This window comes from Corvus kubaryi, unplaced genomic scaffold, assembly GCF_017639235.1.
Source record: "Corvus kubaryi isolate FWS band 111438036 unplaced genomic scaffold, C.kubaryi_AGA036_p1.0 37385, whole genome shotgun sequence".
Lineage (NCBI taxonomy): Eukaryota > Metazoa > Chordata > Aves > Passeriformes > Corvidae > Corvus > Corvus kubaryi.
Window position 1 is genome coordinate 18,955,003 of NW_024581127.1, and position 144,179 is coordinate 19,099,181.

A 144,179-nucleotide genomic window follows, 5' to 3' on the forward strand; every position below is an offset into this window, starting at 1 on the left:
CCAGACCATATGATAATGGGGTGTTTTTAACGATCCCTATTTCCATCGCCGTCCTCCAAATCAGATCCAGACTGTGCCCACTGGCATGAATTCTGCTGGAAACCAATTGGGATAGTGTCAGGCTACAGTGAATGTTGTAAGTTTAGATACAGATACCCATAAAATGTAGTGATTCCAATGCCTTATGGAGATTATAACTACAGGTAGACACTCAGGTGAATATTAACTGTAGCTTTGCAGGCTACAGACTTTTCCAGTCATGTTTTAACCTCTGGAAAAGGGGGATATGTTGAAATGACTGTGGAATCTTGTTCATAAGGAAATATGAGTGTAGAGCAAGAAAGTGGGTATTAGAATTGCAGCAGCAGGTCAGCTGGTGATACACTGGGAGTGCTCACGCTGGCACCAAACGAGGTTTGGCAGCTCACTTAAACATAATTCTTTGGGTCTGTGAAACTGGTATACAACAGTCAAGTAAATACAGTTGTCTTCGAATGTTTCCTGCTGCTGTTAAGAGGAGACATAGCAGAAGAAAAGTAGTTTGGTCCACCCTTTTATGTAGATTTTTAAACTGATATTCATTAGTAGCATCTGAACATACACATTTTCTTATTACTTCAGAATATTCCCTGAATTAATTAAAAAACACATACAAATGCCCAAACGATGTATTAGCTCTACATAGTCAGCACAATCTTTCAAAAACAGAAGAAAGGGCAAACGTAGCCTGCAACTACATTGGTAGTTTTAGGTGACCTATAATAAAAAGGTTGCTGTTTTGTTAGGAAGACCTATTCATAATTCCTTGACCAACATGAGTACTGCTCAATAAAAATTGAAATATTGAAAGAGTGAAATATTATTGAAGTGGTGGCAAGAAATAGTAGTTAATTGGGACGTGTAAGATCCTCATTTGGATCAAGTAGATGGGTGTTATTCGGCAGGAATAAAATGACAGGCTACATTAACAAGGAACAAATAATATAACGAGTGGTAGTGTTTAAATTTACTGTTAGCACACCTAAAATACTGCAATAATCAAATTATCTCATTGCTCAGAGATAACCTGGCAGGGCATTACCCATCAGGAGTTAATTGGAGTTTTATTTCATAGAATCATAGAATTGGAGGATGATTTGGGTTGGAAGGGATATTAAAGATCATCCAGTTCCATCTCCTTTCCATAGGCAGAGACAACTTTGACCTGGTTGCTCAGAGCCCCATCCAGCCTGACCTTGAATGATGCCAGGGATGAGACAACCACAACTTCTCTGGGCAACCTGTTCCAGTGCCTTGCCACCCTCACAGTAAAGAATTTCTTCCTACTTCATAATCTAAACCTACTCTCTCTGCTTAAAGCCATCCCCCCTTGTCTTTTCACTACATGTCCTTGTAAAAAGTCCCTCTCCAGCTCTCTTGTACACTCCCATCAGTTACTGGAAGGTGCTATAAGGCTATAAAGGACAAGGGAAAAGTTTTTAAGATAACATGCATTTTCCATAATGAGGGGGGTAGAGAAAAATCTATACAGTATTCATTTGAAATATAAACATGAGGACTTTGATTTTCTGATACTTTATTTTAAACATTCTATTTAATTTTGCAAAGAGTGTATGAGAAGGTTAAATACTTAGACCACTGCCATAGTAGACAACCAGTGCCACCAATGTACTTAAATATATAAGAAGATCTGAAATAAAAACCTTGATTGCTTTGAGATAAACACAGAAGGGGAGGGGGGCGGGGAATGTTAAATCTTGAAGACTTAGAACTACTAGACCATCTTTGGGTCTATATTTTATTTAAAAATTTTCCTAGATCTATAAACGTTCTTGTCACAATGGACTATTACATCATCTTGCCTGACTTGATCTTATAAAAAAGTAATGTCTAGAGAGACCTCTGAGAGGGCTTTTCTTCATTTAATACTCTATAACTAATAACATACAGTGCCTTTACACAAAAAGAAATGCTTTGTCATATAGATATTCAATTAAATAATTCTCACCATTTATTTCTTGCATACCCATTTTTATGTTGATGTTTATTTCAAAATCCAATGCAGAAGTATTTACCTGAACTGCAGTTGAACAGGTTTGCTTCTGGTGACACAGCATTCAACAAATAAAACTGCTTGATCAAGATCATCTAAATTTTCCTTATTCTTTGGCCTCTTTCAGTGTCAGGCCATGAGTATGTATTTCAGGGTATTACTTTCTCAGTAATTTATAACGGCACAGATGAGCTGTTGTATAAAGTTGAAAAACTATCTTTGAACCTGCCAACAGCAGAGTCTTGTTTCTTAAGCCTAACCTTCTGGTTTGGAAGATGTTTACAGTGGTTGTATGTCTGACTAATGAACGTTGTCAGCTTGATCTGCCTTGTCAAATACACTACTAACTAAAGGTCTACTTATACTGAGGAGGAGTGCTAGTAATTGATGAAATCATTCCAAATTCTATATAAAGGCAATTTCAGAGGGTTTTTCTACACCACAATTTGGAGGTTGCAAGTTACACACTATACTTCATCACTCCTGAACAGAAGAGCTTTATATGCACAATAAATAACAGATAAATTAAATGGAAGGGGTATTTTGTCCAGATAAATTTTAGGACACCTTTCTTAAAAATACTTTAAGCAGGTAGAGTTACTCCTCTTCTCTCAACAAATGCAGCTATATCTTGACCTCGTGATTTTTAGAACAGTCTTGTATTAAACTCACTCCAGCAGAGAAATTTTGAATTTTGCAAAGCCAGTGAGCATGACCACTACCATTTTGTAACTTGCGTTTTTCTTCTCGTATCATGTACCATTATTTAATTCTATTTTGCCATTTGTATGTCGTGTGGGATCCTGACTGTATGGCATGACAGCTGAAAGTCTGGCACACGCTCTTGACAGCTGTTTTGAAGTGAAGGCTGTGATGCGTGCTACATCTGGAGGTGCTGAGGTTTGACTGCAGACAGTGAAAAGGTCCAGTTTCTCTTTAGGGATGACTGGGATAGATTTACAATATCTAAGCTCCATTGAGGAAGGGGACTTCATAAGGATCTACTCAGGCAGTTGCCATTGCAAAATCAAAGCCAAAGACTCTATGGCATATTTTGTGAATCTACAAAATAAGTTAAATAAAAACAAATTAAATATGGAGTCAGAGAACTCATGACATTGCCTATACTATCCTGAAATGGCAGCCAAAAGGTATAGGTTATCTGTCTTGTTTTCTTCTAATTTTTAAGATATGCTTTTGTTTACTTTTACTTGTAAAGTTGAATCTAGACTTCATAGGAAGCTTTATGGATGACTGGAGAACTGCTAAAATGGTAATACTATCAACCTCAAGAAATTCAAGTCTAATTAATTAAAATACAGTGTGTCTTAAAGAAGTGGAGTGGGAGGTAAGGGTCTTGGAAGTTGTTTTTCTAAACTTGATCTGTTGCCATTTTTGTTCTGGGAAAAGGATGATCCTTTATGAAAGATTTCATGTCCTGTCCAGTGAAAACCTCTTAATTCACACATTTGTGTCACATAAAAACAGTATATTCTTATGGTTACAGGAAATCTTCATTTTTTAATGCCATTACAAAACCATAATCAATATTGCTTAATTCCAGAGCAAAGTAGAAATTCACTTTATACACTTGCATATTTAAAAACTAAAGGGGTCCATGTTTCTCTACACATGTAGCATTCAAGGAGTGGTGCATTTTTTTAAACGTGGACCTTCCACCTGCAACACTTAATCCTGGGAGTAGTACTTTCCAAATATTTCTGGCTTCTGTTTATTAATCCAGAATGTTCCTCCTAAAATAAAAGTATCCTGAGTATTTTAGAATGCATAAGGAGGTGACAGGATTGGCTGGGAAGGTGACTGCTCTGGTTATTGGCATTTCCTTGGTTTTTTCCAAAATGTTTTCATCCTTCTGGCTTTTGGAGGCACAGTGCTTCCAATTAACTGAGTGCCAGCCTTGAATACTGGATATGTCTCTGGAGCAGAAGTGGGGTCAGCGTGGAGCTGAGGATCATTCATGTCCACACTATGTCCTTCTTCAAGGCTGCATTGTGCCACACAACAACAGTTTGACCTCACTGTACCACATTATTTAAGGCCCAGAGTGTTCCCCAACTCTGCCCAGTTCCACAAATCCCCTTTTCAGCAGAGGATCTGGCAAGGCATCACGATGGCCCTTTCTTCTCCAGCATTGGTACATCAGTGCCCGGGAGAGTGAAGCTTCACAGGGTCTGGAAGGAAGAACAGAACAATTGATAAAGGCAGTTAGGGATGCACTAGGGATGAGCTGAGAAGCTTTGGTGATGGTTATTGCAGAAAATCCAGACTCAGTTTCATGATTGTAATTAAAATGGTGATTCCTACTGAATGCTTCATTCTGTGGCTGCAGCAGAGCATATTCTTGTTCAAGCATAGCATTGTGCTCATGCTTCACTTCCAGTTTCAAGGCTGTATTTTCATCTGAAGCCAGTGGGATTGTATCATAGAAATGCAGGAATCCTTGCCAGAATCAGCCAACTAAGAAAAAGTGGTCATAAAATAAGCTTCCACTCATGTCATATTTTTAAAAATTCAGTAGAAGCTAGGACAGCCTGAGAGCACTACAACTCATTTTGAAGGCCCTGTAGCATATAGCAGTACAAAATGTAGGAGTTGAGATTATGGGTGTGAAATCCTACCCAAATCAATGCAGTACGCAGAAATGTGCAACCTTGATAGAAAAACTTTCTCCCTCTGAAATAAAATATTAGTGTTGCTGTTGGTGTGTTCATTTCCCCCACGAAAGCTCCATCATGAGATGGTCTTAATTGAGCTCTACACTCAGTCTAATCAATCTGTATTAAGGAAATAACAAAAAAACTTGACTTTAGTTTTGGGAAAATTACATACTGAAAGGATTTGAATATCAGCCACAGAGTGATTTTGCAGAAAGTGAAAGCTACTGTTAGGAAAAGAAAATTGAGAAAATATCAAAGTAACTTAGTCAGCTCCACTTCTCTCGTAAGAGGACACTTGGTAGCATCTACAACCTTAGCCTGACACCAGCAAATCTCTTGATTATTCATTGCACGTGCCAGAGGCCAGCTGCTACTTCTGCCACTGAATCATAGGTATGAGGCTTCATTACACTTGAGTACACATGATGCCTTGCTTGGCACAGTCATAGCCATGTCATGAAAATTAACAAAAAAATATTTTTAGATAATTTATTGATTCACTGATATAACTTACTCATTTAAGCATCCCTCATCTTTCATGTTCTGTGTCAATTTTCCTAGTTAGAAAGAATGAACCAGCTTTGCAGAAATACTCAAATCAATCTTTGGTTCTGATTATAAAAGACTGTGTCTGTGGGCAGGTCATTAAAGAGTCACTTTACTGAATAAGGGGCTTAGATATTGTAAACCCTTCCCAGCAGCTCCAAAAGAGGAATTGTGCTTTTCCACTGTATTTTTCCACTCCAACCTCACCAGATGTAGCATACATCATATTTGTAGTTTCAAAACAGCTGTCAACAGTGTGTGCCAAAATCTAAGCTGCCCTGGCATTCAAATGGTATTTCACAAGACATACAAGTGGCAATACCAAATTAAAGGAACAAACAGTGCTGCAGAAATATCTAATGGATTGATGGAAGAGTAAACCAGATCAGCAGCACTCTTTCCTCTTTACCAACTCAACTAAAGTACTCATGTCAAGGACTGTCTCTCTCAAAAATATCTTCTTTCCTTTTTATAATTTTGGCATTGTTGCATACTCCTTTTCTCTTGGTTCTGGTACCAGATTATGTTTATTTCTTCAATTTTATTGCAAAAATTGTACCCTAGGTAGGATTATTTCTTCAGTCATCTACTAAAATCAGCTTCTTCCTGCCTTCCCAGAAATTTACCACATTGGTCAAAACATGAACATTGTGATAGCCTAGCTTGTTTGTTATGTATCTGGAGAAAGACATTTATCATTAACCATGTGAAGTTCTGAAACAGCCTCTCAGCAGAAGTGGAAGCAAACAAGGGAATCGGTCTAATGTAGCTTTTGCTACTGAACAGGAGTAACTTCCAACACAAAGAGACAGGAGGCTTCTTTTTAGGGTGTTTGATATATTTCTGTGTTATTCCTACATGTATAGGAGCAAAATCAATCTCCATAGAAGAGTTTATTTCTATTTGGCATCTGGGTATGGCCTAGCTCCTCCAATGCAGAGCTGATTATCCAACCTCACCAGCAGGAGACTGTTGAAGAGCTGCACTTATGTCATCTTTATACAGATACTGGAGGATGAATCCCAGGACACCTTGCTGAATATTCTGCAAATCTTGCATTATGTAAATTAAAAACTGCTTGTTAGGTTGAGGTCATGGAAACACGAACCAAAAATCTGATGGTGATCATACCAGTATTTAAAGTCCTCCAGAGAGCAAGCACTCACGCAGCTCTCTCTCATCCTCCTGCTTCATCTTTCTTATGTGTTGTGTGTAGTCTGCTTTCAGTCAGTTGTTCCTCTCCCCCTCATTGCTCTTCTGGTGTCAACCAGAAGCCAGCTGGCTGGTTGACCCTTCTTTAACCCAAAGTTACTCTGGTGAGTACCAGAATAACACAGAACTCGCTCTGCGAGGCCCAGTGGCTGCCTTTCTCAGTCAGGCTTATAGGACCTGTCAAAGAATTCAAATAATATCTTGTTTTACAACCACAGAATGAAATAAAAATGCCAGGTTGATCTGTTGATACTTTTTGTCTACAAAGTCTGTAAGACATGACACAGCCATGCCCCCTTTGCCTTCCCCTGTTGTCTCTTTGCTGTGTGCGTACCACACAGCAGGAGGACTGTGCAATACATCTTAATGTACTTGAGCTCATCCAAATGCTCCATAAGGCAGAAACTGAGGCCAGGAATGGAGATTTGGCAAAGCAAGCTCTGGAATCACCATTTGTGGAGCCAGACTCTAAGCTGGAGGTGCAGGAGCTGCCCATGGACCTGAGCAGCTCACCGTGGCTCTAGTGGGAGGCAGTGGGTCGAGTGAAGGTTTCCTAGTGAAGCTCATAGGTACAAGGAAAATGCTACTCTCAACACAAAGACCAACCATCAACTTATCAGGCAGTTCATATTAAGTCTAAGAGCAGATGAAAAAGCATATTCACAGAGGAGGAATAAAGATGTCTTACATCATGGGTCCCAGCTCTGCTAGATGTTATTTTCTCCAGCAATATTCTTGTGACTGCCACAGCAGTAGGTTAAGAATAACTCACTGACCAGTTTCCAATGTTGCTTAATATGAACTTCGGAGGGGGCAGGCTGGTTTATGGCTCAGTACAGCCTAATGTGGCTGCAGTGCCCAGGAAGGTCTGGTCCTTTCCCACCAAATACTTGGTTCCAGGATCCAATGTTCAATTACAGCTGCAAATGGGGATTGTTACTTTATGATTGCTGGTTGTATTTACTCTGAAAAAAAGTGTTTTAAGAAGACAAGTGTCTAAGATATTTGTGCTGCAGTGGTTTGTGAGAAGAGAGAGAGAAGGCTGTTCTCAGCCAAGATCCATGGCCAGAAAACTCCTTATCCCAAAAATTCAGGACAGGGATGAACAACAGCAGCAGATGAAATCAGCATACACTCAGAAAAGTGCTTTAAAACATCTTCTTACAATGAATTGTTTTCTCAGTTAGGCCTACTGTGAAAAATTTAGATTCTTTCTCCTTCTTCTCCCCTGACAAAAGCTTTACATGGGTTTTAAGCAGTGATAAATAGTAGGGCTGCCATAATCCCTTAGTCTTGACTGATTGCTATGTGTATTGTATGGGGTACATTATAGGCTGGCTTTCTGACACTGGTTTCCTGTCATTAGTCAAATGTCATTTTATGTGGAGAAATGGCTGGATTTCCAGATGAAAGGTAAGGGCTCTAACAAAAAGGACAGGCCAATAATGTTCTCACACTGGTGAAAACCAGGGGGAAATTCAATTCAATATAGTTGCTCTGCATTTACATAAGTGCCACTTAAAGCCAAATGTAAACTAGATGCAAATGCACTGTTTCACAGTGGTAATTTTGCACACTAATAAGCAAAAGTGAAGTAATAAAAAAGTCCTGTGTTACACAGGGATGCTCCTTAACCAGTATTTCTGGTTTTGTATTAGCTATTTTTTCAAATTCTTAGAAAATAAATTCTCTTTCATCTTCTATGTGGTTTAGCAAAGAAAATGACAAAAGATGACACCTGGGACCTCTCCTATTTTCTTGATGTTAAGAATTTGAAAAAACCTTTGGACAGGAGGTCATGAAAGATGCTGTCAGAAATGTTTAGAATTATGGAAAAAACAACAGGGTAGAATATATGTTTGAACACATTTATAAATCTAATACCTTTATCCCTTTAATGTAATGGTAAGAGTCAAGGGTCTAGTTAGAAATATTTGTTTAAATACATTGCTTCTTTCCAGATACAGTGATTGTCAAATACACAGCAATGTGAGTGCTTTCTGGGAGGACACTAGGGTGATCTGAAAGACTCATTTTACTTTCCCATCTGGCACAGGGCTCAAGGGGGTTAAATGCATATCCCTGCTGAGCCCAGATCTACCCTGTCCGTGACAGTAACAGCTTCAGTCTGATCAGATTGTCAGTGGTTGTGGTGTCACAGTCACATTCCAACACTGTCATCCTGCACTGAAAACTGTTGACAGAAGTCATAGGAGAAAAGGAGTATGAGAGGATTACATCTGATTTGACTGCAGGGACTTTTTATTTCATTGATTTTTATACCACTTTAAAACTTTGTGTGTTATAGAAAAGATGTTGAAAGGTAAAAGAGTAAATCAGATTCTGTGCATGAACTGTTTACTGGAGAGACTGAAATCACTCCTGCTGAGGTTCCCTGTTACAACAGATACTGACACTGATACTGCAATAAGCCTTTCCAAAGATTTCCCTAGCGTAGGCATTCTAGGGAGCATGGCAGTATCTGTTCTTAACACGGTTAATATAGTCTGGCACAGCTAGGAGGGTAACTGAAAAAGAAGACATTGCAGGCTACAGCTCCTGGTGAGCAACTCCTTTCCTGGAGTGTGCTGGAAGTCATGAGGCCAAAGGCCAAGTGACTTCATTCTTCTCAGAAGAGGCCATGACACACATCCTGGACTGGTGCATGGAAATTTCAAAAACATCTTACATGGGCAGAGGCCTCCTACAAACACCAGGGTGAGCCCCAGAACATTTTTCACTTATGATTGTCAATTTAATAACCTGACACATCTCTCTGAACAATGAGGGGATAGATATTCAGCTAATACTTGTAGATTGCCCCAATACAACCACATAGTTTCATGCCTCTTTCTACAATGTTTTTAGATCATCCAAATAAGCTTTTTTACCCATTTAGTGAATTCTAAGTGTCCACCTGTAGAATCTCAAGTCTGCTTCTTGATAACCTTGATAAACATGCACATCTCTTGCACAAGGGAGGATCCCTTCTTACAACTGATGTTTTAAGGATTAAGTTACGGAGGAACTGCACTCCATATGGACAACACAAAATAAAACCAAGCACAACCCAAAGTGTAATAATGTCAGAAGAGAAATAATTTGAATGAGGTGGCTTGTTACAAACTGCAGTCTATTTGGAACAGAAGTCCAGTCCAACTTCTTTCTCCCAAGTCCTGGAAAGTTTAAGGGCTCAATTAGTTATGCTCTGCACAATGCTGTGAGACCCTCATGCAGTGCTCTGTAAAAGAGCAACTCTTTCATTTGTACAATGCTATGAGATCCTCATGTAGTGCTCTGTAAAACACCAACTCTTCCATCTTCTACCACAAAATGATGTATTTATGCTGTCTGGAGCACAGAAATGAGGAGCCGCTGGAAAAGGTGAGAGGGACTTCTAGGATCTTGGGTATTGGTTAAGGTCAACAAGCAATGAGTATATTATACAGTTATTTCTTTCATAACATACCGCTATTTTAATGAAAACAGGGTAGTGTAGCACATCACTTCCTTCACTGGAGTTGTGCCACTTTGTACTCATAGAGGATGATGGATGTTCTACCTCCTTAACAAAAAGGTGTACTTGTGAATTCATAATCTGATGATTTCTAGAAACAATAAATGCATTTGTTTTTTCAAAGTCTGTCAGTATGACAACTGCAAGACACCAAAACAATTATCTAAACATTATGCTGTTAGAACGTAATTCATACACATGTACATAAGCATTTAAAAAAATAAAGAAAATACGAGAATACAAGACTCCATCATGTCCATGAAGAACTTCAGTATAAGAATGGATTAGCTTTGGAAAGCATAGCAGTCCATGCAAAGAAAAAAGTCTCTGTTGGTTAAATTCCTGGGATTTTTTTAGAAAACATTACAACAAAGATATGAGCTAAATTTTTCTCTGTTTAATAGTCATCTAATGACTAGTCCATATAAATCCATTTTCTGTTCTGTCAGTGCTGAGTGTGCTCATTTGCTGGTGAGCACCCTGAAGCTGTAGTCCACAGTGTCTCAGGAGGCCCTCTTTTTGGAAGACAGCCAGCTTTGGACAGACAGGTGGGAGGCAGCTCTGCAAGGTTCACTACAAATCCCAGTGCCCCTCTGAGTCTTTTATCTGGGAACAGTTTCATCTGTGTGGAAATTTGGTATCAGGGTGTACCACAGCAGAGAGCCTGGCACCAGCCAAGTGGGACTGGTGACTTGTTTCTCTGGCTCAAAGGCACAGGGAAATCAAACTCCCGCTGAGAAACTATTAGCTCTCAAAAGCCTGGTGTTTTTTGTTGGTTGGTTGGTGGGTTTTTATTTATCTCTATATTATGTTACATTTTTCAGAAGTGCAATCATGACTAAGCAGAATGAGCACAGTGTCTTCTCGTGTTATACAGATTTTGAAGCCACATGAGATTTGTAATAAGGTCCAAAATAGCGCGACAAAATTACCTGCAAGTACTTGCTCGCCTAGAAGAAAAGTACCATCAAGTCTGGCATAAAGCAATGTTGCAATGTTTCCAGAAATACAAAAAACATTTGTTTTGCCTTGCTAGTGGAGCAGGAGCCCAGGAGTGAAAATCTAAGGGGAACCATCAACTACTGGCAGCTGTTACACTTTGATGACTTTAGTAAAAATTTAAGGCAGCTGAGGGTTTCCCACATGGGTCCTTGCTCCCTGCTCTGCTACTGGCTTGCTGTATTGACAGTCTCAATTTACTAATTTGTGAAGAAATGGCTGCAGTAGTGTTTTTTCATGATTAATCAGCAGTTTCCAAAATATTTGAATATCATAGTGGAATAAAGCACTAATAGTTTAGATCAGTTTTTGATGTGATATGAAAATCAGGATGTTAATACTTCTGTTTCAGATCAGTCTTTCAGTTAAAATCAAAAGAATGTGCACTACCATCCTTCCCCTTAAGACAGTCAAATGTATTCACCTCCACTTAGAGAAAAAACCCCATGAAATAACCATAAATTGCTTCAGCAAATTACAGTCTAGACTTGCTGATTTGTTTTAACAACACAACATATCAAACCCATATGCCAGCATTATTGTAAACTGCTGTTCCTAAACGCCTGTAAATGCATTGTCCTGTAGACTAAGTATCACTGCAGCCAAATAATTACTTAGATTTAATGTGGAATTTGTAACAGGAAAGGAGTATTCACTGTGTCACTTGTAGTAGTCTGGTTTTTCTCTTCCCCTGACATCTTTAGACAGTGTGGCTGGGTCATCACTATCGTTTGACAGCAATGCAGCTTGCAGAAGATGAGAAGGCAATTTGTGGTTACATAACACTGACACAGACAGTGAGCTGTGTACCTTCAAAAGGAAAACAAAACAGGAGTCAGGCTGCCTTTCATTATTAATGCTTTCTTGTGGTTGTCCAAGTTTATAATTCGTAGTACCCACAAGATGTACTCATTTCCTGCAGAACAACAGCTGTGGAACGCATGGAGAGTTTACCTTTGTGGTTTCCCAGCGATTGAGCTTTGCCTTCTTCTAGAAGATGGTGAATGTTGCTATGACTACAGTGGTTTTTTTTCCTTTGATAGGCTGCTGTGTTCAGCTAAGCATACGTACACTAAGCACAGGGCAGTCACAAGTTCATAGTAATTTCCAATGAAAATAACATAAAATAACAGTGAAAAAAACATATGAAACCTTTGCTTTACATGGACCAAAGGTTTTTACAAACTCTTCTTTATAAAATAGATTGACACAGCTCTTCAAGATTTTCAAGGGTCTGGGTAAAGTCTTCTGATTGTATTGTACCTGTGACAGTGTCTTCTTTGGCTGGGACCTACTGGTTGCGTCACTGGCTAGTTAATTTTGGGAACTGGAACTATTAGCTGCACAGAGTAATTGTGATACTGAATTTCTGTGGTAAATTAGCAGCCTGTAGAGTTCAAAATGAAATGAAAAGATGTCACACACACGCACAAAAAAAAATCAAGTAAATCTGTTCCCTACAAGTGAAATACTTCAAAAGTGCATTGCACATATGGAACAACCTCACCTGCAAACAAGGCGTGCCCATTCCCCGCCCTCTGCAGTGCAGATTTTGTGGGATGTGTTTGTTTCCCTGTGTCCTGTGTACACTGCTTTCCCAGAGTGCACAGGCAGAAGGAGGCCAAGGCAATACTCTAACCAGACTGCTTCTTCTGCATACTGACCTTTTAAATGCACACTGAGCAGTCTAACATCTGACAAATTGCACTTAGCTCATACAGGAGTTTCCCCTCGCCTCCCTCGGGATAAGGCAGCAGTTTTGGGGAGAACTTTCTTCTGAACATAGCAACAAGGCACTTGCAGTCTTCTTTATACAATCACTTTTTCAAACTCACTTGGCTTTATCAAACTCAGCAGATAAATAATGTATGTCCTTCCCATTTCCTATGTGAGATCATGAGTGAGGAGCTGCTTCTTGACAGATGTCCAGTGAGTATTTTCAGAAGTGTTTTTTCAGTCAAATGTAACCATTATAGCCGTCTAGTCAATTTAGCAGTGGCATCTCAGTTTTCAAACTTCAGCCAAATTTTCTCATAGCTGTGACTAAAGAGGTTCAGTTAGAACTTCCTAACAGAACAAAAGAGCTCTTTTTCTCTGCTTCAAATTACTTCAACACAATATTTTTTCACCTTCAGAAAAGTAAAACGTGATGCCTCTCAAGCAGGGAAGGAAAAAAATGAGGACATTTTGATAGCCTGAAGAGAGGAAAGTAAAATGAAAGTATGTATGGTGCAAATGCTAAGAACTTTGCTTAGAGTTATTACAGAGGTGTAGATACAACTTCTTTTGGCATCCATGGGATATCAGGATTTGGGGCAGATCCTTTCCTGCAGAAACAAAAGGCATTTGTGTTATTGAATAAAGATGGAAAATGAGAACAGTAAGAAGGCACTGGTAGAATATCCATGCATATTAGGTTTGACCTAGATTATAAATTTCAGTTATGTTTGCTAAGAACTCATATCATTACCTAGATGTAACACTACAAGTAGTAAATCCACAAAAATTACAAACCAAGAGTTACAAATCACCTCTAGTACACTAAGCTGTAATTTCTAAGGAACTCAGACATTCCTTCATTTTTACAATTATGAAAATGTTAATTGTCTTGCTTAGTAGCAGGAAGAATAAAAGATATTAAAACACACATTCTATCTAAACACTGCCCACTTTAATATAGGTTGGACCATTTCATTTGAACTTTCTGTAAATGCCTAAATATTACATTCCATCATTTTATTAGTACATAAACTGTGCTCTATGCATAAGAATCACAGCAGAACATGGTGTGACCCATAGGATCACCTAGAAAATTATTTGTGTTAGTAATAGATCCTGTTCCCTCCTCATAACAAAATTATGGAATGCAAATTGTCTGAGACATAAAACATGCACACTGTATAGACCCAGATGACTTAATATAACACTTGGGCAGTATTAGCATATTGACTCTTGCTTCTGATTTGGAGGAAAAATATACTGCAGTGTTGCAAGCTCTTGCAATTTATAGAAATACAAATTAAATATATTGAGTAGGATCAAGTCCAGTAAATGCAGGACCAAATAAATCTCATACATTACCTTTGGATCTCTTCAATACACTGGTGAACATCAATTACTTTTGAGATCTTACATACTAGTTTGTCATGAGATTGCAAAACATTTTACCTAAACTGTCAGTAAATGTAAACCTAGGTAAACACTGAAAAGAAAGAAAAATGATACTGAATCTAATGATAAATTCTTTTTTATTAAGACTTTCTATCTCACTCTGATTTTTCAGAAGTAAAATATGTTTTGAGCAATAACCTGAACTTCTTGTCTCAGAAGTGATCCACTGACAGCATTTAATATATGGTCAGATTCACAGTAGCTATTTTTTGTCAAAATTTGCTCATTTTTAGTTCAGAAATAGCTTGTAGTTCATGTAGGGGAATAAGTTCTGACTCCTTTCCACTTAATGTCCCTGGGGTTTCAAGCAGTGATACTTTTGAGAAGAATGTTGTGGCCAGAAATTTTGATTGCTCTACTAATGCATCTCTGGTACTCACTGTAGAACTACTGTGTAGCTGAGGGGAAGACAGTAACAAATACTATTTTTTAGCAGCCGTCTATTTGCCAAGAAAAGTGCTGATGAATAAACAATTTGTTACACATGCACTGGTCCAGATTCTGCTTGGCTTTTGCAATCAAAGCTCTCTTTGATGTGTCTAGGAGAACTAAGAGTGCAAGCATAGCCAATTCACTGCCTTAAACATTGAAGGACACATTTTTCTGCTTTTCTTCCCACTGAGCATGAGCATACCCTGGACATAATACTTGTAGGATCAATCACATAGTGAAAAAACATTTAATGAAAGTGAAAAATTTTCCTTTGGATTTATAATAGGCTTGCGCAGGCAGAAAAAAATAATAAAAATGAATACTCAAAAAAACAATGCAGTGAGAATCCACATTATAATCTAAAAGCAAGGATGCCATTCACAGGCCAGTATCTTTGATCTCTGCCAAATCCCTCAATTCACATTTGCTGGTAGTCTCATTCACTCTTCTAAAGGATATTCAGTGACTATATCTAGGTTAGTAAATCAAACATTTCCCAGGAATTTAACTGCCTCCACTGTTAAATTGTCAGGAGAGTCCCTGTGATGGCTGTGCCAAAGCTAGCTAGCAATCTCCAAGTAATTCCTGGATGTAATTCAGGAAGAGGCATAGGCCAGAGACCATTGCTCTTTGGATGTGGCCACCATGTCTGACCCCATCAGACCACAGCTTCTGAGACCTGACCTAGGGTAAATGCAGTTCTTTCACTCACTACGAGTTTCAGGATACAGCATATGACAGTCTGAATAGCATCACCCACAGCCATGGGCTTTTTTGCATTACTAGAGAAGTACATGAAGTTTCAATAACCCTCTTAATTCTCACTACCAGGGGTTTTCACCAGAAAGCTCTCACACTCTGGCATCTGGGTTTGAGTTCAGGTCCTGAGATTCATTCACTAGAGGCAGCTCCACTATAGGAGTATCATGGAGATTTATCTCATAACACCCAGATGGTTGTTATTACAGTTAGAGGTGATCTAGCCACCAGCTCTCCCTTCCATTTCTATGATGCTAGTTCTTCAAGAGATGTTATGAGTGTAAATGACACAGGATGATTTCTTACACTAGAGAGGGGCTGTTAAAATGTATATATTCACCATTTTTTCCCTCTTGCCTGCAGAACTAGCCTAAAGACATATGCACAGGTTCTTTGAGTTTCCACAGAAAGCAATTTCAGCACATAAACTGTCTTCCTTCCCAGTCAAAGCTTCCATCTGTGACTTGCTTTCAGAAGCTGTAAGACAAACAGTTCCTGCAAGAAAGGCCTGCTGACGTCACGCTGCGTTTGAGGGAGGTCTGGAGTGCATCTTGAGATTATAACTTCCCTTATTCTTTGGTCCTTTTTAGAAAAGTTGCTGTTAGACAAAAGGCAGTTGATTATTTTAGAGAAGTTTTTGGGTTCCCTGGTAATTCTGTATGCATAACCACTCACAATCATCTGAAGAGATTAAAATTTATGACCTAGAGATGAATGAAGCAGAAATTTAAAAAATGACCATATACATTTCTTTTTGTGGCCTTCAAAGATGTTAACTTTTACAGATCCTACACCAGTGTTCTATTTACTGACCTTTAAAGACACATTATGCATTTTTACATTTACTGCTGCCTTTTCCAAAAATAGAGGTTCCACAGAATTGCAAATGACTAATAAAAACAGAAGTGCAGAGGAAATACTCAGTGAAAAATAGATAATAGAATTAATCCTTGGCTTTAAAGGAAAAATGATGCATTTTTAACTCATACTCCCAGCACAATCGCATAAAAACCTAGTTAGGTCTTGGTCATGTACTTGCTCGATTGTCTCACAAAGATATTATGTAATTAACTTTTTTATTACTTAGGACGCAAAACAAAAGTAGTGGGTGTGTGAAAATATCTGGTTAGACTATGCCCTTGTATTTCTAAGGAAGTTGAATGTATGCTTACACAGTTTTGGAAAGGCATAATATTCACTTTAACAGTGTGCTACTGGCCTTTACCAAAAGCTAGTGAGATGTGAAAAAAGACCAAAGAAATGCTTGCAGATATATTTCATCATAGAAAGTAGCTTGTTACAGAATTTAGGAAAAACTTTCTCATTCTTGCCAGTTTCTACAGAAAATGAAATAATATACATCCTCTTAAAAGTAGCTTCCAAAGAAGTATATAGGAAAATTCATTATATCAGCACCTCGTAACTTGGCTGTTATAAAGTGGGGTTACTTAAAGCGTAGTGAGAAGCATAAAGAATGCAGATTTGATTTCTGGCTGGGCACACATGGTAAGCAATGAAGAAGCTAATCAGGCCATATTTGGGATGCTTATAAGATCACCTCCATAGGGGCATAGGGGATTCATTAACTGGCCTCAGGATCTAATGCAGGAAAACTCTCTGTTGGACACTAGGCATTGGACCTAGATAGACGGAAGTCTTTTCCTTTTAATAACAGGGTCTCATCATAGAACAGGCATGAAATTCAGGTCACCAGTAGTCCAATTTCATTCTCAACCAGTATGGTTATCACTGTTAATGTTTCTGCGGAAACAAAGCTCTGTAACTTTAGATTTGCATTGTCAGATATTTTATTTACGTAGTGAAACATTTATTTTGAAGCAAGGAAACTTCAAAATTTTCAATACCTGAGTCCTTTAATTAAGGACAACAGCAGGCAGACAACAGAAAGAGGGAAAGGTTGCAGTAGGTCTGGTTTTTGTGGTTGCTGTGGTGGGTTTTTTACTGGTAAGACACGGAAGAGAAGAAATAGCTGCTCGAGAAATGGAAGACATCTGAAAAATTGCAGAGAAAAAAGGATTATCTGCACAAAGCAGCTGTGGGCTGAATGTAACCACTGAGCATTCAACAGAAGTTTGTGCCATATCCAGTCATCTGATAGGCCCCAAGGAAGAGAATATCCAGCAATATGTCCAGAGCCCATAATGAAGTTGAGAGAGGCATGCAGTGGAAGAGGAGAGGAAAAATAAGGTTTGCAGACATGAGCTGATGAGAAGACCCAAAAGACTGATCTGTGACTGGTAACAGTAAGCCATCACATGACCAAATGAAACAAAAGGTAGAAGAAAAAGGAGATTCTGTATCAAGAAGTAGAGAAGAAATATGGTGAGGATAGTCAATGGTCACATCTTGAGTAGAAATCATCAGGATATTTAGGAGCTCATCAGAAAGAACAAAAGGCACAGTGATACTCAGAAAGTTGGGAGAAGAGGAAAAAGTGGAACTTCAGATCCTGGCTAAGAGAAGGCAGGTGTGCCCTACAGAGGAGTCCTTGCCAAAGATTAATAGATGTGCAACGGTGTCGCTGTTATCCCCAGAGAGACGGCGAAAATCACGACATGAGTCAGGTCAGATGATATGGCCGAAGCAGAGCTAAGACCACATTTAATGGAAAGCTCATCTTTTACAATGTGGTTCACAATAAATAAATTACATGATTGGCCTATTCACCCACCACCTCTCAAGGTGATAGGTTGAGCCGTATAACACCCATCCGTAAATATTATTTTTCCATGTATCCAAAACAACATGCAGTTCTCATAACAATTATGCAGCTGCCAAGAGTTTACTTTTCTCTAACTGCTTTCTCATGAGAGACTGCGTGAGAACGAAAGCTTCTCACAGGAAAACTGTGAGAAGCTTGTGAAAAGCTGCAAGAAGCTCTCTACCAGCTTTTTAGCATCCACACAACGGCAAATGGCAGAAGGATAGAACTGAAAGATGAGTACAGTGTGAGTTTCAAGTCACAGATAAGTCGGCCAGCAGGCAAAAGGATCCTTGGGGTACCACAAAAAGTTCCCAACCCATTCATCACTTTGGCAGTTCCATGACAATATTCCTGTTACAATAGATGTGAAATGATTGTATAAACTTAAAGAAACTATTCATAGAAGTGCTGTAAATAAAAGGACAAAAAGTAGTCGTGTGGTATGAAGCAACCACCACAGATCCATCAGAATAACTTCTTAGAATGTGGACCAAATGTTTGTTAGGCAGACAGATGATCAGAGAGCTGGATGACTTTGGTGAATTTTCCAAGATGTTCAGGCCGGAAGATCTGCAACACAATGACAAAATGGGAGACATTTGGAAAATCCATTGTCCAAGATGATCTCCTATCCCTCAGTCAACCTGAAAAGTCTACCCATCACTCTTATTGAAGCACACAAATTAGAGCGCTTATGCCAACAAAAGATCATGATCTGAAAGCCAATCAAGGCTATCGTGTTCTTGAAATCCCCTTGCATGTTTTAGTACAGATTTGTGATTCTTGTTTAAGTTTTCAACCTCTGAGTGATAAGTACTGGAGTCTGGCTTTTAGAGAATGGGGCTTACAAACTGAAGTAAGGCAATAGATAGGTACTCATTATTTGTCCTTTCACCAAAGAAGTCAGTGTGTAAGTGAGCCATAAGAGGTTCCATAAGAGCCCTGAGGACCATGGAGAAAGCTTATGAGCATCAGCCTGGGAGGCATCGGCAAGATATGCAACATCTGTGTTTGGAGCAGATAAGACACACAGACCCTTGGACAAGCTGAGATCTTTATTCTCTCCCACTAATAACATTCTCAATAGGGTGCAGGTGCCTCCTGTTATTTTGAGGAATTCCATCTAGCTTCTACCGCCAGACTTAAGAAGCCAAATATGCACAAAGCGCATCTACCCAGCGCACACTATTACAGCTTGTAACAGTTGCAGAATGGGGGTGGATAATTCACTAGGAAAGCTGGAGGAAAGAAGGCATGGTTTCCAGAGTCACTTAAATGCCAATATTATAAATACTATACATATGATGACGATCTGCTTTACCTATTTACAACATATGGGAAACTGGAGGTAATTTTGTTTATTATTAGAATAATATATGAATACTGATGAACTCATTAGCTGATCTGAAAATCTGGAAAGGGCTCCCAAAGGCAGTGGAGGTCCCAGTTCAAGAGACTAGGGAAATTAGGAAAGTCACACTGGAACTTTAGTGTAAAATAATTAAATTTTTTTTTGAGCACCTTATGTTCAATAGCATTTTTATAGCACCTTTTGTTATTGAAATTCTTCACATTTTTTTCCTGCTTACTTTTTCTGCCTTCACAGAAAAGCATGAGAAGGACAAAAAGTGTTTTACAAAAAGCAACACCACCTGTTTTATTACATGAAATGCAACACATATACTTCATTCTCCTCTGCATATATACACCAAATAAATATAGCCCATATGGCACTCTGAGTATGTATGTGCTCACATTCATGCCACACATAGTTATCCTTTCAAGAAGTCACCTGCTAACTTGTGCTATTCTGCAAACTGGAAGTGCTCCTACTGCTGCAATACTGCACCGAAGAAGATGCTGATCTGTAGGACAGATGTTATCCCTGAAAAAATCTGGTAGTGTATAAAACATTGATTTTTCTGCTGAATTAAGTATTGATTTAATTGGAGCTTTTTCTGCCTCCAATTTTGAGATCATGGAACACTATTTCTAAGACTTGTACATATTGCTTGGTGGTTTGCAATATTTCAGTAATGCCTTGAGGCTTTCTGTTTCATTGCAATTGCATTTACAGCAATAAACTGTTCAACAAACACTGAATTTTATTAAACTGGCAAAATATGTGATAAAGAAAGCTAAACAAGCCCACAGTCAGCTGTGCCAAAAAAAAACAAATGCTTTCTTTTAAATGCTAAAATAATGTACAAACGAGGCTCAACAAAACTAAAATGCAGAATAATTCCAAAACTGAAGTGTGTATAAAATTAAAGTTCAAGAGAATAATAGTTACACTATCCAGCTGCAGTTCCACTACAGCAGGGATTCATCATTCCATGTGTAAGGAAATCCTTAGCCATTTTCTCCTATCCATGGCAACAGTGTATTGCTCCTTCAACCTAACTGAGAGACTGAAGCACCATCCCTGAGCTGGAGCAAATGATCCTCCTTTTTAAAAGCTTTTTTAGGTTAATTTTCACCTGTCTGTATTGACAGAGAACAGTTGCACCAGCACAACTGAGGATATGCTGTGTTCTCAGGATGACAGCTGGACAACATAGGCAACTCTTTACACCAGCCTTGCTGCCAAATCTTACCTGTGGCCTAAGTATGTCCCCCTAGAAATCATGCCCTCTACAATCTCTTCCCTTTGCTTTCTACGTTCCCTTCCCATTTTTTCTCCCATGAACCAGTGTGTAAGAGGAGGAGACAGCCATGGCCTTGCAGCTGCTGAGCTTCTTCAGCACCCATGGAATGACCCTCAGGGTTCATCCTCCAGCCATCTGCAGCAGCACTGCCATATTCATACTGAGCAGCAGGCAACTCACCCCACAAGCCCTATGTGCTTTTCAGTGTGAAATAACAATAGTTCATTCAGTGTTTTGTTTTCAATGGACTACATATAGTTTCTTGTCATTTCCTCTTGTTATCTTGTCTTGAGTACTATAAAGCTACAGTTTGCGTTTTATGGTTTTACCATGACTACAGATATCCAAGATGGGTAATGCAGAGGTGAACAGGGAAAGCAACTGTTGTCATATTAGAAGGTAAGTAATACTGTCCCTGCTCGGCTCTGTGGAGTCCTGCGTTCCCCCACAGAAGCATGGGTGGGTTCAGTAATATAGTCGGTAGCAAAGAGTCAAGAAGGGCATTTGAGTGTGCTCCGGCAGAAGCATTTATTGCTTCTACAGCGTCAAAGGTTGCAGAGGCAAACACAAACATGATCCTGAGACTCACAGTTTTATCTGGGGGCGGGGAAAAGGCAGGATTAGGGAACGGGGACCAATGGGGAAGCTCTGGGGGAGTGACGAGGGGATAGAGGTTAACAGCCAACCAGGGAACCCAAACTGGGATAGATTAATGTAACAGAACAAGCATCCTGGGAGAAGCCTTTCTGGTCACCGTAACCTAAAGAGGTACTTTGTGATATTAGGGACTTGTCTTACTGAGAACTCTCTGTCCCTTGTAATGTATGTTCTCCGGCCACCACAACTCCTCCTTTCTGTATTAAACAAAAAGGCCTCCCCCAGGGATCCCGAAACACAACGTCTCAAACAACCAAACATACACAAAACGACAAAAATGATCAGAAGTACCCACAACCCAATGTTCCAACAAGTCCTCAAATCTTTTAGAGAATTTTCTCTCTGGATGCTGGAATGAATGCTCTCACGGGCGGAGTTGAGGTTGAAGAAACACAGTTCTCTTTGGGCTGTGGCACAGTCCACGCATCTGTTGCCAGTGGTACCAGGAGCATCCAGAGGGTGGCAGGGTGATAGGTGTTGGGTGCTGGGCATCATGGTGGTGAAGGTGGGCACAGGCTCTGACAGTTGCTTCTGTTGGGGTTTTAAAGTTAAAATTTTGCAATTTGTAATTTCAAAGGGAGGGGCCTTTCCCTTCCCCCCTTCTCTTACTTCAGGGTCTGGGGAGGAACTCAGGGTAGCCAGGCTATTGCCACCCTGGCCAGGGAACAAAAGAAATCAGGAGGAGGCAGGCAGACGGTAGCAGACCTGTGCACTCTGGCAGAATCCACCTCTCAGTTTCTCTTGAAGCAGGGCAGAGGGAACAGGGATGCAAGGAGAGGGAAGCCGGAAAGCGTTTTTTAAACTGGGGTTAACATTTCCCAGCCTTCTCACAAGACTATCAACAGCTTTTGCTAGCTTGTAAAGCAGATAACTTTTTCCCAACATAAACAACCATCGCAAAAAGCACTTTAAATACTCAACTAACCACTGCTTAAATAACCACTGAACAAAATGTTTTAAACCTTCCCTGGTATAACGATAATTTTCGCGAACAAGGATTCTTAGAACTGGGAGAAAAACTCCTCGCAGGAGATGAGAGAACTCTGCTCCCATCTCCCTCTCTTCCCAACCCTCTAGATAAAAGGAAATTAACAAAAAAGGATACAAAAGTGACCCATATTACCTTAGAGGGTCAAATAAAAGTCTCGAGGTGTGGGAAACACAAAAGGTGTCCATGCCACATTGGACAACTTACTCTTACTGCGCTAGCACCCGTGCTAAAACCATCATCAGGAAAAAACATAGAGGGAAAAGATCTGCTCATCCATATGATGAGAATTGTAACAGTGAGTTCAGACCCTAGAAAACTGCGGGAAGAGTTTCAGCAGGTTTGTTAGTACCCCAACTTGCCTCAGCTATGGCATTGAAGCAATTAGATCAAGTAGGATGTTGGCTGAGTAAACAAACCAATGCCACATCCATTGCAATCAGTGATATGCTGACTGACATCAACAGTGTTAGACATGCTACCCTCCAAAATAGAGCAGCAATTGATTTCCTTTTACTGGCACATGGACATGGTTGTGAATAATTTGAAGGATTGTGTTGTATGAATTTGTCTGATCACTCTGAATCAATCCACAAAAGTATACAAAAGCTGAAAGATCTAATGTCTCAAATTCAAAAAGACAGTTGATCATGGCTAGATGGTTTGTTTGAGAAATGGAGCTCTGCACCTTGGTTGAAAGAGCTTTGCAAAGCAGGTTTACATGTGTTATGATTGTAGTGGTGATATTGGTAGTTGTGCCTTGTATACTTCAGTGTGTGTGATGAATGATAGACAAAACCGTTAAAGAAGTTTTTGTCATACAAGGGAATGATGTAGGAAAAGGGATCATAGAAAGTTCTCAGAATCTTACTCAGGCAGTTATGGATGAAGGCTTTGAATTAAGGCCTTGGAATGGACGAGACCTATTCGAACAATACAAAACAACTAACGCTGGATTTGACCTAAGTTCCTGAAATAGACCCAACCTTTCACAGCATTAAAATTGCTGCGGTGTAAAATAGCACCGCTTAGAGCAAGCAGAAGAAGTGCCTTTACATAGAGGAGCTATGAAACGCAAGGTAGTCGATAAGCGACTAAGTTAAAGGGATTCTTTATGGTTGTACCGGGAGGGGGAATTGTGGGAAACACAAAAGGTGGAAAGGCTCTTAGGTGTGAGAAACAAAAGCAAGTTTCAGAAATAAAGCAAAAGAATTTAGGAATCAGCTCTGGCTGCAAAAACTTGAAGATAGAAGAAGATACAATTATATAGCAAGCAAGGACATTAAAACAATGGTTAGAGTTTTTAGGTTTGGCTGAGATAGGTCTTGAAGTTGTAGAAAATATGCTTAGCAAGATAGGTAAGTTCAAGCTTAATAATGGAATACTGTGCATTATTTTATAAGGCATAACAAGCAAGTATTGTGTGCAATAGATGTACGTGCGCTATTGAAGATTGGTTGAAACAGTTGTCTGTAAACTTTAGAAGCATGCTATTGGCTAAAAAGCCTTTAAGAATGCTCTGTAACAGGGAAATCTTTGGCTGCCCATGACGATGTCAGCCTTGTATCATCTCTTGAGTCTCAACTCTGTATATGAGATTGATGCCAGGATAAAATAATAAAAAGGCTCCTGGAACGTCTGCCTGGGCTCCCCATCCCGTTTGCTCTCCAAAAACGCCGACCTTGAGGTTGGCCCATGAACTTTAGACCAGTCTTCTCTTTCCCCAGAAGGTTGTTGGTCTCCCCTGCTGAGCCCCTGATAGAACTCAGAGGTTTCTTTGGGGCTGTGGTTGCTCAAATGTGACTTAAATCCAGGAACTACTGGAGATGCTGTCAGGGATGGTCCGAGGCCGTCCATGTTCAGGCGCCATTTAATATTGTCCCTTCCCGGCTCTGTGGGGTCCCATGTGCACCCACAGAAGCACGGGTGGGTTCAGTGTTACAGTCGGTAGCAAAGAGTTGAGAAGGGCATTTGTGTGCGTTCCAGCAGGAGCATTTATTGCTGCTACACTGTCAAAGGTTGCAGAGGCAAATATGAACATGATCCTGAAACTCACAGTTTTATCTGGGGGTGGGGAAAAGGGGGGACTAGGGAACAGGGACCAATGGGGAAGCTCTGGGGGAGTGACGAGGGGATAGAGGTTAACAGCCAACCAGGGAACCCAAACTGGGATAGATTAATGTAACAGAACAAGCATCCTGGGAGAAGCCTTTCTGGTCACCGTAACCTAAAGAAGTACTTTGTGGTACTAGGGACTTGTCTTACTGAGAACTCTCTGTCCCTTGTAATGTATGTTCACCGGCCACCACAGGTAAGTTATTCTCTTTCAATCAAGTAATATAGGCAGTCATAGAAACATGAAATCCATCCTCTGGTGCAATCAGTCCTCTTTTGTCTGTTCTTAATACCCTTCACTCACAAAGACTCCATAATTTGCCCAAGCAGTCTCTTATAACACTTAATTACCTTCACTGTCTTTTTTTAACTAGGTGGGTTGCAATTTTTCTGCAAATGGAACATGGTTATGACTGATACAAAAGATCTCTTTCACTATTCAGGGCTCCACAGCTTTCTTTTAAGCTGATCATCTTGTTCAGGACATGTCTATTTCAGACGTTCCTGACAGGAAAAGCATGGTGGCTCTTCATGCCAGTGAAGAACTTTCTTCTAAGACACCTTTTTACAAGTCTGGTGACTGCAGAATATACACATAAACTAAGGGGTATGATCATTTCTTTAACTCACCATTTAATAAATGTACAAAAACTTGCAAATGTCACTTCTTTATAATAGTGAGAGAAAATAAGAACATCACCAGGGTGAACCAAGAAGATGCTCAGGAGCTTTGTATTGAGAACTTTAATAGCCTATTCCCTAACAGAAAGAGATTTCCTAAAGGCAGTTTCTTCTATCTCATTTTCAGTGGCTGTAGCAAGGCTTAAGGAAGGACAGGATATACCCCTCTATGGATAGCTCATCTAAGTAAACACAGAGATTGTTAATGAAGACATCTGCAGCTGAGTTACTCTTCTCAATTCCCTTTACAGTTAGTGGAAAGAAAGAGTTGCATTTGGTTGTGATTCCACTTATGCCTTGGATACCTTCTACAGGATGGGACATACCCCACAAATGCATAATTTGCTCCACTGAGTAGAAACTGAACCTGAGATAAATAGCTTGTATATAGACATGTAGACCATATGCACTTAAAGCGAAGTGAGAGAAACCCATCCGCTGCTGACTTTTAACAGGAACAATTTCCATGGATGAAGTAATATTCTTTGCAGGCAAAATCACAGCCTTGTTTTGATTAACTTTTTTCTGGAGCTGCAGTCCATTAACACTCACTCATGCAGATTGTAATGATGTATTGTATATTCTTTTTAAATCTTATATAACAGCTCTAGTGTGTAACAATGTCATGGTAATTAGAATCACAGTTTTGAGTATTATGAGGCATTTTCTGCTTGTCTTGTGCTTCTAAAATGTAATTTCTGTCATTTGGCAGCTACACTGCCAAGAATGTGGCAATGTGGGGGAGATGTGTAAACTATTTACTAAAGTTTCTATCCCAAATCAAAGCTAGTGACACCCCATGAAAGTCAGAATCCTCCATTTTCATTATCAATGCATGAGAAAACTTCCTCCCCTCGGAAATTTTTCTTCCTAGACCAAGCAAAGAGGGCAAATTTGAGACTTCCTGGTAGCTCAGGGTGCAACTGAGGCTGTGCTACCAAAAGCATCTGTGGAGAAACTCCCCAGGCCATCTCATGGAGCAGGCTCAGAGCACAGAGGTTTGCACTTGCTGAGGGATACTACCTGCTATTGCAGTGTCCATGTTCTACTACTGCTCTTCTAGTCTGTTTCTGCCTCCACAAAGAAGCCTCAAGCTGAAGAACTGAATGAAGCAAAGAGTAGATTAGCATTGAGAGAACCAGCAAGTGTCTAAGTTCAGGATTTTGTAGCAGGGGTACATAGTCAAGACATTCTTGGCCCTTTACTGAACTTCATTTGATTCCCGGCTGAGCTGTTTCATATGTTTGTTGTGCTCATGGCTCTGGTAAAATAAAAACACAACTTAGCTGGCTGTTATTAATACTGATGTGCTTTAGTACTGCAATGGTTGAGTTCACTGTAGCTCCTCCAGACATGCCCCATTCTTTGTACACAAACTCTACTTTTCTAACCTGTGACTTGAGTGTGATCAATTGATTGGATTGGTAAAACAGCAGCTAGCTGGCAGTGTGGAAGCTCATAAAAGTTGGCCAAGCAGCCTCAAACAATTTGTAGGAAAATGAGGGATTAAATGATGAATAAGGAGGTATATATTGCCACTAAGTTTCTACAAAGTCAAGGCAGGAAAAGGGCTGGAATACCTAGAAAAATCAATGTTGAAATTTGACACCTCACAAACCTACGCAAACTGCAGCAGGACCTGGCAGTGCATGTTGAGAGCAGCATGTAAAAGAAATGTGTATGAATACTAAATAGCAATATGGTTGAAATCAGGAATAAGGACTTTCAATTTGGACAGTTAGATTATGCATAAATGGGGAGTAAGTCCTTTGTTTTGCTTTAGGAGTTTAGATAAGTTACATGAGCTCCCTGTATTTTGATTTCCTCATCTCTAATTCTGAGATGAGAAACACGTATACAAAATCTGGTTATTTTCCTCAGTATGAGGTGATGCCTTGCTCAAGGAACAGCATGGAAGTAATTTCTGCCTCTGCTGAAGCAAGAATGTATTATGTACCAGTGACAAACTGTCACCATCATTTTGCCTTGGCAGGTAGAATAACTGGTTCCTCTATCTTTCTTTTTAAGGATAAAAACACAAATCACTTTAGCCATGAATAAAACATGCTGCCCTACAAAGAGATAACTTCCTCTCCAAATCCGGTGGTTGTCCAGACAAAATCATCTCAGAAACACCACAAAAATAATGAGATGTAGCTGAACACAAGGAGAGAAATTGAGAAAGGGAACAAAGTTAATAAATAAGGATGGGGGAAAGCACAGGAGAATTCTTTGTGAGACAGACATGCGGTTCAGAAATGAGAAGATTTTTAAACGGTCAGGATGCCAGGAGGGCGTTAAAGAAACATTCCGAGAGCAGACTTCAGCCCAGGGAGAGTACTCTAACTCCCTTAACTTCAGTACAATTTATTTCAAGTCAGTCAAAAAAGACCCCAAATGTATATGACACACTACTGCAGCTATGAGGAGATGAGTAACTGGGATGGAAGATGGGAGGTGAATGCAGGACGGAACATCTGACCCTCTTTGACAGCTGCCTGCACTGTCCCCACCATCCTTGAAGGAAATCCATGGGACGTGCACAGCTGCAGACCCCCAGTCCCGAGCCCCCCCTCTGTCTCTCCCCAGCTGGCGGGTCGGGAGCTGGCACGCCTGCTGGCCCGGGAGAGGGGATTTCTCAGGTCCCGCCGCTGCTCGTCCTCTTTTCTTGTGCAGGAGAGAAGCACCCGTCCCCGCCGCGACACAGGCAAGGCATTTCTTTCTTCTGCTCTGCCCTCGGAGGGGCATTGCCGCTTGCAAGCACGGCTTGCCGAGCCCTGCTGAGGAGAGCGGGGCACGGCCGGGGCAGTGGGACAGAACTCGGCCGAGGGCTGCGGCAGCCGGGCCGTGTGCTGAGCCCAGACCGCTCCCTCCCGCACCGGGCAGCGCTGCGCGGGCACGGCCACGCTCCGGCCGCCTCCCGGCGGGGCTGGCCCGGTTCCTGGCATCCACCGGGAGGGAAAGGAGCTGCCCCGGCCTGATGTCCCTCCTCACCTCCCGCCTGACCCCGTCAAAGGCTTCTTCTTACTGCAAATTGGCTCACTTTAGCTATAGGAAACAGCTTCTAGGAACAAATTTCAGCCTCGGCAACATATTACAATTAATGAATTCTTACACTTACTTAATGCCCACAGGCACAGTTAAGACTCTGCAAAAGTATTCATTAAATACGCAGACAGGTGTATGTAGGAGACCAGTTTCAAGCTTGTGTACACTCAGCTGTAAACACGAACTTTGAAACATACACTACTTTACTCTGTGGAATCAGAAACTTGGATCTGTAATGTTTGTTCACCTCACTGCCATTTTAGACTCAGTCTCAGAAGGCTCTCAGGGTACGGTTTAGAGTATCAAGCCATAGAGGAATTGTTGTTTGACTTCTTAAGGATTGTTAAATTTGTCAGTTCATCAAGATGATTTATATTTCTTTTCCCCAGCTTTCCAAAAGTGTCCCCTCTTTGCCTTTTTTCATGACATGCTGAGTGATGTGATTCTGGCATGTTTTACATTTGTGATTGTCAATAGCCAGGAAAATGTATAGCCTAAGGTTAAAAACATCCTCTGGCTGTGGTCTCCTCTTGTTCTTTAGCTTAGGAGTCAGAAATTTTAAATTGACTGTAAATACTAATGCTGCATTTAAAAATTAAGAATGATACTACTTTGCTATGTATGTTCCAATATATAATATTTTGTGCTGGTCAAAATGATATGAAAAAGCCTCAAATTTTTCAAGATTACTGAAAAAAAATTTATATGCCTTTTCTTACTGTGGTGATGCTGTGATAAAACCTAAAAGTATGTTAAAATATTCTCCTGTATATATTACCCATCATAGTAAAGCAAATGTATTAATTTATTTTCTTACCTGATTTTTTTCACTTTGGTAAGTTTTAAATTTGATGTAAGAAAATATCTGAAGCTCTAACATTAATAAATGAATGTCGAATAGGATCAGACTCAAAGACACCTACATTAAAGCACAAAGTCCGTAAATTGCATAATTCAAATTTTTTGAATTCCCTATATTTTTCATCCAATTATTTAACTTCTGGGACTGATCTTTAGCATCACTAAGCAAGAAAGGAATATCTTTAAATGCTCCTCACATAAAATGAAGTTTGTCCATACCTTGCACAGTGGAAAAGTGCATCTTAACAAGCAAATGAATCATTGATTCACACAGAGGACAAATTCTCACTTTATTCATTCACAACATACATGGATCCTGCATGTGTACATTCTTCTTTGTGTCATGGCTGTCCTGGAGTTATTTTCTCCTATGTCATACTTACTTGAAGGATGCCACCATTGTTACACTGCTAAACTAACCCCCCAACATTACTGAACTAAAATAGGTCCTAGATCCTATTTATTAGGTGATAAGACCAAATGTCTCTATATGTCCCATATCTCATGCAGAGGACACAGACTTCCATACTTTGCTATATTGGTAAACTGCAAATTAAATTACTATGTTTTTCTTCCTTACCAGGTATCGCTTGTCTGAGCAGCAATTCTGACTGGATTACTACTAAACTGACTGATTTGTTTCATAATAAAAGAGAGAGGATTTTTTAATAGCACACAGAGTAAAAACAAAAAAAAATCTTTTCATTTTCATTTTGTTAAATGTAGAATTAGCTGTGGTACCTACAAAAAGTAGGTAGTAAGTTTTCTGCACTTTTAAATAATGCCCTCAACCAACCTGTGCATTTACAGCTTATTATGTGAGATTGGGATCACTACCTTCCCACTTAGTTCCTGCAGAAGTGGCAGGAAATAACAGAAGAACAGAAAATGACAGATCCAGAAAAGAGATTTCACATGACTATTCCCTTTTTAGAGCATTTTAAGCTTTATTAACAAAACACTTTAAACTTTGAATTAAGTGATGAAGCTCCTTGGCATTAGAAAACAGCTTTCAAAACCACTGTTTTAGTTTCCAAGAAGCAAAAGCTTAATACCAAAAACATTTCTGTTTCCAACTATAACAGTATCTGGCATAATATGATATTGTAACAGTAATTCCTGTCTCTTGGTGAGTGTGGATGGCTTTCTGCTCCACAGTAAGAGCAGAGGTATGCAGTGGAAGGGTCAGCTTTGAGCTTGGCAGAACACAGCATATGTGATTTTAGGCAAGTCGTTCGAAACCACGTCCAAGAAAGGCAGCAGGCAACACTTACAGTGTGTAACTTCAGGACCTGGTCTCCTCTTACAGTTCAGGTGAAGGGCTGCACGTCCTGGAAGGAATCCAGCATAACTGGGGAACTGTCTAAATCTAGCTAGGAGAGGGATCAGAGCTATCACTGAGAACAGTAACTGGACTGAGTGCCTGTGGTGGACCATCTCCTGCCTCTTGCCAAGACAAAGTTGTGGGCAGGTGCACAAGCACAGAGCTAGATGTGCAGGGAACAGAAAGTCCAAACCCCTCCCAAATGCTTCAAATACACATTTCTGAATTTTCAGATCCTTCAGCATTAGATAACAGCTGGCGGGGCTTTTAAAAGGATCAAAATTTTGGATTTATACGCTTAAAAGTTCTGTCTGTCCCACATTAGGAGTTCCAGCAGCACTGAACTCTCCAAGTTAATTTTTCTTTTTACTTCAGCCATATCAGTGTTACCCATAATGTGCAGAGCAGGTGTGTACTAAATTCTTTATGCATCTGGATCATAATCATTCCGTATTCATTCCTTTACTCGTAGAACAAGAATATCAGTTCCCTACTCACATACTATGAGAATAGATATATAAATGTTTTTGGAAGTGTTCAGATAATACAGGCACTGGCAATTTAAAATTAGATGGAAGTACAGCTATGCTATACAAGGTCTAAACAATATAGTCACTTAGAAGACCAAAAACCACTTTAGAGGGAAGAAAAATCAGGCACCTCCTGTCTTTCTAGACCACCATTTGAATTCCAGTTGAGGCGTCTTAGCTGTCAAAATTGCGATATGTAATTACACTGCAGATAGTATTAAGAATTAGTAGTTTATTCTAGTCAGAGGAGAAACATAAATACAGAAAGCTTTCTTGATACTAAGGTTCATTTGTTGATGGAGCTAGGGGATTAATTTTGAGTATGAAGTCTGAGGGATTTCCCATAAAAGATCTTGTCAGAATTAAACATCAGACAATTAAGTTTCTGGTGATATTTTCCAAAACCCAGTTTCTTTAGCATACATTAAGTTAAAAATCCGTAACTTTTTTTTTTTTTTTAAGTATATTCAGCAGAGCTACATCTATTTCTTAACAACTATACAGTATTGAAATCGAGAGCCTTATTTACTAAGAAACACTTCATCTCCAGAGCAGAAGCTGTGATGCCAGAAGTGGAGAGGACAAAGAGGTGAGTACAGCTGGCTCACTACTCTCTGTCCAGCCCCTCAGGGCTTCTCCGACTCACGGTCAGAAATTTATCGCTGTGGTGGTTCACTGCCCATGGGGCGTCTGGGGCACAGGCAGATAACCCTTGACGGTTCATGCCCCCCTCCAGGTTCCCGGGGGCTTACACTGAACCCAAACCACACCAGGCACCTCTTCGCCCGGCGTGTGTTGAAGGTGTACAACCTCACGCCATGCGAACTGGTCCCGGACAGTTTATGCGGATGTAACACAGGAGATTAACCTGCAGCCCTTAGTGGCACCTGCACTCTGGGCTCTGAGGTTTGAACCCAGCTGCCCGCGGGCGGCACAGGCACGGAGCGCCGCGGACTGGCGATCACGCGTGTCCCCGTCGCTGCACTCCCGACGCGAGCAAGGACGAGCAGAGCCCAAAGGCCTGGCGGGACAGGCGCCGGCTGCCTGACGCTCCGGCCCTTCGGGGACTCCTCCAGCCGGGCGAGGCTCTTTCTGGCCGCAGCGACGATGACGGAGGGGTCGGAAGGGCCCCGCGGCGACCCCGGCAGAGCTGCGGGCGCTGGGGGCGTCAGGCGCCTCACGCCATCCCCGGGCGCTGCCCCGCGGGCCGGCCCCGCTCCGCCCTCCCGCCAATGACGGCCGGGGCCGTCACCGCGCTGCGTCACGGGGGCGGCCGCCAAGATGGCGAAGGTGTCGGAGATGTACGACGTGACTTGGGAAGGTAACGCCGCGCAGCCGGCGGTCCCCGCCCGGGGCAGGGGCCGTGCCCGGCCCGACCGGCCCCCGGCCGCGGGGAGGGGGCGGCGCTCCCGGAGCCCGTCAGCGCGGCGGGCCCGGGCCGGCGCCGGGCGACCGTACCCAGGCCCGGGGAACAGGGGCGAGGGGCGGCGGCTCTAGCGGCCGCCGGACTCCTCGGGCTGTGGGCGGCCGGGCCGCAGAAGCGGCGACCTGCGCTCGGCCCCTCGGTGCCCGCAGCTCTCCGGCCGGTGACGCTGCCCCGGTGCGCGGCGGGCCAGTCCCGCCTCGCCTCCCCTCGGCTCCCTGTGCCTCCGCTCCGCGGGGACGGACCCCGCGTCCCCAGGGCGCGGCGGCTGCGCTGCCGTTTCCCGGCCTTCCCCCCATGGTACAGCGCTTACCAGGAATAATGGTCTCTTGGCAGGGTCAGCAGTTTGTGCCATAGTTCATATTTTGGTGGACTGAAAATTACGTGATATTTTCGTAAAACTCGATCACAAGCGTTTGTGGGGAAACTCCAAGAACTTCTGAAGTGACAAAAGTTTTTGAAAATCCTGCCCCTCAGGTCTTAATGGCTTTCGCGTCTGTTCGATCATAATGGTGATTTATTTTTCATGCATCAATGCTGTCTGAGCTTTACTCGACATTCTCAGTGGTTCTTCTTTCATAACCAGTATTCACATGTGAGCTCAAGACAGCATTCAAGCCCCTTGCAGTCTCCTGTCAAGAATAAATGAATGGTTTATAATAATAATTTTGGCCATAAAGGGGGAACCTTTAGCTATATACCAGGCGTTACAAACATTATACTGTAGAGAAGATAATGCAGAGAGAAGTGGTGTGATCTTTGGTTTTCATTTTGTTACTGCTAATCTGTGAAGAAATAATTGAGTAGTAGAATAATTCCTCAGTCATGAATTGTTGCTTAGTTTGGTTTTGTAGCTAACAGGAGGAATATTGCATGGGATGTATTTTAGCAGAAGCCAGTAAATTGCCCATTGAAATAGCTCCCATGCTGTCTTTCCTGTACCTCTTTCTGTAGGATTGAAGCAAAACAAAATGGAATTTCAAACATTCAGTTTTTGGCTCAAATTGCATTAATCTCAGGAAAAATTTTAGCTCTTATTGAAGAAAATAGTGCTGTAAGTGAATTAATAAGGATGAAGAAGTGGGCTTGCTTGCCAGTGTGTCGGGAAGTCAGTTAATTTTACTTTGATGTTTGGTTGTATCACCATGATGTCATTAGACTGATTGGGAAAACCTTGATTGACCATTCTTTTATATCTTTTGAATGAAGCTGTAGTACTTGTGAAGCTCATCTTGGATGGAGCTCATATGGATCATTACTGGTGTTACTAGATTTTCACAGAAGTTGCCTTAAAACACCTTGTGTTGAAAAATTTTCCAGTTCTTATTTTTCTTGAGCAGATGTTACAAAACTGGGATTTAGGGGTTTTTTTTCCTGTTGTTCTTGAGTATCAGTGACTGGAAAGAGAAATGAGCTTTTTCACAGGGTGGGTAACATGCACTGTGAACATGTTTCTGTACATTTAGCCCTAGATTGTTTTGGCCCAGGGCATTGCAGAGTTTATGTTTATGCTCTAACATAGAGGCCAGGTGTAGGATACTCAAGCTTACTGCTTCTGGATGTGGCTAATTCATACTGAGGTGAGCTTCCTGCTCTTAGAAATAACCTCCATATTCTGTTTCCAAGAGTTCTGATTGACATTTGTGGCATTGTGCTAGGTGTAGAGTGGGTGGGGTTGAATGAGAAACTTTGGAGGACCAGCTGGTGAGTTTTATCATTTCAACTTCTCAGTTGTGTACATCCAAATGAAAGTCTGGTGTATGTTGGTACAAGAGATTGTCTCCACTTTAGAAGCACACATTCGAAAAATTCTGTATTTTTTTTCTCTATTTTAAGAGACAAAAAATAAGGTGAAAATGGAGTCCTGCAACAGACCATGCGAGGACTCTTCTTAAAGAAGACAACTTTTCTCTTTTTTTCTGTGTGAGCTTTAACAGGTCCTGGTGCAATAAAGCTTTTCATAGGTGAGGTGATCCCAGCAGTGTTGTCACCTAGTTCCTAGCAAAGAACTTGAACACAGTTCTAGGAATTTTATGTAGCTCATTTTGAATCTTTCTAAAATGCCTTATTTCTGTGAAACCGAGTATATGGTTGATATGTCCTTTATATACCCAGGCCTTTCTAAACAAGACATTTTATACTTACATATTGCTCAAAGATGAATCTGTGATTCAAAGTTAGAAAAGAAGAACTACATGAAACAAATGAAATAGTTTGTACCTTGCTTTGCTTTTAACTCGGGTTCTTTGAGACAGAGGTAGGAGTTTAACCATAGTTAAATGTTATTAGGTACATGCGTGGTACAGGTGGTTAGGAAAGATAACTGAAAATAACTGTGTTTTCCAGTGTGGGAGCTGTTGTTTTTATTTTTTCTTTCTTTACTTTGTTGCTGTGTCTCAGGCTTTAAAGTGTACTTGGAAATCTTTGTAGCAGGAAAACATCCCATTTAACTTCATGGTCTTGATCAATGGGCTCAGATGATCCAATACCACAGGGTGCTGTGGTATTGAAAGACAAGCTTATATGTTCTTATGTAACATATTTTGCAGTAAAGCTTATTTACTTGAGACAAAGATAATATGTTGCTCCTTTTTTTTTTTTGATACTGTTACTAATTATCCTATAGAAAATGGCATATTTCCTGATTCCTTCATATGTAAAAGAATTGGAAACTATGTGGAGTGACAGGAAGCCAAGAACTGCAGGTGTAACAAAGGATCATAATGTATTAGGTTTGGACATCACTTGGTACCAGGATATGTGCAGCCTCTTACTAGGTGGTTCTTAAGCTATGTAGAACTTCATAGAATAAATATTTATATTTTCAGTGATACATTAAAGATGATTTTGTGCCATGAGTGGAAATATTAAAAAAAGCAAACACCTCTGTAACTTCATTTTAGGAGCAAGTTTTGGAGTTAACCTCTATGTGCAAAATTAGCATGATCTGCAAACAGGCAGCAGTTCAAGACCTCTTAAAATAACAATTGACTTTCACAGAAAATGCATCTGACATTGTCAGAATTGGACAGAAAAGCCAGGTTTTCTTTTCTTACCCTTGCACAGCAGTTTAATGGCATTAACACATCACACGCTGCTAAAGTGAAGCAGTGACTTCAGGCTGTCATTCCCCAAGATTTTGGGGATCTTTGAGTGCTGTCACAGCAACTCTTGTTTCAGTCAATAATTCTCTTCAGTAGATATCATGAAAAAATGAAAAAGAGAAATATGGCATATTCTCTAAAATTAGCTTTCTTTTGATATAAATTGAAAAAGTGAAAAAAGTATTTTCTAAGATTTTTATAAGCTCTGAATGCCTCTTGCTTAAGTTCTTTGTAGCATTAAATTAGTAATGCTACTGTATTAAAAATTGTACTGTTCCAATAGTGGCATTTAAAAGTTTTTGTTACCATGTTCATGTGAGACTTTTCTCAAGGAACTCTGTGTCATTTTTGAAAATATCATAAAATGCTTTATAAGATGAAGTTTTAACTGTTTATATGTAAGGCCATTTTCTTGCAAATGTGTGTATCTGGGAACGTGTTGTATACAAAAAGAGAGAAAATTCCTATTGAATTTAAAAACCGAGCACTTCCATCTTTAATATCTCTAGTCATTAAAGTCCACTTTAGGTGACAAACTCCCTTTCTGTGACTAAGAAACTGAATTCATATTTAGTTTGCATGGAAAGACTCTAGGAAATAGAAAACAGTCTTAAGATTTTATCTCCATGATAATCTATGTGCAGTTAACTGATTTTTTGATGTGGTTTTGTTGTGTTCTGTTCTGTCTTTGCTTTCTTTTAGCTGTTCCTAATTTTCAGTTGTAATCAAAGGGTCAGATCAGTTTACTCTGGGTTTCATATATGGATTTATGGGATTACAGCAGGCAAAGGTGAGATGCTGGGGGTTTTTTTAAATTGAGGCCCTTTTGACAGCAGAGTTGCCAGGGTTAGAGGCAGCATCTGCAGCACTCAGCTATGACGCCTGTGCCTCTGCCTGCACCTGCCAGATGAGAGTGCACAGAGGTGGGCTGTGCATGAAGATTTCGTGTCTGTAACAGAGAATCAATATACAAATGAGCTCTGGAAATATAATGGCTGCAGGGTCCCTGACTGACTGCCGTGGTAGCAGCTATATGCCAAGGTCACATTTTGGAGTCTGAAATGTCTGTCTGCCCCAAAGTGGTAATTTCCTTCATTTCATCAGGGGCTTTTAGATACCAAGGACTTGAAAACTATGATCCAATTCATCAGTGCAAGTGTAGGTAATTATAGGAGGATTACTTCATATCTGGTTGCTCAGGCCAAATGAGCTGACACTTTACCGGACACAAAAATAAAACACAGATTGTGTCTCTTGGCTTGCAGTAGACTTCTTGCATGGTTTTAGGAAACAGCAGACATTGTCCCAGCTGCCTCTGTTCCTTTGAACTTGTAATGCTTTTGATCTACATGTGCCAAGCCTGCCAATTTAGAAGAACCCAAGTCTAAAACGAATGTATCAGTTGCTCAGCACCAGCCTATATGTGACAGGAGAAATTGTAATTAAACTTAGACATTTCTTTACCTTGTTTTTTTCTTCTAAAATTGCTAATTGCTCCTGCCCAGCCTTGTATTACATCTCCAAGACTTTTAAGTTATTATTATCTGACTCTTTTGATAGATTTCTTAGTAAAAAATTGATTTGACTAAGAAAATGTAATGTTTTGTTTATGTTTGACAGTTTTTAAAAACCTTATGTAATTTTACTGCACTTCTTAGTGTTTTCTTTCTTCTACCTTCTACATAAAATCAGTATTTCTAAAATTAATAAATCTTTCATTCATCAGCTGACATTCTATTCTTTGTCCTACAAGTTTTTTTCCATTGCTGTGAATGTTGAGCTTGTGTGATGAATGGTAGATGTACCTTCTGTTAATAAATAATTCAAACACTATTCCATTTGGAATCACACTGAAATGAAGGCATTGATAATTTCCAAGTAAATGAGTGGGTGGAAATCAGACAGCTTATTTATTTTCAGGCATTTAGCTTGTCAGCTTTTGTGAATGTTTGTGCACGCTCACATTCTTGCCGTCTAACGTTGAATTTCCAGGGACCATCATATGTCTAGAACCATTTAACTTTGCCCATGCATATGAAATGTAACCCTGTGGTGGTTTTGGTTGAATTTCAAAACACAAAATGTAGCACAATAACAGTCCTATGAGCAATCTGAGATCACTTCAGGTAGATGGAACAACTTTCAGTGCTTAATTTTTAACTGTCATTTATGTTAACTCTGTGTTTTGAAGTGCAAGAAAAACTGACAGTGTTTAGATCTTATCGCTGTATTTATTTTTCCAGCTGTTGTAAAGTTTTAAAAAAATATTAGCAACAGTTATCCTGGTACCTTCTTATTAGTAAAGTCACTATCTAGTAATGAAAACTATTTTCCTTCAGTTTTCTCCACATTTGTTCTTGTGTATAGAACATCTACACATATATAAATGTTTGTATATATAAAATTGCATTCTTAGCAATTTCCTGATCTAGAAGATAAATAAAGCTCAGGCAAGGTAGCTTCTAGTTGACTTGAAGAAAATGCCTGCTCTCCTCTTAAATATACTCTTGAAACAAAAATCCTAATGCTAAAATAACAGTCTTTTCTATCTTGCCTAGGTAAACAGTGATATTTTTTTGGACACTTCCCTGGTATAGAAAGCCTTCACATTCATGTCTACCTTTCTTGAAGCTCCTTTCTCTAGGAGTGTGTAATTTCCTTTCAGAGTGGAAGTTTTAATGTTTTTTCTAAAATTTCAAGCGAAAATTTATCCACCTGTAGCAGAAATGCAGTTTTAGTGTTGTTTGTGAATGTGTGAAACTACTTGGGAGAAATCTCTTGTAGCCTATTCTACCTAACAATGGATAAATTTTATTATTTATTGGATAACTAGGTATACATTTTTTTACTGCATGTGTTACTGTCCTGAGGGATTGCAAACTTAGAAGTTGAACTGATTATGTTAGAGTATGAGTGCAGTTTGGGTAATGAGGTTTCAGAGATCTGTTCTCTGTAGTTTTTTAGTATTAGAAGTAACTTTCTTAGCTCTGTTGCTCTTTAAAACCATTCTTCATATGTGTATCTTATCTATCATATGCACATTCAAATTCCATTACTATCTGGAAATTTCAATTTTTTTACTCCCCTTTGCCCACAGATATGCGTGACAAAATGAGGAAATGGAGGGAAGAAAACTACCGAAACAGTGAACAGATAGTGGATGTTGGAGAAGAGTTAATTAATGAATATGCATCTAAACTTGGAGATGACAGTAAGTAAACAACCATTATTTTAAAAGTTTCATTGTCTGCTTTGGTTTTCTTTTTTCAGTCTCTATTTTATTTAACAGCCTTTGTGTTGTCTTTCAGTATGTGCTGATGTTGATGAAATATATATTACTTTCTTAGTCTAATAGGCTTCCAGAATTCCAAGAGTTTATTTCTTTCCCAAAAGTGGGCTGCAGTGAAAACAGCTGTAAAAATTACCTGTTAGAACTGTTAACTTGCTGTACTAGTATTTAGATTGCAATGCAAAAACTTCATGTGCAGCTGTTACTTAGATGTTACTTGCCTGATTTTCTGTTCTTCAACACTGTGACAGAAATTGAAGCAAGTCTTCACGGGGATCTGGCTAGAATATGGCAGTTTTGTTGGGAAAAACAGAATTAGAGCTTTTTTGTCTTTCAAGGTGTCAGAAAATACTTCGGCACTAAAAGCACTAAATTGCTTAAATACGTTTTTAATTAATTCCAGCAGTTTCTTAATTTGTCCCTGTTTCAGATGTGATTCATGAGAGTAGATGGGGAAAAATGTACAGACAGAATTAATTAATCCTGTTTACATGATAGGTGCTTCCTATTGTCTTAAACAAACTCCAAACCAATTATCTGCATTTATTGTCTCTTTGTGTCCAGTTTGGATAATTTATGAACAGGTGATGATTGCTGCCCTGGACTGCAGTCGAGATGATTTGGCATTGGTAAGTTTTCAAGTTGGCTTTTTTTTCACACTGTATGTTTTCATCCTGGGTGTCTCTTCCAAATAGGTTTTTGGACAGTTACAGGATATTCTGAACTCCATAGCTTGGACTGGTAGAAAGAGTATCTGTCAAGAAATACACAGCTGTGAAGGAACTGCCGCCATCTACCTCCTCTAAGGCATAACTTCTGTTTATACAGATCACATCTCTTCCAATAGCCATGAAAATATTTACAGCTACTCTGGTATGGGCTAAAGGTCAAGAATAATATTAAAGTTGCCATATTGTACAGAGAATGTTTGTTTATTGAAAAACTCCCAAATTATATTGGTTTTCTGAATGTTTTGAGGTAAAACAAGCCATCTTACATATCATATTATGTGTCGTGTTGGCTACCATCAAAGAAAGTCATTGACATATTGGAGCAGATCTTCAACATGAATAAGAAGCTGGACTGCATAATGTATAAGGAAAGGCTGGGAGATCTGTGTTAAGTCTTGGAAAAGTCAAGAAGGGATTTTTGAATATGTACTGATGGGAAGGAAAGTAGAAAGAAGGTGGGCACATTTTCATAGATGTGCAGCAAAAGACAAGTGTGGGATGTAAGCTGCAACAAAGGAAATTCCATTTATGTATTAGGACAAACTTTGTGAATGCTTTATGACAACTGGCACATTGAAGCTGTGGAATCTCCTTTGGAAATGCTTAAAAATAGGTTGGGATATGTCCCTGCACTCCCTTGGAAACTGGCTCTGTTTTGAGTGGGGATTTGGAGCAGGTGAACTCCAAGGGTCCGTTGCAATCCAAGTTATTTGGTGATTGTTGATAAAAATATTGTTAATGGATATTTGAGTTTTATTAATTTGGATGTAAATTTATTTGAATGATACAAATAACAGTTGAGATAGAATTAGCTTATTTTGAACTGTAACCTGTTCGTTAGATTAAAAACAAAAAAAGCCACTGAAACAAAACAACCCAGTCAGCTTAGCTAATCCTTTAAAGGCAACAACAGGAAAAGGCAAAAGTATGTCTTGCAGGAAAATTTTAATAATCTTTTCACCCCTCCTTCAGAAAACAGAAGAAAACAGAGGCTTGTCTTGCACCCTGAAAGCCATCAAGCTTGAGCTTATTCTACATGAAAAGCCATTTTCAAGGCCCCAGGTCTTCCACAGCAATTACTTCTCCAGTGCCTTGTTCTCTGTCAGATGACAAAATACCTCATAAGATCTTTGAGCTTCATGTGATGTCATTTGGGTAAAACGTAATGCAACGGTACAGACTAGAGGATGTGGTTGGGAGAAGGGCAGTTTGAAACCAGGCAGAACTAGACAGGGTTATCTGGCATCCCATATATATGATATATATGATAAAGTGGAATATGCTGGAAAATACAGGACAAGACTTTGAACTTGTGACCCCACTGAACTTCCTTCTCTTTTGTCCCTCAGAAGAAAATACTCTTGTAGTATAGCTGTTTGTTTAAACAAAACCAAATAGACTTACTGTTTAAATAAATACATGGTTAAATAAATACTGATTTATATGTAAAACAGATTTAGTCTTTATTTTCAGGGTCTTTTAAAGAAGACTTTCACAAAATTGTTGACGGAGCCAGTGTTGAAAGATAAGTTGTGAAACACTATTTGTTTGTACTAACCCTGGCAGGGAGTTTAAATTTCAGTGTCTGTGCCCTTTAAGGAATAGTGTGGGGGAATGCAACATTTTATATGCAGCTCAGAAACAAGATTAAAATCATAGGAGGAAACTTAGAGTTATTTTTTATTTTTTAATTTGATTGATTTATCATAAAGAAGTCATTAATTCAAACAGGTCAACATCATTTGTGGCATTTTACCACAGCTGTAGCTCCAAAGTAGACAAACAGCTTTAGAGCTTCTGGTATTTTAGCAGTGAGCTTTTGACAGCTGTGATGCACTTTTCTTAGGGGGAGAGGTCTCATCTACTCCAAATGAGAAGCTGAGGTAGTTTTCAGAAGCATTTCTCTTTTGTTTTTTTCTTTTTCTTTCCTCTATTTATTACTTTGTCCTTTCCATCCTGCACAAAAAGCCCATGTGTAGTCCATGCCCCTGCTGCAACCAGCCAGTTGGTTCACACAGGTGGTTTAGTGCAGTCACCTGTTGTTGGCAGCATTTGAATTACCAGTGTTTTACCTGCTGAAGTCCAGGTTTATATTTCTCTGCCTTTGTCTGATATTTAAAAAGTCAGAAAGCAAATTAAGTGCAAGCTGAAGTTTCACACGCAAATTATGTTTGCCGTTGTAACTGAGAGAATTCTGAGAGAATGTCGCAAGTAGAGTATTGACGTGGTGCAAAACCAGTTCTCAATAAAATAAATGATTATGGGGATTACAAGTTCCATTTAAAGAGGACATTCAATGCTGCTGAGTCCAGAACATTTTGAAGATACAGCTGCTGTAATTTATTCTTGTGCTTTTGGTTTTATCAGTGTTACAGTGAGTTGTTTGTGACTTTCTTACAACTTTTCCTGTCACTTTGTTGTGTCCAATAGCTTAATCTACATGAGCTTATTTTGGCCCTCTGGCAGTGTTTGGTTGAGTAATGATTGTGTAGTGAGATCTAATGTGAACAGTTCTGGTCTTGTATTACTCCTGCACTTGAGCACTACTTTCATATTGTCAATGAGGATTTTTCAGATGTCAAAGTCCTCCTGCAGAATATGTAATTTATTATTATAAGTGTTACAATTTTTGTTGTTTGTGGAGAAGAATAGTACATGTATTTATAAAAATCACTATCCTTCGGGATCCACTGATCACTGGACCACAGGATGGATTTATTGTATTTTTTTTTTAAGTCTACAAGGTTGTCTGGGTTTTAAAAGCTGGAGTGAATCTACTTTTCTTGAGTTTTATGTAAATTTTCCTGCCTCTTAAGAATGGTCAGATTAATTCAGATGTCATGTAACATGCTGCTAAGTACATGTAGTTTTTTGTGACTAGAGGAACAGCAGTTCACCTAGACATCACTCAAGAGTGCCAGTAAACTATTTCTGTACTAAACCTGAGTCTTTCTATCTGAAATTGCAATGTAAGGATCTTGGTTCATTGCAAATTAAGTTGGTTGTGATGAAAATAGTCTGTTCTTGCTTGAGGCTAAGCATTACAACTTTGGTTGCTGTTGCTTTTCTCTCTTCCTTTTCTATTTTTTAGCATCTATGAGAGATGTAAATATTCCTCTTGAATGTGCTTTAGCAACCTGTTTATCTACAGAAACAAAGAGGGATCCTACTAATTGTTACTGATTTGTACTTTTTCCTTTGACCTGTGGATGTGATGAGATGGAATAGATTATGTAGCTAGGCCTCTACTAGAACCTTATGTCTGAAGAACAAGTTTCTAAGTTGAGTTGCATAAATAAGTGCCTAGAAGAGGAGGATTCAGTGTGAAGCTTTTAACGTGATGCACACCACTGGTCTGTTTGAGAGCCTGTGGACTATCCTGCCTCCCACTGTTATGAGTCAGCTACAAACTCTGAAATGCTGTTTAGGCACATTCAAGATATCGTTACGAGTTAGTTTGCTCTGGGGAAGTTGTGACTCAGTCCCTTTTCAAAACATCCTCTGCTAATCTGGAGAAATCTGCCTGTGATGAATTCTTTTTATCCAGCCCAGGTGCCTCATTGATTTCAGGAGTTAAAAACTATGCCTCTTCTGCCAGCAGGCTGTACCCAAGCCAGTGGCAAACATTTTCTTTGGATTTCAGAGTTTTATTTTAAAAATAAACGCAGAGCATTGTATTAGCATAGTTTGTTCCATTGTGAAATATCCATTTATTAAAAAAGTATCACTTAAGCTCTTACTGTCTTTTATTTTGGTTTTTTTACTGTCTTGTGTTACTATGTGGCAACTAAATAGAATTCAAGTTTTAATGGTATCAGAGCTGTTTTAGTACATGAGTGTAATTTTCAGGGCAAATAACTATTCCCAAGGGGACCTGACAGTCTAGTGCCCTGTATGTAAGATACTTAAAATTAGTCTTCTAACAGACAGAATTTCGGTTTCTGACCTTGTTTTTATCAATTCATTTTATTGCTTATTTCAGAAATTGGTATTTACTTTTATTCAGAACTGGCATGCCAGGTTGTTGAATTATCAGCCAAGGCCTTATTTTTTTTTTTTTTACTATTTTGTCTTCTTCTAGTTTCTGTGTAGATAATTATATTCACAATAGGTTTTGTGGTTCTTTGTGTAGTTTTGTCTTCAGGAGCTCAGGCGGCAGTTTCCTGGGAGCCACAGAGTTAAACGGTTAACTGGAATGCGATTTGAAGCTATGGAAAGGTAAAACCTGAATTTGAAAAAAACATACTTTCTGTCTGAAAAAATGTTTGCTCTTTCTTGAAAAAGATTTCAGCCATTACAGAATGGCGAAATAATGCTGGGCAGTTTCTTTATAGGAAGTAACAGTGTGCATGATCATATTAAGATTTGTAGACACTTGTGTTGCATTTTTGCAGGTACTATGCAGTGTTTCATTTTTGCAATCTTCCCATCAGAGATCAAAGATCAGAAGGATCTCTTACTTGACAGCAGAAGTCATTATACAGTAGAACACCGCACAGTTTTTTGGCAGATTCTGTGTGGTGTAAGTTTCATCTCACAGAGGCAGGGGAGCATACAAAAATCAGTGCCAGCATTTTTTTTGCCGTAATTGTTCTATACTCCCGATTACTGCAGGGTGCAGCTCTTTACTCTTGTTTTCTGAGCGTGGGGAAATGAACTTAAAAAGGATTAAATCTACAGAGTTTGTTATAGAAAAAAAAATCAAAAAACATATGGAATAGAATGGCAGAACATAAAAATCAGACTGACTTTCTTGAAATATCCTATAGAAGGGTTATAGGGTACTAAGTTTAACAGAAATTACTAAAATAATGAACAGATTAAAACTTTGCAGCTTTCCAAATGAATGACCTCAGGGCTTGAGAATGAACTTTATTGTACACATTTCTCCTTGGATACATCTTTATTGTCAACATTCTGTTTGATAGCACTTGGGTGTTGAGAATGACTTCCAGTGACTTTGAATGATAGAAAATCTGTTCCGTGCCACATTTTGCATACAAAGTTGGTGAGTTTGGAGCCTTTGGGCCATATTGATAAAAAGGAATTGGAAGTACACCCTAAATGGGTTTTGAAAAGCTACTTACTTAGCATATGTTCTTCATCCATTACATTCTTGCAAAGTTAGCTTTGAAAGTGGTATTTAATAGGAAACACTGATAAATGTCTGTTGCTTGGATCAAGAATGAATAAATGGACTCCATTCACAGGAGCTGTCTCAGGGCAACCAGATGCTCTGTGTTTCGCACTGACTTTATATAAAATACACATTCTTGAAGAATTTCCATTAAACCTAGCTCTCTTGTCTTCATTTTATATAGGGTAGGAAGACAGTGAGAGAATGGCAGCAGTTTTTCCCCCTTCCTGAAACCTATTCAGAAGTACAATAGATCATAATTCAGTTCAGGCTTATGTGACTGCATTAAAGATGTTATTGCATGGGAACTGATCTTTGTGGGAGATGACTGCTGCACAAACATTATGTGTGGTTTCAGCAATGAAGCACTATTGAGCCATAGTTTTCTGAAAGTGCTCATGAAAATTCTTGACAAAATGTCTCTGTCAGGTCAGATCCTTGAGATTAGAGTATCAGGGAGCAGAGAAATTAATAAAAGCTGGTTTCATGTCCATAGGTTTTCTCTAGAAGTCAGAGAAGAAAGAGGCTTCAGCTTGGGGTTGTTTTAAACAGGAGCCCCTGTGCAGGTGCTCTAAGCCATGCCATGGAGGAGCCTGTCTCTCCACTGACTATAAAGGAAGTCTAGGAAGATTTAGGCTGGAGGCATCACGTTTTCAATTGAAGTGAACTTCTTATTAAATTTTAGGACTTGTAGGATCTAGGGAGGATTCTGCTTTCCCCAACAGGAAGAGGAAACAGTGAAGAACATCCCCATAGAATGAGACAGCCCTGTACACACTTGCTAGTAAAAAGAATAATGTTCTGGAAGTTCACCCTGTGAAGCTGGGATTATGGCCATCAGTCAGTCTTTTAAAATGCATTTGACAAAGCAGCAAGTAACAGAACAAAAATACAGCATTTTACAGTACATCTGCTCAAGTCTGTAGCAGCCACCTTCTACTCGTTTCTGGTTTTGTGCTTCCTTTCGCACTAGTTCCTATACCTTGTGGTAGCTGGTCTGGACAGCTGAGCTATGATAATGTCAGCAGTGCTTAGGGAACAGTGAGAGGATGTAAATGTGTGTCTAAGGTGATGTCTAAGGAATGTGGAGCATCAAAAATCAATCAGCAGTATCTCTGAAAAGCTACATGTCAAACTCCACATGAAGACACAGTGTATGCCCTAGTTCTGTGGTGATAGCACAACGGCTGTGTAGTGAAATATGGTTTGAATTACTTCCTTTGTTGCGGCCATGTACACAGCTGACTGAATGCACAGATCTGTTTCCCAGAAGGTTTGAAGTGCTCACAGCACCTGAAGTAACCTGTTTCAAGCATAGTTCAGATCGCAGAGTTAATTGATAAACAAATAATAAAAAGTGGGAAATGGTGGAAAACATTTTCTTTCAAGATTTATGTTACAATCTGGGGTAGAATCCTATAGGAATCTTTCCAGTTTGCTGTATGCAGCTGTTCATATAAAGTCACAACAGAAGAAACTTTACATGAAGTTCTAAGTTAAAACAATGAAGTGAAATGTCATTATTTTGGATGGCTTTTCAAATTTTGGAGTTTCTGTTTCTTGCGAGATGTGAAAGGGGGAGTAAGAGATGTGATGGTTGGACCTATCAGGTATAGATAAAGAGAGAACAGACAGGAGAGTAAGATACTGGGTGTAAAATACCTAAGTTGTTGCTGAAACGGTATTCCATGAAGCAATTCCCATATGTTTTTCTTAATTGGTGACATACAATACTGCTGTTGATACTTAGCACTCACTCAAAAGAATTTTGTGTAAATAGAGTTTGCTTATTATATGTATATTATATTTCAGTTTAAAAAAATGCAGGAGGGTTATTAACTATTGCAAGAAGAGTCAAAAAGTCAGAAGTTCTGTCTTAACAGAAATAAATATGACTGATTTCTTTGAACAGGTATGAAGATGCTATCCAGTTATATGATAGAATTTTACAAGAAGATTCAACTAACACAGTAAGTTTAAAAGATAATTCTAAACTGCAGTGATGTGTTGTTTGAAACTGTGACTATATTTTCTGTGTTTCAGTGTGGAAAAATGTGTGGCTATATTATTGTGGTTTTTTGCTTTAGTTTTCTGTTAAAATAACCAATGTTACCTTCATTTCCTGGCGGGAAGATGTGATATAATACCTGCTTAAACACGGATTTTAGGAGACAGATTATAACTAGCAATCTTTCCAGAAGTCTTAGTAGTGTTTAGAGTTGGGCCTTTGCACTCTTTCATTTCCCAGAGTATTCAGTATTTAAAAGAGTAAAATAGTTTGCCATGTGTCTTCTATGTTCCTAATGCATAGTCTTGCTTAAGGATTAACTATTAATACACTCAGGTAGTGCTTCAATAGCAGTTATTTTGATGTATGTCTGGGACACTTTACTAGCTCTTGAATCAAAATGCGTAAAGCATGCCAGTTGTATAAAACAAAATCTGAGACAGACTGTACTGTTCTTCTAAGCATTTTTGGAATACTGTTTGTGAAAGCCACTGTGAGCTATTAGCTGCCAAAATAAAAGTCTAGAGAAACTTGTAGCAATATATTTTCATGGAATTTTTTTTTTCCCGCAAGGATAAAACTTGAAATATGAAGAAACTGTGGAGTTTCAGATTCTTGTATGACATACATATTTATTGGACAGTTAATAAATTATTATTAATCATTGTGGGTATAAGTGTTACTTGGTTTTGAGGAGCTGTCTATTGGGTAAACTGTGTAAATGTAATACTAATCGGCTATTGCAGATGTTTTGGCAATCTCAGGTAAATCTTCCTAGGTGTGTGTTGAACCTCTACCTTTCTTTGGTCAGCTTATTTGATGAGGTCTGCTATTCAGGGGGGGAAAACCCACAGAAACACAGATAACTGGGATTAACTAGGCTATGCCAGAGCTGGATATAGATCAAGTGCCATCCCTTAAACTAAGTAAACCATTAAAAAACCCCACAAAACAAATTAAAAAGCGAGCAGTAACAATAAAAAACACCCCAAACCACTAGAAAGTTATTTTCGAGGCAACACATCTGGAAACAATACCAAGTTAAGCACTCGGACACAGTGGTAGGTTAAAGTCTGTCTGTTAGCAGCGATAGAACTCACAGATTTTTTGCAAGGGTAAAAAGAACTATTGCAGTTCTTCACTCTTCTTTTTCACTCTCCCTGAAGAAGTAGAAGCTTGAGCTCAAGAAGTTTTGAGCACAAGCATAGGTGTCCCCAGTAAATGGTGGATTTTATCTGTGCATGGCCCAAAGAGTTTCAGAGACACTAAGTCTTCAGAGTCATGTAGAACCAATATGGAACCCATTTGCAGTGAAGTCACAGAACGGGTCACCTTGGTGCGTGTTTTATGACCTTTTTCTGAAAAGTGAAAAATGGAGCACCGTATTACAGTGACTTTTATGGACCACAGATCTTCGAAGCGTGCATTTTTGGCAGTTCTACTCTTCAGCTATCTCAGCATAGCTAACAGCATCTGAGTGGTTTGTTGGATGACTTTATAAAACGATATATTTAAATAAGTGAAATGCGTGATTATTTCTTTATTTGGATTTCTTCTGTAACCAAATCATAAAGATTATCCATAAAGTTGTAATAGTTAGAAGCATAAGCTGTAAATATTAGAGTTGTGTGGTTGGATTTTTTAAGATCTGATAATAGAATTGGAGAATGTTAAATGCAAAGGAAAAGCTCCTTGCTATATAGCTGTAGAATTGGTTGAGTAAGGCTTGCATGTCAAGAGTGAAAGTTAAGTAAAAAGTTTTGATAAATTGTCATGTGCAGATTTCTATGTGTCATTTACCTGTTAATTATTTCCATGCACACATGTGGCTGCTGTCGGAAAATATTTCAAGATTTTAGAAAAGCAACTGTTGCTGAGTTTGTCTTGGCACTCACCTTGCTTTATAGAAATTTCTTCTGTCTGCTGACACATGGAGTTGCTTATATACATTGAATGTTTTGGCAAGTGCTTTAAGTGAAACATAGACATTTGTTCACACAAATAATGTAAAAATCATACCTTGCACTGACTGATCAAAAAGTAGCATGGAAAAAGATTTTTTCAAAAAATTACTTCCTTTAGACACATAGCAGAATTTTCCATTCTAAAAAGTAAAATTTGAACTCACATTATGTAATGGACATTTCCACTTTCATCTGAGGTTTTGTTGCATGCAAAGCACTGAAATTAAGGTAACAGTAATTATTTTATTTGACTTCTTATGATAGAATTCAAAATAGTCTTTATTTTTAAAATATGATCATCTCTAAGTTTTATCTCACTCTGCTCTTACTTGCTGAAAAAGATAACTCATTTGACAATGGAACAATGTTAATGTCACCTCAGAAATTTTGTGTCATTTTTCAAAGCATGTAGATGTTGAGTAATAGTCACTTTCTAAAGACTTTAATGATTAAAATGTGGCTCGTGAAATGCATAACTTGCATACATTTCAATAGGGTAAGAATTGGAATCTTTTCCGTTCTGGTCTATTTTGATTGAAGTCATGGCATGTTAGAGGTCAAGCTGACAGATTACTTTTATTGAGGCTGCGTAGTATTTTCTATCACAGGGCTCTTTTTATTAATTAAAATTTCGTGTAGTGTCCAGTTAAAAATGTTGATAGTGATGCTGAACAGTGACTGATTTGTTTGTAGGTCTTCAGATAAAATGCTTGTTCTGTTTCTCTGAACAAAATAAAAGAGATCATTGGTTTTTTAGTGGTGTTGGTAGAAAGGACTTTTTTGTTTGTTTTTGCTCTTTATGTATTTTGTTGATAAATCCTTATCATGCTCTGCTTTGGAGGAAAGCCTTCTAGGTAGACAATTTTTCTTCAGTTGGGCACTTCTTGAGGTGGTCTGCCCAGCAGTGCAGAGAAGATTGTTGATGAGAAAGGAAACTGAGTTCATGTGATCAAGACTTAGGTTGGTGTCTAACCCACTCCACTGTCATCCTAGTGCACCAGCAGTTTCTCCTGATTATTCAGCTCAACCATCAAGAAGATTGCAGAGCACTTGGTCAACGCCAGGGAAAAGTGAGATAAGGCACAAAGTTCTGCCTTAATTCTAATCCACAGAAAATCTGGTGTCTTTATTAGGATAATTTGTCAGCCGTTTTTCTTGCCACTGTTTCAACCAAGCTTTTCATGCAAGACACTCTGTATGCTTCCTTAGCTTAGGACATGTGGATAGTCTCATTAACTTCTTGGGTTTTGTAATATAATTGTGTGAATGAATAATTAAAATTTTCGTCGTAAGACAGTGTTCTGATCAACTTTACTGTTATGGGAGTGGGCAGGGACAAGTGTATGTGTATGGTCACGTGAAGTTAGCATATGGTCACATGAAGTTGCCCTTTCTCTTACTGTTTTGAGATGCTTTTTGTAGATGAGCTGGACGTACTTCAGAAGAGACACAGGAGGTTCAAGACCTCTGGGAACCCAGAATACTAGAAAGATTCAGAGCAAAATCATAGTACTTAGTATCATGTAAATAGGCAGCAATTATATACCATGAATATCTGAGTTCATCTCTTTCTGTGATTGTGCATTACTACCATCTGGACAGTATAGGTAACCCTTCTTTCCCCACCTCCTTGTCTACACTAAATAAGATGACAATAACGAGTGCTGAATTGGAGCACTGCTTATCTGTTTATCATCTGAACTGTGATATTTCCTTAAAACTGCTGCAGCAGCTGTAAATTCATTTTTAACAGAGACCTGTGAAGATCTTGCAGCTTTGTACATTCATCTACAGGATGCTCTGAGTTGCAAAAAGGAAAACTGCTCACCAAATGAAACATCTAGTGGGGAGAATTTTCTGAGGTGACATGGATGCTTCATTAAATATATTGGCAGCACTGCCAGGAAAGACAGAGCTAGACCTAAACTTAGGTGTGTACAGTAGTAGTTTTTAAGGGAATCGAGAAAGATTGCTTGGCACTGTCTGACGCAGGATGGAGCTCGTGAGAGGTGTGAAAAACTGCAGCTGCTACTTTGGTTAGTTCCCAACGAAAACTGATGGGTAAGCTGGGAATGCACTATGTGGTCCTAAAAGTACGGGTTTTTTGCTTTTGACGGAGCGTCATTTACCATTGCAGGGGTTTTTTGCTTCTTGTTCAGTTGTGATCAGTGAAGAGAGCAGAGTGCATTCCATTTTTCCCATGTTTTGTGAGTGTAGCACTTCCAAATGTTGATGGAGATTTTGTATCTTGAAATTAAGTATTTGAGAACATAAGAACAGCTGTACTGCAGTTGTGGCAAAAGTCCGTTTTACTTGTCCTGTGTCTGACTTTGACTTATTGCAGATCCAGAGGTGTGTAAGACCAGGGCAATGACAGTTTGCTGTGGTCTGTTCTGCCACTTTCTTTTCATCTTCATGTTGCAGTTTTCCTGTGCCAGAAGTGATAACTCTGTTTTTAATGGCTCTTCATGAAATTTCTGCATAGATTTATTTTAAATTTGTTTAAGTTTGCCATGCCTACATCTACAACATAATTGAGAAATTAAATTTTGTAATTGATTAATGGATTGGGCAAATCTCCTGGGTTTTTTTCATTCCCACACCTTCAATCTAACAATTTTATTTAATGCCTCTGAATTTGTCTGTTACTGTCAGCAGTTGTTTTCACCTTATTAATACTCATGACTTTAGGGATCTTTTGCACTTTTTTCCCCTCTAAACTAACAAGTCCTAATGTGCAGCAATTCTTGTTGCCATTCTGTGCCTTTAACTCTGCTGCTGTTCTGAGTGTCAGTTCTGTGTTTTTTCCTTTATTTGGGTGAGAAATGAGAGGACAGAACAGCAGTCAGTAATGCAAGAGCATTATGAACTTAAAAACAACAAAATGATGCCACAGATGTGTCTTTTCTGTATTCTTTTCTGTATTCTTTTCTGATAACTCCAGTATCACCGTATTTTCAGTTTTGGGTTTTGGAGCAGGGTTTTTAGATTTTTTTAAGATGGCTTCTGAACACTGAACTGATGTTTTATAGAACTGTTTATTGCAAGTCCAGTATCTCCCTCTTAACTGGATAAACTCATCTTTTTTGTGTACATTAAATTAGTATTGTTTGACCCTATATGCAGCCAGTTATGTAGATTAAGTTTCAGGGTTTGTTTTATTGTGCTGATAAAAGTATTTATTATGATTCATTATTTTGAATGCTATTTTTTGCTGTTGTCTTTTGTTCTTTATACTTAAAAAACTCCTTATCGACATTTAACTTTACATCACTATTAATTCCCTTGTTAGATCACTTATCAGGAGTGCTGATTAGTAGTTTTTAGTACAGGTGATTCTGGGATTCTCAGTGCAGAGAGCCCTTTCCTTTTTTACTTATTTATCCATCCCCTATTAGACTGTGGTAACTCTAGTTTCCTTCAGAGCTTTCAGCTTCAGGGTGAGACATCTTGTTGAAATTATTTTTTAAGTCAAAGATGACTTTTACATGGATCTTTATTCATCTACACTTAGTGACTCCTTGAAGAACTCCAGTAGATGAGGGAAGCCTTACTTTCCTCTGTGTAAACTGTTCTTACTTTTTGTGGTATATAGCATTTTTCCTGTTTGCCAGTTCCAGGCTTTAGCTTTTCAGCCTTTACAGCTTCTACCAGTTTGCTCCGTGCTGGTGTTAGTCTTTATAGGTTGTTTATTGGGTTCCCCCAGAATTCTGTAACAAGTCATGTTTTGCTTTGACATTATCCCTAAAGGAGCAGCTTCAACCCAGTGGCTCTGTGCCTGCATAGGTTTGCATTACTTAACTGTCTTTCGTAACTGACTTTGAAAAAAAGTCTGAATTCTGGTAAGAATACGTTCTTTATTGTGGTTGTTTTTGATTACGTGCTATTTTTTGACATCTGTGTAATTTTTTCCGTGCATCTTTGTTGTAGTTGTTTACACTTGTTTTGATTTGCATATTGCAATTTCAAGAAAAATGTTTCAATGTATCAAACTCTTAGACCAAATGCACATTTTCTAAAATATTAAAAAGAGAGAAAAATTTCTTTTTAAAATAAAAAGTATCATTTGTTTAATGCTGTAGTAGTTATAAAGATAAGAAGTTGTTCCTTTCCTAGGGGTGTTAATCCCTGAAAATTCTCCTACTAATACTTTCTTTGCAACCATGAAATTTAGAACAATGTTAGACTCTCTTTTGGTATGTTCTACTAATGAAATGCAGAAGTTGATAAATGTTCAAGTCTTCGCTTCATTTTGAGTCTACTTAATGCTAATTAAAAAGAATCATGACAAATGGACGATTAGTTCTTATGCCAGATTAGGAATTTTTAGTCTTTCAAAGAAATACCTTAGAAAGGTTCACTCCTTAACAAATTTGTACATACTGAAGTACCTTTGTCCAGATGATACTGTTTCTGTAAAGTATTACTTTAAGATGCTTGTATGTTTCAATTAAGAGTTGTGGATTTATAGAATTAGCCAATAACCATTCTAGAGTTTTGCTTTAAACTCTGGAAAATTGATGGGGGAAATCCATGTCATAGTATCTGCGCGGTCAAACACTGCAGATCTTGTTACAGCACTGGAGGTTTTGCCTTTTCCTTTTTACTTAAGGTGGAAGGAGAAAGAAGATTGAGTTAGTTTTTGTATGAGGCTTGTTCTAGAAAGCCTTACTGTTGTGATGTGAAGAACTGAAATGTACTTTCTAAATGCTATTTTTTAAATCTTTATCAAGGTAATTGTTTGTGCCTATTTTAGTGGGCTTCTTAGACTTCAAAATAATTTTAAGTCCCTGTAGTTAAAAATAAATTTCTCAAGAATATTCTTCGTCGCCTTGAAATTAATAATTGAACAGATTTGTACTCTGCATTTTGCAGTTTTTTAGTATCTTGCAGTAGGTCCCTTAAAAGTGAGTTTGTATTTTGATATGTGAGGTTTTTGGTAAAAAGGACCTTTAACATAATAAAACATGAAATTGCCTGGTTTTCTTTTATCAGCTGGTTGTAAGGCAGGTAATAAATTGGAAGTATGATATAAATGCTAGGTAAAGCTTCTGTAGAATTGGTGTGAGTCTGGCTTTACTTAACAAGTAACTATTTTTGTATGCTAAAGTGGTTATTAGTGTTCGTTGTGGTTCTGTGCAGTAAGGCATTTTGTTTAATTTGTATGGAAATAAAGAAAAAATGATCCTATGAGTGTAAATTGTCATTAATTATATTGCTGTCCTCCGGATGCTCGGGAAACTGTGTGAGCCCCAGCTCACAGAGCAGCACTTAAGTTGACTCACACAGTGAGCTCATGGGCAGTATAAATGAGAACAAGAATTAGAAGTTTGCAGCACACAAACAGGCCCATGTTTTGGTTGTAATGCAGACCTTTTTGTATATATTTTTCTTAACGTACCGACTACTGGAATTACTGAATTTTACTTTTATTTAAAAAAACCTGATAGACTTTATGATTCAAAGAAAAACTAGGAAGTCAGGTGGGAAAGTAGTTTGTGAATAATACCATTAAAATTAAAAGCAGTAGTTGTATGTTTTCATGTCTATATTTTTTCACCTGTCATATCATGACTGTGAATCACAGATCTGAATACTTCAGATCTACTGAACACTCTGTGCATATCTCTTGGCTTTATGATTTTATTCAGGTGATGGAAAAAGTTAGAATTTGCTTTAAAAAAACTCTACATCCTCACTGAATTCTTTCCAGTGGTTTTAAAAAGACTTTCAGAAATTCTGTGCTACTAGACAATGTTTTGTTCTTCCTCAGGATGTCACCACTGCTTTGAGTGGCTGAGCCTCTCTTTTGTAAACTCAGGGTTTTCTGTAAATAAACTTAGCTCCCAGCATTTCTGAGGGTGAAGAGAGTGCAGATTCCAAACCCAGGTGCTGCTATATTTTTGGTGATAAAAAAGGGAAGTTTTAAATACCGTTTTTCCTATGTAAAAGTGTAATTTTGAAGAAATTTCATGGGATTTGGTGCAGAAGGGAGCTTCTGTCAAATGTATATGTAATTCATTTAATTCCTAAGTACTACCACCAGAATATGTTAATTATGTCTAATGCTTTTGTCCTTGTTATTAGATTGCATTAGATTACATGTTTGCTGTAGGTAAACATCAGCTTCTATTTGGGACTAGAAATAGTTGTAGCTTTTCATAAATGAATGTCTTGAGGCTTCTTTGATTTATGTTACTTGGAAGTGCTGTGGTTAAGAAATAAAGCAGCCATGGAAAATGTGTTTCCAGACTCTTTTGGAGGACTGACTTGGATGCAATTGAAGGAGTTGCATTAGAAACAAAGAGGAGAGTGACTTATGTAGACTGTTCCTGTTTGCCATTGCAAATTAAGTTGTCATATGCATTGATTGATTTTATACGTTTAATAGATTATTTTAGTTCTCAAGGGTTTACTTTAATCAGGCTCTTGATTTCTTTAAATTTTGAAAATAACTGAGCTGTTAATCCAACAGCTACGTTTAAAAAGCTACATTTATAAAGTCAATAGTCTGTTACCTGCAAAAACCCTTCTGTCTTGGTTGGCTGTACGAATGCTTGATGCATTCCTTTGGCTGTGCATGCTGTTATCCCCACTTTCCCTTTTTTCATGTTTCAGGCTCAGTGGGCAGGTCACTGGGCTGTGTATAATGACAGCTTTGGGTAGTGGGTTAACTCTGCCCTGGTGTTCCCACCATAGCAAGGGGGTGACCTGCTTTACAAACGCTTTGAGAGCTCCATAAAACGTCACAGCGAACAATCACCGGGGTTTTGGTTAGGGTTTTTTTGGTTGTTACTCTATGGTTTTGTTTGTAATAGCAGCATGATAAGCATGTGGGATTATTCTTTTTGAATTTAAAGAAAATAAGTTTAATTATGCTGTTACCTTTATTTTTTTAAAAAGCAAAAATAAAATAGAGTGTTGCTGTTACAGTGATAAATGTGTCAGCAGTTAAAATTTCCAGTTATGGCTTTTAGCCAGATGTCTCCCAGTAAAAGTAGAATGGTGTATGTAACTTCACAGGTTGCAGTTTGACAAAGAAGCAGTGGAAGCCACACTGCTTGTGTTCTAATTTGGCCCCTGATGAATGTTCTTTCTGCCTATGTCTTACGTTTAATCAGAAAAGTCAAATACTTTTTTCCTCACTTGAGTTATTTTCACTGAATTTTCATTGAATACGTGTTTGTGAGGGAGATAAAGGAGATTAATTAAAAGGAAAGAATGAACTTCATGTCAAAAGCATTTCTACCTTTTCTGTTTTGATGCTTGAACTAGTTTATCCCTCTCTTCTTTTGGAAGCAATTGATTAGTTCAATTGGTGATTAAAGTCTAAAAAATTATTTAGGAGAGTATTTATGTTTAAAATGATGTAAATCTACAAGAACTCTTGCAGGGCATATGTGACTGTGAACTTGGGTACATCATGAATAAATTAATTTCAGAGCTATCTGAAATTCAAAGATTAAAATTGTTTAAGATTTTGTTGAAAAGTTGTCTGTTCATGTGCTGTCAAGGCTTCTGAAAGGTGATACCCAACTGTATAAACTCTTTATAAGATATGAAATAGGATGAGAGCTATGAAGGGAGTAAGCAGTGGGACTTAATTACCAGAAAAGTGTGCTTTATACTTTTGGTCATTATTATCTCATGGAGAAATGGCATACAAGAGTGTGTGTACAGGCAGACATCATGTACACTAGACTATCTGTTGTGTCATTTCTGATCACAGTGGTTGTGATCACCCAAGAGCACAGGGATTAGAGGTGAGGAAGGAGGCTGATGGCATTCCTTCTTTAAGTTATGTTATGCTGGAATTGTATTTTTCTTTTGTTCTCTCAGATTTCTAATCTGATGACTTTCAGGGTGGCTGAGGTGTGCTGTTTGCTGCCAGCTGGGAAGATTCCTTTGTTCTGAATCACACCTCAAGTGTATGTTGATACTCAGTTGGTTTGAGCATGGTGCTGATAACATCAAGGTCACAGGTTCGACACCTGTGTAGACCATTCTAGTAAGAGTTGGACTCGATGAGATCCTTGTTGGTCCCTTCCAGCTCAGAATAATCTGTAGGATTGATGACACCTACAGGCCTGAAAACTGTAACCAGCATCATTCAGAAGCTGGAATATTGGATTGAAGTACAGAATAATCAACTATTACAATCCTGTATATCTTATCTGCTTCTGGTCTCTAACAACTTCTATGTACTTCAAAATTTAAATACATTATAATTCTTACAACTCATTTTTATATTGTTTAAATTGAAATACTTTTCTACCCACATATCAAAGTACTGCTCAGATTTTGCCATTGAATTGACTATTTTGTATTCCCTTTACGTTGCAGAGCCTACTTTGTGCTCCAAGAATGATGAGAGACTTGTTTAGGAAATTGTTGTGTATTTAGCATTAGTTAAAGATGGCATTCAGCACTCCAACAAGAATATTTTTTAATGGCTGAAAGCCATACTTAAACAGAGTACAACAACTAAGATGCATCTGTGAGATTTTCTAGGACTCAGTCACCATTTCTCCTCTATAGTCATGGATCTTGTGAATGACAAGGTGGGGTCATTGGAACGGCTGAAGATTAGCATCCCCTGCTGTTTTGTAATTATTAGAATCTGGACAGTCATTTATTTGAATGAAATAATGCATACAGTTTGTGCCTCCAAAGAAAAGCATACATAATGCGATTGTAAGAAGAGGTTTTCAATCTCTCAGTGGGATGTCATAGGGTATGTTTATAAACTTCAACCTAGCAGTGTCTCTGCAGTGGAATTCCACTGGTATTGAGATAATAATTTGCACAGTCAAATTGCTTTCCTTACAAAAACCCAGGGAATTATGAGGCCTAATCCTTTATTAATGTCAACCCATAGGCAGCAAGAAAGCGTAAGATTGCCATTCGAAAAGCCCAGGGGAAAAATCTCGAGGCCATCCGAGAGCTGAATGAGTATCTGGAACAGTGAGTGTCTTGCAAGAATACGGAATGTGTTTTGCCATTCTGATAAATCTTTTTAATTAAAATGGAATTTGCATTTAATTTATGCTTTTGCTTCAGTGCTAGTCATTTGCAGAATCCCTTGCACATTCTTTCTTTTTTTTCTTTTTTCCTCTCTTGTCGTCTCTGTACAGATTTGTTGGTGACCAAGAAGCTTGGCATGAACTTGCAGAACTTTACATCAATGAACATGAGTAAGTTGTTTGCTAAGTCCACATAAAAACTGTTAATTTGAAACCCACTCTGTGTAAGTCAAAAACCTCAGTGATTTTTTTTTTTTTTAAGGACTAGTGATACAAAGTATGCTGTCTCATTTCCAACATGACAGGCCTCAACTGGAAATAATTACCAAGCTTACGTGGCTACCAAATACTTTAAGAAGGCATTTGATTTTCAAACAGAAAGAGTTTACTTAATTACCTGTGTGTTTCAGTAAGTTTTAAAATGTGATGTTTAAAAAAGTGGTTTGAGTGCAGCAGGGAACAGCACTTACTTCCCATCTTTTTTTTTGTTCAAGTGATGTATTTTACTTGTTAGAGATGGTAAATTCTTTACTTCTAAAATCAATTGATCACAGCAACTGATATTCCAATTTTCTTTTAGCCTACCTCTCCCAGAACTTTTAGTAACCTTTAAAAAAAACTCCACAAAGCAAAACATGGATCCAGAGTTGGAGGCATCTGGTCGCCTGGGTACAAAACCCAGTGCGATCAAGAATGCTGAATGTTGTAGTAACTTGCTTATTGGAATTTAATGTTTTTGTTAGCTTTTTTTATTGCTGTAGTGACAGGAGGAAATCCCAGTGTGAGAGGATTAGCTCCAAGCCTTAGTGCAAGTTTTCTAATATCACAGCATTAATTCAAACCTCCACCCAAAGGCATATCTTTTTTTTCCCCTCTTTCTTTAGTTGTTCAGCCCAGACTGAATTATATCACATTGTTTCCTTCTTTCCTTTTCAGAGGGTAGTAGAAGAATCAAATTGTCAATGAAGAAATAGCTGTTCTCACTGTGAGGGAAAAGTTGTTCCCCAGTCACCTCTCTTTGCACCCATTCTCAAAGAAAATAGTTATTAAATTCCTTTAAATGATGACTTCAGAAATAATCTAGAATTTTGATACCTGGATTTCCATTTGTTTGGGGAAATCTACCAGCCACTTTTCCAAGAAAACAGCTACTAAAAAAAAATTAGCTAGAAAGATACTTAAGCTTGTCAGATCTGTCAGTACGAAAGTGAATGAGAGAGTGGTGCAGACATACGTATTCCATTATTGGGTTGGGGTTTTTTTGCTATAATCTTTATTATGAAATTGTGCAGTAAACTCCAAGAAAGGAATTACCTTTCCTTGTATTTGTCTTGGTCTATAATTCCAATAAAAAGCAGTATGTAGAAATTCAGTTCATGGAAAGAATTCAAAGTGCTCACTGTACTTCTATGAGCATCATTATTATTGATAACAGGGAAAAATTGGGCTTGTGAAATCACCGTGCTCTCATTGTTCATAAACACACTTAGATGTACAAGGTTTACGCAGTCCTCAGTTCTACCCTGTTCTGCAATGAGGATTCTGGCTTCTGCTTTTGGAGAATGAGGTGGCTGCCCTTTTATCTCCAAATTGATAATTGTTATAGATACACAACTGTCATAATATGCATTAGAGAAGACCACAGCGTATTATTTTAGGATACAAGATTTTACAGATAATATGGTTTAATATGGTCTCATAATTGCTAAATTGCTTTTACTGCGATATTAGGTATCTGCCCACACTGTCCTTATAAACCTTGTGTCTCTGAATTTTGGAATCCTATCACGTAAACTAGTGGTATCGTGTATCTCTAGACGATGCAAATTGTGCCGAAAATTCTATTATTTGAAAGATCATGAAGCCGAGATTCTTCTCAATAAACCTGCATTTTGAGCTTGACTTCTTAATTCTTTCTGAAAGCTTTCAGAAAAAAAGCCTCAAGGACTAGCCTTTTCTTTTCAAATGATAAGGATTTGCCCATTTGGACAGGTCTGATGCCATTTTCCTACATAGATTTGATCTGTTTGAGTTTTAGAACTGTTCTTAGTATGATTTTTTTGATCTCAGTTCTGTGGCTGACTGTTGTCAGGTAAAGTTAATTGACAGTGTAAATGCTATGGTCTGTAGTTGGGTTTATGAATCCTCAGGTAGCTGAATTTTCTTAGGAAAAAAATGAATTATTTTGTAGTCTCAGCTCAGTATCTTACGGTACCTAATACCTGTTTCTGCTCATCACGCTGATAAGAAATGGCACTTACTAATAAGAGAGAAGTATATTAAATACTCTTCGTGAGCTGTTCCTTATATACCTAGACTATTAGATTTTGTGTATTTTGTCTTGGTTCTAAACATCATTTTAAAATGAAACATTTTTATTAATTGTGAATCGTGATTTTATGGGGGGAAAAGTAAGACTTTTATTGTGCTGTAAAAAAACGGAAGCGAAGAGCTGTGTACTCTTGTTTCATTTTATCACTGTTTTTTGTATTCCTCAGCTATGCAAAGGCAGCCTTCTGCTTAGAGGAGCTTATGATGACTAATCCACACAACCACTTATATTGTCAGCAATATGCTGAAGTAGGTATTTCAGAAAAATCGATTATGTTTTATTACATTTTCTGTTTTTATGTTACAGAAGTGGTGAAAATGGTTTCTTTAATTTTTCCCTAAGAGATTTAAAAGAGTACACGGAGAATGTTAACATCTCATAGACCTGAATATGTTTTGAAAACTGTGTTTTCTTACTCAGTGTGACTAAGCTAAATATAAGAGTTAGGGCAGGAATTATTGAAGATAAAAGCTAATTTTAATTGAACTCTTCTTGTTGAAGTTTTTATGCGCTTTTCAAATTAAGTGCATGAGAAGTTAAATTTTTCTACAGCAGTGCTTCCTAGGTGGTTATGATATATTGCCTGTTACTGTGGACTCAGATCTTGAAATCCACATTCCAAATTCTGCCTGAAAGGAGCACTGGGGGAAGAGAGGTAAAAACTAGAGGTAAATTTAGAAGTTTTAGCTCAAGGCTTTAGCCATTTGAATTTATCTTTTTTTTCCAGATTATATTTTTTTTTCCTAAATTGTACTGTTAACTGCTTAGAATGGATTTAATTTGTTTAGTTTACGTGGATAAAATTGGGTTGACATTAAAACTTGAAAGCCTTAGTAGCTTTCTCATAGAAAGACTTCGAGGCATATCTTGTAGTATTTATCCCTCTTTTTGTTGATCTAATATCTGGAAAAATGAATGGAAAAACAGTGGAGTAATACTCTAAACTTTATGTGCTATTTTGAATACATAATGAAAGGCATTGTGTTGTTTTGTGTACTGGTTTCATGCGTGCTGTGGAAACATACTGTCAGTATGGATTTCTGGTAGTCAGAATTTAGATTTAAATTTGTGCTGCTTTTCATAAGAGACTATCCCAAGGTTTCAAGTATTTGTAGGTGAAAAGTAATCACTTTTTAATCTTGTAGCAATACATTAATTAACTTAATGCTGGGGTTTTTTCTCGTATAGTTAAATATTTTAAAATGTATATATTGCGAAGAACTTGAATTTCTCCCAGGGCAGTATTTGGCCTTTGATAGGACTCAACCTGATTTGAAATGTCATGTGAAACAAACTTGGAGTGAATTTTTGTAATATCATTGCTTCAGAGTGAATTCCTGAGGTACGAATGACATGCAAGTTTCAGGAGCTTATAATTTTTTACAGGTTAAATACACTCAGGGGGGGCTTGAAAATCTTGAGCTATCAAGAAAGTATTTTGCACAAGCACTGAAGCTTAACAACAGAAATATGAGAGCTCTATTTGGACTTTATATGGTAAGCATGATTATATATTTTCCATGTTATCATTTTGAATTATCCTTTGCCATTTGCTGTTTTGTTTTTCTCCCCCTGTTGTTTTAACTTAATAGGTCAGATTATTAACACTGTTTTAAAATACGAAGTATTTTATGTGCATTTGGAGTATGGACAATTTTGTGCCAGTAAGTACTCCTTACTTGAAGTGCTCTTAACCTTTAAGTCTTGCCTGTATTTTCAAAAGAATTATAATTATTGGCACAGGAAGGTAATTTCTTGAAAAAGGATTTAAAGACATGCTCCTGTCTAGAGGATGATGAACTGCTGAAGAATACCAGCAAGTAGCATTGATTCCTTGCACAGTGCATTTATTTATATAAGTAAAAAACTCTCTTTGGTTCTTAAAGTAATATTTTTTATTCTTTCAGGTAAAAGTGGACATACTTTATGTAGAGTCTTACCTGCTTTTAAAATGTGTTTTCTGATGCTACAGGGAAAAATGTCATGTTTTTAATGGCAATTTGGACATACAAGTGATGTATTTTATATTGTCTATGGTAACAAATTGAATGCGGAAAACTAATTCATAACTCTCAGTTTAGGAAAAGCAAATTAGATTAGATGATCATGTCCAGGTCTGGTTCTTAACTCAATACACAACTGAACTGAAGTTTAATGTAGCTTTAAATAGAACAAACAATAGCTTAAAAAGTTTAGCTAATTCTTACCTGGATACTGTTTGCCAGTAACTTTAAAAATTTTTTTTGTCTTTTTCCACTGTCACTGTGCATGGGACTTGGACTGTAAGGATGCTGAATGTTCTCTTATTTCATGCACATAAGTTTTATAGTTACACTGGGTTTTGTTTTTATTTTATTGTATTCCTAGTCTGCCAGTCATATTGCTTCCAATCCAAAAGCAAGTGCAAAAATGAAAAAAGATAATATGAAATATGCCAGCTGGGCAGCAAACCAAATAAACAGAGCATACCAGGTTAGTACTTCACCTCTTTATGATACTTTTGACATGCTCTATAGTTCTTTCCTGCACTTTTATCAACTGCTGATCAAGAGGTTAAATAGGACATGTAAATCAGCATAATCTGCTTGGATGTTTTATGTTCTGCTTCAGTTTGATTTCCAGGAAACCTTAATTAATATAAGGTTGATATTTTACATTTATTAATTACTATCATGTACTTAATAACTTTAAACAGATTTTTCCTACTAATATTAACTGAATGTACACTAGTGTAATACTGACCTCCAAGACTTGGTTCTACAGCTATTTTGGTAGAACTTGGTGTCTCTTTAGAGTGACTTTGTTACCCACTTCTGTTTTACTAGAAAACAAATGAAAATTCTAGAATTTTTATTTTCCTTGAGTTTACTCTGACCTTTCAAAATCGTATTTAATTGCCTTAGTATTTGTGACTGAAGTTGGTTTTGTGTAGTTTTGTAGAAAAATGCTTGTTGAGTTGTGAAAACATAGACTTTGTAGGCCATGATCAAAGCTTGCTGAAGTCATTAGGAGTCTTTTCAACTTTTTGAAAACTTAGGTGTAAACTTTTATATTTCCTATTGTATTATAAGCATCTGTTTCTTTCTCTAACTATGAATGAACACATGTTTTAGCTCAGAGGCTCTGCTGTCTGTGCATCCCAAATATAGTATGCTGATTTGACTCCCTTACAGCTATTTTTAATGATCTGCTAATCAAAGTTTATATATAAGTAATCCTGAACATCAAAATCATACTGTCCAGTTCTCCCCACAGTTTTTTCTTTGAGCAAAAGTATTGATACTAAATGCAAAGACTTTGTATACATGTAACACTTCTTTCTCTCTGCAATATTTCAGTATCGGAACCCAATACTTAATTTTTTTTCTTGTTGCTACTGTTTCACAGTTAGTACTACCAAATGGCCTTTTTACAAGTACCATCTATTATGAAATTAAATTAGATTTTCCTTTTACAACTAGTGCAGTTTTCCTAATACATACTGCATGTCAGTTCCTTGCCAAGAGTGCAGCTTCTTGTGGCTGATGTGTTTTTGATATATTCCAACTTAGAGGTATTTTCAATTTCTCCTAATTGGCCCTGTAGCTTCTGACTGTACAGTGAAGAGTATTGTATCCCTGGGGACAAAATGAAGAATTTTATACCTATGTGCCTAAATTTTATTTCTCTTCTGCTGTTTAAATCACTCTGCTTTTCATTAATAAACCATTTACCTGCTCACAATGGTAAGGTGTGTATGAATTAACTACTTTGTCTGATGTTTCATAAATAACCAGGGCTTCTTTTGACTTGAACTATGCCTGACATTCCTGTAAGCACAGCACTGACAGAAGACTCAAGTATTGCAGAATTCAAAACAAAACAAAACTTCCAAAAAAAAAGAAAAAGAAAAAAACCCAACACAAACCCAACCAAAACAACCAAAAACTTATAAAAAACTGTCAAAGAATGGAATACACTATGGATTCATAGTTGATAGAACAAAACAGGTTTTAAAAGATGTGTGAATTTTTTGTGAAAACCAGTATTCCATGTTTTACATCTTAGTAAATGAACTGCTTAGATTAGAGTGGATTTGCACATGTTTTAAGTAAATATTGTGATTGGAGTTCAAAGTACCGGTAGAGACTTGTAAGCACTTCTGGGAAACAGCCCCTTTTAAGGTTGCATCAGGGTGGAAATTTAAAACCAGTAGTGGTTGTGGACTGGCCTAGAAGACCTGGAAATAGGCAACTCCTGGTTCTAAATATAATGGATGTTTAATTAAGACAGTTTCTAGTTAATTGATGCATATCCAGATAAGCATACCTGATTTTTTTTCTTTTCCTTTTTTTCTCTCCACATGGCTTACTGTTAAGATCATAATGTCTCTAACAAAACATGACTTTTATTGGGATTGGTGTGGTGCTGGGGGCATTTTTGAGTGTGTGGGGTTTTTTGGGGGGGTGATTGTTGGGTTTTTTTTCTTTTCGTTTGAATTTTTTTTAATTACTGTTTCTGTGGAGTTCTTTTGGATACTACGTTAAGCATTTTTGGTTGATGCTTACCAGAACAGGCCATGTTAACACAATTAACATGCATGCATACATATATATATATATATATAGCATACTTTAGCTGCTCTTGTTAGCTGTTTGGGGTATAAAGTGAAGAACACTGTGTATGATTAGAATCTTAGGGAAAATTCACCTCTTGAGAAAATGAAAGTGCTCAAGCTCAAGCCAGGATCTGGCAAGTAAATGGGGTGAACACCCCCTTCCTCTGCCCAGAAGAACCACAAGAAGCTCTAGAGAGTACAGCTGGGCAGGGTAGCCCCAGCCCAACCCTCCTGACCTTGTTACATGGCTGCAGAAGCATTTGGCTACTCCAGTCTCTGTGTCAGAGACTCAGAACATCCAGCAGCTACAGCCTGTGGTGTTGGGTGATGCTGTAAGTGGCAGTTCCCCTATGAGTCAGTGTTGATTTGTTGCTTCCTCGGTGAGCTGAGCAGTTGGAAATTGTCACCATTTGGACCTGAGGATGAAGTCTTGGCCACTTGTGCCAGGCAAGCAGCCCTTACAGTGTTCCTGCCTTAGTGGAGGGTATGTCTAGACAGGTTTGGTTTTAAGCTGGATATTTATATTATCTCTGTAAGTCCTCCCCACTTTCCATGCATTATCCACCTGTAAAGTGCAGTAAGAGCCTTAAAAGCTTGTTGGGTTTAACATTGACTTATTTTATTGGTTGGACATTCTCATACTGCTAAATGAAATTTTTCTGGTGGTCATGTTCAAGACAGCAAAATGCATTTGGAATCCTGATTTGGATATCTAGACAAATTATGTGAAATTGTGACTTCAAATTCCAAGTTATTAATGCAAAAAGTTACTTTTGAGCAATTGTCTTGCAGTGAGATCATTCCCCGTTTTCAGTTTGGATTTGAACTTGAATTATCAGCAGTTTTCTCAGTAATTTTGGAAAACTGCCTTTATTTTTTCAAATAACTGGCTATAGTTGCTTTTTTATTATTTAGGGTTTTTTTTTGTTTTTATATGCAATTCACTTGAAATATTTTTACTAGTCCCCTTCTTTCAATTTATTCTGTCATTCAAGCAGTGTGCTTTGGCACTTGATTTTTGCTTTTTCTGTGCATTCTTCTATGAAATCAGAGAAACTTCTTAGTTTATTGTCATTTAAAAAAAGCAATGTTTGAGTATAAATAGAAAACCTTATTTCACCAATGTCAGTTAGACTGTGCAGCACTGTCTTTACAGGAAAACATGGTGATAAAGAATAATTAAAAAAATTTCTGAAAAGCACAGATATTTGACACTCCATCTAGTTAATATACTTATTTTGATGTTAAGTATGTAACCATCGTTGCTGATTAGTACTTCTCATCTGTGTCTAATCTAGGAGAAATGTAAACTTCTTCAGGAAGACAGAAAGGTTTTGTAGCTAGGGCTGCTGTATGGAGCTGGAATTCCTGGCTGCTAACACATCCTCTGAAAAAAAAAAAGAGGTCATTATTCTCCAGGCTTCTTAAATTTAATTGACTGGGTGGAAAAAAACCCAAATAAAATTTAATTTTAATCTTGTATTTCAGAAGTTAGTGAAGTAGTCACTATTCAAAGAATTAGTTTTAAGTTTATTATTATTATAAGCTTACTTTTGCCTTATGACTGGGAAACTGGATCATTCCATCTGTGCAGACCCCGAGAAGAACTTCTGTGTGTTCTAACTGAGGACATGAGTCATAGTTACCTTACCACCAAAACAAAATAAGGCTATACCTGGTGCTCTTCAATTAGGTAATTGGTTTAGCATGTCCTCTGGTAGAAGCATTTCAGCAGAGGCAGGCAAGTTTGATTAATGCTCACAAAAATCTTCAATGTGACCCTACTTGTAGTAATTTTCCAGATACATGCTTCTTGGGTACATTGCATAAATTCTTCTGTGTTAGCAATCTACATATTATTTATGGCTGGAGAGGTGATTTTGTTACTAACCATTTGGGAAACAGAAAATTAAATCATGACTTAAGAAATGGATTCCAGCTCAATCAGTCAAATTGCTGTGTAATGGCTGAATAGACAAAATAATTGTTTGTCAGGGCAAATTTGAAGTGATTGCATTTCCAAGTGTACTTCTGGTTGTTACGACGCAGAGTGGTTTTATTTGTTCAGCTTAAACTACATGTCAGTATCATGAAGCCAACCGCTCTTGAAATTAGCAAGTAGCATTTTTTTAAACTAATGTCATATGTCAATTTTGCTTCCAGTGTCCATGGCGAGAATAAGAAAAAATTTTCTATTTTGAAGCTTTTCTCTGCATGCTTTCTGTGTGGCTTGCAAAGTGTGCTTTTTGACCACAGTATATTTAGGCTTCTGTGCTTTTTATTGAAATTTCTGAATGCTTTGAGTTTGAAGCAGGTTTTCACTTGAAACTTTTGACTTCTGTTTTTAACTTGCTTGTTTTTGTGAAAGGATTTGGAATTCCCAAGCGTCTGTTTAATGTGAACAAAGAGAGGATATTTTACTCAATCAGGTATAAGCAAAAGTTGCTGCTTTCACCTTGGAGTGTTAAGAAATCTTGGATTTTCCTCTGAAGCTGACTATTGCATGGCACTCTGGAAACTGCACAACCTGAGCAATGGGTTTATATATACTACTAGAATCAAAACCTTGCACATCAGTTAATCACCTGGAAATAAAAAACGTGAAAATACAGTGTTTTCAGTACATCTCTAAGCTGTAAAGTGTTGTCACAGTAACAACATTTCTCCTAACTATTTAATTTGAAATAGCTTATCATTTGCTGTGCCAAAACTATGTTTTTAAAAAACTCGGTGCTGATTGGGAATCGCAATGCTAGATTGTAGCCCCGGGGTCAAAAGCAGGTTAACAGGTCCTGCAGCTTGTTGCTGGTGTGATATTACCTGAGTTTGATGACTTAATCTTTCTTAACAGGTCATGAAGAGTTTGCTAAATTAAGTTAATTACAAGAGAGAAGGGACACATTATAAATCAAGGACTAACTATGCGAGACACCAGTGGTATTTGAAATAAAAAACTTCAAATTGAAAATTTATTGAGTGTTTAGATTTAAGTAGAGAATTTAAGTAGAGAATAACATTTAAGTAGAGAATAGACTGTTTTACTAGAAGCAAGTTTTAGTTACCATTTCTGTAATTTCTTTACCACCCCTTCCAACCTGAAATGCAAAATGTTTTAGTGCAGGTGTATTAAAAATGGTTAGGAGTTTCCTTTGACTAAAGACCAACCTGGTCAATGAATCCCCTGTGTTAGGTATGGCTGATGAGCGATGGGAATTGTCAGTATCATTAGAAAAACCCTTGAGCTCAACATGGAGTGGTCAGCATTTCCTGTCCTTCTGCCCCTTCCTTTCTAAAGTCATTAGTAGTATTTATTAAGCTGTATCTTGCTTTCTTATCAAGACAGACTTATTTCAAATGTTCTCTGAAATTGCCATTTTAATAGTAGGCTACAGTCAAGTACAATGTCATCACTCATGGTTACTTTGAACCATAAAATATATGTTGTCTGGATTATTTCATAGTAAATCTTGATAAGTAGAGCTTTTTCTGTCTTGTTTTAACAAAAAGTAATTTGTCTTTGCTTCATAGAAGGAGGGTGATATAGCTTGTATTCTGGTAAAAATTCTGAGTTTCAGTTTTGTGCTTTTAAGTTTGTAGTAAATACAGTTAATTACCCGTATTTGATGTTTAGAACTGTTATTTTCACAGGTTTTAGACATAGAGTTTCAGAAATATGACAAATAACCATCCTTTCTTTCCTGTTTAGTTTGCAGGTCGCAGTAAGAAAGAAACTAAATACTCTTTGAAGGCAGTGGAAGACATGTTGGAGACCCTGCAAATCACTCAGTCTTAGTTTGGCACAGAGATCTAATATGAAATTTTCCAACTCAAACCTGTGGGTTATGTTACTCTAGTGCTGTTAAAAGTTAATTTTGTATTGATTAACATGCTATATAAAATAACATTTTATGAAAAGTAAAATGCCTATTTATTGCTGCTATAAAGAAATGCGATTATTACCCACTGAAATGAATAACTTATCCACATAAACAATATAAAGAAACGACTTGCTGCACATCAGTCTCCTCAGATTTTTGTATGTACAGTACCTGCTTCTAAGCCATAATTTGTAGAAATAAACTTGTTAAATGATTAAAAAAATACGGAGACTTCTTGAACTTGCAAATGGAAATCACAAATTTACATATGTAGATTAATAACGTATGCTAAATATTTTTCTTACTTGCATATTTAAGAGTTAAAGCATGCTACAGAGGTACACTCTGGAAAATACATCAAGGAGTGATTATGAGTACACTTTATTAGAGAAGGTTTGTTAACGGTTTTTTTTTAATGAATTGATATCTAGTACTGTAGAAATGGAGAAAATTTGCTCATGGACTTTGCTTCAGAGGTGCTGTGATACTGGCTTATGGCTAAAGACATTCTTCTCCATGGCTTTGTGGGCAAATGCTTCTGTGTCCACATAATTCTCCAATCAGTATATGGATATTCCCTCTTTTTTATTCCTTCTCTGTGTCCTTTGCTGTACTTGTGTTTCACATGGTGAATTTCAGCTGGGGCTCTGTGCTGGTCTCTACTGGTTCTGTGCCCCTGGTGTGGGCACCCCTTTGCTGTGATGCTTTGGCTTCTCCACACTGAGCAAGAGGTACTGCACTGAAAGGGTGACACGAGACAGCTTGTTCAGCTGCCTTGTACTTACTGGGGGATAGTGTTTGTTACACCATCAGCATGAAGCATCTGTCACACTGCAAAACTGTATTCTGTTTGTCTTTAGGCACTTGTTTATTTACTCAGATAATTAGTCAAACACCCTAATTAAAGCATTTTGCACTTCTGATCATTCTGGATGTTGTTCACATGTGTACTGTGGCAATTGAGTTGCACAGATGTCATTTCATTTACTACAGCTTCAGTAAGATTGCATAACAGCAGTAACATAGCCTTGGCAAATTCTAATAACAGCATTGTAGTGTTGTTTTCATGGCTGTTACAACCATCCAAGATTATTAGACTTTCAGATTTTATACTGCCTAATCTATATAGATGGGTAGGTTAAAGGCTGTGTATTAAAATGTCCTTGTTATGATCATGGACTTCATGTAATAAAACACAGCTGAGTTCCTTAAAAACAAAGCAGCAACAAAAACTTCCTTCAGAGCTTGAAAATTTGTATAACTGAGCTGTTTTTTGCATGAGACTGGGCCTTTAAGAAACATGTAGGATCTGACTCTTATCCATGAAGTAGGTTGGAGTCCAGTAGTGTGATAGAATGGGTGCCCTGCCATGAGAATTAATTGTATGTGGAATAATAAAATAGCTTAATTCACTGCTGTTGTGTTACAAAACTGCAAATACTGCCTAGTATTATATTCAATCATCTAATTCTAACTTGGGGAAATAGTGCACATCCTTTCATAATAATAATTCACAAACTGGCCTCAGAACAGTACTTGTGGGTAGATTATATATGCTTTGGGTGGAAAACCAGGAAAGTATCATAGTTGAACCTGTGTATTTCTGTTGTAGTCTTTGATTGTATGAGTGTGCCATCTAGAGTTTTAAGCCCTCATTAATGTTTTTTTTTCTGTTGTACCTGCGTCTCCTATAATTTGGTTGCATTTTAAAATGAAAAATCATGGGAAGTTGTACTGAAGGTTAAAATTACTTGGTACATAACATTTTACCTCCAAGGTATTAAAAACCAGTAGTGCAGTATTTTTGTGTAGCAAGCATCTGCTGCTGAAATGTGTTGTATATAAAGTTTTGTTCAGAGACAGCGTTCAATATAACTATGTCAGACTTGGGTATTTAGTATATCAGTTTCTCTATAAGGAAATTTGTTCTTGTTTTCACTTATTTGATGACAATTTTTGTGTCATTTGGTTGCTTAGCAGCTTCTTATTTTCATTACTGCTTAGCATCTCTTTGAAATTACTATTTAGCACTCCGATTTGTGCTTGTATTTTGACAAAAATTCCACATAGTAGAGCTTACAAGTTAACCTTGCAAATATTTCTGACAAATTTGTGTTTACTTCAAAGGTTAAATGAATTACTCCTATGAAAATGCATGGGCGGTCTCTGACAGAGCTACTGAATTGCAGCAATGGAAACTGAGAGTATTTTCCATATTCAAACTTAAAAATAAAGTTTAAAAATCCTCTGTCTGCAGGAGAAGCAACTGCATGAAATGCCCTGAACTCTCAGCAAGGAAGGGCTTGCTGAGAAGAGTAGCTGTCATATAATATGATCTTTGTAACAGAATTTTCCAGTTCTAGTAAATGATTTTGTAATGTTACAGATGGTATGTTTCATTAAAGAATAGGTTTTCAGAGAATGGGTTACTTAATTAACAAATGAACTTCATTATGTTCTGTATTGTGCTCTGACAGTGACAAATGCTACACAAAAATATTAGCAAGCATTCAGTCTCCTCTTTACAAAATAAAAGGCCATGTTTTCATACTGTTTTCAGTTGACAGCGAAAGCTTGGGACCTTTGCAATGCCAGGCTATGTAGTGATGAGCGTGTCTTTATTTTCTCAACCATACTTTGGTAACAGGCTTGACAAGGAGATCTCAGTGTTACCCAGTGAGGTAAAGGTTATTGAAGAGCCACCAAAACCTCCAGTTCTGCCTTTGTGATACAAGTTACTGGTGACTTCTTCAAAACCTTTTGTCCAAATGTTATACAATTCGTAGCTGCAAAAAGCACATCTTGTTTAGAATATATCCCTAAATCTCTTCAGTTCAGTGCCCAGAATATCTTGCAGTTGCTATTGGAAACTCTGTTATTAGTCAACGGAGGACTTCCTCTTGGCAGGGCTGTATTTGTAATGGCATCCATGTTTGCTAGTCACTGCATTTACAGTGGAACTTGTATTTCAGCCAGCTTTAGAAGGGAGGGGAAAAGGAAAGCAAATTAAACTTGACTTACTGGCATGAATTTGTTAGCTTCTTGTTACTTGCACTTTCATCTTCCAAGAACACCAACTGTAGCTACAGTCAGGTTTGCAATAATAATTCTTGTAATTTAAGAGTTTATATATATTCAGCTTTAAACCCAAAACTCTATTATAATCTAAACCATAGAGATCCCAGTGAAACAGTGCTGTGTGATGTGCACATATCCCCATATGCAGCAAAGGACTACTCCCACCCTCCTTCAAGTTGGTGTCAGATTAGAAGAGCATTAATACAGTTTTTGACTGTGGTTTTGTCTAGAAAATTAACACGGCTTAGTATTTCTCAAAATATTGCGTAGTACTTGCATTGTTCAGTGTATGAATAGAATTTTAGGGCTATTACTTAACTACGGCAGGTAGTCCACTGTACTGCTGTCTACAGTAGGTCAACAGACTAGTTGAGTCTACCCAGAGACTAGTTACCAGGAATAACTGGGTCATTAATCTACCTGCCTTTTAAAAATAAACAGAAAAAAAACCCCACAAACAACAAAACCGAAAACAAAAAAAACCAACCAAACAAAAAACCCCCACCAAAACAACAACAACCAACCAACCAGAAAGACCAAAAAAAACCCCAGAGAAAAAAGAGAAATCAACCGCACCAAAGTCACCTGGTAAAGTTGTTTTTCAGCTGCTGGATGTGAAATGGAAAATGTTTATCAGTGCACTTCATAAGTGAATATATTTTGCCCTGTGGTGAGGAAATCCCCTGTACAAAGCTGTGCAATCCTTTCAATGCTTATCAGGCAGGAAATAAGGCTGGAGAGAAGCACATGGGCCTGTTCAACCCAGTGCCACAGTAGGGTTTCCACTGGCAAGTTGCAAAGAACATGCCATTCATGTGCACTCAGCATCCCAGAGCTGAGTAGTCATGGTGAAAAGTGCAAAATAAGCCTGGCCTGGCTCAGCCCAGAGCCTGTGGAGTTGGTGCTCAGGTCCGTGTGCTCAGAGACCCAGCACAGCACCTAAGCTTTGCTCAGCTGCCACTAGGGCTGCACATTGCTGTGAGTCTCCCTGCAGGATCTTGCTCCTACTAAGGACAGTCCTGTCCTCTGCTTTGCTTTCTCTCCTTAGCATCTCCACAGCTGGAATCTTGCAGAAGATCTGTTTTTGCTTTGGGACTGGTGTAGAGGTGAGGGTACAGATGGATCAGCTTGCTGGAGTGATCCTGGCTCTGTAGGTTTTGCACATTATTGGCTTCAGTGCACTGAGTGACCAGTGCGCACCTAAAGGTCAGCATGTAAGCCTTTGCCTTGTGCTGAGTCTGCTCAAATCCTTTGTGGGTGCTTGACAAAGAATGGCTGAGGTTGGATGTGATCCGTGCTGAATGACCTGCGAGTGTATGGAAAGATCTGTTATGGTGACCTGGCGACTGCAGTTTGGGTCTCACAGTCACTGGGTCTTTTTGTGCGTCCTGTGAAACAGTGTGGGATGAATCACTTCAGGAAAACAGTTCCAGATGGGAGGCTCTTTATTCAAGGTCAAAGGGATGGCTGGAGGGAGGACGAGCCACCTTTTCAGCTTGTGTGAGTCAGCAGAGGTCCAGTAGCTCTCTGCCCTGTAGAACGTGACAAAATTTGCTGCACTTTTGCATTGCCAAAATAATGAGAGGTGTTAGTTTGTATTTAACAAAGAAAGAAATTGTGCAAAAATGTTCCTCTCCTCATCCGTGTGTACTTTAACTGCTTTTAATGCGACCTTGTTGATGTTAGGGTTCCTCATGACATTGGGGTGGCACATAGGCATCTGCCTCAAGGCAGTGGAGAAAGACACATTTACAGTGACTGCTCACATGGGAAGTTTCTGGTGGGCGTCCATCATGGCAGGCCACAACCTGTTTGCACTGGCAATAGAAGCACTGCTTGTCTCATTGGTGGGGCTTGCTTAAATAAGATTCCTCTTAGGATCAAGGCTAATTTTCCCCAGAGAATGAAGGATCTTTTCCCAGATTTATAGTTTTTCTGTAGCAAGCTTTCAGGTTTTGGACATGATGTTTAGAAGTGAAACTTTAAACCAGGCAGATGTAATCCTCCCAGGAAGAGACTGCAAAAATCAACACTGAAGCAATTTCAAAAAAGTGAGCAGCAAGTAAAATTAACCATTGCCTCTGTTTATTTAGGTAATTGAGCTTGACACAGTGGTGTGTCTGACAAGTTGGTTTGTGTTTTTTATTCCATTAAATACAGATACGACACTCAAAGCTGTCACTGCCCATCTGAGAATATTTGTTTCAGTTTAGACTTTGGAAACCATGTAAATGTGGATAGATCACGAGGTGGGCAGCAGTGTAAGAAAACTACCCAGTAGAACTCTATCTTTTTCCCTGGACAGCTGTTGCAGTTTATTCTGTTTAAGTTAGAATCAAGAATGAAAACCATAAAAAATTAATAGATCTATTAAAAGTCAAGAGCTGCTGTGTCTGTTCTATTCTGAAATCAGTGTTGTTACTCCTTTTTTTAATTACATGATTATTCTATGGGCTGCTTGGCCATTATTAGCAGGCTTTATTGTAAGCTGGAAATATGTTTGAAAGATTCAAAGAGAGGATGAAAACTCTGAGAAATCTATAAATACCCTGGTATTTATGCAATTGAGATAAATTGTATATAAAATGAACACAGAATTTCTGTTTTAAACATATCAATAACATTTAGTGCCTTGTAACAATATTGTAATTGTAGTCATGCCAAGCTTTTTGATCAAAACTTCCCAGAAATGTGATGTCTGTATGGAGCCAAAAGCTCTAATAAGCTTTTAAGTAAAATTTGATTTAGTTAAGTGTAGGCACCACCCAGACTTAGAAAGGAGCCTTTGCTAATACAGATAATTTGTTCCTCTTGGGAAGCTCCCATGTTCAGGTAATTCTGAGCCTGATGGCCATATGAAAGAAACAGCTACAACTATTAGAGTGGTTTCAAAGAACATCAAAGTTTTTCCATATACAAACCATCTTCTCAGTAAAGCAGAGATGTAGATGTGATAATTTGGGAGCTTCCTTGAGAGCAAATCAATACATGATACCATCATTGGAATTGTATGGACAAGCCAGGCAAGAGACTTATGTCTGTTTTCCTTTAGACCCTTTTTTTAATGTCCAGTGTGCTGCAGAAAAAGCCTTCTGTCATGGAAGTTTGGTGTTTCAGATGTCTAACTACATAGCAGGAAGTGAATTTGGGGGGTATGAGCCTGACAGGCTGGCAGGTGGCTGGGGTCAGTGCAAGGAGCAATGTCTTACACTGGTTCCAGGTTAACACGTGGGCTTTCTGTGCCAAGGCAGTAGGGCCTGGTACCCCATCTAACATCTGTGTTTAGGAGGAGAACAGTCTTTCTCGTGTCTTTTCAATGCCCAACCTTCGTATTCAATCTATTGAATGCCTGTATAACATGAACGGTGCTTTTAAAATGAATTCCAGTGATTTCCCAGTTCAGGGGAGATCAATAATTCAATTTATTCCTTCCAGCTCTAGGCATCATACATACAAATATTTTGTTCAAAATGAGATCCTGGGCCCTATTTCTGGATTCCTATTTAGACAACAAAATTAGGGATGGAATTCTCCAAGTCATCAGCTCCCAGTTGGCTTTGCTGTCACTTTATTGATTCCAATTTTTTTTTTAAATCAGACTACATATTTAAGGGCTTAAGTGCTTAGACATGGATTTTATTCTTAAATTTAGGCACCATTTTTAAAAAAAAATTATTTTGTGTCCTTCATTTGCCAGACTCCTAAGTGGAAGCAGAACAGATAGTTGTCTGAATGGCGCTGTGTTTGTAAGCAGTTGAAGAGTGACTTTTCATAGACGGCCATCTGCATCTAAAGTAGAGAAAGAAAGCAATGAAAGTGATTGCTGACTAATGCAGTAAGATCAACATTTTAAACAAAATGAATGCAAAAAAGGCTACAGATACTGGAAATTGTAGGACTTAGTGAGGTTAGGGGTCTGCTTGAAATAAGGAAGGTGTAACAAAGTCTGTGCACTGCTGGGTTCTGGAGAAGCCCTGTGGTCCTTTTTCTTTGTGCCTCCATGTCCATTCCCACAGTCTCTTGCCTGTTGCGTCCCACCAGTTACATCTTTTGTGGTGGTTCTTTGGGCAGGCTCCTGTCAATGTACTGTGGCCAACTGTGACATATGAGGATGGAGGGATGATGTCGGGGTGGTGGTTTTTCTATTGTTTTGTCCTGTTTCCTTTTCAGTAGTGGGTGAGACTTGAGAGTGTGTTCTTTGGCAGTGAACAAGAACTACCAGAAGACTGCTATATATTGGCTGTGTTCACTTACCTCTGGTCACTTCAGATATATGAGCCAGAGAAATCCAAAGTGTCAGGAGGATGTCTGCTGTTGTGACCCCAGTCATCAGAAGAAGTCTGTGGGACCAACATTTCAGTGCCAACATGGGAGTAGGAGGGAGGGGAGCACAAATACCCTGAATGAAGAAGACTAAATAGATGGGAAGTTAACTACTGAGGACTTGCTACAATGCAAGGATTTCATTTTACAATAAAATTGAGGTTTGACTGCTGCTTTTGTTCCATAACAGAAAAAAGAGAAAGCCAACAGGAACCTTTTCACGACTGAAAAAGCCATACCCACAAAGTTTACTCCACACTGGATTACCAGTAACCTAATGTCTGAGTCATTTCCCTGTGTGGTAGGAGGTGAGGGTTTATATCGTCTACCTGATTACAAGAGAATTTGAACTTGTGTTTCTTGTATTCCCAGCAAGTGACCTATCCATCATGTTGTGGGTCAAGTCTCTGGCCCAGAGATGGTAGGAAAAAAAGGAGAACTCAGTACAAGACAGCTTCTCTTGGCAGCTTGAAAAGAAAAACTTTGCCTTTCTTTCGTGGTGAACTTTATGTATCAGCAAACTACTGAAGTGTTAACTGAGCTTGAATAAAGTGAATTATCTTTCAGACATACAGATGCATCTTCAGATCGTCAGGATTAACTCAGCACATTGCTTAGCTCAGACATCAACTGACGTAACTGATGCTGGCAAGGAAGGTGCATGCCATTGCAAAGACAGATCTTAAAACATAACTTAATTTTTCTTACCTGCTTAAGGTTGGTGGGTTTTCATTTTTTATATGATTTTATCAGGGTTAAGTAGATAAATTTCCTTATTATGCTGATCTTTCTACAAAAGACACCTGTAAATTCTGTTCTTTGTTTCATTAGTAATGTCTTACCTCTCAAGTCGTTCAGTTGGACTATGCAGTCCTTTTTCCCCTCCCTAAGTAGTTTAAAATATCTCTGGTGAAGTCTCTATGCAGAAAATAGTTTAACTTTGCTGGGAATTACCTTTTATTGGTTATTTTTCTCTTGTGCAGTGGGAGTTACATAAAGACAAAAATCTTGTGGGCAATGGTATAGTTCTGTAACCAACATGAAGCAACCTCCCATTTCCTGAGTTTTGTTACTAACTTGGCTCTGCAACATGGTTTAATTCAGTAATTTAGGGTTTTTCTCCTTCAGATTCCTCAAATGTAAAATACAATCAATGAACTCTTTGGTTCCCCCAAAAAATCACTGCTCATAGGTGTTGCTATGAAATTAATACATTGCTTACCAGTTTTATCCTGCTTAACTTCATAAATGTTATATTAGTAGTTGGCTGATCAACGAGCTAAATCTGTCTGGGGAAAGAAGTAATTTCTCCCAGGTAACAAGAAATTTATGTCATGTGGGTCATTCCAGTCAGTGTTCCGAGTGACAGGAAAGTGTAGGGTAAATTTGGCAGAATTCATGTACATTTTATACTGGCTCCAGATGTTTTAAGCATTCTACGCATTCATTTTAAAAAATGGTCTTTTAATAGTTGAAGTGGTTATTAGTTTTTCTGCTCAAACCGAACCTCAATGTGAGTAGTTGATGGATATAAATTAGCATGTCTTGCTAACCTAAAACTTTTATTATTTATCCATCTATATTTTCTATAGTTGTCAAGAGCTTTTGATCCTGTAGTCTTCATTGACTATATAAAAGATAATCTGCCATTTAGATTAACAAGGGAAAATATATTTGAAATATATTGTAGGCAGAATTTTTATATGGTCTACTGCAAAACGATAGATCACACAGTAAAGGGATGTGGAATAAAGTATGAAAAGGGTTTGAAGAAAAAATGAGAAGTGGTTCTGAATGTTAGTGGGCTCACAGCTAATCCTGAGATTAATTATTCTGTATACTGAGAGTTTGATCAGCTCTGATTTAACTCAGCAGGAGTTTTTATTTTGATCTGAATGTGAACTTGATTTTGTGACTTTTAGGTCAAATATTATATTCCATTAAAATACTAATTTATATTTTGTAAATAATTTTTAGACCATGTTCATTTATAAATCATAGGTTTCTCTACATTGAAGGTGCTGCACTGCCAAACACCTTGTAATGAATGGGACACGTGACAAGTCAAGTGTTTAAAGTACATGATAAAACAAGAAACTGATCAAAAATTTTATTTTTAGACTATTTTTCCACCACAAGTCTGGAAAGTAAGCAACTGATTTTTTTTTTTTTTTTTTTTAATTGTCATTAGGCAGCTCTGGTATAATTTATGTTAAGTGGTTTTGGCCTGTTTATGTGTGCTGAAATTTGCCAAAATTGGTAATGTGACATTCCATCTTCAGCAAGCCTACAGAGCAATAAATAATGACACATGACTGTATGTGAGTGTTGTTAGTTAATTTTTTTTTGTGGTGTTCATGAAATGCAACAATCTTCCAACCCAAATTCTGCAGCATTAGGCAGCAAGTTGTACTCTGAACTAAACCAGATGCTGATCAGCTCTGTTCCTATTATCGACTTGGGGCAGAGATGGTAACCAGACCTTATTTGCAATGTTAACATTTGGAACAGATTAACAGCAGTTAGGCTGAAATGAGAAACCTCCACTTTACTGAAAAGGTTCAAAACATGTAATGCTGTAAAAGTCAGGACGTCTGTAGTATGTTAGATAGGAATAAATAAGTTAACTGTAAGCCGCACTTTCTCCTTTGCAGGATGTGTTATTTCCAGTTTATGAGTGACTCTGAAAGGACATGTTTATGAGGTATAGTCAGGCTTAAGTCCTGACAAACCATCTGACAAACCAAACCTGGTGAGGTAAATTCTATCCAAACTTGCTGTGCCTGTTCATTGTGAGAGAGCCCTTCCCAAAGCCAGCCTGTATGGAAGATTTTTGTCTGGGGCACACATCCCACATGCATTTGGGAAGTGCAGAGACCCACGATACTTTTGACGGCCTTCTGCTACATTCAAGCCCAATGGGGAACTTGCCCCAGAGGTCCTGTCAGAGTACATGGAACATGTGGTGGCCCGTGCATGGCATGTTGGACTTGGATATTCCTCTGTGCCTGCTTGTGGTATCTCAGAGGATTCACTGGGAACTGGAGGGGTTCAACAGGAGTGTTAGCCCAGGCCTAATGCTTTTTTAGGCTGAAATGGGGCTAAGCTTCACAACCTCTTTGTGAATATTGTATAGATATTGCTGCAACCATAAGCTTCTAAAATGTGTTATTTCTGTTGTATTACATTCCTCCTCCTTTCTTGTGCTTTTTAACTGGGAATATTGCTTTAGCTGGAATTGAATAGCAAGCTTCAATTCTAAGGAGAGTATTTCTGCAAAAGTCAGATGCTTTTTTCTGCAAATGTCATTTCTTCATTTCTGCAAATGTCACCTGCAGCATGGGTTTTCTATGTGTCTGGTTTGAAAATAGTATTCAGGTTTGCAGAGAGTAAGTTTTTTGAAAACTCACATGCAAGGCTTCTATTTAAATGTAGTTATTCAGCACTGTCAGTACAGATGTTGAGAGAGATGAAGTGAGGACATTAGCTACCCTGGTAATCTGGTCAGGCTGTTCATACAGCAGCCACGTCAGCCAAGAAAATCTCCAACCATGGAGAGCTGTGCTGGGAAAAGAATCAGCAGCAAAGTGCTTTGTTCACAAGTGGAGGGGGCTGTATTGGTGGTGCTGAGCAATTGCCATGGTAAGCTAAGTGGGAAATTAAACCTGATCTGCTCTAATTGCATTGAGTAAACTATTCCATGGATTTCATTTCAGTTTATGTTGACTTGGAATGGGTTTTGGTTAAGCGCACGGTGTGGTTGGAGGCACGCGCTGGAGCTGTAGCTGTGCTTGGCTGTGACGTGTGTAACTTTCTACAGGTAAAGTTACAATCCTTCCTGTAGGAAGTAGCAACAGCCATTCCTGTCTTTTGGGAAGGAGCAAATTTGTAATGACAGGGACTCTGCCATGTACTGCTCTGGCCAGGTGACCAGCAAGGAGGGATGTGTTTGGCCTTCTCCTTTGTTGGGATGGGGAGAGGACCCATCCCAACAAAGGCAGAGCAACAGCAGCACTGGGACAGGCACTGCAGGGAAGGACCTAGAAATGCACCAAGACATGGAACCATTTACTCCATGCAAGCTGGTTAGAGATATGATCTAAAACATGTCTCACCGTGGGCAGCAAATGGAGGGATCCTGGAAGCACGGGACAAGTGCCTGTCTGACGCTCTTTCCATGTGTGGTTGGTACATGCTGCTGTACACTTCGACCCACGCCACCCAGGGTTTTGCTCCTGGCATTCAGTCACAAAAAAAAAATATGTTGCCTCCTAGCTTGTGTCCACCCAGCATGGATGTGAGGCAAGTTCAGGTGAATGAGTGGGTTCAGGCAGCCTTGGACCTATGCTGCAGAGGTCCACTGGTATTCCCTCCAGTAGCTGCATCACATAGCTCCTGAGTGAATCAACTTATAGGTCACCCAGGGATGTGGGTGTAGGTAAACTTCAAAAATTTATTATAAAAAGTATGTTTGCCTTTTTCTTGACTTTCTAGGTATTTGGGCCTTATGAAAATTGATCAGTTACAGGTCGAAGTGAAGCCATCCCTGGCCATGGTGTTACTTAGAAGTTTGTCTGAATTTGAGTTTGCAGCTGGATCTCTTCTGTGCTCCCTGTATTTCAAATCAGAAAGAATATTTTCAGATGATGAAGAAAAGCAGAGAGTACTTTGCAAGTAATAATATTTTCCATGTAAAAGTGAAAAGGTAGTGAAATACTAAGCTGTTAGTATTTTAAAGCATGACTTCTTTTAGATGGTGTATACCTGGAGAGCACAAAGGAGGGATTAATTTCCCCCCTCAGGTTAGTGGCTATTTTATGGAAGGAGTATTTTATGGCACAGGCACTGCAGAAACAGGCAGGTGGGGAGCTCTGAGGCATGGTGGATGTTGCTACCTCTGCTTAAAAACTTGGATCTGAGACTGAATTTAGAGTATCCAGCATAAATACACAGTGCAAGATGGTGAAGCAGGAGTAAAATTCCAGCAAATAACTGCAGCTCAGCATGTCAGTACACACTGCCATTTGGCTGTGGTGTTAACATCTCCCACGCTGAAATGGCTGCAAAACAGTTTACAGAGTGGAAGCATTTCTTCAAGTGAGGCAGAGTTTTGAGAAGAAAACTTGAAGTGACACTGTTGCACAGAAAGTTTTGTGTGCCCAGTCTTTCATATTTTCAGTCCTTCACCTCTCTGCATTTCTTCTCTCAGACATAGCTTTGCCCAACTTTCATTTCAGCATCCACAGGACTGGTAACCAGGTCTCATTTCTGATAGTAAAATTTGGGTCATCCTTTACCTTGGTCACTTGAAATGTTTTGCTGGGCAGTGGCATATTTTCATAGGCAACCTTCTGCTCTGAAGACAAAATCATACTATTTCTAACTTTTGCACTTTAACTTCTCTCTGCTTTACCTTTGCAATGAGCATTCCTATTGTAAAGAGTTCCTTAGCCCTTTAAGCCCTTTTTAATATAAACCATTGCTTTTAAAGGTCCATTTTGCCTGTTGTAAGAAATCTGACATATTGGAGTTAGTGACAGAATTTTAAATATGGAGCTGATATGCTGTAAAATCTCAGCTGCAGTTTGCATTAGATTTAGATTTAAAGTGAGCAAAAATGTAATTGAGGGATAAAAATTGGCAATACTCATAGCCTAGGAATTATGTTTCAGACTTTGGAAGGAAAATGGTTTGGCTTATTTTTTTTCACTTTCAGGAACACTATTATTTTCCAACTTAATGGTTTCAGATGCTGTTAAATGAAAAAAATATTTCTGGAGTAAGTGAACTTTGCAGGTGCTTTGTCCTGGGGTGTCTCTTGGAGTTTTACAGTATGACTCTTTGTGAAAGCAACAGGTCACAAACCTTCGTGAAGTGGCTTCCAGCCAGCCAGAGTGACAGCTGAGGTTGCTGGTGTTGCAGCCGCCCTGGTGGGGTGTGACTGACCTGCCCAGCCCAGCGCTTCACCATGCTGGGGGGTGGCTGCAGCAGGGGACAGCACTCAGACATCCCTTTGGGAAAAATGTGTCGTATTGCATACAAAGAAGAAGAAAAAGGATTCAGATCTTATAGTCTCAAGGACTAATGGCTTGGCACATTGCACAAATGTGGCCCAAACTTAACCGAAGTATTGACTGGACTTAGTTATCACAACTGGCACTTGGATGCCAGTTTGGGCACCCAAACTACTGGAAAGAGGTTTGTTCTCATCAGGAGCTCCCCATGGCCATCACCATCTCACATACTTTTTATTTGTTTATATATAACAATATATTATTCTTACTGTCTCAGGCATGCATTTGGGTTAGCTATGAGCCTAACTATAAAGAAAAAGCACATTTTTCATGGTGATCCTAAGAGGAAATTCTTGTCTTTTTCTTTCCCTACAAATGAAGAAGCAGAGCCCTCTATGTGAACCACACTGCCCTACCTTCCCCTCCTCAGGGGCCCAATCCCACGCTGTGCTCACACCTCCAGTCACAGCAGCAAATGGCTGAAGCACTGGAATCTGGTGGAGTGAGAGCTCCTCCATTAAAGACCAGCATCTCTCTTACTGTCACTCCAAAGCAGCCAGGATCCCTATCCTGGTACAGGCAAGGCAAATTTGATCAATAGGCATTTTAACTGCTCCTATTAAAAAACAAACGTAACCTACCACATGGTTGTGAGGTCTGAGGCTTCAGCACACTGAGCTGTGAGGTGGAGGTTATCTTGGAAAGCTGAGGTTCAGGCTATCCCTTCCAGCCTCGTACGTCTTGTAGTCAGTCCCAGGAACAGCCAGCTCTCCTTGGGGAACGGTAACAATTACCTAAACATGTAACTTATTTTAAAGACAGCCTATGATTTTAGTTATATGATTGCTTTCTTGCCTTTTACTTGTTTCACCAAAGATCAATTATGGTTGTTTTGGACCAAATCTTCTGTTTTTCCAACAAAAATATGCACGTCAAATGACAGAAGAATTGTTTTTGGTGGTTTTGTTAAGATCATGAGCTGCCATTTAGTTTTTCTTAAAAAAAAAGAAGAAGTCCTGTCTTGTACTCAAACACATTAATTCCTTAATTTCTTAGATGCGACTCTTTGGTTCACTCCACCTCTCTTTAATTGGAGAAGCCTTTTTAGGCTTATGCTCTTCCCTGCTTACACAGTGTCATTGCAGCAACACCCAAGGCATTGGGTGGCTGAGGTGCTTTCTGGAGCATTTCATACCACAGTAACAGTTTCTGATGTCATCTACATGTTTTCTGTGTAGGTAACATCCTCAGGCTGGACCAGGCTCTTAGAAGTGTCTTGGTTTTGTTTTATTTTCAACTTGTTAAACATGAAAGAGAGGTAGGAGAAATGTTAGTCAAAGATGCAGGTTTTACAAGTATTTCTCATTCACTTGATGTAAAATAAATTCTTTACAGCATAACTGGAATGTCTTTGCGAATGTTCCAGGATGGTTGCACCCAGCTCTGAGAAGAGAACAGGGCCTTTCCAAGTAACACACAGTTAGCTCTGCCAGCTTTACATGTAGCCTTTAGTCAGAGATGTATGTAATTTCCATTTTACAGCTGTCCAGGCACACTTTTGAAAAACCTAGGCCGTATACACCAGATGTTACTTAGTTCAGTGTGGTCTACCTTGGACCCATTCCAAACCTGCCTGCATATAATTTTCAAGTCCCAACAGCCCTGCAGTGCTAGAAGATAAAAACTGACCATAACTGTACCCTTTCATATTACTTAGAGCTCAGTTTAATTATCTGAAACACTACCAGATATATAGTTCAATCAGGAATTCCACCTTAATATTAACTACTACCATATCCATTTTTTTTTCTAATTTGAGACAGGTTTTGGATTACTAGGTCTGAATTATGCAAAGTTCAAATCAGCGATTAATATAATTACCTAGAGAGGGTTTTTTTCTTAAATTGTGAATAATGGAGTGTGTTTATATGGCCTCATTAAGAAAGGCAGTCCATGAATTTATATGATTTTGTTTTATGTACAGATGGGTGGGGCATATGTGTATGATTTGGACTTGATATTTAAAAAATATGATTTACAGACCTGCTAAGCAACTTGCAGTGCTGATGATACCCTCTCAGGAAATGAAGTTTTTCAAGTTTTTTGAGTCACCTCTGTTTAAGCATTTGCTTATAATCAAATGAATGCTGAAGTGCTTCCCTGAAGATGTCAGGAACCAAAGACAGTTTTAAATCAGGGCCTTCAGTGCCTGTAAAGTTTCTTTCAGAGCCCTGTTTCTGACTGTAGCCTGACTCTGAAGAGCTATATAGGTTTCCAGCCCTCTTTTGTGGGATTTGTGTGCTTTGTAAGCCTCAGCCCTTGCCCTGGAAGCATAAGGATAAGAAATATTCTGAAGTTATGTGGAGAGCCCCACTTTCTTTAGACAGTATTTTCAATGTATTGATTATTATCTGATATTAAAACCATATTTTAATATGAAAAAAATAGAAAGCAGTTAAATAGTTTGGTTATTTTGTAGTCATTGCTGATTTTCTTAGTATTTCCCTTTATTGGTATGAATTGACTGTGATAAATTTATCTCATTTGTCTTTGCTGAATTATTTGTCTTACAAACTGTTCCTTTAGTTTTGGATCAGGAAAGAGTTTAGAGAAAAAACAAACCAAGGAAAATACTGGTGACTATTTGTAAAAAATTATGATTGATGCTCAAAATGTGTAATCGATGGAAACAGGAGCCACTTGGTTATGAATTAATTTTATCAGCACACATAAGCAAGACCCATGTGACAAATTAGAATAAACAAACACATTTGATTTTGATATGAAGTATTAAGCACGTTCCTTTTATAAGTGATCTATGTCTTGGCTGTTATTTCCCTGAATGATGCATTACATTTCAAGTAGTGGTACTGCAGGGTAAAGCTAAATCAGATAAAAGTGTTTAATGAAGGAAGTAGATATTTCTGTCTCACTCTGTGAATAGCTGCTTTCCGTCAAGATTTTTAAATAGAAATAACAACAGTAATAAGAAATATTTCCAGCTAATATAATATCTTCTATAGATTTCTTATAACCTACATTAATTAGACCCCTTGCTTCACGTTTCTCCTTTTTGATTCATATTATCTTGTTTCAACTTTCTTTTCAACTTTAAATGTTGTGATCTCCTTCATGAGTCAGAACTACAGAGTACTGAAGATTTTTACCTCTTTTTGTCTTGCACTTTAAGAATACATTAATTTCCCAGACTGCCCTCACATTTGTGACTACGGCTCCCTGCTCCACTTTCTCAGTGCTCCATTTGAGCTCCTGCTAAAACTGAAAGCTTTGGGAAAAATAAATCTAAGATGTCAGTGACTTAAAGCCCAGTGCTGTAAGTTTAAGATGTTTGCCTAATATCACATCACCAAAATGGAACAGATAAAGATGAAGTGTAAAGTATATGTAACGTGGCTTGCAGTTAAGTGCAGTAATTGGAGAATGCAGGCAGCAGATCTGGGAAGGTGATAAGGTAAGCAAAAGCTTCTTGGGAAAGGTAAACTGTCTGAAGAGCTGACAGTGATATGCACTGACTGGAAGGAACCCAAAATTGTTTTAGCCTTTAAGCATCCAACAGACATTGAAGTAATTGAGTAATCATACACTCTGGGTCCAGTATTCCTGTCACTGATACCCCATGCGTCTCAGTTATTGGTGTAATTTAAATCTGATAGCCACATAATGGACCAAATTCTCTCCTCTACTTTTCAGAAGTTGTCCTATTGGATTCAATATGAAGAATGTTTGCTTAAGTGCAGTAAGCAGGATTTGTATCATGAGGCTTATTTTGCTTCTCAAAAGTGGTATTCCCTGCTGTATGTACTGTATAGCACCATAGAAGACAAAATACTTAATTCTAAAGGAAAATACCTGAAGCATCATAGATTAGTTTAAATTCTCAAAAAGGTGTAGGCTTTTCTGTTTCTTCCAGTGTTTAGTCACTTTTTCTTAATGTTTACGACAGAAATTGTCCGCAAGTCTCCCTTTTGGTGCCAGTGTTTTGAAAGCGAGTCAGATTCTGCACTGTAAAAGATGACGCCTGCCCCTATGTATTTCTTGGAATGACAGCTTCTACCTTTCAAAGGTCATTTGGGTTAGAAATTCTCATTAAAAAATACTTGAATACATGCCACATACCTTGTCTGCTTATTCAATCTTAATATTCAACAAAACATTTCAATATTGCTAAGCAGCCAGATCGGAATAAGCCCATTGGAGCATGGGAACATCTTTTAGTGCTGGTTTTGTATACAGCACCTCATATGCTGAGGCTCAGGGTGCACAGGCTGAACTGTGGTGCCGATAATAAATACTAACCATCAGCAGAGCTTTAAGATGGGTTCTGTGCAATGAGCATACAGCTTTGTGGAACAAGCCAGGCCTAATTTGTTCAGTAAAATAGGTGATGGGCTTGCACATGTCACCCTAGTACTAAGGTGATTGATTAATATGCATGAAGTGTTATAGGACAGGTTAAAAGCATCTGGTCAACCCCACAGCCTGCAGCAGGTAGAAAGCCAGGCCCACAGCTTAATGCAGAAACTTGGCCCTTGTAGAATTTTCCCAACTAGGAGTATATATGCCATGGGGGAAGCTTTTCTTGAGATTATGTGAGTTAGTTAAGCTTGGGATTTGTTCGGGAGGTTTCTTTTGCAAAGGCCCACCTCTACATGATTCCTTCCACCCTCTCCACCCTCCCCAGCAATAGGACTGCTTTCAGGTTGGCTCTAACACAGTAACACCCATCTGGTAAGCTAAATTAATCTGAACAAATCCTAGTAAACTACATGAGACATGGCACTGCTGTGCAGTCATACAGTGTAACTGGTAGTACACTTTCTAGCCTGACCTGGGCTGTGACAACCATCATTTTTCCATGGAATATGTCCATGGAAAGGGCATCCCCAGCTGTTTGGGGAGCTGGTCAGCTGAGGAAGTGTTCCAAAAGCCAGAAGAGATGAGAGCACCCTCTTGGAGGAGAGAGGGGCAGGGTACAGCTGCATTAACATGAGCTGTGCTGTGCAAAGTCAAAAAACACTCTGGCACATCGTATGCAATAAAATAAGCAACAGATACGTGTGCATTTGGGGACAAAAATTGTCCTCTGGTTGTAACCTGATTCTGTTCATTGAGACTCTGTATTTAGCTGTCTTGTCCCCTTTATATTATGAAGCAGCCTGCCAGGGTCTGAGACTCCCCTTCATCCTCACTTCTGCAGATAGCAGCACCTCATGGCTGTCACCCATCTAACTGACACATCACCTCCGCACATCTTTCAAAGTTTTCCCTCCTGGAAAGAGGACTGAGTTTTCAGAGAGAAAGAAGGGTTGAAGATGCCTAGCCTCTCTAAGACATGGCCCTTCCTATCTAACTGCACTGCTGAAGCTCACCCTGTAGCTTTCACCAGCTCATGTCTTGATCTCTGCACACTTTCTCTAGGTATGATAAATGCAGCATTGCTGTTTGCTTCCATCGAGCATATTGCTGCATGGGTCATCCTTCAGCCTTGTTGCTTTGACTGTGACACTCTCTGACATTACTCTCTGTAATCCTTCCCCGATTCCTCTTTATCATTTCAAAAATAAGCTCCTTTCCCTCAGTTCATAATACCTTCTTATTCTTCATCCTGCCCATTGTTCAGTAAAAAGGATCAACTCCACCTTCCATTATGCCTGTGATAGTTTTTCAGCCAGACACTGCCAAGCTCTCTCCCTTGCTGTCCTGCTGCACGGGCAGGGCTCTATCCACATCCCCATTCCTCACAGCCAAATGCACATCTTCATTTTACCTGCTGCCTGTGGAAAACTAGATGAATGTGAAGTGTCACTGATTATCCATACCTCATATTTACACTGTCTTGCCAATCCATACCAAGCCACTGCCTTTCAAATTTGATTGAAAAAATGAGGTTTGCAAATATGTTTAAGCTTGTCAGAACTATAAATTTTAATAGGACATATGAAGCTCAATGTTTTTTCTGAAATTGGGTTTAAATTCTTCTAGAGGAGGGTTGGTATATTATTTAAATCAGACAGGTCTAGGAATAAACTCTAAAGTGTCATTGTAGCACAGAGTATGTTTAAAAAATAATAGTACTTGTAAAATTACCTGATCCTACTTCATTCTGCAGGAAATATACCCTATCTTCTGCTGCCTCATAGTGTTTGTCTGTTTTTGTATGTACTGTTACACTTTGTTGGTCTGGAATAGAAGCTCTTGACTACTATTTCTGATTTCAAAGTAGGTGTTGATTCCAGCAATTTCCCAATATGTCTTTTTTAAAGTTAAAACAGAATCTGATTAAGGATATGACTGAGAGGAAATGGTACATATTTTCTCTTGTTTCATTCTGAATGCTGATAGAAAAAAAAAAAATCTAGAGCCAGTCTACCCAAAAAATTTCTTTTAGAAAAAGTTACTTGAAAAAAAGGTGATTTTTTTGGGAAATGGTTTTCTTGCTGCTTGCATCCTTCTTTTGTAAACATACAATTAATTTCTTCAATGCAAATAATGAACCCCGAATCATACAACATGTATGAATTTTTACTAAAAATGGAACCAGTTGCCTTAGAGATTTGTAAATGTTGGAATAATACATGAGATCGTCTTTCCCAGTGCCCTGTAAAGCTTAGACTTTTCCAATGAGAGATGTCAGCTAAGGTGATTATGCTGTGAGCAGACTAAGCCTTGGGATTTCACAGCAGATCTCAAATGTATCTAGTAAGACTAATTAGCCCATTTTAAACAGGACTTTGGGGTTTTTTTTTTAAATAAGAGCACATTTATATTTTTTATAGTATTTCTATAGGACCAGTTCAAGATAATTAAATGGAAAAACAATGTAATAAATTCTTGGAAACAATCCCCTATAAATATTGGTTTATCATTTGGCATTCTCCTCTCATTTCCACCGGATACCAGTGGGATTTGTATATCCGCTTCCTTTATGTTTCTAATTAAGAAACCACGTCAGATTTGTGGAAAACCTACACAATCTGTCACTTTGACTGCTGAGGAATGGGCATGCTTCCCTGACCCCTATCCCCATCAATCTGAATAGATCCAATTTCTTTGATTTATATTGAATAGAATTTCATTGGTGGCTACTGCATAAATCTAAAAAGGTCTTAACATTTTGTTTCACCTAAACAATGATTGGGTGGAATGTGTCTGTTTAAAAGTGACCTTGCTCCAGTATTTGAACTTCGGCTTATAACAGGGGAGAAAAAGATTTTAGTTGTTTTTACTCTCAAAGACGCATGAAAGTCATCACTGGGTTTTCCAACGTATTTGATTAAAGTTTTTCACCCAAAGTATGACATTCTGTCATGCTTAAAATGCAATTTATTCAGAAAGTGCCTTAATAAGTGTAAGAAGACTAATTAGAGTAGGGTTATTGCTATTTTTTAAAACCATGCTTCTTTATAAAAACATGCCTTGTGCCACCACTACATAACTGACAAAGCCAAGCTGAAGTGCTTTAAAAATTTGAAGGCATTTGGTTTGCTTCCTTACAAATGTTGAGATGAGCATTTTCTGTTCTCTGTGCTGGACTTGCAAGAGGCTTGGGGCCCAGTGGCAGGAGGGTTGCAGGGCTGTAACAGTGCCTTGCACTTCCATCCCCACAACACATTCATAAACCAAACAGCCCAAGGGCAGGCACCAGGCCCAGCCTGTGCCCAGACAGACTCTTTTCAACCCCCCACACTCCTGCCTACTGGGATAAGTCCTTCCTCCCACAGTGTGACCTGACATTGCTGGGAGAGTGCTCTGTGGAGTAGGAGCAGCCCAACAGCTTCACACCATGGACACCTGCCTGCTGGAGCTCAAGCCTCGCTCCTGGCCCAGCTTCATTGCCCCAGATAGCCAGTGGTCCTGCTTTGGGTCCCAGAGACAGAGACAGGGCTTAGCACTGAGGAGGGAACAGCAGGGGTGATGCACCTCCTCTCAGCTGCTCCTTGGCTGGCCCCATGTCTTCTGACACTTGCATTTTGAAATGATACTTTACATCCCTTAATCATATTAATATAATATATATGATATTGAAATAATAATAATAATAATATATAATAATAATAATAAATATTATAATAATATATATTATATATAATATATGTAATCATATAACTTGTTGGCTTAGGTGGAGCGTGAGTGCACCCAGATTGTGGTGTGAGTCCTAATGTGATGCTGCCTTAAATCCTGCCTTCATTTGCCCTGATCCCAGGAATGTCTGTGAGGGACCTGACGGGTGAGCAAGGATGGTTTGGTTGCCCAGGACTGAGTGCCTGTGAGCACACTGTCACCTGCAAAGGGGAACCACACTGCATTTTTGGAGCAGCTTATTGTGTGTCCAGGTATCTCTATCCAAGTGAAATAGGCTGTAGCCAGGGCTGTCCCTGCCTCAGAAAATTTTGGAGGGCCCCTTCAGCTAATGCAGGAGATGTCACAGGCTGGATACCACCAGCAAGGCACAGCCCAGAATTTGATGGTTCAGGTGGAACTGCCTCACCCAGGCACATTTGCATCATTAGCCATCACATCATGTACAGTATTCACAGACAGTCACAGACAGCAAAAGCATCTGAAAGATTCGATGTTTCTACCTTAGAGTTTTAGCCACTACTTACCTCACCCCAGGGACCACATTTACCATCCACAGCAAGAATTAGGGCTCCTCTTCCAGTTTTGGGCCCAAAACCCATGCTTGTTTATTCTAGCTCGCCCTCCAATTGCAGAAGGAGTTGGGATGTCTGCAAAGACAACCTGCTGAACTCCAAAACCAGTCAAATCAAACTATGGCTCAGTTTAGCATAACAACAGTTAGTCTCCTCTGCATTGATTTGAATCACACAAAGCCAGCTTGCCATGAGGCATTTTTTATGAAGCCTCCCAAAGCACTTATTTTTGCTTCTAAGAGAGAATATTTAGGTAAATCTTTGGTATTTCTGAAGACTGCTTTTTTTCTTGGTGATTTATTCAAATACAGTGGTTTTGCATACTCAAATGCTTTCTTTCTGGTCACTGTGGTGCTAATTCCCATTCCAAAGCACTGACAAATATGACTTTTGTTAGTGGAGGGTGTGCTGCAGAAAGCATTTTCATAGTGCAAGATTTCATTACAAGAATCTGGAAAAGTTAAAGCCTTTCCACTGTTTTTGAAGTAAGTAGAAAATGGATCACCGCTGGGTTCCTCAGGTTCCGGGAACAAGCTTCCCTGCCAGAGGTTACTTACCTGATATTTAGCATCCTATCACTCTCCTTAATTAGGGGTACTGCAAAATTCCTCGTCTAGATTAACACATTACATATAATTAGTTATCATTCTGGAGTCCTGCATCATAAACTGCTCTCTTTAAGATGTCTGAGATGATATATAAAAATCTTTATTCCAGAGTTCTAAGTAAAATCTCCAGCCACTAAACTGGAATGTAATTTTAACCCTTATGTTTCTTTAAGCCTGATAATTCCCTTAGTGTCCTTCTACATTGGCCACATGTCTTCTCTGTGTCCAATGCTGCTTTGCAAACATACACATGATTGAATTTTGACCAGCATCAGATCACAGGCTTGACCAAATAGCTGCATGAACATGCCTTCATATTATAAATATAATTTCTGTATTTCAATCTTTGCATTCTTTAATCTTTGGCATCAGACAAAAAGAGGACAGAAGCAGTAAAAATGAGATGTAAAAGTTTCTTTGAACATGCTTTGTCTCCAAACACCTGCAGAAAGACCCAGAGCAGCCCACCTAGGGCGATACAGCAACAGCCAGGAATGGCGCAGAAGCTCTTGCAGATGCTTGGGAATGGTGTTTGAAGTTGTTAAGAAATGTGCCAAGTGTGCAATCTGCCTGACAGATGCTCAGCTGCCAACTGTGCCTAACGAGATGCTAACGAGGGTAAGACAGGGAGAGGAGCAAAAACACAAACATGAGACAGACCCTGTGTACCACCGTACATGTGTCCTTGTACCTCGTGCCACTGCTTGGTCTCACCTGGGAGCCGCTGGATGAGCCAGCAGTGCAACTTCCTGACAGTTTAGGGTTTGTGCTGCACTGCCCAACCCTCCTGCACAAGGGCTGTGTCACGGGCCTGGGGGCAGATGCAGCAGGATGGAAGATGTCCTCCTCCGAGGGGCTGTAGGGCACAGGTGTCCCCCAGGCAGTTACCTGCTCCTTGGTCCCAGCCACAGGAACAATGCTTCAAGTGGAAGTTTGCAAACGGCTGGAGAAAATCCAGGGGAAGCTCTGTAAATGCTCTGCCATTTTAGGTACAGATGGAGCTTTTGTTAGTGCCTCGGGGCTGGATGATAAGGGATGTGAAGATCTACTCTTTGTTTGCTGACAGAGCTCTGAAACATTTGGATAAGCATGGAGATTACTTTCACCAAGCTGAAAAGTCCACGGCTGTGTAATATATTCATACTCCTGAGACTGAGGAATTATCTTACACTTTAGAAGGGAAGAAATCATGTATTCAGGACAGTGCAAGTGTTCTGCTGGAGACTTACATTTAAATGTGCGCAACAGTAATAAAAAGGGAAGTCTGTATAAGGAATACAAAAACTGTATGTCTGTAGTCTCCATGTAAAAAATGAAAAAGGGTTTCCAGCTTACCTGTGGCTGGAGAGAGCTGCAGCTGAAAACCATTGCACCCCTGTTTGCCCACACAGACAACAGCGACACTTGACCTTGGAACCATAATGTTCCCAACCTCTATGTTTATCAAACATGTGCCAGCAGGCCACAATAAGAAAATGTGAAGTCTGGCCATGAAAACATTGTCTGACCACACTGTTGGGAATCACTGAAGCACAAATAACACCTCACTACCTAGTTCTGCAGTTCCCTGTGCCTATAAAATACAGATAGCAGCAACACAAGAAAAACAAGCATTGCATGTGTTACTTGGTCTTAAACTGAAGAGAGGCTGGGTAGCTCTGTGGGGCATGGCAGCAGCACATGGAAGCTCATTCCCCACGTGGGTTAGATTGCGTGCTGCGTGTTCCTGCTGAGGTCAAGGAGCTGGGCAGGCTGTGGATCAGGCCAGGTTTCTGCAGTGGCCGCCACAGCCACTGTGGCGGGATTTTCTCCTCCTATGAAGTTTATTTGCTGCCCCTTTCCATCTCAGGAGGAAATCTTCTTCCTTATTGAAGGTCTAGTGGAAAGCTTCAACACGCCTCTGGACATTAATGTAAATACGTACCAAAGATTTTTGAGGAGAATGATACATATTTTCGTTCAAAAGTGTTTTGACTGCATGTTTTTAAATACAGAATAATTGAGATATTTTAAGTTTTAATCACAGAAGTTGGGCTTCTGCCAAATAATTTGCTATTAGTTACCTCTAGGCCTGGGGGATTCAAGTAAAGCACCGGAATAATGTCACATGTGAGAGAACAGATCATGCAGCTGAGAGAATGAGAATTAGGCCATTGCAGCATGCAAAATATATCAACATAGAATCATAGAGTCATTAAGGTTGGAAAAGACCTCCAAAATCATTGAGTCCAACCATTAACCTAACACAGACAGGTCCACCACTAAACCATGTCCCTCAGCACCACATCTCCATGTTTTTTGAACACTTTCAGAGATGATGATTCCACTACTTCCTTTGGCAGCCTGTACCAGGGCCTGACCACTCTTTCAGCACTTCTCTGGTGCAACTCGAGGCTATTTCCTCTCTTCCTGTCAATTATTACCTGGGAGAAGAGACCGACCCTCTCCTCATGTTTCCCAATGTATAATCCCCGCTTTGAGCAACAGTTTAGACAAGGTGACTGTCACAGGTCCTTCCAAACTTTGTTAGGGCTGAGCAGTAATCAGTAGCTGTGAAATGGAGAAACAACATTTTATTATTTATTTCTTTCAGATAAATTGGTTTTATTTCATATTCAACATTTTCATTTAATATCTATATACGTACCTACAGAGAAGCGCATCCACCTCTGCTTCTGTTTTTTCTTGACTGATGTAAAGTATACAAATCAAGGGGGGAAATACTTTTAATTGCTCTGCTTTTTAGCAACTTTCACTGTGTTTCTCACTTCAGCCTCTGATCTCCTGTTGGAGACATAGGGACTAACGTCTTCCCATCCATGGTCCCACTCATAAGAATAAAGGCCATGTGTGTATTTGTTACGAATATCTACAGTACTCAGTAGCACTGGAGAGAGGAAGGCTGAAGATGACCTGTTTTTTAGGAAAGTTGCTGCTTGTGATTCACATGGGAGTTGTGGGGTCTGTGGCCTTAAGGCTTAGAAAAAAATGATGTTGAAGAGAACCTCATCATCTGCAGAGCTAAACATTAGTGTTGCAATTGTTTTTTCTATCTCTACAAGCAGAGTTTCAAAGGATTCAGGGGAGTCATAGATGTTTCTCAGCCTCACCTTGTCAGTATTTTGGGAAATTGAGTAGTCTCAGTACTTGGTGTGGCCTCATGGCCAAAGAAGCAGGGCAGAAGCATAGCATGCGGATCCTCCCAGCTGCAACACACAACCAGCTGACCTTGGCCTCAGGTCAGAGCCACTCAGCAGGATCTGCTATTCCTGAAGTCACCATTTGCCCTGCAGCCTATCCCAGCCTGCAGTGAAGAGACTGGGTGTCTGAGGAACAATAGACCACGGGATAGCAGCACAACTAGGTCCAGGTATGGAATCTGGCTGCAGGTCAGGCCCTTGTCAGGGTAAGACCCAAGCATGTACCTGTGCCTCTCCTGCACCAGCTCTGGTAGAAGGAAAGATGACTGTGGTCTGCAAAGAAGATATGGTTTATCTAGACCCTACTTGCAGTGAGGCCCGAAAGTGGGCTGTGAGGTGTTCAGCCCCCAGTGAAAAGCATGTTGTTTGAGCTGCCCTGTGGCTCAGAACTGTTTAGGTCTCTGAGGCCTGCAAAGCAGAGGTAATGGAGACGGTCGTTTATGGGACTGCAAGGTCAGAAGACTGTTCCTCTGCTGGGGTGCAATCCAGGAGTGATGAAAGGCTTTAGCCAGTGGTTCATTCCATGGACCTGGCAAGCGGAGGAGTGTTAACGGTAGGGTGAGCGTGCAGTGTGAGTTAGACTGGTGATCTGGGTATCAGCACAGAGCAGACACTGCCTCAGCCAGGTGGAGCAGTAGGGCACGTGACACTTCACAGCAGGGCAGCTTTGCAAGAGACCCAAAGGACTTTAAAAGTCTTTGGATGAGATCCTGGCCATGTCTCGTGATCATTACAGAGATTAGATTGACAATGCTGAAAAAAATCCCAACGACCCATGGCATGTTAGTGGAGTTCACAAAATAAAATATAACCTCTGCCTTTTCCTCAATGGCTTCATCTCCGTGTCTCCCTGCACACAGTATTACAGGAAAGCCTGTCATTGCAGCATTCTTCAGCATAAATGCTGCCCTTTCCTTTCGCATGTCACTTGGCAACTGAAAGTGTTACTAAAAACAAAACCCACTCACTGTTCAATAATTTAAAATAACAGTGGTTAGACTCAAGTATTTATATAAAATAGGAACCTAATGTTTGCTTGAAAATCTTATACGTTCTTCTAATTTTATTTACAAACTAAAGATACCAAATTTCTGATTTTTTTCAGCTCTTGTGCTTGATTACTGTTCACTCTTTACTCCTGACACACACTTGTAACTTTTCAAAAGCATTTTTTCTTAATAATGGTTTTCTTAAAAAATTTCTCTTCAGAAATCTTGTGTGCAAAAATATTGTACACCCATCCAAGAACTTAATCTGATGCAAATTTTTCCAGGTCCATTGACTTCACCATATGATTGACACCAGATGGCCCACCATGTTTGATACTACTGCATTAAGGTATTAGCATAAGTATAATTTGCTTTGTACTTTTCTTTATCAGTAGTATTTTCTTTCTATCAGCTTCAGTTGACTTTTGCAACCTTTATTCAGGGGGATGAAATACATTCCATGTGAGTAATCATGTTCCATGGTGGATAGATATCAAACTGCTACCTACTAATATAGCTAAAACTTGTTTGGTGAAGGATTTTTCAGTCTTAAGCTGTATTTTGAAAATATTTGTTATAGGAGGAATTTGTGACTGTGACTGTGGAGTGTTCTTTGTGTAAGAATATTGTGGTTTTCTCTTTTATAAGAAATGTGTCTAATTTGAAATGGACAGCTCTATAGTAAATGCGGGCTATGTAAAATCGTACATTTCACCTACTTTTCTCTTGGGCATGAGCCCTTTCTTCATTAATAGATATAGAATCATAACTAGGTCATTTTAGACTATAGATAAGGAATTCTGTCTCTTATAGTAAAGAGAAATACAGTTAAAATACCTTCATAAATAGCCTGTAGCTTTCCAAAGATGGGTTTTTGGTTTGGCATATTGACTTTGCGTTTATGAGGCAAATGTAAGAGAACATCTGGTTTGTTTTATCATTAATTCTGGGAATGTCCATTAATAATGCATTTTTGGGAATTGTTTTTGTTATTCCTGGAGAGCACTGTAATGAACAATCCTATGCTTGTTCTGCCGAGAGACACATTTCAGTTTAGAGGTTGTTTTGCAGTCTTAATTATATTAGTTGCTATCTCCCTTTTTACTGCCAGAAAGTGTGTACTATTAAAATGAATTGCTGAGAAAGATGCCAGTGAACATTGTGGAAAACTAAACTTCATAATAGTTTAAAAAAGAGGCATTCTGCCTTTTAAAATTTTTTTTTCCAAAATTAAATTAAAATATTTTTTCTGTAATTCTGGCCTATATTAATGCAACCTTAGGAAAAACACAGTATTAGTAACACACACCTTTTTTTTCCCAGATATCAGCCTAGCTATGAAACAATTATGAGTGGATAAATTGTTCTTGCTGTTGGCAGGAAAATGAGACATCAAACACCTCAATGTTCTTCTAGAATTCCTAGCCCTAGTGTAGCCGGATCACGTAACTCCATAAATTGAAGCAAGATTTTCCCAGGTCAGTTAGGCAAGCAGTGGTATATGTTGGGTTGTGATTGAAGGCCCCACTTATGGCAGCTTGGCGTGGTTAAGGAAAATCTGGAGCTCCCATCAAATCCCTAGGTGAAGGAGCTATGGGACTCAGCACTGGAAAAACAGGATTGTCCAGCAGTTCAGAGTACAGTCAGGAAACACAGATTCTATTCCCCGTTTTGGTCTGATGTCTGATCCATGCAAAGTGTCTCTGTTTATAGCATTGCAATTATGGAACTAGTGTGGAGCTAATTAAAATAACGTGGGATTCTTTCCCTTAACTTCCTGGGTGTCAGATCCAACCCCCACACATACTCTGGGGATTTCTACCTTGTGTCTGTTGTGGGGTACACACACCCAGCCTTCATCCTCTTTTCTTAATGATTTCTGTTTATTTATTCTATTTCGTTCTGTTTATTTACCCAAGAAAGAACCTTTTCCATAGGTACCAGCTGAGCAGCAGGGGGCAGGGCTGCAGTGGAGGCCTTGGCTGTGGCACGGAAGAGCTGTGTGCACCCGTGGGAAACAACAACACAACACGCGACTGAACTCCAGTGGCCACGCCTGGGCTCAGAAACAGTGTGAAAGACCAGATCCAGACAATTCAAACATCAATTTTTTAAAGAACCAGGGATTATTTTTTTACACTGTTTGTTTAAACCCAGACTCAAATCAAGACCCCTCTCTCCACTGCATTTTTCCTAGAAAAAGGGGAAAGTTTCTCCAATTGTTTATGCATTCTACCAACCGAGCAATGTATATGGCATCACTTACTGTACTGAATTTCTAGTTTTCCAGGACCAAGTATAGTAGCCTCTGAAGAGATCAGCAGCTGGGGAACATTTTGGATATCGAAATTCCTAATGACCCCAGAGTAGTATTCCCAAACCTCTTGGCAGTTCCAAATTTCGTGCCAAAAGTTGCAGGCATCTGTCTTACATTTTGAACATTTGTCATCAATATTCTTACTTAATTTAAACATCCGCTTAGGGGGGTCATGTATTCTCAATGAATAAAATTAGCTGCATGTAACCAATCTGTGAATTTGAGTTTAATCATAGAGCTCCGGTCTGGTTACAGATGTCTTTGTCCAAGGACTGTAGTTTACTACCGAATGCCTTCTCCATTAGCTCTGGGATTATCAAGCAAGGATTTATACCGTGTAGAAACCTTTTTCCTTTCTAAATACATAACTGAATGCTCTCACTGGGGGGATTAAATTCAGGCTCTCTGAAAGACCTACAGCTGGTTATCTCCTTTAGCACTGACTTTGCAATCCACACTAAGGTGAGGGGCAGGGCATGGTCTTGCTGCCTTGGGAGCACAGCAAAGATCAAATTGCCAATGAAAGTCACAATTCAGTTCCTGCTCCCTCTTGCTCCTGGGGGAGGAACAAGGTTACCACCACCTATTTTTCTGGGTCAGTTTGCTGCCTGCTCCCACCCTCTCAGCTGCACTGGTGGAAGCTTTGGGGATGCTCAGTCAAAGCTCCACTATCTCTTGCTCCTTCACTTCAGCCTTTGTTGCTCCCTTTGCTTGTGGTGCCCACTCACTGCCCAGTACAGGTGCAGGAAGGGGGTGCACTGCTGAGCCTGTGGAAAAGGACATGATTGTCCCTCTCTGAAATATCATCTTTATGATGTGGTAATTGGTCACAAACTCCTCAAATCCTTCTTTGTATCATAAATATTCTGCACAGATGTGATTTCCAGTTTGCCACATAGCGCAATTTAATTAATTCATCACTGAATTCCATTTTAGCAGAATTGTAGCTTTGATGTGACAGCAGTGGCAGTGTGCTAGCAGCACATAAACTACAAACATTTTAATTAATGTTCTTATTTGCATCATATCAACATAACGAAGGAAAAAGCAGAAACAAGATCTGAGATGCAGCCTCTGCTTTCCATCCTCGTCTAAATAGTGTCTATTTGTATGATATTTAGATTGTAGCATATGTAAGCCATCTGTTCAGCAGATGAAGCTGCAGTCCATAAGCTAGACTCTCCCACTTTCATCACTAAATCTAGAACCAACCCTACTTAAGGAAGAAATAATTCATACGACTCTTGGAGCTGAAGGGTTTGACTGTTGTCCTCACATCCTCATATATCCAGAGTCCAGGAATGTGTCCATTGAACTACATGCAAAACCATCTGATTTTAATGTTGAATTAGTAAGAGGATAAAGGATAAAATGGATCTGTTTCTTTGCTGTCATGATATATACAGGTTTTCTTTCCCCTGAAAGACACTGGATTCCAGAGTCAATACTGAGTTTCCCTGTGAAGCAGCACAGCTGTTACAGCGGGGTTTACTGTAACACGCATATCAAACCAGGAGTCCCGTGGAAAAGAAGTATATATGGACAGATTCCTGGTAGATGTTTCAGAGATGTTTGTTTCTCCAGCCGCATGGCCGGGGCTCTCCCGAGGAACCCTCACAGTCTGGGTTGAGGGTCCTTGCCCGCGCAGGGGAGCACAAACCAACCAATGGGAAATGAGGATGACCAGGCAGCAGGGAAACCCCGTGTCTGTCCCCAGGGCCCCTCTCCCAGGACCACATGGCAGGGGGAGGAGACCCCAACACACAGCCTCATTTCTCTTCAAGCATTCGGAAGCGTGATGGCCTTAGACAGCTCTGGGCTGCACTGTGAAGGCCAAGTGTTCCAAAGTGAATCCAAATGACACAGAGAATACTTGCTGTATATTTCTCCTGAACTCTTTCTATATAAAAACAATTCAAAGCTTTCAAAGATTTTTGAAATACTGAAAAGGATGCAAATATGTGAATTCCTGTTTTAAGGGTTGCTTTGGATAATGCTTGGTATTAATTATTCCATTGTGATAATAAATTCTTATAGAAAGTAGAAATCAAGGGTCATGAAGATTACTTTGCTAAGAGATCCATGAGACGCTAAATGATTGATGTGTGTGAGCTGTGTAAAGAACTAATCCTTCTTCAGGTAATCCTGAAATGTCTTCCAAGACACATACTCTTCAGCCATTCATTAAGATCACCAGACCAAATTCTTGAAGTTTTTTTACTCATTATGGTGGATTTAATCTAGTTTTGGCTTTTGCACTGTCTGTATTAAAAAAACTCTCAGGAGCCAAACAAAGGTTGCTGGAAGCAACACGCAGGCTTTTGGAGGCCAGAGGAATACACATTGTATTTACTGTTCTCAGTCATCGCTGTCTGACAGAAGAGTACAAACATGTAATTTGGGATATGGGATGGAAGCCTCCACCAGCACTCAGCCAGGCCAATGGGGGTGGTTTTCTTTTGTGCATATTTTTACAGAAACTCTTCTAAGATGAACTGTAACTGTAACTGGGGATGGTAGCAATCTGCGCCCTCACAGCTGGAGTGTAGTTCACAGTGGCAGCTTCAAACCCAAAGCCCCAAATATACTTGCTTAAAATTCCACCTGGGAGCTGCTTGAACTCACCTGCCAGCAGTGCTTGGTAGATGTCTGATGTTTTGCACCCAGTATGTGCTGTGTCAGGGTGTGTGACACCTCTCATGCCCCAAACCGGACATTTCCTTTCCTCTCCACAATTCCCTATTGCCTGATCATGTGCTGCTGAGCACACATAATTCACTTCTGCCCATGAAGTTTTTCCCTCTTGTCCCAGCCACTGCAGCTGGGACATTCCATCTTCTGGGACATGGGGCTCTGTGTCTGCTCAGCTGGACCTAGCCCAAAGTTTCCCACCTCAGAACTCCTCTTTCTCTATGTTTCCACTGTTCCACTTTCTATCAATTTGCTAAATAGTCATTAACATGAAGCCTGGACACTGATGGCTTTAAATTCCACTAACAGTTTCTCTGATGAGATGAAAGCCAGTCCTACTTTTTTTCTTCTTTGCCTCCTGCAGCTCCATCACACTATGACAAATACAAAAATAATTAGAAGATGGATTTGCTATTCTCCTTGATTTCAGAGTGAACACCAGCAACTCTAGTACTGCCTATAAAACACACAGATCTCCTCTTATTCCTTACTGTTTTCTTGGGGAAGATAGGAAACATCTCAAGAACCACTTTTATTCATTCTGTGGCTCCACAGAAGAGATGGATGTTACACAGTAATTTTTCTGAGAGATGAAAATTAATCTACACTCTTCTCTTCTACTTTTTCTGTTATATTAAGCATATTGGATCTGGGATTTGAAGGTTAATGCCAAGACACCTGAATTATCTCCATTTGCTACTGAAGGTAGCATGGATGACAGCTCAGAGAAGAGACATCAGCACCATGCAGGAGCCACCGACAACACATTCATGCCTATTGGCCCTGGCTCTCTGCCTGCTGCGACAAGGGACACGGGGCACCAGGAGCAAAAGTGACAGTGACCAGGGGCTGCAGGGAGTACCAGGGACTGTGTTTTGCCCCATCAGAGCTATGTGTGTGCAAAGTCATCTGGTTGCCAGAGGGTCTGTAACAGAAGCAGCCAGCAAGAGCTTGTGTTCTCTTTCCTCCCTCCCAAGCTATTTTACAGGTATGCAATCTGCTCAGACAAGAAGCAGAAACTGGTGAAACAAAGCAAGCTAAATCCTCTTCCACATCAGCCTGTTTAGGCTCAATGGTGTTGAATCAGAGAGAAGCAAAGTGAGAGTTCTCCTAACATGAGAGCAGTCACTGTGAGCCACTGTTTTGCCATCCTGCCAGGGCCAGGGGTAAGGATTCTGGTTACCAACTGCCCCCAGGCAGTGCTGGACGGGGGGCACAGGATGCCTGTAGTTGGGGTCTAGGGGATCAGCGAGGAGCAATGAGCGTGTGTGCAGCAAAGTAAGGTCCCAGAGGCTCCTGAAGGAAAGGAGCTGTGAACATCAGTGGGGATGACATAAGCTAGCATGGATCAGCAAACCTCTGGAGTGCAGGGGTGGAGAACCTATCCAGTGCTGCAAGGATACCAACGACCTTTGCTTTAAAGCCTTTTACTTGAGTGGTCTCATCCAGACATTCTGTGTTTTCTCCTATTTACTCATTTTAATGTTTGGTTTGTTATTTTGTTCTGTAATAAAAAAAAATGCTTTAGGGATTCGAGGTCTTCTGGTATGCTGGCTTCACAGAAAGTCTGGAGCAGCTTCAATTCAAACCTCTTGCCAGGTCAAGTCCCATCACAGCATTCAACGGGGAATTCAAGAACTGGATATGTTTCTCCTGTCTCCAGGCTTAACTCACTGTCTAGATTTATGTCAGCTCAGAGAAGCTGGGATAATTTAAAAATCTGGAAATTCAAAAAGCTGGAAAATAATGTCAGCTGTTTTAAAAGAGCCCAGTGGACCTGGGGATCACTACATGTGGGGTTTGTGGTCTGGACAGGGTCTGTATCTGCTCTCTTTAATGTCATTCTCATGGTTGCTAGGACAGTGCCGAACTTCCAGAGACTTTTCAGACAATCTCAGTAGTCTTCCCAGTCCTGCCAAAGACTAGTCTCAGAATTAATATATTTTGTCTCTCAGCTGTTGACTTTCCTTTTAAAGCTCCTAGACCAAAAATATATCTATTTTTGTTAGCTCTAATAGTGACTTGGACAAGCAAATTCTAAGTGCAATTTGGGTGCCCCTTGCTAAGGAATGTATTTGGCTCTGCATGGATTCTGCAATCTTTTTGAATCTAATTATATTTACACTAATCTCCACTAAAGACCCCATAGCTACAGGACTGTGATAGCATCTCCAAATCATAATAACACGCCCAAATCAAATCCCTAGGTTCTCCTCCAAAGCATGGAATGAGGACAGGCATCTCCAAAGTGGACAGCACTGCCTTGGGCAGACCCCTCTCCCTGTGAGTTGAATATGCTCAGGGCAAGGATACGTCCCAGATCACTCACTTCACCCTGTAGTGTGAAAACCGTTCTCTCTCCTGCAGAGGGCTTCCAGTTCTCCTCTGAACATCAGTGCCAGCAAGTCGTCTGGAAATCAGCCTGTGGTCATTCCCTTCTTCCAAAATATGGCTGCTCCTTTGGCTGGCTCCAGCTGATGTTTAAAAAGAGGAGTTGGGCCCCACTCTCCTACATCCTGGCAGAGGAGCGCCTTCTCTTGCTGGTGGGATGAGATAATGAAGTGATAAGGGAGAGGCTGGCAGGGAGGCTACAGGCACGGCCAGTCCTGCTCTGCAGGTCCTGGTGCACTGTGGACTGAGCAAGGGGCCTCACTGCTCCTCAGAAGGACCATGCAGCCACCCTCATCAAACCTTCAGCCCTGTGAACACTGCAGCACATATAAAATGTCAGTGCCTCCTGGGACATGTAGTAGCTGAACTTCAGCTTTGGTCTTGGGTAGTCTTGTATTGAAGCAGAATTTGTCCCTCTCTCTGTGTGGTACTGCTCTCTAACATTAATTTTAACCTCTCAGGTTGGCTTTTCTTGTTTTTTCTTGTCTGAAACCAGTAGCCATAACTAATTCTTGAGCTTCCAATCTGCAGGAACTTCATACTCCATGAAATGTGAGTGTGACATTATGCCTGTGGTGATAGAAATGCTTTGCACAAAGGCTGCCCTTTTTTGATCAACAATTGTAAAGGCTGAAGTGCGAAAGTCTGGAATACTACAAAATGATGTAATTTTCACACTGAAATCTCTTGTACAAAACAAGACATGAGTTTCCATGACACAGATTAAGTTATTAGTAGATAAACTAATGCATTAAGTAAGTGGAAACAGCTAACTGTGTGAGGGAACTGGGGGAAAGGTTGCAGCCAAGGTTTGTGTGATTTGTCTTGTCACTCCTCATGTATTTAGTGAGCTACAAGCACTTTAGTTGCCTGTTTGAAGCTCTTTGAGAATAAGCTTTGAGGAGAAGCTCCACAGATGAGGTATGAACAAGGGGAGATGGCTTACAGTCAGACTCCTTCACTTGAGAGCGGGTGGCAGGGGAGAAAATTGCCTTGGAAATTCCATCTCTGCATAACGATAGAGAGAAACTACCCCAAAGGGGCATGTGGAACAGGCCAACATTATGAGAAAAGGATCATGGTCAGTGGGAGAGGGTCAGTTAAGCTGAAGATGATGGAGAGGGTGAGGTCAGAGGTCTCACCAAGGCAGGTTGTCACAGACAGTTGTTAATGTGGCACCAGGGGCAGCCAAGGCAGATGGTACACTTAAGAGCAGTTACCAAAAAATTTGAAAAATATCCAGACAGACCCTGGCTGCAAACAGGGATGCCAGTGCACCTTGGGAGGAATCGTGATGATGAATGCAGAATAAAGTGAAGTCAACGAGCTGTTCTTTAAAAGCTGAGAGATCAACTCCCACTTTATCTTGAGGGGAGAGAAGCAAGCGAAAATGACAAAGAAAAATAATTTTTTTTTTTTTCTATTTTAAAGGAAGACTACAGAACTACATTAAAATCTCCCCCTGAGCTGCTATTTTGTCTTCATGGTCCAGCTTCTTGCCTTGGGCTGATTTAAGCCTGCCAAAAACAAAGCAGCTCCTGGTTATGCTTGGCTTTCTCAGGGTGACTCACTGGAAAGTCTGCTGCAGCTACTTCTGGTGTGTTTTTCCTTTACAGTGTAAGAGCTCCTTGCAAATTAAAAGGCTTTCTGGTGATATAATCTTATTGCATCTCAGTCTTCTCTGAATTATATCAGTTTTTTTCTATATTATTAATATCATATAAATGGTACTTCTTTTCCAAGCCTTATGGCGGCTGGTCTAGGGAGGTGCTTGTCAGGTCATCCGTATCTTTTCTTTTAGATCAGATTCTTGCTTATAAAGAAAGAGACAATGTCTCTTCTTATCCATGAAAGTACTCAGATAATTTTATTTAGTCACATCAATCAATAATTATTTCAAGTTGTCAAGACTTTTCTCCAGACTGCTAGAAATAGCTTAAAACAGATAAACTATTATTGGGTTTTCATTAGGAGAGCAAGCCCAGAATTTTTAATAGATAATTGGTGGAGGTTTAAGAAAGCATTCCAAGTGGATTTTATGATCAGGTGCTTCTTTATAGCCTTTATACTCACTGAGGGTAACAGATTCAATCTGAAGGGGGATGTGAAGGTCAAGGCCATGTTAAAACACTCTGGAATGAAGGATTGACATAAATGTTTAGCTGTAAAATGGTACCTCCAACTTACTGTAATCCCTTCAGGCAGCATGGTTTACTAAGACCTGTGAACAGAGTATATCCATGGCTTGACATGGCTAAAAGCTGTATCCTAGGGAGTGGTTAGGAAAGGTAACTATGATTTTTATTTTGATATTTTCTACTTCTGTTTTACAAACCTCTGAGGTAATCAGAATTATCTGACCTAATGGAAGCTGAATAGTGTGCAGTCTTTGAGATTTGAAGTTTGCTTTGCACACCACCTAGTTCATTAAAGGTTGCCTGACAGCTCTCCTGGAACTGTCTCCTCAGCTGGTGGAAATCAGGGTAGCTCCACAGGCTTCAAAGGATCTGCCTTTCCTTCCTCCTCTTATGTGTAAACAGCCTCTTAAACTAATGAACCGAGATCTCAGGTTCATGACACAATTAGAAAGGGAAAGCAGATAAGATGAGCTTGTGCAACATTCACATCTTGAGTCTCGGTTGTTTTGTTATTTAGTACATCAGAAACAGAACTTTAGCACTTTTATGGGCTAAGGGTAGGTCTGGATGGGACAGGCAGCTGATTTCACACACAAAGAGGAACATCATATTTAGCAATTTGTATTATGTACCCTGGAGCTAAATCTGTGCATCTCAAGAGGCGTCTACATTGTCAGGGGGCTGGAGAGTTAAATGGGAGATGCCTGAATAAATGTAGGAGGTGCTTCAAAAATTCTGAGGTATGGAATGAGCCAGAGCCCAAAGCGTTCCTACAACAGGTTACACACCCTGCACAGGGAAGTTTCTCTCCTGAGAAACCCTCACACCTCAAGCACCTTTTTGTGCTGTTTGTGTTTTGTTCAGGTCTCAGTGCTGCATCCATCAGTTCTACCTGAGCCAACAGGCTGTGACCAGACACTTGTCCCTGCCTGGTAAAATAGCTTCTGCCCAGGGGCAGTCTGCCCCAACCCCCAGGGTTCCTGCAGGGGCGGTGGCAGTGTCTAGAGTGCTGTAGCACACACATAAGGGCTTTAAAAGGCAGCACCAGAACAGTCCTGGTGTACTTAGACCATGTCTGTGAAGGAAAGCTGGACTAGGATGGCTTATAAATGGTTTTTCATTTATTAAATTTGATATCCATGAAGTTTAACTGGTTAGCAATTGCATTTACATGCCAACTTACTGATAGTCTAAAACCGGAAAAAATAATTCTGCATGTTACGTAGAGCAACTAAGAACCTTTTAATAGTCTTCAGTGATGGTTTTCAGGAAATAAAGTTGTACTATTAACATTCCTGTAAAACCATTAGTCCTAAATGCATGTAATTGATGGCAGTACTAATGTTTGTAAAATGAACTGAGGCTGATTTATAAGTCTGACAATAAAATAGTTCAGTAAAGGGCTTTGATCTAATGGCTGTGAAAGTAGTACACACACCTTAACGATTATCCTTGCAGATATCCATCCTCCTTTCAACTTTTACTAGCTTCAGTCATGACAATTTGGGAGGGAAAAATCCCAGCTAAATACAGCTTGATAGAGACAGCCATTGATCAGTTATGCTCTGTTCCCCTTTCAGATACGAACATCCAGTAGACTCCTTGGGCTATTATCAGTGATACTTTATTTGCTCCTATTGACTGAGATTAAAGAAAATAAACACCTTGCCATCTTCCTGAACTGATCAAAGATTTCCTCTACCCTACCTATACTGAAGTCTAACAAACTGGCTTCTCCAGCACAATCTTTCTGCTGCAAAAGAAGTACTTATGCATATAATATTATCCATGATAAATCCCCAGTTGCTTTGGTCCATTGGATCCACTCACTTTGCTAGTTTTTCTTCCCTTTTCCTCCTTCCTGATAGAAATTGTAATTTAAAAATCAAGTCAAATCAATCAATACTCACCCAGTTTTTCCATAGTATTGAAACAGTATTGAAGTTAATTTTGCTTACCAAATGAATACTTTCAATTAACTTCTAGGCACACCTAATGAACTCAAAAGATTGCATTCCTTAAGCTAGTGAGACGTAATCTTCCTATAGATGGCTCAGTATTTATGGTGCTTGTCTAAGAGTCTCTCTGTTTCCTAGGACTAGGACTTGATACTGCACCACAAGGTTTTATGGGTTGATTGTCTTAACTCTTTAAGATGAAGATATTGTCCTTTGCATAAATAATTCAGCATTTTTGTAGTTGTTCAGTGTGTTGACTGTCTCAGCTCCTTCCACAGTCACTATCTACCACAGCTTTTTTTCCCTTAGGCAGTGTGTAAGCAGTTTAGAGTGGAAAAGGTTGAGAAGAGCAGCTCCTCCTCTGCGTACCTCCTAGTCTAGCAGGTAGCACACCCTCATGGAGAGTGGGAGACCCCACATCAACCCTCTGTGTTGAATCAGGCAGCAGAAGGACAGGAACCTGTGTCTATCACAACCCACATGCATATTGTTAACTGGTCAGGAGGGACCAAGCAGAGGGAAGGCAGAAGCTGGCAGCACTGCAGGTCTCATCTGTTCCTGTGCAGTCAGCCTCTGAAATCAACATAGTTGCTTTGGAAAAGTTGATGTCAACGCCACGCCTCGCCTCACCTCGCCTCCTTGCCTTGCTTCCCCTATATATATATATATGTATATCTATATCTATATATCTCTATCTATGTATATAATTTTAATTTTAAAAATATGCAAACCCAACAAAGCTCTGGTTTCTGCAGAAAAGGACCAATTATGAACCAAACCCCACCATTCATTTTCCTTCTATGTGGACAATTTTATTTAGATTAGTAACTTTGCTGAAAAGCTTAAAGTTTTGCCTGTCTGGAACATTATTCAAAAACTGGAATGGAATTACTTCATCTTCATAACATAATTTTAAAGGTATGTAGTGTGGTATCAACCCTGAGAATTCACATAGGTAACAGGCATAGATCACATTGCAGGTTGTATTTACTTCTGATTGCTTTCTGCTGCTCTGAATGAAAGCATTTCTAACAAGAATCTAAATGTATTTCCCAGCTCAGTGAAACTGCCATTCACTATGCAAAAATACACAAAAATTGCCTTCAAAAAACCCTTTGGATTTGTCATCACTCTTTGAGCGATGGTACCGGGAAGAATACTTCATGGTCGAAGTGACTCCAGCCAGGAGGAGGGCTGAGTAAACTCTGTGGGCCACTCGCAAGCTGGATGTTTGCACCGCACACGGCTCCACAGTCATCAATGATGTCTCTGCGCAGGGCCGGCTCCGCCGCCCGTGTAACTGCGCTGCAGAGCGGCCGCGCCGCTGCCATTTCCCGGCGCAGGGCGCTGCTCTTTGCCCGGGCTGCGAGCCGGCTCTGGCCGCCCGCCCGCCCAGCACGCCCTATCTGATCTGGCCGGGCTCTGCCGAGGCCAGTTCAGCCTGTCAGGAGCGCTCGGACGCGTGTGACAGCCAGCAGCAAGCCCGCGCTGGTCGCACACTCGCGCCGCCGTGCCCGCCGCTTTGGCTCCCAGCGGAGCGCGCTGCAGCCCGTGCGCGGGGCGGGGCGGGGCTCTGCGCGCTTACACCGCGCCCACAGCGAGCTGTGCCCGTCTCTGCCAGCTCCTACAGCTCCCTTCTCTCCTGGCGGGGCCAGAATGTTAATCTAAGCCGTATAAAGCTACATTCATTAAGTTTGGAAGAGCTTTGAGTCTTGAATTGCATAGAATGCAATCGTGCAAAAATAGGCCAAAATGTAAATGTGTGGTTAGAAACGTGAAGCTAAATAAAGAGCAGATACCCACCTAAAGAAAAATCAAATAAATTTAAACTTAGTATCAGTGACTTTGGCATCTCCTATGTGTTCTTAGTGACAGAGAAAAGCACACGATGTAATGCCTCCTCATGAAGCATTTTAATTTTCTCTTCGTTAGTTTCATCAGTGGGGAAGGGACACTGCTCACAAGATTTGCCTTCACATAAATCTGAGTAGTAAAATTCAACATTTTCTGCTGGAACCATTCTATATACAACCTGTCCATTAGTCACCTAATACATTTTTTATCACTTCATAGTTCATTTTCTTCCTTTGACCTTTGAGGATTCCCAAGGAATTCTAAAACCCATTAGTATCTATGAACACTCACAGTAAATCCATAAATGATTGCTTAATGGTCATTGCTAATCAGAATTAAGCAATCTTGGCATAGCTAAAGCTTTTGTATATTTTGGGGGTTTTTTTCCTATGTGGTACACAGTTTGTTTTTTTTTTTAATTTATTTGCAATACTTATCTTAAGTATCAAATGATAAAATAAATGTACGTTTCTGAGAAAAAGCCGATAAAATATTGTATGCATCAAGTGCTGAGGTCATAAATGCATTAATGAGAGGCTGCATTTTTTACAAAGGCTAGAGGAACTGTTTATGAGCATCACAGGGACCTGACATAACTTTGATAGGGATGAATGCAGCATCTCAAAGCAAAAGATAATGGGAGTAAGAGAAAGGGATAGATGAACTTCAAAAGATTGGATTTCATATAGACAAACATCACAGTGTTCAGATGTTTATCTGCAGTTTATCTAATCTGGGTGGCCTAGGGCTGTTGGAAGTTCACAAAGTCCCTGGTACCTCTGCCTTCAGGTAGGCTAGAAATGAAGTGAGACTATGCACACTTCCAATATTTTGGCACTTTTGCTTTTATTGCCTGCTGCAGACTTGAAGTGCAGAGGTGAGAGCAAATTGAAAGTAGTGGACCAAATACAGCCCCATCAGATCTCCTCTGTGCTGGATGCTGTACAAACACAAAGTCACTGACAGCTTCACCTGCCTCAGTAAATTTACCTTCTACAAAGGAAACGAGGGAATGTGGAACTGCACAGAGTGAAGAAGTGTTGATTTACAAATGTTCTGTAAATTCTGCTGTTCTTTAGTTTTGCAGTAAAGTGCAACATTTATTTATTGGGTTTTTATTAATTTTAAATATTAAATTCAAGCAGAAGGTATGAATGATGCAAAGCCTTGAGACACAGCGAAGGATTCTTGGTGTTTTCAACAGACACTTCATTATCCCCTCTTTGGATGACAGCAAAGTTATGTGTGTGAAATGCATATGCTGAAACACCAAAACACCAAGCTGTTTCTGTGCAACCTGTTTCCAATATGAGACTCTATGCTTGGTACCTGTTTAACCATGTGGAGTAGTGAAAAGACAATCTAATCTAGGAAATTTATTGCTGGACTCAGAATTGCTGGTTGCACCTTTAAAAGCCCTCTTCCCTGCTGCCAAATGAACAAGGGAGACTCTCAGCTGCATTTTAAAGATGTAACTTTCCAGTTCTAATGACAGCAGAGGTATGAATGCCAAAATAGGGGAAATTAATAAAAAAAACCCCAGTTTTTATTATTTTAAAAAACCCTGAGTTCTTATAGCCAAATGCTTGTTTTCAAGGCTTGAATCATGATTTTGAATGTCTTGACACTGAAAACATTGGACTAGTTATTTGTGATTCACAGGGCAGTTACAAAGCTGTAATAAGATTTTGCTTAGTTTTGATTTTTACATAGTTGCATTTCCAATGAGCGCCAAATAATCTCTGCCTGTCTTTAAGATAAACGTATTGGAACTCATAAATTGAGGTTATCTGTTGTTGGGTGTCTTGGAGGAAAGGCAACTGAATTCAATACAGGAATTGCTTGAGCCAGAAGCAGATGTCACACTCTAAACATCTGAGGCTCATGATTTTTTGGCTGCCTCATTCTGTGTCTTTGTCACGCATTGTGTTCCAGTCTTGCTTTGAGGGGAGCGGCGAGGGAGCGCCAGGGCTGCCTGATGTCGCTGTGTGTTGTCGTCTTCCACCATCATTTATGGTCAGGATCCTCATCCAAAGCCCTATGAGGTCCGGCAAGAGCCTTTCCCTGATCTCTCCATGGTGTCAGAGCAGCCCCTGCTTGCCCAGTGTGTCCCTTCTGCCAGAGGGTGGGTTCTGCTCTGCTTAGCCTTTCGTGAAAAATAATTGCTTTCCTTTCCTCTAAGGAATATAACTTTAGACCCAGAATTTTCCAAATATTTTAATGTACATTTAATTTAATATTTCAAAAGACACATACTCCTAGAGGAATACCTATTTTTGCTTAAGCTAATCCATTGTCTAGTATATATTTAAGCTGGATTGCTTTCACCTTTTACTATATCTGTTCTGTTGTGTTTTTTTTTTTTTTTAATTGATGTGATAATAAAGGGCTCTTTCTTTCAATTTTATTTCTCATTGGTTTCTTTTCCTGGTAATCATGCACCGCTGTGCCATTGTGTATGGTCTGGGGACATGAGCTGGCTGTGAGCAGAAGTCAGCGATGTCCTTACAAAGCAGAAGTGGAGCACACAGGAAGAAGTCCTTGGTTAAGGTCACGGTCATCAAGGTACAAACCAACTCAAGAAATACAACACCTTGAAGGTTTAGGCCCTTTGCAAGGAGCAGCAGGGGAAAATATTTTATGAGTACTTTAGCTGACTGATTCTGTTTCAGGAGACCATAGCAGAAAAAACCAGAATAATTGAGGAAATTACAATAATAAACCCTTTTCTGAAATGGTATTTAACTACTGACAGCTGATGAAATGAGTCCAGAAGCATGCATAAAACAAGAAAGGAAGAAAAAGAAAAACATGTTCTTGTTCATGGACATTGAGCAACTTGGCCCAGACCAGTCTCCATTTGGCTTTATTTCAGCAGGAAATTTTTTGGTAAATCATAAATTCTTTCCCAAAATATACAATGCACTAGTTTAAAAACAATCAATCATTCAATTGAAATTGAGGACGAGTTTGTAGAGGCGGCTGTCTCATTTTCAAGTAGCTCGTCAGAGATACCAGTGGGATTCCTGCCTGCAGAGCCGCCGGGGAGCCGCCAGGCTGGGCTCCAGCGCTGGGGCTGGGCAGAGAGACTGCGGGGAAGGAGAGCCACGGGCTGGAGCGGCACATGTTGCTGGTCGGTGCTGCCAGGTCAGTGCTGCCAGGTCAGTGCTGGGGGGAGCCCCTGGCCTTGCCTTGGGGCATGTGGCCTAGCTGCAGACACTCTTTTCCCCATCTCTAGTGTATGTACTGACGCTTCCATACGGCTCAGGCAGGCAAGGAGCTTCCAGCGCACGGAGTTTGGGTTCAGCCTTGCAGGTATGCTTCGCAGAGCACCGCCAGACATGCACGTGGAATCTGTCACTGAGGTCAGGGCGATCGCTTCCAGGCACAGTGGGATGGCTGGTGTGCCTAAGGGGCGCTACAGGCGGGCCTGGGAACTGCTCGTGGCATCTTCAGAGGTTCTGGAAGGATATGTGCTTTATGTAACTAGTATTCCCTAGTGCAAAGGCAGCTGCCAGTCTGTGTCACTGCAAGCTGCCAAACTGCTCTCCATTTTCCCCACATACCCTGCTTTTTAAGAAACCTTTATATTTGTTTTTTTCTACATTGTTTTTCACATCTGATAATTGTGCTAGATTAATGATGAATGCTTTGATCTTCATATACAACAAACTTTGTTGTAAATCCATTGAGAAGGGTGTAACCAAAAAACAGAAAACTCCAAGTAATTTGGAATAGTGAGACAGGAAAAATGAAGAAGCAATAAAGATGGTCCTTTAAAAAGTAGGAAAAAATAAAATCCTTTCTATTTAATAAAATGAAACAATGTTTGAAGCATATCCCACAAAGATCAAACAGAGTTCTTATGTCAATATTACTGAAAAGGGAGACCTCCTTTTTTTTTTTTTCCCCTGATATTAAGGTTTTGAACCCCAGACTAGAATGTTTTGGAATTACTTTGGATTTTCACCAGTCTAACAAGATCTGAATCTTGTCTTTTTAAAATAAATTATTTGAAACCATATTCCCCAATGGCCCGGCCTTCAGTAGATACTGCTGTTGAAAGGCTGGTCCCTTTGTTTGTTTGCCAGAAATATGACTATATGCATGTGCTTTTTTTTTGAAGTCTTTCTATTAGTGGACATGAGTCTGCTTGTCCTGTCAGGTCCTCAGCCAATACTGAACTTGAACTTTGTTCTTCTGTTTCAGATCTGGTGAAACCTCTCCCTTTTGTCCAGATGTATCTTGTGGTGCAGAAAGGGTATTTTCTCTGCCCACAGACATTATCTTCCCCCAGCTCTATCAAAAGGTTTTTATAATTTCTGAAATAATCATGGGAGGAGATTCCTGGGTTTTTTTCTTTGCTTGCTGCAATCATAATGTTGTCTTTTGGATCTCTTCTTTTACCTTATGGCCTCAAGTGTCTAGAGCTGTCTTCTCAAGGTGCACCCTCATTCCAGGTGGGAAACTATGCTGTGACATCTGCAGCTTGTAACACTTGAGTCTGCAGATACAGCAGTTGTGTATGAGGCTGCCCACAAAGTTTTCACAGATAACTTGAGTTGAATGTGTTTTTCCTGGTGCCCAGAGATCCCAGGCAAACTGGCTAGACCTTTTAATTGGACCTAATGGATGTACCTGCATATAATTTGAAACACTGGCCTTTTCCAGAATAACTTTACTAATTCCCTGGTGACAGTTTCTTACTTTTATGTGTTAAGAACGTACTTCTAGTAAGGAATTTTATAATGCTGGTTCCAGGAAAAACTATTCTCACATTGCACTAACATGGAATTGCAGAACAATAGATCCAATACATTCGTGTACAAGGCCTATTTATAATAGCATCAGTATCTTACTGACTGATTTTTCTCTGAAACTACAATTATACCTAACTATAATCTCTGCTGCAGTGATGCAAAGTCCATGAGAATGTTCCCCTACAGGCAAATAAACTTACATGTGTGAAGAATCCCAAGCCAAAGTCTTAGAGATGTGTGAGTTTTCCAAGTAACACCAGGTGAGTGGTGACAATGCAAATGACCTCAAGTAATCCTATTTTGATCAAGACTGACTCTGCTATTATGGTAGTCCTATTTAGATACCATCTTTTTCCCATTAAACAACTCCTCCTGTAGCAAAAGCACAAAGAAATGATTGAAAGTTTTAGTTTTCAGTTTACTGCAGTTAAGCCATGCGGTTTTCTGAATACAGTTTCATAGGACTACAGAAGATTGTAAATCCCTCAGAACCCTTTGCACAATCCTTTAATGTCAAAGACAGCATGTATTCTGAACTGCTGAATCTGCAGCTTAAAAGGAGGTAGGTTTTCTTCCAGACTTCCTACTAGGAATTCAGGAAGAATTTTTTTCCTCTGATAGTCAAAACCTTTCTTTTAATTTTTGTTCAGAGTGCATTCATGGCAAGTCTTTGAGTTTTAGTGTGAGTGTTTCCTGGTATCTAAATACTTTTCCCTGCCTGTCCTTTCATTTCAAATAACTTCTAAACAACAACCATATCTTCAGAAATAAGGCACATCATTTTTTCATTTATTCTGCTACAGCAAATTTGTACTGTTTTCTTGGAAAGTTGATATACCATTTTCCCCACTAACCTGTATGTTCTAGATAGACTCATTATCTGATACAGGTTGGATTGATCTCGCATGAGTATATACATCCTGTTCTTTTCTGGGTTGCAACTTGTTAAAGGTCTTAGTGATCCATTGACAACTATCACTACACAAAGTTCTATTTTCATTTCTGGGTTCTATTTTTTCCCAAAATTCTTAAAAATCCACTTAAATGTTCAAAATTTAAAATATCAGATTTTTTTACTGGAAACCTTTCAATAAATTAGAAGGAACGTCAAATACAGGAAGTTTTAAGGATTTTTCAACCATTTTTTTCAGTTTGTTTTTAATAATTTTAACTTTTTAAGAACTTCAGACAAACATCACTACTTGAAATGGTTAAATGTTGACAAATATGAAAAGTGTGGAGAATATTTTTCTACAGCATCTTCTGTAATGGAGATCAGCAATATCTGAATGCCTCAATTGGTGCAGGATATTAAAAAACTGCATCAAAGTAACAATTGTCTGGGTTTAATCTCTAAGATTCCACAGAATATGGATGTTTATTAGTCAAAATAAGTTGTAAATCACAATTTTTTTACATACTTGTTGACGGAGGAAGAGGAAAAATATTGCATGGACTTGTGAATTATATGTCAGATAAAATATATTCAAAGTACTCCAGCCTGCTAATTTGAGTTTGCAAAGTTCCTGTGACATGCATGTCAGACTTAAAAAACCCCACAAATATATTTTAAAAATATCCAGAGATCACAGAGACATCAACCTATTGTGTGAATTGCAGCAAAGGAACACTTGGATTTGATACAGGCAACTCTTGTATTGCCTGTGATGCGTAATGGTAGACACTACATATGATTTACTACAATTTTTATTAAAATAAAAAGAACACTTCAATAAATACCATATCAGACTAGGTATTATCCAAGACATATTTTAGTTCTTAGTCTTTGCTGCCTCTTCAAATTTTGGCATAAAACAGGAGGATATAACAGACTATAAAGAAAAAGTTACAGAGGGTCTTCCAGTTTGTGATGAGTGAGAAGGCTGCCCCAGTTACTAGTGCTACCTATATATGCAATAATTGATAGGAATAATCTCATATCCAGGAAGGGTTTGTCACAGCCTTTATAGTACAAGGTTATGAGTAAATTTTTCTTTCACTCCCTCAAGCTTGATTTATCCAACAGATTGTTACTATTGAAATTTTATGGTGTTTTTTTGAACTTTGAAACAATTTCTCATAGGACCCTGGGAGAAGAGAAACAGAAATCAAGCAGAAGTGAGTGATGCAGAAGTCACTTTTGCATCTTATTTTGTTCATGTATGAGGGCTCCTCATGCCATAGCCATCTTGCTTACCTGTAGAGTTGCTCAGCTTTCTCTACAGGCTGTGCAGGACATGCAGGCTGCTACTTACATAAAGGGAGTAGTTGACCCTGGCTGGATGTCAGGTGTCCACTAAAGCCATCGTATCACTCCTCCTGTGCAGCTGGGCAGGGGAGAGGAATATACCATAAGTCTCCTGGGTCGAGATAAGGATGGAAAGAGATCACTCTGCCTTTAGTGCCACAGGTGAAACAGACCTGACTTGGAGAAATTAATTTATTTTATTACCCATCAAATCAGAGTACGGTAATGAGAAATAAAAACTAAGTCTTAGAACACCTTCTCCTCTCCCCTTCCCTCTTCCTGGGCTTAACTTTCCTCCTGAATTCTCTGCCTCCTCCCACCACCATTTATCACACATTGTCTCTGCTGTTGCTTATTCCTCAGGGGAAGGACTCCTCACGCTATTGCCATGTTCCAGCATGGGATCCCTCCCACCGGAGACAGTCCTCTATGGACTGCTCCAACATGAGTCCTTCCCACAGGCTGCACTTCATCACAAACTGATTCAGCATGGGTCCCTTTCCATGGGGTGCAGTCCTTCAGGAACAGGCTGCTCCAGTGTGGGTCCCCTATGGGGTCACGAGTCCTGCCAGCAAACCTGCTCCAGTGTGGGCTCCTCTCTCTGTGGGGCCACAGGTCCTGATAGAAGCCTTGTGAGTCTCCAGCACAGGCTTCCCAAGGGGTCACAGCCTCCTTTGAGTGCAATCCCCTACTCATTACGCAAGTCTGGTTTATATTGGCAATAAATTAAATAAATTTCCCCACCTTCTGACAGTTTTGCCCATGGCAGTAACTACTGAGTGAGCTCTCCCTGTCCTCACCTTGACTCATGAGCCTTTTGTTATATTTTCTCTCCCTGGTCCAGCTGAGCAGGGGAGTGATAGAGCAGCTTTGATGGACACTTGACATCCAGTCAGGGTCAGGATTTAAACACAAAAACATAACAATTTCTATAGTAGATGATGCCTTTAAATTTTAAACTATTTAATTTAGTATTTCGCTTTAACGACAGAGTGATCAGTAGCAGATATGTTGGAGAGCAGATCATCTATGAGATAATATGCAAGGAATTTCCTAGCTCTTATCAATAAGTAGCTTGTACTGTGATGGGTGAGTTTTGGTTTTTGTTTTTAATATAACTACCAGTCTGCTGTCTCTTTGATATGGCTGTTGAGAAGAGGCTGAGTTATGTTCCTGCACCTAGTCTGGGACTTCTTCTAGTTTTATTTATTATCCAAAGTACATGATCCTAAACTGATTATTTTGTGCTGCTGTCTGGTAAAGTAACTTGGTACAGTTTATTATATTAATATGTGTTTGATTGCTGGTTTTGTCTTAACTTCAGCATCAACAAAGTAATTTTTTTCTGGGATTATTTAAGAACATAAAGTCTCAGAAAAGGTGTTGTTAAAATTTAATTTGTATTTTCTCTTTGGCTGGACAACATAGCTGTTGGCAATGAACTCCATTCTGTGGGAAGAAAACATATCTCTTAACAACTTGAATCTTGCTCTTTGGTTTTGCTGAAAGTCCAGCATAAGTTGTTAAAGAACATGGAATATTTTTGTACCTTTGTGTTTATTACTTTGACTCTCCTCTCTCCTAAAATGACTTTTCCTTTTAATAACTCTTGTCACCAATTTCCATATTTCTTTGACTATATCTGTATTTCTGTTGTTCAACACAAGAATGGGTTTTATCCTTTGCAATAACTACCTAAAAGGTAGTGCCTAGTCCAAGATAGTTATCCAGGATCTTTCAAAAGGAAGACTGAAATCCAGGGAGAATCTCACTGCATTGTAAGATGAGCATTTGAAATAACTCCAGCAATTCCTATCCTTAAGATTGGTCTTTTATTACAGAGGAAAGTGTAGTCTCCATTATGAGACTGCACACTGACATTTTGAACAGCTAAAGTTAGGTGAGATTGATCCTGCCCACATAATCCTACCTGAATCCCTATTAGGGATTTGTATATCACCCAATGTTTTCAGTATCACATACCATACCATTCTTTAAAAATCCCATACAATTCCCTTCCCTTCCCTTCCCTTCCCTTCCCTTCCCTTCCCTTCCCTTCCCTTCCCTTCCCTTCCCTTCCCTTCCCTTCCCTTCCCTTCCCTTCCCTTCCCTTCCCTTCCCTTCTTCCCCACAACCATTGTGTAGAGTCACAGAATGATTTAGATTAGATGAGATAGATGTCTGGAGATATCTAGCACAACCTTCTACTCAAAGCAGACTCAGGTCAGATTGCTCAGAGCCTGTCTCAGTTGAATGTTGAATATTTCCAAGGATGGATAATCTTCAGCCCTTCTAGACAGCCCTTTCCAGTGTTTGACCACTCTCATTACAAAGATTTTTTCCTCATAACTATTTTGTATTTCCCTTGCTATTATTTGTGTCTCTTGTGTCTCATTCATCCACTGTGCATGACTGAGAAGAGTCTGGCTCAATTTCTCTATATCCTTTCATTAAGCAGTTGTAAACAGCGATAATATTTTCTCTTACCCTTCCTAAGACTGAAAAATCCCGCTTCCCTCAGCCTCTTCTTGAATGTCTCTCCTTGCTCTTGCTCCTTAATCGCCTCCATAGCCCTCTGTTGGACTTCCTCCAGTTTCTTGGTGTTGCTTGCACAGAGGAGTCCAGAGTGGGACACAGCAGTTGAGATGATATTTCCCTCTTAAACCAAAGGGAATAAACACTTCCCTCAACCTGCTGGCTGTGCTTTTGCTTATGCAGCCCCATATGAGCTTGGCTTTCCAGACTGCAAGAGGTTTGCTGTGCTTTCCTAGAGCTGAGCGATGTGAAGCCTGGGTCTTTTTCAGGGTGGGTGCACTTACTGCAGAACTCATTTGATGTAATTCCAGTTGTGTCTTCCAGTGTGAATCACTTGACACCATCAACGTGAAATGCTAAGAGCCATTGCTCAGTCACTGGGAGTGGGATAATTTCATCCAACAAATGTTAGGTGTTGTGTCTGAGCTCAACATCTGCGCTTGCTCTATGGGCAATGGGGAGAGAGAGAAATCTGCAGAGACTGATTCTTCTCACCTATTTTAGACCCTTATTTTATGAGGAAATTATTCTTATTGGAAGGGTCTGGCTCTTTTCCTTGGTTACAGAATATGCCTGGAGAGTTGGCTTAAACTGAAGTTTTAAACATTTGATAGATTTTCTTAGGTCAAGCAAATTTTACCCTTAATGCAGGGTTTTCCAGTCTTCCCTTGCACAGGCTAGGCAAAATGTGTTTACAAGTAATCTGATGCCCATATGTGCATTTTTTCTGCTGTTACCATTCTAAATGTTTTCTGCAAGTCTGACCTCCAGAGTAATCAGGTGTGGTGAGATAGATGAGCCTACTTAAAATTTTATTTTACCAAGCAAAACAGATAAAACTCATCTAATTGCTCTAATAGCCTCATTCATCACATGACCTTGGTGATCTGATGTTTTCCACTCTATTTCTCTCTTGTAATTCTTGTAGAGGAATGGAAAACCAATGCCAAGTCTGTGCAAGATGAGATCCTCTTCTGGGGAAGATGGAACTTTCCCAGAAGGAAGGTTCTTTTCCCCAGCTGGAAAGATACTGACTTATTCTTCCTGCTTCTTAAAAAAACAGTGGCCATTTGGTTGACCAGTGAAGATAGCTGCATTAATATGAGAGCTGCTCACAGATGCCTGATATCAGACAAGGAAATGGAAGTTGTAGTAGTGTGACTCTCGCTTTACATTCAAATATTTAAATTTAATAATCTATTTTAGAGGATTTTTCTACTTTTATTTGTATCTTTACCAAAGGTATTTATAATGCTTCAGTATTTGAAAGAAGTGCTGAATATTTGTTGGCAGAAACAAGTATAAATTTTCAATTCACATAAGCATCTTTCAAATTCAGAGCACTGGCTAAGTCATTTGTGGATAAAGAAGGTGAGATGTTCTACGTAAGATGGGCCTGTAACTCCTGTATGTCCTGCATCCTTCACAAGCTTCATACCACTGGCTGAAAATGGAAATACATCATCTCACTAATGAAACTGAACTTAGAAATGTCATAGTCTGAATACTCAAATTCCCCTTTCAGAGGGAACCAAGAAAAGCTGATGGTTAAGTGTGGATACAAAAATGCTGCTAGCAAGAATTCTTCTTGCTATTTTCTAAGTCCGTGAGAGACTTTTCTCTCTCACAGAAGATATTTGCAGAGTTTATAAACCATGAACACCTGCGACCTTGCTGAGCTTTGTTTATAGTACAGTAGGAAAATATTTTGACAATGGATGTTTTAGGATTTTAGCCAATCACCCCCAAGGGGTGGCTGATCCTTTGTCCAATTAGACTATGAAGAAAAAAGTCTATAAAAGAGTTTGTAAAATAATTAAATCAGTCAGTCTTGCTGCACAATTCCTGCCTGTTGGATCGTTTCTCTCCTCCTCCCTATGAAGGCGGGATATGGTAATATTTACTACAGTGATAGTTAAGCATCTCCTCACCTGTCATCAGCCATTTTTAAACCAAAGCTAGCAGTTCTCTGTGAGTGGGACAGAACTTTTCTCACCAGAGAGCCAGATGGTACTATTGTAAAATTCATCAGCAGCTTCAAAGGTTCACTGCTGTGCATCAGCACTTTGCTCCCTCAGTGCCTTCTCATGCTCAGTGGTGAGAAACACAGCGAGGCAATTGGGCTGTGTTGTCTTTAACCTATGGATGATATCCAGGTTTGAATTCTAGTGGGGCTCATCTGAGCATCATTCAAAATCCACAGCTGTTGTCAGAAGTTGTCATTTGGTTAGTGATACATCAGAGGGCATTGTACTCTTCCTCTTTGATCCATAGAATTTGTGTTTGTACTTGATCTGAGAGATAAGTATGGTTTTGAAGCAAAAGGCTCCTCAGAGTGTAAATGTACAAGAATACCTGGAAATGCTTACTTTGCTATAATTTAATAATGCCTTGAAATGGTTTGAATAATTTATTCAAAGATTGAATAGATTCATACAGTCTATGGGCAGAGTCTCTATTAGCCAAACGCTGCTGAAAAAAGTCACTCCTAGCTAAAATCTTGGGGATGTACAACACAATTTACCTTGTGGAGCACAAAATAGTGAGACTAATTATGTGTGTCAGCTGCTTGTCATTTTAGCATCTTTATGTCTCCAATGTATTATTTCAAATGTTGATTTAAAATGGACCTTTGACCACTTATTCCTATTGTGACCTTTTGAAATGACAAAACAAAAATTTTTGAGCCCAGTGGATGACACATGGTGAAAAGCATGTTTTCTTTATTTGGAGTGGCAATCTCTTGGCTAATTGAGGTTAAAATGAGAATGAATACAGGGCAATTTAGGTCAGAGATTTGGGGACAACAAAGAAGTCAGAGGGCAAAGTCAAGCAGTCATGAGGAAATGAAACTATTTTCTTACTGTTATTTTAATGCCAGTAGGTCAAAAGAAATAAAATTATTAAAAATGCATCATCGTTTAGTGTAGATGTAAAAATAGCAAGGCTCCAACTAAAGGCAAGAGATCCATAACCTGAGTGCTGTCAAAACCAAATGAAATGTAAGGAAATGAGAAACAAGAAAAATCAAAATTTTCTGTACAGTTTAAGTTCATGATACATCTACAGAGGAGCTCACACAGTTCAGATGTCCCAGCTCAAGAGGATGTGATATTAAACATAAAGAATCACAGGAGAGCAGCAATCATGATCAAATGTGTGGAAAAGTTTTAACATCAGGAACAAATGGTCTAGGCCTCTTCAACTTGGAAAAGAGATCAATGAGGGTAGACAGGACATATACCTACAAAGCAATGACTAAAGTAAGCAGGAAATGGCTGTTCACTGTCTCTCCACTTCAGAAGTAGAAAACATCAAATTAAATGACTGAGTGATAGTTTCAGTTAAGGAGAAGATGAGATTTTTTTATCCATTGCTAGGAGAGCTGTGGAACACACAGTTGTGTGTCAGTGGTGGATGCCAAAAGGTTTACGTAGCTTCTAACCTGAGTAGCCAAATTTGAGGGAAAAGGAAGGAAATCCCACAAGGACTATTTAACACATAGATCCCTCTTCTGGAAAGGAGGTTGCTGAGCTGCAGACTGCTGTAGGCTGGAAGGGGAGGCTGGGGAATCATCACTATATGCTTGACCTGCCCTTGGACTCTTCTCTTGGCCTCTCTTACTGGCTGTTGACAGAATTTGGCCACCAGATCTTTTGTTTGACTCCTGACAGCTGTTCTTAAACCACCATACAGAGACTGGCAGTGCTGTTATACCTATCACTGTGGCCTCTGTAAAAATCTTCAGCAGGAACACTGTAATTATGAGTGTGAACCTGCAGTGCACTCAAAGTAAGCACAGTACTTGTGCACAGCAGATCATTACGCTGAGAGTGATATCCATGAAATTATTGAAACAGATTTATGGGCAACTCTAAGACTATCAGTTGTTTACTGAGGACTTTGATGATCTAAGGTTCTTAGTTAATATTGGTCATAATAGGCCTCTACCTATTATAACTCCCTCCAGTTTGTAGCTGAGTTAGAGCTGAGTGTCATTTGTTACACCTAATTCACCAGGTCGTTTAGGTGATTACTAAGTCATCATGCCAAAGCATTTTCTTTGGTAGTCCTTAGCTAATTTCAAATTGAACAATACTATTTGTGAATCAAGAAATACAGTACCTCTTCTTTCCTTACATACTGCACCTCCAGTAATTCTCCTAGTGATACTGTTAATAAAAATGTTTGGCAGAGGCAGCTGCTTTTCAAGGTGTGAATTACACCTTTGGCTTTTACATTATTTCTGCCATCCATGAAGCAAAGAGGCAAGAGAAAAAAGCTCTCAGTATTCCAGTAATCCCAGACTGCATGTAGAAATATCTACTTCATTTCCCACCAACTTAAAATCCCAATATTTGCCTTGTGGACTATAGCAGACTTCAAATTGTGGGTGAAGGGGATCTGGGAGGACTGAAAATCCAATCAACTTTAGAATTATGTCTTGGCAAACTGAGCTGGAATCAACTGCTGGGATGCAGAAAAGGCCAATATGAATAGTTTTAAGGAGAAGAAATAATGAAATAGGTAAAAAGAGGTGAAGAGAGGGAAACTGGTTCAGTAGTAATTTAACAGAGTGGGAGTAGAGGAGTAGTTGCTGAAGATAAATTAAACAGGGGTCAACGAAGACTAAGATACTGTCATAATAAATTGTTCCTGCTGGAGGAGTAATTGAAATGGCACTGTTAACTTCAGTGGGAATTGGATTAGGGTCTGTAAACTGCTGGAGGAATATTTAAGTTAGCTTTTCACATTAAGTCTTCATAGAGATAAAAATACTTTCAAAGGAAGATCCTAGAACTTCCACCATTATGGACAATAATGCTTTATTTGAGTTAGTTTCAGGCTAATTGAATTAACACTGCTGAAATGTAGAAATATCTGAGTTCCCCTGAAAAACATTTCAGCTGTTATATTAAATCTGTGAATTTCTCTATTTTTCCTCAAGTATCAAAGCCAAAACCAAAGACTTCATTTTATTATACATAAAAGATGCTTCAATTACAAATGGTGAAGATTTAATTCTGAAATTGTCACAAATGAATATTCAGTAGGTCCCAATCCTGGACCTGTGCCCTTGGAAAAAGGTTGCCAATATTAGTGCACCCATTTTGGTGCACAGTCTTGTTCCTATTAGCCTTGTATCCGCTGGCAAGGTCATACCCAGGAATTTTGACTAATTTCTGTAAATGCCAAAGTGTTGCCGAGTGCCTTCTCTGAGCAGGTGCTCTAGGGGCAGATGGGACAGAAATGAAAGCACTGGCACAGAGCTGATGAGCATGACAGAAGAAGTGTTAAGTTAGATGAACAGTTACAGCAGGGGGATATCTTAATAATTTGTAGACATTGGGCATCAATTGATTTTTCTTTTTCTCAGGCTCTAATAAGATTGTAAAGTCAGGGCCAGAGAAAGACAGGCAGCAGGGTTACTTTTTATCCAGCTACCATGTTTGAAACAGGTTCCAGTAGACAAGTGGGTTTTGTTTTTATCCCTTTGGATGCCTAGTTCAACTACTGGAACATCTGTTACTTCAACACCACATCCACCCAGCTATGCATTCCAAATAAGCCTTGTCAACTTGGTGTGCACAATCTGAGAAGAAAACAGACACACTTCTGTTAAAAGGAAAAAAAAATTGTGCTAGCAGACATTAAATGTGCTGTGTTAGCTGAGGACCAAAGACCCTTAAAATCAACAGCAAAACTCCTGTCCCTTTAAGTGAAAGCTAGTAACTTACAATAATTTCTTTTTGTTTTGATGAAACGGTGTTTGCAAATGTTCTTTGTTAAAGAAACAACACTGGATCATGAAAAGTACTTTTACACAGAGTAACGAGAGGATTTTAGTGGTGTCATTGCTAACTGGAATATAACTAATACAAATGAAAGACCACCTCATGTCTTCTGAACCCATATGCCCCACAAAACTACTCTGCTGATTCTCCACTATTCTGTTCAGCCTTAGAGAAGGAGCCTGTGTGTTTACACAGTCTTCCTCTAAAGGACTGAGCAAAGTAGGTGAGATGCATAGTAAACCAGACAAAGGAAATGGCAAACCCCAGACATTTATTCTGTGAGGTGTCCTTGTCTTCTCAGAGGTGTGGAGCTGCGTCAGCTTGGATTCACCTGATGTGGAGGTGAAAGTAGAGGGCATATATGGAAAGTCTGTGGATGGGATTTATTTATAGGCACTCTCTCAATAAAAATGTAGTGGACTGCATACTTTTACATGTTTGCGATAGGGGGACGGAGCAGAAAAACACACAAAATTTCTCATCTAATAAAGATGAGACAGACAAAAGACAGTGAACATTTCAAGAATACAGGGGAATTTGTTTTGTTGGGTTTTTTGGGCAGGAGGGATGGACTTGGGAGTCATAACAAAACACAGAGTTCTTTTTAAATTAATTTCTTTGGGCTTCATATTCCTTCATGAATGTTGTCTTCCAACTGCTCCCCCATATGATTTCAGACACTGGTATTATTGCACAACTGAACGAAAGAAAAAGAAAAAAGGAGAAAAACCCATCAATGACAGTCACTAACAGTTGTCAATTTGCTGAAGAAACAAAGACTCAAGAAATCAGATGTTTTTTAACCCATGGGGCTTTCAAAACTGTGTCCAAACTCCTGAGGCAGCAGGTAACCTGGCATCATTTGGCATTCCAGCTGATTCTAGGAGGTGGAAGTAGAGAGGTGTATGGATGTGAAAAGCACACTGATTTTTTTTATCCTCAAAACATTTCCTTAGTGCTGAATTATGGTTCAGGCCAGTTTGTAAGTTATATGAGCCAGTTTGCTGATCCCTAGATATGAGACTCCAGGGAGATAAAGCCAGACTCCAAAACAATCATTCAAAAATCCAGTCAGAAGAAGGATGAATATGATACTTTTGGGGATGGTGGCCTGTGGAGGGAAGAAAAGGAATTTTAAATGGGAAATTACTCAGAAGATCATAAAAATGAGCAACGCAAAGAGAAAAAACAACAACTTTTTTCATTATGGAAAAATATTTTCCTCTGTGAGACTTCACAAAATAAAAAGGTATCTGTCTTTTTAGCTCATTCTTTCCCCTGAATTTCAGGTGGCTCTGCCAGAGTGTGGCAGATCCAAATGCTCATGCTTGCTGCTTGTTACAAAGATCTTCGCTACACTTGACAGTAGAAGTGTCACCAAAGATCTATGTTAAAGGCTTGCTTCAGTAGTTCACCAAACACCTATGGATTTGGTGAAAAAGAAGCATATTTTGGTAGTAAAACAGTCAGGGTCATTGAAGCTCTCTGCAAGGCTGCATCAAATGAACCTACAGATTTCCTTCATAACCTTAAAGCCTGAAGTTCATGAGTTTAGGGGTTACAAATATACATACATTTTTTAATGTTTATTTTGGCCAAACAACAGCTGGATGTGGATTAAAGTGACCATTCATGTGTCTGGTCATCTCCACATGTAGTTAGTGAAATTAAGTATTGTTTTCAGCAATATGCCTGCATTGTGCGTGCACATTTCTGCACTGAAATCATCTGAAAATTGGGCCTATGACCTCTCTGCCAGTATTTCTATTGGGAATGTGGTGAAATTGTTCCTTCAGTAAACACCCAGAGATTTTGCAAAGCTAAATGACTTCTTTTGGAAAGCACACTAAAATCTTTGGAAGGAGACCATAATGTAAGTACAAAGTATTTTTTTATGTAGGCTGAGTCACATTCCTCTATCTTATGTGTACAGCTGAAATAGCTGTTCAGTATCAGTCTTAATTAGGAAAAGCCTGCAAAATGTTCTGTGTGCTGTATGGTATGATCATCACTGATGCAACAGCACTGGTGCTTGAGTCCCATGTGCTGAGTGCTTTCTTAGGAGAAAATCCTCAAAAATGGGAACAGAACAGGAACACAGGTGACAACTTTATTTATGAATGGGAATCTACTACAGGTGCCTTGAACCTTGCAACTATGTAGATTTTTTTTTTCACAGGGAAGAGGGCTATGAAATATGTCTTTTGTTTAAATCAATTATTTATATTATAAAAAGGTACCAGTTAGGAAAGCATCTGATGTAGGACAGAGGGCCAAAAGGAGCAGCCAGGTAACTGTCCCCCTGTAGCTCCTGAAGCACACTATAATTGCAACAGCCACAGCATCACTTGAGCTTCAGCTCTTTGGGCATTATCCATGGACTGGCATAGGAAGTGAGCTGTGCTTTAGTGGGCTCCAGTGTGTCAGAGTGATTATCTCTTCAAAGTAAAGCTGAAAATGGGAATGGGATTTTGAGCTGTTATGGGGAGAGGTGAGTTGGGGAGTCAACTTCTGTCAAACTCTTGCTGAAAACTTAAAAAAAGATGTGTATATTTGGGCAACTAAATCCATAATCTGTCCCTGGCATCCTGGCCGCACCTTGAAGCCTGCGCTCAGTTCTGGGCCACTCACTACAAGAAAGACATTGAGGTGCTGGAGCATGTCCAGAGAAGGACAACGAAGCTGGGGAAGGGTCTGGAGCACAAGCAGCTGAGGGAGCTGGGAGTGTTTAGCTTGGAGAAAATAAGGTTCAGGATAGAGCTTCTTACTCTCCACAACTACTTGAAAGGAGGTTATAGCAAGGTGGGGGTCGGTCTCCTCTCCCAAGTAATGAGCAACAAGATCAGAGGAAATGGCCTCAAATTGTGCCAGGGGAGATTTGGATTGGATATGAGTAAAAATTTCTTCAGTTAAAGGAATGGCAGGCATTTGAATAGGTTGCCCAGAGAAGTGGTGGAATCACCTCCCCTGGAAATGTTAAAAAGACGTGGATGTAGCACTCGGGGACATGCTTTAGCATTGAACATCGTGGGTTGTGGTGGCCAGTGAACATACATTACAAGGGACAGAGAGTTCTCAGTAAGACAAGTCCCTAGTATCACAAAGTACCTCTTTAGGTTACAGTGACCAGAAAGACTTCTCCCAGGATACTTGTTCTGTTATGTTAATCTATCCCAGTTTGGATTCCCCAGTTGGCTGTTAACCTCTACCCCTCGTCACTCCCCCAGAGCTTCCCCATTGGTCCCTGTTCCCTAATCCCGCCTTTTCCCCCGTCCCTGGATAAAACTGTGAGTTTCAGGATCATGTTCATATTTGCGTCTGCAACCTTTGACGCTGTAGAAGCAATAAATGCTCCTGCCGGAACGCACACAAATGCCCTTCTCAACTCTTTGCTACCGACTGTAACACTGAACCCACCCGTGCTTCTGTGGGTGCACGTGGGACCCCACAGAGCCGAGCAGGGCCGGTATTAGTGGGTAAGCAGTTGGACCCAATGATCTTATGGGTCCTTTCCAGCTTTAACAGCTCTATGAATCTATGATCCCTATAAGCCTGGTTTTAAAAAATGCTGTATCAATTTCTGCATCTATGGAAGTTTGTATTTACTTAGTCTTAATGTTGTTATCATGAGCTAAACAGGGACATAAAAACCCAACTCGCTTCTTTTTTACATTAAAGCACTATAAACACATTTGACATGGTGTACTTTAAAAAATAAAAAAATAGGGAAAACCACCCATCTAGAAGCTAAGCCTTCTGTGCAGGACTCCTTTTGGCTTCAGTGCGGCTACCTGCCAGGTCGATTCCAGATTTCAAGCAGTCTAGTGAATTGTGACAGACTGGCGTCAGTCTTGTATTCCTATCTTATGAAACATTTCCAATGGAATATTTTAATTAAGATCAGCTTCGCTGGCATCAGAAAACTCATAACCTTCCCACAATCAAATATCAGCTGGAGAAAGCAGTCAGCAGTTGACCACAGAGCTGTTGTTTAACTTCAAAACAAGATGGGAACCTGCTCTGGTTTGTCAGACAATGTCTAGCTGCTGTCCTGCTCCTTAGGTTCAGCTTTGACTCCTCAGTAAGAAAACAGTAATGTAGAAAACCACCCGTGTATCTTTTCCACAAATATTCAACTCACTCCCTGGATTCAGATGGATTTTCTGATATTAAACAAGTAAATCTGTAATGGAATAGGGAATTAAAATTAATCAAAACCAGAGCTGTTCAAGAAATTCAGTGTATGCATTGATTTGTTATTATTGTTTTCCTCATGGATTTCAGTCACAGAGCACTATTTCCAGCTTGCCGTGTCGTCAGCATTCACTGGATCCCTGCACAGGCTGTCTGAGGAAATCAGGTTGTTTTTAAACAAAGATGCAGAATGTGGTCATTTAATTTTTTCAGCTTATAGATTTCCGGGTACTTGAAGTTCCTTTGAAATGGAGCAGTTGTCTGGGCAGATACAGTGGCCAATCACCCTTTCTCCTATTAATTTGCATATAATGAATCTATTGTTCATAAGAGATTAGCATCCAGAGACTGCTGGCTGCTCAGGCTGCTCTTTGACAGATTACTTGGACCTGTCATGACTCTTTAAGGATCCCTGCTAAGAGGCAGAGTAAATTACCCTCTGCTGTGCTCTATGCTGCTGTGGCTAAGCTGTGGTTTATTTAAATCGAGTTCAGCCATTACCACACTGCACGGCAGCATATGCTGCAAGTGAAGAAGAGTTTTGTGCAGCTTGGGCAGTGGGGCTCCCAGGGTTCCTCAAGGTTGTTGGCTTGACTCTGCTTGCATGGCAGGCAGATCCATAGGGGCTGGTCATGGTCATAGGCCCAATGGCTTTGGCAGCCCTAAGGGAAGTCAGTGTCCTTGGCTGTCCTTTTCTTGGTGTCTGGTCACTGCCAGCAGTGGCTCCTACGAAGGATCAGCTAAGCATCTTCAGCATACTAAGGAGACCAGAGTGGCGGAGAGCTGTCAAGTGCAGTAGGTGGATACATTTTGACTCCTCTCCTGGTGCAATAATAGGAGCTATCAAATGAAGATGGGTCCAGGAAAAAGGGAGGCAGCTCATTGCTTAGGGTGTGAGGGAGCTGGGGAAGTTCTTGTCGCCAGAGACTAAGAATGTAGTTCCCGTGAGTTCAAGGGGAAGCTGAATCTATTATTGAAGAAATAAATTTTGAAGATACAGAGACAGTGACTCGTCCTCAGAAAGGTCCCCAGCTATCAGATGCTGAAGGCTGTGAGTGTTTGAGCATGTAAAACTAGATCCTTGTGCTGCTCCTATGCTCTTCCTCAGAAATCTGCAAAATCTCCATCTGTGACTGATGGAGACAAGGCACTGGACTGAACTCGCCATCCACCCAGAATGATTATTCCCCTATTTCTCACAGATGTGCTCCTTGCTCCCACCCATTTTCAAGCCACACGCTAGCCTACTGTTCACATGCCTCTCAGTTAATTCAGGTATTTGTACTTGTTTTCCACATTACAAATTAAGAGAGAGATTTACCAAGGTACATTGGTCACTCCATTATACCAGTGTTGCAGAGTTGCTGCCATTTAAGAAGTATTGGCTGATGCTTTTTGGAGAATCTTCTGTACCAACAGATCTACTTCTCAAAGTTGAACTATAAAAGGAATTTAATATTAAGCCTACCAGTTTTCAAACTAGTGGAAACACACTGTTGGCACTGGCTTCGGGCTTCTCATACGGAGAACATATATGCAGTTTAATTATTTTAAAATGTCATAAGCGATGCCAGTGAACAAAGAAAGCTACATTAAACTGGAGTTACTGCTAAAAGGATCAAGTACTTTGAGGAGTAAAAAAATGTTACAGGAATGCTATTATCTTAGAATCAAACCTTATGAATCTAGGACACGTAAAGCTAAATTTAGACAAAGTAATCGTATACTTAAAAAATAAATCTAGGCAAATAAAGACAAGCGAATACATACTTAAGACAACTGAATGTTCATAACAATCTTACTAAAACAAACCTTTAGCCCCAGTTTGAAGAGAAAAAGTGTGATTAAAGAAAAGTCAGCGTGTCTATAAAAATTCATTTAATCTAATTTGTGACTATGCACATTCTGACTGCAGGGAAGGCCAAGGTACTAGAAAGTTACATAACATTTCAGCTAGAGGTAGGATGAAACTTGCTGTCATCTTAACTCAGGGACTGAAAGCCTGAGGTGCCAGTGGCACACCCTGAGAGTCCCAGGATCCTGAAGAGAAGCACACAAGCACATGGTGTTCTAGCTCTCTTGTAATCTAGCCTGAGGTTTAAAGCCAATTTGGGTATTGGCTGCAGACTGCAGTAGTTACCTAACTCTGCACGGTCTGATTCACCCACTCTGAGACTGCACCACTGGGACACAGCTGATCTCAGGGGACAGCAGCAGGAGGCTGCTGTGCAGAGCCAGCGCAGGACAGGCAGGAAGAATTCCAGCAATAACACAAGTGCTGTCAATGAGGTATATGGTTTTTATAAAATTGTTTTTAATAGAAATTCACTTAGGAGGTGAACAGGATTTTTTACTAGTTTAGCTTTCAAGCACTAAAATACTCTCTTTTGTACTTGTTCACAGCCTATCTCTGTGGAAGGCTGATTTCAAAGCTGTGACATTCTGAGACTGCGGATTTGAAATTGTTAACATATCATTGTAAGAAACATCTTTAGAAGAGAAATGTTAAAATTGAAAGCTTTCAAAACAAACAGGAGCCTAGGTTCTATATATATACCAATATGCTGTATTTTTAGGATTGTGATAATACTATGCAAGCATTATTAGTGAGACCTTAATCTGGGTTTCCAGTACCTGAAGTAATAATTCTGAGCCAGGGATAACACTGAACTTTTTGATAAAAATTTTTCCTTAAATGGGAATGTTTTGATCCACCTCATCTGCTGGCACTGTTTCTGAGCCTCCAACCTCCCCAGTCCCAAATACCAAGCCATGCTTGCTTCATCAGACAGATGAAGAGGGTGAGCAAGGCCTTGTGCCAAGTGTTTAACCTGCCCTTCCTCCTTCACCCCTCACACTGCTAGTTGTCCATCCATCTGCAAACATTGTTTCTTAAGCAAAGGACTTATAAGTCTTTATTTCAGCTTCGGGTGCCTGGTCCTTTTGAGGTGGAAGCGTCTCCTTCACAAATGAATAAATGCTGCTCCCTGCTGGAAACTTTCAGTAAATTGCAGTCTGCTGATATTTTCCTTACGAAAAGAAGGTGGTGGAAAATGCAAACAGCTATTAAAAATCAGACAAGTGCAGTCCTTCAGGGGGCAAACTCTCCAAGGATCAATGTTAGTGCAGTGGTGCTGGATCTCTTACTGTCCCTCCTGGGCTGTTCTTCTGCAGTGCTGCAGTCAGAGCCACAAGCACTGGGGCACCCTCTCTACCAAGGACTTGGCATCACAAGAGAGGAATGAGAGAAGCCATATAGAGACCACCTGGCAGCTGCTCTTGTACCTCAGGGGAAATCCAACATGCCTGCACACCTACAAAAGCAGATCTGTTCCTATTGGTGCACAAGGAGCCACTTCACCTCGTGAACGGAGGAACTTTGCACTGCCTATCTCGTATCAAGCACATAAGTGCAGAAAAGCAGGTAAAGAGGAAGTGATTCTTCTGATGGACCTTGACAGCAATTATGATCCTGGTCCCTAAACTATTCAAAGCATGCCTGTGGATGCCATGTGGTGGATCTCACTGAGAGAAGAAAAGGTCACAGAAGATCACAGATCTGATTTGCAAGAGGTGAACTAGCTTGACAAGCTGTCATGCAAACCCATTTTATGCAGGTTAATTTAAGTAGAAAATATATTCAAAATGCTCTACTGGATTAGGCCAAATTCTGAACATCTCTTCCAACTCTCTTGAATAAGCTTCACATAAGGTGCTGGGAGCAGCAGCATCTAGTTCCTCATGGGAAGGTCCAGTGTACTAAGACACTTTTACAGAGTACAGAGGCATCCTTATTAATCTGAATGTAAGAGCTCTCAGATTTGGGAGGTGTTACATCCCATTACGCACAGTACTCCCATCTCACCTCTCCATGGATTGCTTCTCTGCTCAAGGGCTGTGGTGCCAGTGTGTTTGAATGTGTCCACACATGTGAAGAACTGAAAAGACTGGGAGAACTCTCCTTGAGTAGATTGTGTGAACTAAGGTGTTAATTTGGCAGTGTGTATAGAGCAGCTACAGTCAGGAAAAGAAGTAGTCAATATCAGCTAGGGATAAAGAAATTTGCAAAGGCAATAGTGTTTCAAGGAATAAGAAGCACATCGGAGTACAACACCACACTTGCCTTCTTCTAGCAGTAGATGATACCAGACCAACTTCAATATAATTTTCGTATCTTTCAGCCTCCTTTCCACACCCACTTTGGTTTAACATCTGTATTTTTTCATCCTTCACCTCTAGCAATCATTGCCTCAATCTTTACCTCTACTCCTTCCTCAGTTGTGGTTTCTGAATTATTGAGACATCTTTTTTTGCACCATTGACGTACAATGATTCCTTTATAAATCCCGTATTTACTAAGGCCTTAAGCCAGTACTTGGTGACGTTGGTGGGATTCAGTCCACTGATTTCAGAGGACTTTGGAACACACTTTCTCTGTGAGTTACAATATTAGTTTTTTTTCTTAACCCTTTTCTTAAGTGGTGGAATATCAGTATGGAAGCCAATATGTTCCCAACTGTGAGCTTTGCCTTGTCAGTTCCCGCAACAAAACCTGGAGAAGACGTACCCTGTTGAAGGGAAGGCAGCCAAGACAATATGGAAGAAAGCTGAGGTTCTGTTTTTCCAGTTTTGTGGGAAGCAAATGGTAATTGTTGTTAGTTTCAGGCCAGAGTTACAGCTCCCGAGCTGGGTCTCAGTCCCTGGTTCCTCTGAGGTCAGTCTGGAAAGGATGAATCAGAGGTGAGATCCAATGATGCATTAAGAGCTTTCCCAGCAAAAACAGATTTAGAGGAACAAGCAAAACCAAATCTGCTCAGTTAATGTTCTTTCCTGAAGCCCAAAAAAAGCCCAGGACAAAAAATAAAGAGAAGTAGGTGCATCATTGCAATACTGTACCCTGAAACTACAAAATACTGGGACTGAGCATGTGGCACTTCTTTCCCTCTTTCACCTAAGTCTCTTGGTTCTCTCTGAAACTTAGCTTTCCCATGCAATGCCTTCTGTGGGCACTCATGTCTTCTCTGTCCTCTTCACTAGGCTGCCATTCCTCACGGGTGCTGTTTGTAGTTGTCTCTCTTGTTCATGCCACTTCTATAATTTCTGTTCTCTTATCCATTGCCCAATCAGTCCTGCTCTAGCTAAGCTCTTTTCCCTGCTATAGTATTCATCTTCACATTCCCTGTGTAACTCCCAGGAACTTCTTTCCACGTGGGACCAGAAATCCTCCAGAAAGTGCTGTGAACCATATCCACAAATGGATTATGTTAGGCAGGCTCTACCTGCAACTTTAACATTAATTTTCCATTAGAGGGAGCAATGTCTATGGAATAGATAAGATTCTGCATCTGGAAAGCAATTTGTTATGTCTTTAATATTTCTGTCTGGTTATATTTGGGGTTTTGTCTTTAACACCCCTCAGTGCAACATTTGAGCATTTTTGTCTTTTTCCTGCTTAATGTGCAGCAGCATCTTTTTCTTGGTAAAAGGTAGAAAGTGATTGACTCAAATAGAAATGAGGACAGAATGTAGATGAGAAGGGGTGGATGTTTTTCTGCTTTTTTTTCTTTTTTTCACTTGTAATTTAATGAATATTTTTACAGAAGATTAATTGCAGAGTTAATCGATTTTGAAAAATACAACATCAAGTAAAATGTTAAAACCTCATTGTTGAATAAAATTATTCAAAAAATCTTCCTGGAGAAATATATGTTTGGCTGGTAGTTTCTAATATGACGTCAATGCCTGAGCTGTTTCCTGTTTGGTTTGTGGCAATTAAAGCACATCAAAATGAAAAATAATGCAAAGAAAGTACAAGAGCAGAGCTGCAGACAAATACTGGGTTTTTTTTTAAGAACAGTTGGGTGGTGTGGAAATTGTGATGTTCCAGAACTAATGTTCACAGTAGGGAGAAGAGAAGGCTCACAAGCTTCAGTCAGTATTAAACACTCAAGAAACGAGATATTAGAGGTGGTGGTATAGGACAGGACCTTCTGAATATTACAATAAATCATTTTTCTTGAGGTAAGGTTGTTGCTCCTGTGTTTTAGTAGGATTCGAGACAAAAAGGAAAGCAGCCTGACAGCCATGTTAATGCTCTTGGTATGTTTTGAGTTCCACCACTGAACAGCTAGACTCTTACATTCAGCATTAGAAATTATTTCTAAGTGATATAATATTAACACTACTTTTCTGTAGAGGTGGGACATGGTGCCCATCAGAGTGGGCAAGATGATACGGATCACTTTTCTGCCCCTTCTTTTGCCTATGAAATGCAGCAGGTCCTGCCAAGCTCAGAAGAGACGTGAGCTGGATGTCTCACAGCTGCTTTTGCAAATGCTTTGGCTTCTAGATCCAGGGAGCTGCTCTGTGGTAAAGAAGGGCTCCCAATAGTTGTCTGCACCTACCTAATCGGGTGATCAGAAGGGAGGCAGAAAAAGGGACAGAGGTAGCTCTCACAACTTGAAACATATATAACATATATAAACATATGGTTATATATGTAAGGAAAAATATTCTTCATATGTGGTCCAGCAGTCAAACACTGGAAGCAGCTGGGAATGTCGATCTTCAGAATTCAGCTGGACATGATCCCGAGCAGCCTAATCTAACTTTGAAGTCAGCAAACCTTTCAGGAAGATCTTGGCCAAAATAACCTCTAAGAGGTCCCTGCTAACACAAATTCTGTAACTCCATTATGATGTCATATATCCTATATAACCCAGGCATCCACTCTGAATACCTCTATCTGATCTATCAATCACAGGTAAAAGTAAGGAGGAAAGACGTCAGATAAAAGTGCAAGACGAAGGAAGCAACACAGACATAACTTTGGTTCTGAAATGTTCTTCATTAACTTCTCAGAAGAAATTGGGAATTGACTTTAGGATGAGACATTCTACAGTAGTGCAAATACTTAGTGACCATGTAATCATGAATTCTAGCAAAGGATGGCTTCAAATATTGAGCTGTTTTCTCTCACAGCAGCAGTGGTGAAGGGACAGAAGAAAGAGACATTGAGTTCCTGAAGTGAAACATGTCTCAGAGGAGAATAAATCCAAAGCAAAACCTGAAGGCATGGCCATAAATTCTTGTGTGATATCTATTCATGTGATTCAAACACAGGATACTGCTTGCCTGTGTTGATGAAAGTAGTTGATCTAATTAATTATTTTCGTTTGGATGATAGGAAAGACCAGGAAACCCTCTCTAACAGAAGGTTTGTGAGACATCTGAGAATAGCACTAAAAATGGACTGGACCTAACATCAGTAAAAATATTGAAGAGATTCATCCCATTTTTGAGGAGGTCAGTGGAAAGTCTAATACATTTATTTTATTATTAAAGCAAGAAGTGATTTGTAAAAGCTGAAGAACAGCTTTCAAAAATGTGTGGGCACATGTGTGCATCACATAAATTAGGAACTGAATTCTGTGGCTTAATATAAGCTATGAGGAAAACTAAAATGTTGGGAGAATTACACTGATCACACGGGGTATTCTTTTTTACGTGTTACTACCTGCTTTTTTCTTCCTTTTTTTTTTTTTTTTTAATTTTTGTCCTTCACATTGCCAGGATAACTGTTTTCTTAGTACATAATTAGGTGATTTCCTTTTGTAGCAATTCAAGAACACTATTTTGCTTCATTCTCAATGTTCAAAGTGTAAGACTTTGCAGTTCATAATGTCCCTGACTACTTCCTAACTTTATCTAAAGGCAAGAGTAATGAATGTAGCTACGAGATACAATTTTTTCATGTCCATTAACACTTTATTGGCATGTTTTTTTGGTCAGTTCTGTTACAGTGATTGTGCTGAGACTGGATTATAATTAATTAGTGACAGTAAAAAAGCCAAACGCCAAAAATCTAGTATGAGTTAGACAAGTTAAATTGATTAAAATTAATAGAAGATGCTCTGACATCTAACTCCCCACTCACCACCATCACCTCCTTCCATCACACAGGTATTTTCTTTTAGTAAGAGTTTACATTTTTGTTTTTCTTTTGGCAGTGTTTATCTTACAGCTCTCTGTGGTTCTCTCTCTACTTGCACCTCACAAACAGTATAGCAGGGTTATAAGGGCTTTGTCGTGTAATTGGCTAGTATGGTATTGTAAATAAGTAAAACTAATTCCCTGGACAAATAGATGTTGTATAGCATTAGATGCACTTGAGTGCAAATAAAGAATTTGATTATGTTTCTCCCTCCTGCCTGTGAAAAACAGTTCCCTTTTTATCTAATATCATATGCCTTAAGTGCTGAGGCTGCTGGTAATTGCCTTGCAGGACTGTTCCTCATCTAAGAGACATCTGCAACTCGTGACTCACTAGCAGTCTACTGAGAATTCCTTTACACTAATTTCCATCCCCAGCTCCTAATTTGTCTCTCAGGCTACTCTAAGCAGTATCTTCCAACTTTTCATTTCTCCAAGGAAATTCATCAAATACACTCATGCACAAGGGTGGGAACCAGCCTACTGCTCAGAGAAAGGCATCTCAGAGGCCACTTTTCATGTCTATTCATGATCCTGTGCTGAGAAATCACTGTTACTTGAAGCAGGTAAGGTGGGCTGTGCTGTGGGTGTCAGCTTAGGTGTAGATGCACTTGCAGCATGGGAAAGAGGGGCTGTAGCAGGACAAGACTCATATAAAAAGTTGTGAGATGCTCAGCATAAGCCTCTGCCTCTCTGCACTTGCTTGGAAGAATGCAGCATAGGTTTGAACTCTAGGTTTGAAACTATATCATCTCTTTGTCAAGTAAGAGATTAATGCAAGGAGCTTCTGTTAATCCTTTCTGCATTTCACACTAGGCACAGGGAGAAAACATCCAGTTTGTGTTTGGTATTTGCAAGCTAATGCTTGTGCAGAAGAATTAGGGAGGTTGGAAGGAGTTCTCTGCTGCCTGTGGCTCTCATTTCTATTGCATTACCTCAAGAGGTGCAGAAATTGCTAATCACTGAAGTGAAATGACAAAAAATAAGTAAGTAATGTTATATATTAGCTATGCTTAATAAAATGAAAGACACCTATCAGTTCAAGTTCTGCATTTCCCAAGAAGTTAAGAAATAACTAATATGACACTGCAACAGAGGCAGTCCTGTTTCTGTAGACAAAGATGTCTGTATTAAAAGCATTTTTTTCTGAGCTGACATTAGGCTAATTCCCTCCTGTCCATTCCTAATAGATTGAATGCTAGGAGTCAAATGGCACTCGACCTTGTAAAAATCAGATCACCCACTCGAAGAAAACAAAATCTAACAATGAAGAGTCTTTCTGATATAAGTAAAAAAGGTTCTGATATAAATAAATAAGTAGACTACCTGTTTCTACTAAAGTGATGTTCCATGGTGCTGCTTTACAGAAATACTGAGGCAGCCTTTTCTGCAACAATCATTTAACCTGAAAGAGTGCAAGATAGTCGGAGCACTCAATAGCAGCCTCTGCTTCTGCCTGTTCTCAGGGGTTTGAACAGTAGCAATTTGTTTTATGGGACATGGCATTTCTCCTGCCCTGCTGATGCAAAGAATTGGCCTTTTGTACGGCCCCTCTGTGCGTGCTCGGTGCCAGCAGATTGCCTTTCTTGGCACACACGGACATTTCAGAGGGAATGTACGCGGCTCTGTTTCGTCTGACAGACATTTTATTCATGTAGGGCTGATTTGCCTCATTAGCCATCAGTCCAAGTAAGTGTGATACATCAGAGTCCTGGCTCCAAGTTAACTTAGGGACACTGTTATCCACAGGCAGCTTCTTGGGAAACATCCTCTCCACCCCTTTTCCTCTGGAGAACAAGGAGATGCATGTTGTACTTCTTCCTGCAGAGGGAAGACCTCGCTCCACTCCTTGTGCCCAGTAGCTCATTTGGCTGGTGCACAGGAGCTAAGATGCACACACTGCTCCTTCCACAGCCTTGCTCTGTGAGGCAGGGATAGAAAGGGAAGGAAAACAGTATGTGTTGAGAATTGAAGCAAAGTGGTTATGGTACATGACCTGCATGAGATGACCCCATGGCTCTGATACAGGCCAATAAAGCATGCTAAGGCTTCAAAGAAGAGTAATTACTATCAATTACTGCATCTAAGGTCACAAGAGACTGTAATTACCTCTCTGATCTCCTGTATTATACGGCTCACAGGCCATCTATTATAATTATAAGAATTATTATAGTTGTTAATGCTATTATTTTAGAAAAAACACCCATCTTAATTTCAAAACTTCCAGGGATGCAAAAGCCTTGGTAAAGTATTCACTTGGTACTTACTCCAACTTGCTTAATTACCAGTGCCAGTCAGGCAGTAAATTTATCTGCTAAATCCAGTAACCCTCTACTATCAATTTCTGGTCTGCAGTAAGTATTGATAGACCTGGGCAAAGACAACCTGGATGTTTGTGTATGTCTACCTGTGGTTTAACAATGCAGAGGAAAAGTCTTCACTCTGCCATGACAAAGGGCTTGAGTTGAGAGAGCGCTGCTGATAAGGTTTTGCTTTACTGGTGCTGCTTGAACCTGCCAGGTCATAACCCTCCTTTTGTCCTTTGCTTGTCAAAGGCCAGTGTATCATTTTCTGTTGAATAGCAGTTAACAGTATACCCTGCTTTCCTAGTTCTCTACAGGATAATAGAGGCATCCTCTCTGCATCTTTGTACATGGGTGTATACAATTAATTATACTGGAAAAGAACTTAGAGGCAAAAGGCATTAATTAAAGTGCCTATAAATTTCCTGGAGTGACTACTGTAAGAAACTTGGTCTTCAAAGTGCTTTGTTTTAGACCTTGTTTAATCTGTACTTTCTTCCTGCTTGCACTGATATAATTTTCATGAGTAATTACTATAGGAGAATAGACTTTCTCTCTGTACAAGTTTTACTAACAAATCAAATATCCTATCAGAATGGGAAATGAACATAAAAATTAAGTTCTTTTATATTACAATTACACTCATAACCAAGAATTGTTACTAAAATATCATTAGAACTGTGAATATAACCAAAGCAGAAAAACATTTAAAAAATTCCTAACCTGGTTTGTTCTAGGGATAGATAGTGACTTTTCAGAAGGCCCCTCCCATACAGGGAGATGAGGCTCCTTCAGTTGCTCTCTCTATGTATGTTCAAATGTACATTTCTCTTAGCAACTTTCCTTCCATACGTTTTGATCCTATTGACCAGTCTAGCCAATCAAATTTTTCCAGGATGGAGCGGGTTGGGGGGGGGGAGGGGGGGAGAGATAAATGCCGTATATATTGCTACATCCAGTGAACATTAGCAATTGAATAGGAGACAGGGACCTTTTAAGTTCTCCAGCTGAGAGAACAGCATAGTGACAGCTCACACCTTATTAGACACCAGACAATACAAAGAAGCAGAAAGAGCAACCACATCTTTGGAAAAGCCTCAATTAACAAAGAATGAGACATAAATCTGCTGGAAGCAGCACTTGTTCCATGCTGGTGTTCAGAGGGGTAAGCACAGCACAGCCCTCGGGGCTGTGCTGGAGGGGCAGGAAACACAAAGTGCTCCCACGAAGTGGAGATGCTGTCCTACTAAGAAAGCACAAGTTGGGTCTCCATATCAGTGAGATCAATTGCACTTGTAACCTCAAATTTCATTAGTGCTGTATCTGTTTTCTCAGCTATGGAAAAAATAATCCTTCCTTTTGGAAAATTTTGCAGACTGTGGGCCACAGCTGTTAGCAAAGCTCCCATTGATTCAGGGCCAGAGAAGAAACCTCTCCACATGCTGTAGTTATTACAAGCTGTTTGCATTTTTAACTCATGCTAACAATCTAGTTGGAGGATATTTTTTATTATTATTTACTGATTTTTTTAAAACATAAGACAAGAAAACGCATATTAACATGAAAGGGTCTGAACATCTCCTCTGGCAAAAAGGAAGAAAGAAAATAAATTGCAGAGGAGAGAGAGATTTTAACATGTAGTCACCTCCTGTACTGTAAAAAGTAAATAAGAAAGTGGATGACATCACTTATGACCTAAATAAGTGTCAAAATAATGAAATGCGTTTGCTGATGGGAAGCAGAACTGATAGATGCCTCAGATATCTGACTCTGTTAATTTAGAAGTTGCTATCTTCAGCTGAAAAAGATGTTAAAATGCCCAGTGTCCACATTTTATTTCTGGTGCTTATGAATCAAACCCACACAAAAATGAGGCAATCAAAATGCACCAGATAGCCATAGAACTGAGATGGGGATGCTTATTAGTGTTGTGATGAGAAGTAAAATTGTCAAAGATTGCAGTTCGATAGTTTTATATGAACTACAGACAGGGAGAAATTCCCAAAATAATAAAATTTCATTTTCACATTCTTCTGCAAAAGGCTTCAGCTTCTCATTTCATATATTTTAATTTCAAACTGACACAAGCTAAGCTAAATATTCTGTTTTTGTTGGGAGGAGGCAAAACCCTGAAACTCCTACTAAAGTAGAGCATCTTGTAGTGTGGATTGGGTAAAGGATAAATATCTTTTTTTCTTTAGGAGACATCTGTCTTGAAACAGTGTTTTCCTTTTCATCTGGCTAGAGGCAGAGATCTCTAAACCTAGCCAGAAGGTGCTACAAGCTGTAATTGCTGGAAGGTCTGTGCTCCTCCGAATGTGGTGGATTTAAAGTTCAGTGCTCTGGTTTTACCAGTCAACTGCTCAGCCTGGAGAACAGAAGGCTTGAGGAGATCTTATCTATGTGTATAAAAACCTGATGTGGGGCTGGGGGAAAATAAGACAAAGCCAGAGACTCCTTGGCACTGACAGGGCAAGAGGCAATGAAATCTGAAATACAGAAAATTCTGATAATGATCAGAAAAAAACCCCTTTTCTTTGCTTTGCAGGTGGTCAAACACTGCAAAATGCTTCAGAGAGAGGCTCTGGAGTCACCTTTAATGGAGGTATTCCAAAGTCAACTGGATGAACTACAGGCAATCTGCTCTCGCTGACTTTGCTTGAGCAGGGGCTGGACCAGATGAGCTCCAGAGGTGTCCACCAGCCTCTACCACAATTCTGTGAAATGGCTTCTTCTCTACCAGCACTTTTTATGAAATTCTGAAAGCATACTGACACACTGAGTGCCATCCAGTGATCAGCTCAAAGGAAACAAATAGTCATTGGGACGCTTTTCTGACCAAAAAAACTTATTTTTTAACTTCTAAGCAATCTCTGTTTTGTCAAATTATTTATCTGTCAGCTTGACAGATAAGATCAGACTGTGCCTGTACTTCCCATATGTTTCTTTTGCTGCAGATCATTCAGTGCCAAAGTTTCCTGAATATCCAAATCTGACTTTTAGATTATTATTTTGAAACACTTTGGATAAAAACATATGAACCTCAAACTTTTCTGCAGGGCATATAGACCATTTTCCTACTTCCAGCACTTTAAAGATAAATTAGCTTCACTGCAGAAGAACAGAAGACATTCTGAAGGTTCTCTAGCGATTAGTTTAATTAGCTAATAAACCAAATGGAATACACCTATTTCATTGAGATAGCAGAAATGCATTATCTTGAACAATAAACCCAGCATTTGCATGCAGCTTATGACAGCAAAGAGACTGTGAGTAATTCAAGAGAGATAAATTTAACAGGAGAGGAGATGCTGAACAGGGAGAGGGGTGAGGATCCAAGCAGAGCTGGCAGAGCGGTGAGGACAACTGCCATGATGATTAAGGACATGAGGATACAGAGGCAATTGCACTCCACTCAAGCTACCTTTGTCCTGACCTGGATGAAGCATGTAGGAGACACTTCCACTGAGAGGCACAGCATATTGCTCAGGCACTGTGCCCTCCTACAGCAGCTCTGTGCTACTTGGGACCAGAGCTGGCTGTGTCCAGCCAGCTCAAAAGCCTGCCCAGCTCAAGCCAGGGTCCGTCTGTCCCCACGCACACAGGTATGCCCCGAGGAGCAAATTCCCAGGAGCATCTTAGTTTCTCTCCAAGGTGCTCATGAGCCTTTAACTGGTTCTGAAACTAGTTCTGAAACAAGCTGAGAAAGGGAAATATATAGTAAAGCAAATGAGTCATATGAAAATGGAAATAAGTGATAAAAATTATGCTAATAATCATCAAATAATCTTCTGCTGGGCCTACCATTGGTTTATAAGGGGGCTGGTGCACAAGGCAGAGAGGGACTGCAAGGCTGGGAGAGGTGGCGGGGGAGTGAAAGAGAAAAAAATGGAGAAAAAACAAGATCGCCTTTTGGTAAATCAGAAGACGGCTGGATTTGTTCAGCGGTTCATGAAGACACTACCTAAGGTTTTCAGGTGATTAGTGCCCCTAGGGAAACTTGAAGAATGTAGAGTGTTCTCAAATTAAATGCACAATCAACTTTTATTCTGAAAGACGACAGAATGATGTGAGAGAGAATTTAAGGTCTGTCCAAAGCAATTAATTTTTAAAAAGACACTAGAAACCTAACTGGTCTTATACAGTGTAGTATAAAAAACTCGTGGCATCTGACTATCCCTTCTATTAAAATAGACAAGAGATAGAAACCTTTGAAAACACTGGATGTAACTAGAGGACATATTTTATGAAAATGAGTTGTTGCTTACAAGATCAGGACTTTTTATTACTGTTGATAAATTGGCTTACTAGTATAAAGAATGACTAATCTGTAAGGGCTTGCCTTTGGATGTTGTTGGTTTTTTTTATTCCCAGTCTTGATTAGCCTCCTGTTTTACAACAGCATCAATCAACCGGACTACAATCAATTCAATATGAATTGTGAAATCTATTTCCACAATAATTATTGACTGTAGCTATTAACATTATGAAATCCATATTCCTACCTGCTTGCTGACAAGACCTTCACCTCCCTTCCATTTTCTTCTCTTTAGTTCCACATACTTTGCCTGACAAAAAAAAATAATTAAAAATACTTCTTATTTTTCCCGCCTTCTGTTCACTGAGGTGAAATGGTAAGATGCACAGGTAACTCTGAGGTAAAATACCTTATCTCAAACAGGAAATAAACCAAACATTGTCCTATATAAATGACAGTAAACATCATGTGATCATGTGTGGACACAGGGATTAACTTGGGGTTCCCACAAGAGCTCAAGGTAAAGAAAGATAGTATTTGTGTGACAAATTCACCTCCTGTGGTGTTTGGATACAGATCTCCTTACTTGCAATGCATTGGTTTATCCTGTGTGTAAATAAATGACTGTAGTTGTTTATATAAGCTTATTGTTGTGTATCCTGGAACTTTTAATGGGATGTGGGGTGAAGTTTCAGTGAAGGATTCTTAAATAGTGTACAAATTTTCCATGTTAGTCCTCCATGGCCTGCATTCTAGCCTTCACCTTGAAAAAAAAAGCCACTAAAACCTGCTCTGTTTACTGTAGTTAAGACTTTGATTTTAAACCACAGACTTGAGGTATTACTGCTGTGCTGTGGAGCATCCCCAGCAGCTGTTTATCTCTCCAAGTCACAACTTCTTTCATTTTGTTCTGTGCAGGAGCAGTAACTTATTACTGGCCTCAAATTTTATCTCAGGCTACCTCAGCCACCCAGCTGAAAGGTAAGCTTAATCCCATCTGAATTGAAGGGGAGATAGAAAAGAATTGGCTTTTATTCCTATGCACTGGACACAGAATCAGATAATATGCAGGACAGCCAAAGAGGAGGAACTAGCTCTTTGCTGAGCCACAGAGCACTCACACCAGCATGCCCACAGACAGATGAGATTTGGGCTCTCAGATGACAACGTATAAATGAGATCTCGATGGATATTTAAATGATTATTTAAGACTCTCTATGAGAACTCCATTTCCAAGGCTCACATGTGCACTCTTGGAGCTGCAGCAGTGCCATGCGTCAGCGGGACACTGCCTGCTGCCACCAAGGCAGTGGGGTTGGAGTGGTTCTGTTTGCACACGTGGCTTCGTGAGGCTGATGAAGAACTGCAGAGCTGGCATCAAAGTGAAAAGCAAGAACAGCACAAGCAGAAATAATGTATGACCCTAAA

General features: G+C 39.5%; 2 protein-coding genes and 1 long non-coding RNA gene across 7 annotated transcripts in view; 1 reads left to right on the top strand and 2 right to left on the bottom strand.

The window, feature by feature from the left end:
* The first annotated feature begins 32,162 nt into the window (after positions 1–32,162).
* On the top strand, positions 32,163–70,586 carry EMC2 (ER membrane protein complex subunit 2). The gene is made up of 11 exons (XM_042035751.1): positions 32,163–32,265; positions 38,569–38,682; positions 39,325–39,389; positions 43,624–43,709; positions 46,541–46,598; positions 57,479–57,564; positions 57,735–57,794; positions 60,122–60,203; positions 61,342–61,452; positions 62,323–62,427; positions 68,259–70,586. The coding sequence occupies exons 1-11, from the start codon at positions 32,226–32,228 to the stop codon at positions 68,343–68,345; spliced, it is 894 nt and encodes a 297-aa protein (XP_041891685.1). The 5' UTR covers positions 32,163–32,225; the 3' UTR covers positions 68,346–70,586.
* A 2,985-nt stretch (positions 70,587–73,571) lies between these two features.
* On the bottom strand, positions 73,572–83,791 carry LOC121668219. Its single transcript, XR_006017307.1, has 2 exons — positions 82,487–83,791; positions 73,572–80,443 (listed from the first exon to the last, which is right to left on the bottom strand). It is a non-coding gene; the product is annotated as an uncharacterized LOC121668219 (long non-coding RNA).
* Positions 83,792–108,582: 24,791 nt separating this feature from the next.
* The window catches only part of TMEM74 (transmembrane protein 74), a 47,270-nt gene continuing 11,673 nt past the window's right edge, over positions 108,583–144,179 (bottom strand). Inside the window, exons 3-5 of one of the 5 annotated variants that reach the window (XR_006017340.1) lie at positions 142,999–143,061; positions 132,766–132,918; positions 108,583–112,127 (exon numbers count right to left, since the gene is read on the bottom strand). The gene's annotated coding sequence lies outside the window, so the exon portion shown is untranslated. Of the gene's footprint in view, positions 112,128–120,915; positions 125,116–132,765; positions 132,919–142,998; positions 143,062–144,179 lie in introns of those variants that run through there. The other 4 variants (XR_006017338.1, XR_006017339.1, XR_006017342.1 and 1 more) reach the window with 4 other exon arrangements.

Bases quoted from the DNA above. Each gene is read 5' to 3' on its own strand.
- EMC2 (XM_042035751.1), top strand. From the start codon at position 32,226: ATGGCGAAGGTGTCGGAGATGTACGACGTGACTTGGGAAG. The intron at 32,266-38,568 runs GTAACGCCGCGC...CTTTGCCCACAG, and splicing joins GTACGACGTGACTTGGGAAG to ATATGCGTGACAAAATGAGG. The intron at 62,428-68,258 runs GTTAGTACTTCA...TTTCCTGTTTAG, and splicing joins AAATAAACAGAGCATACCAG to TTTGCAGGTCGCAGTAAGAA.